This window comes from Eleutherodactylus coqui, chromosome 12, assembly GCF_035609145.1.
Source record: "Eleutherodactylus coqui strain aEleCoq1 chromosome 12, aEleCoq1.hap1, whole genome shotgun sequence".
NCBI lineage: Eukaryota > Metazoa > Chordata > Amphibia > Anura > Eleutherodactylidae > Eleutherodactylus > Eleutherodactylus coqui.
The window spans coordinates 107,418,879-107,528,199 of NC_089848.1; the positions used below are offsets into that span (position 1 = coordinate 107,418,879).

The 109,321-nt window shown below is 47.4% G+C and overlaps 1 protein-coding gene across 3 annotated transcripts; it reads right to left on the reverse strand.

The window, feature by feature from the left end:
• Positions 1-3,973: 3,973 nt before the first annotated feature.
• Positions 3,974-92,866, reverse strand: EPC1 (enhancer of polycomb homolog 1). Of its 3 annotated transcripts, none has more exons than XM_066585204.1 (15): positions 92,849-92,866; positions 91,805-91,997; positions 46,511-46,670; positions 45,707-45,852; positions 45,401-45,607; positions 41,464-41,612; positions 38,510-38,654; positions 38,120-38,290; positions 37,657-37,746; positions 36,662-36,810; positions 36,124-36,476; positions 17,405-17,520; positions 14,559-14,700; positions 14,101-14,476; positions 3,974-5,398 (listed from the first exon to the last, which is right to left on the reverse strand). In XM_066585204.1, exons 3-15 carry the CDS (start codon positions 46,608-46,610, stop codon positions 5,323-5,325), a joined length of 2,220 nt encoding a protein of 739 aa, XP_066441301.1. In that variant the 5' UTR covers positions 46,611-46,670; positions 91,805-91,997; positions 92,849-92,866; the 3' UTR covers positions 3,974-5,322. The 3 variants fall into 3 exon arrangements, with proteins under 3 accessions (XP_066441301.1, XP_066441300.1, XP_066441299.1); XM_066585203.1 differs by lacking the exon at positions 92,849-92,866 and adding an exon at positions 92,220-92,299; XM_066585202.1 differs by lacking the exons at positions 91,805-91,997; positions 92,849-92,866 and adding an exon at positions 75,132-75,513.
• Between the last annotated feature and the right edge of the window lie 16,455 nt (positions 92,867-109,321).

A 109,321-nucleotide genomic window follows, 5' to 3' on the forward strand; every position in this document is an offset into this window, starting at 1 on the left:
ATATGTTTACATGGGGTGGAAATGCTGCAGAATGTCCTCAGCGGAAATTTCCGAGGCAAATTCCACAGCATTTCCACATCCAAAAGAAGTCAAAATCTGCCCCCAAGTCACCCAGTCTATTTTGAAACAGCCTTGTTCTTTTTAAGAACGACAGGGGTTAAAAAAAAAATCAAAAAAAAATCATACATCGTGATAAGCCCCGCCCCCTGACATGTTGGCACTTTACAATAAGTGAGTTTTGGGTTGCAGTTTGGGCACTCGGTCTCTAAAAGGTTCACCATCACTGACCTAGAATGTACGAGGAGACTTATAAGGCCACCCAGGCTGCTCTGCAAAATATCTACACAGGGGGGGGGGGGGGGGGGGAGATTGTTCTCCCACTGCAATGCTGCGAAAGTAAATTATCAGCGCGTCTTATATTTTGGGCAACATCCCCTTTTTTTTTTTAAGGAATTGACAGCAGTTGCGATTTTCATGTGAATGCGATTTTTTGTATTGAAGTAAGGCTGAATTTCCACGGGTGAATTCTATAATCAGTTCAATAAACTCTGCCTAGTATCGTACTCTTAAAAGCCACAGTTATGCGCGCAATTGGTTTTTGCAAGAAAATTGCATCGCATGTGGTTAAACCCCTTGAGTGGCACGCCCGGAAATTTTCCGGGACGAGCTCTACTGCCGATAGTGATATAGCCCAGAAGATTTCCGGGCTATGTATCACTATGGGAGCTGCAGAGCACAATGCCACCAGCTGTGACAGTGTGCTCTGCCTGCACAGACCAATAGAGAACAAAGCAAGGGCTTTGAGAATTAGGAAGATATTGCCGATATGCCGGCAGTCTCCTGCTTTGTTTATAGGTTGCCATAGAGACCATCGGCAAGCCAACGGTCTCTGTGGCAGGGAGAGCTGGTGCTTGGCTGTCAGAGGACAGCCAGGCACTAGCTCTTACAGCAGAAATCAGAGAAAACCTCCGATCTCTGCTGTGTTAACCCTTTACATGCTGCAGTCTATGTGACTGTAGCATGTAAAGGGCTGTCACTGCAGCATGTAAAGGGCTGTCACCATCAGACCCCCGGAAAGTGATCAGGGGGTCCTGATGGGTCCCTGTGGAAGTCCCCTAAAAGGGACAAAAAAAAAAAAAGTTAAATTATAAATAAAAACACTTGTCTCCCTTTACTTTGTAAAAAATGTAAATTAAAATCACACATGTGGTATCCCTGCTTCGTAATGACCCAGAGAAGGAAGTTGGTACATTATTTAACCCCTTAATGACATGGCCCCTTTTTCTTTTTTCCCCATTTCTTTTTCCTCCCCGAAACATAAAAACTGTATAAACTTGGTATCACCGGAATCGTGCTGACTCAGAGAATATTGTTCTCACATTACTTATTCTGCATGCTGAACGCCGTAAAAATGAAATCCAAAAAACAAATGGCAGTATTTCTTTTTTTCCCCCAATCTCCCTACAAATGTTTTTACAAAAGTTATGCAATACATTATATATACCCAAAAATGATGCCATCAAAAAGTACAACTTGTCCCACAAAAACCAAGCCCTCACATGGCTGTGTCAATGGAAAAATGAAAAAGTTATGGCTCTTGGAACGCGACTGCAAAGTTAGTTGAAATTCAATGATTAGACCATTTAAAAAACCTGCCCTGCTGGGCACGACAGGGTGGTAGGAAACCCGCCACTCAAGGGGTTAATAGGGAAAACTTAAAATCACATTGCGCTCAGATGAAAAATGGCATGTACATACATGTGCAAAGCAATGTTTGGCCCCCCACAGAGGATAATAGGCAATTCTTGGTTGGAATCGCCCCAAAATGAATGCGGATTCTGTCTTTCCGTTTCACAGGGGAAAAAAAAACCTCTGGTGTAAATGAATCCATTGGAAACAATGGGTTAATAAATCGCACAAGTTCTGCGCACCACTTTGATTCTCGGCCAGTGGGAGAAACATGATAGACGTGCGTGTCGGCGGCGCTTTTACATTGGGGCGAAGAATTCAGCTGATGTACAAGAACCCGAAGCCTTTCTTAAAAAGGGCAGCTAAACGTTTTACAAGCTTCTGACATCTCAGTGACATACGTTTTGATCAGTGAGGGCCCGGGTGCTGGGACCCCCACGATCACTAAAACAAATGGGCAGGGGTGCTTATTCTGTGTATGAACTAGCCTGACTTTGTAAGAAGCCTTTATTGGACTACAAGCAGTAAACAGGCCAACTGCTCTGCATAAGCACTACTGCCCATTTGTTTTAGCGGTTCGCAGGGGTCCCAGCACCCGCATCCCCACTGTTCAAGACATATGGCATGTCACAAGGCTAATATATATATATATATATATATATATATATATATATACACACACACACACACACACACACACATACACACACACACACGCGTGCGTTAAGTTGCCCTTTAAGAAAGGCTTTAAACCTGTCTGCTTTGCACAGTAGCATATTGTATGGGGGTCTTGCTGATGCATATACCTAGAGGCTCACAGGGGCATTATATGCGGTGCTAAAAGCCCATCCATTTCTATTGAGCTACTCACGCGTGTAAAAAAAAACCCACCACCTATCTTGGTGTGTAATAAAGGCTATGGGAATTTAACATACGCAGCAAACCTGGATGTACAGGATATTACACATGAAAAGTGCATGCGTCATACATGGGACACGTCCCCCTGTGGTGCAGCACTTCATTATACAGCAGGCGAGGCCCCTACAGTAACTGATGTGCTGTGAACCCCAGAGCCTTGCTGGTCACGACCCTTCATATTGAAGAAGTGTCACAAGTCAAAAGACCCCCTTTAAAGACCTGTCAATTGTAAGATTATTAAAGTGTCCCCAGACTTTGAGGTGACTTCAGGACCAATCTGTATGTGGCCATTATATGACCGGTATCCTGCTCGCCAGTTCTTCCATCCACAGGCTCCATCACTAGTTGTCAGATTCAGCAGCACATCCATGGCGTTTCCTTCCTTCTCCTCCCCTCGCCATAAACTTCTATGGGCAGCATCTGTCATCCCCCTCCTGTTTTCGGTCTTATGGGTTATTAGAGCTATTGGCATGACGACTTGACAACAGGCGGTGGACAGCAACATAGAAGGAAGTGGGACCCCTGCGAGTCAACACTCCTGAGGTACTTTTCAGCACAAAAACATTATTTTAGGCAAATCAAGTCATTTGAACTTTTGCTAGTTCTTGCACAGTTAACACGAGTAATCTCAACATGCAGCAGAAATGTAGTTCCTTTCTGATGAATACACGTTGATTGCCTTGTTTCTTGATAGGCCATGAATGTGAGCTTGGTGGGAGTCTGACCCCTCAGCCAACAACTGTACAACAGGACAAAGGGGTCCGTGAACGGCTAAAAACCAGAAAAGAAAAAAAAAAAGCAAAGCACAAGGGAATAGTGGTACCTGCAGTGGTTGTGCACGGCACACAAGTGAGCATTCACAACAGCGGCGTGCGAACCTCTAAAGACAAACAAAGGAGCAGCGGCTAGACTATTGGCTACCCATTTGTGTGCCGCAGCGTCACCTTCATACGGCCGCTTGCACGCAGTCCGACCGCACAAAGGATTTTACCTGCCGTTCTTAAATCCCGCTTCTTGTCAGATTGTGTAAATGGCCGGATGAAGGCGACGTTCCAGCACACAATCACGTGGCCAATAGTCTGTATGACTGCACGCTCCTGCACCACTGGGGCTCATTGGAATGAATGAGGCTTAGCTATAAGCACAAGCGCCATGTACAGATGCGGTGCTGATCAGCGGAAGTCCAGGGGGTCGGACCGCCACTGACCACACATTGGCAGCCATTGAAATGCATTCCCCCCCCGACAGCCCAAAGTCACAGGTTTGAACGGAAACACGAGCGCTTTACGCGGCTGTGACCTCGGTACAATATTTGTAGAGAAGACAAGCACAACGAAGTCTGAAACCACCACGATGAGCCAGCCAACAGTTTTTACGTATTTTAATATTTCCTTAATTTAGTGGGAGCTTTTTCTTTCCTTCCATTTAAGAAACAAGTGCAGAACATTGAAATTGACAACAAACTCAGAGCAGAAATTAATACAGAAAAAAAAGGATTAAAAAAAAAAAAAAAAAAAAAAAGAAGAAACGTCGGCACACATCGTCTGTCAACACGTAATGCCCTGGTGTATCCTGCCAGAATCCATTCCAAGAGGGATAATGCAGATGCCGGTGGACTGGGCCAGTAGTCTGTAGAGTACCTGCTCTTCACAGAAGAGAGCTCCGATCCCCACGGAAGGCACCCGAGAGTTGTGGTTCCTGCAGCCTTCGGGAGAAAGAGGAAAAATAAAAGGAGGAAAAGAAAAAAGCTGGCTGTTGTAGAAACTGGAATGATGAGACGTACAGCAATCACTGCATCTTCTCCCTTATGTCCTTTTTGTGTTTTCTTAAGAACAAGTAAAGAATGAAGTCTTTAAACAATTACACCATAAAAAAATACAATTTTTTTAAAGTGTTTTTTTTTTCTATTTTTTCTTTAAAAAAAAAAAAAAGTAGGGCAGACAACATAAAAAAAAAACTCCAGTTGAATGGACTCAGTTTGCATACTTGATTTAACACTTTTTGGTGTAGGAGGAGACGGGGAGGAGGAGGAAGAGGAAGAGGAGGGTCGTTTGTAAAGCAGCAACAAAACCTTTTAGTGCCTGAAGTACCAGAAACCACCAACGTGACGTCCAGGTGAGCGGGGGAAGGGAAGATTGAAGAGACTTCATTATTATCTTGTCACCCCTCCTACCAGAGCCCGGGGAACCAAGTTATGTTATACCATTTACAAATACCAAGGAGTCCACGGCTACCTAACACATTTACTACAGCACAGGAACCAATGAAGGTACAGTGTACAAAAACCTGTAAACACGGCACAATAAATAGATAAAACAGCAGGTTCCGCACCATGCACATGATGTGATGACACTTCTCGTCTCGTCTATACAATCTCACACTCTTACTTTGTTGCAGTTTGTTTTCCCCAGTTTTTCGTTACCCCCCTCCCCCCCCCCAGTGCAAAGCATCACAAATGAACAGTTCTGTATTCAAGTAACATATATACAAGGGGATTACAAAGATGCGGTACTGTACAGATAATTGCTGTATTTCATAATTTACACGTTTTATTCTTTCCTATTAACAGTACGAAAAAAAGAAAAGAAATCAAAGCATGAGAGATGTGTCCGTCTGCGAGGAGAAGCGGTGTGCGGCTTCCCATCATCCCTTGCATTCATAATGCTACTGATGCATAGCACCTAGACAGAGTCCCTGCAGTCCGCCGCGCCCCGGCTACGTCACCTCCATGGCTACTGTGTTGTCTGCTATACTGCTCAGTGCTGCTGGCTTTTCTGTTTCGTGGTTTTCCCTGGAAGAAAGTAAAAGCAATTCAGTAAACAGGAAAAACAACAACAATGTGGATTATATTCTACGCAAACAGATTGACCGAGGGCCGATGTTGGGCTCCAGGAAGTTTACAAAGTCTCACAGTTATGAACCTAAAATGGAAGTTTTATCCATATAATATGAAGCATGTGACCAATAATGTGACTTCCCCCAATATGAGAGCGTTCTGTATCCCGGATCACATCCAAGGGAACCGCAGCCAAACAAGAAAAAACAATCCAGATGAGATTTGAAAGATTTTTCCCTCGGACGCCCCCTAAGGCCTCATGTCCACAGGGAAAATCAGGCCTGCTACGGATTCTCCAGGGAGAATTTGCAGCGGGTCCCTCCTGCCCCGCGGACAAGAGGGCTGAAAATAAGAATAAATCAGAATAAAACTTACCTCTCGCACGTTCCGGATACTTCCTTCGATGCGGCGTCATCTTCTCTGCGTCGCGGCCGGATCTTCTTTCTTCGGCCCGGTGGATGCGCGGGATGACGTCGGTGACGTGCCCCGCGCATGCGCCGTCCCGAAGCAAAATGATCCGGCCGCGACTGAGAGAAGATGGCGCGGCGGCGAAGAGAAGAAACGGAGCGGGTGAGTAAAATCTGATTTTTGTCTCCTGCGGATTCGGACGGCTTCCATAGAAGCCTGCGGGAGCCGTCCCCGCGGGAGACCCGCATGAAAATGGAGCATGGTCCAGATTTTTTTCATGCTCCATTTTTAAAAAAATCACTTTTATTGACGATCCGCGGGTATTTATCTACCCGCGGGTGGTCAATGCATCCCTATGGGATGCGGATCCGCGTGCAGGAGAAGAGTTAAAATCTGCTGCGGATTTTAATTCTTCTGTTGCTCGTGGACATGAGCCCTAAGGCCTCATGTCCACAGGGAAAAGAAGGATTAAAATCCGCAGTGTTTTTCACGCACGCGGATCCGCGCCCCATAGGGATGCATTGGACACCCGCAGGTAGTTAAATACCTGTGGATGTCATTTTGCCTGTCAGGCGCGGATCCGCGTGCGGGGAAAAAAATGGACATTCTCCATTTTCGTGCGAGTCTCCCGCATGCTTCTATTGAAGCCTATGGAAGCCGTCCGGATCCGCGGGAGACCCATACTAGAATTAAACTCACCTGCTCCAGACGATGCAGATCTTCCTTCCTTCGCGGCCGGATCTTCTTCTTTCTTCTGCCAAGCACATCCGCCGGGCCGAAGAAAGAAGATCCGGCCGCGGAGGAAGGAAGATCCGCATCGTCCGAAGCAGGTGAGTTTATTCTGATTTTCAGCCTCATGTCCGCGGGGCAGGAGGGACCCGCTACGGATTCTACATGAAGAATCCGCGGCGGGCCTGATTTTCCCCGTGGACATGAGGCCTAAGGCCCTCTGTCCACAGCTAGCGATATTCTGCCGCGGGGGACGTGGGGGGAGCGCTGTCAGATCTCCGCACTGAGCCTGACAGATGGGCTCACTGCAGAAAATCGCAGCATGCCACGATTTGGATTCTCCGCCCATGGACGTCAGGGCTGCGCTTTCCATAGCAATGATATGGAAAGCATTCACTGCGTTACCCGTGGCCGGATGATCGCCGCGGATAACGCAATGAACCATCACCCGTGGACAGGAGCCCTAAAGGATATAGAGACGGGTCACACAACCCAACAATTTAACCAGTTACTGCTACCTGTTCTTCCACCATCAGTATGAGTGAAGTTCATCAAGGGACCCCGTGTTGATGAGTCGGTACAAGTAGTACTAACACAATAACCACAAAATCTATATCATAATTCTCACTGCATACAGCTAGTCTATCCAAAATCAACAGCATGGTGCAGTATGACTGTATTAACCCTTTAGTGACCGCCAATACGCCTCTTGACTGCCTGTATCGGTGGTCAATGAAGAGATATCGCGCATCAATACCCAAAAGCACCAGCTGTGATCAACCACGCGGCTGATTGAAGCAGTTAGCCCTTTAAATGCTGTTGTCAATTCTGAAAGCGGCATTTAAATCGCAGGGAGCCGTGCGGGTGTCATCGCAGAATGCCTATCAAGCTGTCCCTGTGGGGTGGCTTGATCGACTGCCTGCTCGATAGCAGTATGATATAATACTATGGTATAGGATTAATAAAGTTTTACTAACTATTTAGAAAAAAAAAATCAAAGTTAACAAAAAAAAACAAAACACACAACCCTTTTGCTATATTTATAATAAAAGAATCTAAATAAAACAAAAATACCTATTTAGTATCGCCGTGTCCGTAAAAGTCTGATCTATCAAAGTAACGCATTATTTACCCCGGAAGGTGAACGTCGTCAGAAAAAAAAAAAATGCGCTTTTTTGGTCACCCTGTCTTTAAGAAAAATGCAATTAAAAGCAATCAAAAAGTTGTATGTATTCCAAAATGGTACCAATGCAAACTACAGGACGTCCCACAAAAAATGAGCTCTTACACAACTACATCGATGGAAAAATAAAAACGTTATTGCACACAGAACATTGCGGCAGAAAATAATTAAATATCATAGACTGGAAGAGTTGGAAGAGACCTCCAGGGTCATCGGGTCCGACCCCCTGCTCAGTGCAGGATCACTAAATCTTCCCAGACAGATATTTGTCCAGCCTCTGAAGACTTTTATTGAAGGAGAACTCCCCACCTCCTGTGGCAACCTGTTCCACTCATTGATCCCCTCACTGTCTAATATCTAATCTGTGTCTCCTCCCTTTCAGTTTCATCCCATTGCTTCTAGTCTTTCCTTGTACAGATGAGAATAGGGCTGATCCCTCTACACTATGACAGCCCATCAGATATTTGTAAGCCTTCTCTTCTGCAAGCTTAATATTCCCAGATCCTTTAACCCCTTGAGTGGCGGGTTTCCTACCACCCTGCCGTGCCCACCAGGGCAGGTTTTTTAAAATGGTCTAATCATTGAATTTCAACTAATTTTGCAGCTGCGTCTCAAGAGCCATAACTTTTTCATTTTTCCATTGACATGGCCATATGAGGGCTTGTTTTTTGCGGGACAAGTTGTGATTTTTAAACAGGGGGGAGGGAAAAAAGAAATGGGGAAAAAAGAAAAAAAAGGGGCCATGTCATTAAGGGGTTAAATAATGTATTAACTTCCTTCTCTGGGTCATTACGACGCATGGATACCACATGTGTGATTGTATTTTTGATTTTTTACAAAGTAAAGGGAGACAAGTGTTTTTATAATTTTTTATTTTTTTTAATTTTTTTCCTTTTTTTTTTTTTTTTTTGTACCTTTAGGGGACTTCCACAGGGACCCATTAGGACCCCCTGATCACATTCCGGGGGTCTGATGGTGACAGCCCTTTACATGCTGCAGTGACAGCCCTTTACATGCTGCAGTCACATAGACTGCAGCATGTAAAGGGTTAACACAGCAGAGATCGGAGGTTTTCTCTGATCTCTGCTGTAAGAGCTGGTACCTAACTGTCCTCTGATAGCTAACAACCAGCTCTCCCTGCCACAGAGACCATCGGCTTGCTTCTGACAAGCCGATGGTCTCTATGGCAACCTATAAACAAAGCAGGACATTGCCGACATGCCGGCAATATCTTCTGCTGGTTTTTCAAAGCCCTTGTACTGCTCTCTGTGGGTCTGTGCAGGCAGAGCACACTGTCACAGCTTGTGGCATTGTGCTCTGCAGCTCCCTTAGTTATACATAGCCCGGAAATCTTCCGGGGTATATCACTATAGGCAGTGGAGCTCGTCCCGGAAAATTTCCGGGCGTGCCACTCAAGGGGTTAAAGGGGTTGTCTCGAGGCAAGGGTGTAATTTTTTTATTGCCCAGTCCCCCTTCTTAAGCATACATTACTATGCACACGTGTAAATGGGTTTTAAAAGCAGGTTTTTACTCACAGTTCTTGTGTTTCAGCAACTTATATAACGTTTCCCAAAGATGGCCGCCGGTTCTTTTCTCAAGGTGCACCGTGGGTTTCTCCCATGGTGCACCGCGCTTGCTGTAGCCCGACGTGTGCGCTCCCGAGACGCTACCAGCTGTGTCTCCCTGACAACCAGACGCCCCGCAGCCGCCGACCGGACCCACCGTGGCCGCCGACCAGACCCCACAGCCACCGACCGGGCCTCGGGATTGAACGCGGCCGACCAAGGCACACGCTCTTGGGCCACAGTCACCCACCGCTAGGCAGCAGGTAACCGGCGCTAGGCCCTGGCTCCACCGTGCTAGGCCCCGGCTCCCCTGCGCTAGGCCCCTGGCCCCAGCGGCAGTCCCCTCGCGGCAGATGTAGGCCCCGGGCCACAGTGGTAGGCCCCAGGGCCCAGCGGCAGTCCCCGGGCCACAGCGGTAGGCGCCGGGGCCCAGCGGCAGTCCCCGGGCCACAGCGGTAGGCGCCGGGGCCCAGCGGCAGTCCCCTCGCGACAGCTGTAGGCCCCGGGCCATAGCGGTAGGCCCCGGGGCCCAGGCCAGTTAGTCACTCGTCACCCCCGACCCATCACTTACCTGGACGGCTTCTTGGCACTGCTGGGCGGCTCAAGTTTCTGCACCTTCCTCTAAGAGAGGATGGTAGCAGAATGGCCGCTCCAGTGCGCTCCCGAGAAGCTACAGCTCGTCTGCGCATGCGCAGAAGAGCTGTAGCGGCGAGCACGCGGAAGCGGCTCGTGCTCAGAGCAGAAGAACGGACTGCGCAAGCGCTTCTAAAAGAGCAAGCTGCCAGCGAAATTAGATGGAACCATGGAGACGTGGACGCTAGCAACGGAGCAGGTAAGTGAATAACTTCTGTATGGCTCATATTTAATGCACAATGTACATTACAAAGTGTATTAATATGGCCATACAGAAGTGTATAGACCCACTTGCTTTCGCGAGACAACCCCTTTAACTGTTCCTCATAGGACATGATTTGCAGACTGCTCACCATTTTGGTAACTCTTCTCTGAACTTGCTCCAGTTTGTCTATATTTTCTTTTATAGTAGAGTTCCAAGAACTGGATAGAGTATTCCAGATGAGGTCTGACTAAAGAAGAGTAGAGGGGGATAATGACCTCACGTGATCTAGACTCCATGCTTCTCTTAATACATCCCAGAATTGTGTTTGCCTTTTTGGCTGCTGCATCACATTGTTGACTCATGTTCAGTCTATGATCTATTAGTATACCCAAGTCTTTTTCACATGTGCTGCTGCTTTGCCCAATTCCTCCCATTCTGTATGTGCTTTTTTCATTTTTCTTGTTCAGATGTAGGACTTTTGTATTTCTCCTTGTTAAATACCATTCTGTTAGTCGCCGCCCACTGTGCAAGCTTTTCTAGATCTTTTTGAACACTCACTCTCTTTCCTAGTGTTTGCTATCCATCCTAGCTTTGTGTTATCAGCAAATTTGATCAGTTTCCTATCAATTCCCTCCTCCAGATCAGTTATAACAATGTTGACCAACACTGGGCCTAGGACAGAGCCTTGTGGTACCACACTTGATACATTCTTCCACTTGGACATGCAGCCATTTATGACCACTCTTTGAGTACGATCACTCAGCCAGTTGTGAATCCACCTAACAGTTGCCTTGTCAATCCCAGATTTGGTCATTTTTCAATAAATATAGTATGAGATACTTTGTCAAATACTTTACTGAAGTCAAGATCTACTATATCCACCGCATTTTCCTGATCAACCCAGTCGGTGATTCTGTCATAGAAGGAAATTAGATTAGTCTGACATGACTTGTTACAAACCCTTGCTGGCTCTGGTTAATTACTCCATCTCATCCAAGTACTTGCATACATGCTGGTTAATAATCTGCTCACAGATCTTTCCCGGTATAGAAGTCAGGCTCACAGGCCTGTAGTTTCCCGAATCCACCATCTTCCCGTTTTTGAAGACAGGGACAACATTTGCCCTTTTCCAAACTTCTGGGACTTCTCCAGTTCTCCAGGAATTTTCAAAGATTATGGCGAGTGGTTCAGCAATTACCTCTGCTGCTTCCTTTAGTATCCTAGGATGTAATTCATCTGGACCTTGAGACTTGAATTCATTTAAGTTAGCTAAGTGTTCCCTCACCATCTCTATGCTTATAGATAGCCTGCATTCTTTTATTCCCCCAATAGCACAGGGAAAATCAGTTGAGGTTACATCAACTTTCTGAGAGAAAACAGATACAAAATAGGAATTTAAAAAGTTCGGCCTTCTCTGTATCATTCTTAACCAATTCCCTATTTTCATCCTGTAAGCATCCAATAACATCTTTGACTTTTCTTTTGACCCCCAAAATCCATTTTTTATTGCTTTTGGCCTCTGTTGCAAGCCTCAATTCATGATTTGCTTTCCTGACACTTGCCCTACAGTTTCTGCAGACCACAGAGAAGGAGCTCATCAGTCCTGCCGTGATCTGTATCTGTCTGCATATTACATCTTACATCACAAGTGGATTCTACTACAAGTTTTTTCTGTCTCACCTTCACCAACTTTTACAGAAATTCTAAAAAAAAAGAAAAAAGAAATGCAGCCATGTGATGTTCAACACTCCTATTTCCCATGTAAGAATGACAGGCAAAGCAATAAGCTGCGGACAATAGCTGCAATAAGCTGCGTGGCTCATCGACACTATTAACTCTTTAAATGCTCCCAACGATATTTGGAGGTCCCGTACGGCCCCCCGCTATGAGATTGCAGGGAGCCGTGCAGGTGTCATGGAAGCCGGCGGCCTTTTGAAAGGCCCCAGGGCTGTCTTAGCAGACTGCCTATCAAGTCATCCTCGTGGAGTGGCTTGATGGACTGCCTGTCAGATTGCAGTATGATGTAATGCTATAGCATTACATCATACTGCAGGAGAGATCAAAGCATCGCTAGTTGTTGTCCCTTAGGAGGACTAATAAAGAAAGAAAGCAAAAATAAGATCAATAAAGTTTTACTAATTGTAAACAAACAAACAAAAAAAGTAATAGTAGTTTAGAATCACCCCCTTTTTGCCATATCTATAATAAAACAATCTAAATCATAAAACGAAAATACATATTTGGTATCGCCGCGTCCGTAAAAGTCCGTTCTATCAAAGTACCGCATTATTTACGCCACATGGAGAACGTCGTCCGATAAAAAGCACTAAAGAGCGCCAGAAATGCACTTTTATGGCCACGCTGTCTCCCAGGAAAAATGCAATAAAAAGCGATCAAAAAGTCATATGTATTCAAAAAAATGGTGTCAACGCAAAACTACAGGAGGTCCTGCAAAAAATGAGCCCTCATACAACTATGTCGACAGAAAAATAAAAACGTTATTGCACACAGAAGATAGCGGCAGAACATTTTAAAAAATTAAATGTCTTTGTAAAAAATAAAATAAAAGCAGTACAGCAAAATAAAAAAATAAAAAACAAAACACTATATAAGTTTGGCATCGTAGTAATCGTACTGACCCATAGAACTACATAATTATATAACTTTTGTTGCAGTTTGTGCGCCGTAGAAACAAGACGCACTGAAAGATGGCGGAATGTTGTTTTCTTCATTGTACTCCACTGAGAATTTTTTAAAATATTTTTCAGTACATTATACGGAACATTAAATTACACCATTGAAAAATACAACTTGTCCCGCAAAAAAACAAGCCGTCATGCAGCAACGTTGATGGATAAATAAAGGAGTTAGGAGTTTTTAAGAGGGGGGGGGGAAGACACGGACGAAAATAGAAAAAAGGGCTATTAAGGAGTTAAAGGGACCTGTCACCAGTTTGGAGTGGGTTAAATGACTTGTTGCTACAGAACATGGAAGTGGTGCTCATTTCACAGCTTCTTGTGTTTTAGTGTCTAGTGCCCGCATACTTTGTTAAGCTGCCTTTTAATATTTCCGGTGCTGTAGTTTAATAGCACCCCAAAAGTCGGGTGGGTGGGCCTGGACCATCTCTGCTGCCCTTCCTGGATGAGCGATGCAGGAGAGGTCATTCCAAAAGAGGGTCCCAATCTTGCTGATGCACAGATGAAGCAGTGGAATCTACAGTACAGACTTTTACACCAGGCTGTGATCACACGGCACATGCGCCAGGTTTGGACTGTCCTGTGGATAACATGCTGCTCATCCAGAGGGGCCGAGTTATGGAGCGCAGCAGAGAAGGCCTGGCCCGCCCAGGCACTATTAACAGACAGCGCAGTTTTAGAAGGTATGTGGTCATTAGACACTCTAACAAGAGACACTGTGGAACGAGCACCACCTTCGTGTTCTGCAGCTGCAAGTGGTTTAACCTGCTCTGAACTGGTGAGAGGTTCCTTTCAAAGACAATTATCCTCTAGTCACAGGATAGAAGATACAAGGATTGCTGAGACCCCCCAAGATCTGCACCCACTAAATGCTCAACGCCCGCTCCATTAGTTTCTATGGGATGGAGGGAGACAGCTGAGCGCATCAATCTCCGCTTGCCTCATGTAAGTTAAAGGAGCAGTGTTCACGCATGCACACCACTACCTCCATTCACAGGGGGCATTCGGGAGAGATGCAGATCTTGGAATCAGACATTTATTCCCTATTCCGTGGATACAATGTCCTTTAATAGTCCTGCAGACACTATGCCAAATCCAAAAGTATCCTTACCCAACGCAAGTCTGCTTTTATTATCATTAAGCACAAAAGGATTTGAGGTAAACTGAAAGGTTAAAGAAAAATGGCTGTGAAGGCCACAGAGCGAATGACGTTGTGCTGAGCGTTTAGAGCGTCTTACCTCGGTACTCCGTCCACAGAAGATGCTGCTGGAATCTTGGGTACCTGACAATTGGCCGCCGCTGCTGCAGCGAGCTTTAAGGCAGATGAGGGGACAGCACTTAAAGTCCGGGGTAAATGGCGTGCATTGAGGGTGTTTAGAGAGTTTACAGTGGCAACAGAGGAGGGGACAGTCAATCGGATGTTATTCCCAATCAGGACCTGAGTTGTTGCAGAGTTGGCAGCGGATACTTGGTGACTCAGCGAGCCGTGGGAACCAGCAGTCTGGGTTACATTGGAAGGCTGTAGCAAGGCTGAACCAGTTGATGTGGATGATGAGCTTGTATGTACAAGTGCTGCAGGCGTATTACTGCTGAGGTGTAAGCCCTTGTAGACTCCTGCAGAGAAAGGAAGACGGACGTCGTGAGCTACGAGAGGCTTAAGATACAACACATTCAGACTATTAGGAGCGGCTCATACCTGAGGCTTGAAGAATGCCATTCACTCCGATTCCAAGGACAACATCATCCTTCATTTTGATGGCCATCAGCTGCTCAGACGTTACCAAAGCTGTAACAGCAAACTGAGCACTAGCCGAGTCTAGCGTCTTCGAAACAAAACCCTATGAGAGAGAAAGAGAGATGAACAACAGCGGAGAGGACTGAACGACCGCCGGCGAGTCAAAGCAATCCGTGCAATAAGAATTACACGGGAAACTGTCAGTAAGCAGGGGAGATGCAGGCATCTTGAATTCTGCTTTTTACTCCATGCTTTAGATTCACCAAGACCTTACACGGCCGCGCCGTCCTGCAGCTCATTATATCGGGTCATCACTTTCACATCCAACAATCTGACTTCTTAAAGGGATTTTCTGGAGACTGGACATAAATTTAAACATTTCTCTACCGTTCCCACTTATTGCCATTAATTCAAATGTCCGTGTAAATCACCAGACTCTCGCTGACTGGCGCCACAGACGCTTTCCAGCCAGCATCAGGATTTCTACATATTTAAGATGGCCTCTAGGGGACTGCAAAAACGACATCTCCCACAATGCCCCGCTGCCAGTTATGGACGAGTGCGCATTCACAGCGGTACGGCATTAGATATTGAAGGCACTGAGATGCCTGACCAGTAGAATAGAGGAGCATATCGGTCGTGACTACTGGATACCGACGGAGAACTAAGCAGGAGGGGGGGGGGGGGGGTTGCAGGAGGAGCGGGATCTCTGCAGTTTTGTAAAACAAATAAGATTATATCGCAAAATTGCAGGTTATCGTCTGAGGAAGAATAAAACTGTCACTGAAGTGCAGGTATACCCCTTTAAATGTGTGTCTGCAAGGGATGCTATAGCAGGGTTAAACGCTATGAGGGGCTTATGGGCCGTCTGTTTTATCATCAATTCTCCTGTTCACTGCAGACTGATCGAAAAATAAAAACGCCAAACACTACAAATGGCGTTTAAAGCGACCGTCCAGTCCTGGACAAACAAAGATGGCCGCATGCCTACTGACTACCTGATGCACTACATGCTGCTCACATGGGCCGCTCTGGTCAAAGCAGCGTGTAGTGTCTGAGACTAATGTACATCAGGGAGTCAGAGAAGGCAACCCGCCATTTTTGTTTGTCCAGAGTCGCTTTAAAAGGGCAGACATTCACTTTAACCCCTTAAGGACCAGGCTGTTTTGTCCCTTAAGGAGCAGATACTTTTTAGGGATTTTACCCATGTGGTGGTTTTATTACCCTATTTTTTTTTTCCCTTTAGCTACCAAAATTATTTTTGCTGTGCTTTTTTCCGTGGCATATAGGGCGATTTTTAAAATATCTTTTTCACTGACTTTTTTTCCTGTTTTTTTTTACTTTTATTGGGGGTAAAATGCTAAAAAAAAAATGTTCTTTTTAACATTTATATTTAGTAGATTTATGCTAAAATAAAGTATGCGAAAGGGTTCCTCTATTTTGGACGTTTTGATATAGAATATATACGGTTTTGGTTTACAGGGCGCATACGGCGACGGTTTTTGTCGGCGTGGGCTTTGTGTTATTTTCTTTCTTTATGTATTGTTTTATTTTGTAATATTGTTCTACTGATGTAGGTCATTGTGTTTTTTTTACCATCTATGTCCCCCATGACGCCATATAAGACCTCTGGGGGACATTCATTTTTTTTTTTTTTTATTAGACACTTTCCCACTGTAGTTGGGGCATCCATAGGAGCCCCAGTTACAGGGGAAAACAGCCCCTGCAGTGACAGTAGTCACTGGCAGAGCTATCTAGGGTCTAGTGTGACCCTCCAGCTCTGCTGTAGCAAGGAACCCAAGCGGTCACATTACACACCCCCACCCCTCCCCCAAATGGAAACACAATGTGAATAAAGCCAAATGCCGCTTATCCTCCAACAGACTTGGTTTGGCTTCAATGTAAAAGACGAACAACAAAAATCCCAGAAGTACGGGATCTGGCAAATGCCGGACCCCATTCACTAATACAAGGTCTGTCTGGCTTGGAGCATGCTTCACTATTATGAAGGCAGCGTCCAGTGTAGAGGTGAATATGGCCCAACATGGTACCGCATGCTGCTTATAATGTACTTCACAGGAAACGGCACCAAGTACTTGTAATACTGGAGGGGTGTTGGATAAGCACCTATGAGGCAAGGGGCTATTAGAGTCATCAAGTCACAAGGGGGCGTCATGGACGAAAGACCTCGTGTCACTTCAAACGGCCACTCCTCTGAATGTTCATTCATTGATTCACTCTGCAGCTCTCCCCAGTATATATATATATATATAAGTCGGCCAATGCCACCCCCATTATTTATTCCCGTCTCGTCCTCCGCAGATGGTCATGTGATCTCAGTTCTGACCGGCTCAGATGTACTTGGGTTCTGTGTAAACTTTGCAGCTCATTTAGGTGAATATAGAAGGTAATGATTAACCCCCGCCAAGGAGTGACCCTTTATTTTATATATATATATATATATATATATATATATTTTTTTTTTTTAAATCAATGGAGGTCAATGAGGTAGTACCATAATAATTTGGTCTAATTTTTCTCTTTGAAAGGGTTAATGTGCCAAAAAGAACGCACAGTTAAAGCTCTGGTCACATCTACACTGGAGGAACTCGTCAAAATGGTGCAGCATTCAGCACTTTTTCTTCTGGGAAAATTATTGCCAGCATGCTGAAAGATGGACAGACCCCATTATAGCCAACGGGGATCGAGGTCCGGCACCTACCGCTTGAACCATGAAGGACTAAAAATACTAATGTGAACGCCGCTGAACCGATGAAACGCAACAATTCTTTTCTTTTTCCTATTACCTGTGAAGTGTTGGCGGAGGAGTTATTTGCCTGCTGTTGATGGATTTGAGCAAGTTGCTGTTTCTGCATTAGTGCCAGTTGTTGCTGATGTTGCTGGTATTGTTCGGCTGTAAATGCTGCAAGTAAGAGTTGTAGATATTAGAGCATGAACATGAGATAAATGCAGTCCTTTCCCGACACAGACGCTGATTATACTTGTCCTGGAACTTGGAACTTATGACTGCACCGTTAGTCCTAGGACAAATCTAGGATGTGGAAGAAATATTTGCCATCCCTTGAAAGTGCCATGCCAAGCCGCGCAGCAGCCGACCTCTCAATACTGTAAATTTAGCATCTCAATTTTAGATTTTATGACAGTAGTACAGAATAATCTCATCTTAACCCCTTAGTGACCAAGCCTGTTTGCACCTTAATGACCAGGCCAAATTTTGGAAATCTGACGTGTCAATTTTTTGCACAGGTTTTGCATATCCAAGTGATTCGGACATTGTTTTCACCCCACATTTTACTTCATTTAGGTGGTAAAAATAGTCCGATAGAATTTGTGTATATTTATTAAAAACGCCAAAATTGAAAAAGTTTTGGGAAAAAAATAATTTATTCATATTTTTAACTCCAATTTCAAATATGTGCAAACATACTGTACACATTTTTGCTAAGATATATATTTCCATCTGTTTACTTTATTCTGGATGCACATTTGAAAAACTATTTTTCTTCTTTAACCATTTAGCAGATGTACAAATTTAACATGGATATCAACATTTTGAGGAACACTTTGTTTTCCTGCACCAAGCCACTATTGCAGAGGCTCATACGTGTCAGAATGATAGAGACCCCCACACATGAACCCATTTTAAAAACTACATCCCTTCATATAGTCACTGAGGGGGTCAAGAGTAGGGGATTTGCACCCCAAAATAGATACCCGTTTGTCCCGTGTTCAGAAACATACCCATTGTCGCCCTAATCTTAAAAAAAAAAAAAAAGACTCCCTTTAAAATCTCCTTACTCCCTTTGGTAGCCAGGAGATTGTAATTTCCTCAGCCTTCCCTAGATCTTGCGTACGGAGGAGGATCACTGCAGGGTTAAATTGTGGAGGCATCCGGTAAGAAGTTTCATCTTCCCTCAACGATCGCATCCGCAATGGGAGGGGAAACAATTTTTTTTTTTTAACTTTTACATGATCACCGTTATCCATTAGATAACAGTGATCACGTGACCAGATACCGCGCCCCCTCCCTGAGAAATCTCCAGGCTCTCGGCTATGTTTGGTAGCCAGGAGCAAGGAGAGATTTTAAATTACCTCGGCAATCCGCAGCTTTTGCGCATGAGTCAACTATTTTGGCAACAGGCGCGTGTGCAGAAGTCGGGGTAAGGTCCACAGATAAATCCGGAGCCTTAAAAGTACATAATTTTATCTGAAACTAACTTTTTTTTTAACTTTACATACAGTGGCTCCTGGTGACTTTTCTCCCTGGTCTCGGCTACCCCCTGGACTTCTGCACATACACCCATTTTATGCCTGACATGCATGCACAGGACCAGAACGTTGCAGAACATCACGGAGGACGATGGTGATTAGTTTCAGCTGCCCTCGTGGCTTTGATCCGTGAGGGAACCTGAAAGTAACTTTTCTTGACTTATTTACTTTTACGAGATTGCCTTTACCCACTGGATAACGGCGATCGTGGGACCGTGACCGCTCCAGGTTGTCGGCTTTTGCCGGCAGCAGAGAGCTGTCAAGCCCACAGCCCCTGTGACTTTAATCCTTAGGGCCAGCATGTTTTACAGCCCTATGGATTAAAGCCCAGCCAGCCAGGACGTAAAAATATTATAGGCTGGTCACTAAGGGGTTAAGATAGCATATTAGTGAAACTGCTGCAGCATTCTACATTGATAAGATGGTATTTAAGAGACTGTCTGCTCCTATGAGTCCCATAAACTAAAGTTATGTTCTCGTAGGAGCTGCAGAGTCCAGGGTGTCACACGGATACTCATTGTTCTCGTCTCCCCTGCTGTTGGGTAGCAAAGCTTCAGCTTCTCGTATACAGCGGACTACCACTGTGCATGCTCATAATTAAGAGGACTAGTCCTGTCACTATGAACGCATGCATAAGTAGTGGCGGCTTTGCTGGTGGACAACGGAGGGAGAGCATGAAAGGGACATTCTCAGACTCCATATCGAGCTTCTACGAGCCCACAACTTGAGTTTGTGACTTACAGGAGCCATAGAGTCATTAAGGATCCTGCTCCTTTTTTTTGCCAAAAAAATCGGAAACACACAGAGAAATTCACGGAGACACTTCTGCAGCAAATAGTGATTTAGTAACTCAGTAAGTGAAATCACATCTACACTGCTCAGTACTGCTGTACAATGTACCCCATGCTGCTGCTGTTTCTCTGTATAGGTGAGTGTGATACGATGACATGATCCTCTCCTGTGCGTGTGCAGGGAGATGTGGCATAGAAAAAGATGGAGCCTGCAAAAGGGAAGACGGACATATACAACTCAAAATGGCCAGCTATTGTGTTATTCAGACCCTTATGATTAGTGTGTGATTTCCGACTCCTCGCTGCAGTCCACTGCGAGTTCTCTGCTTTCTCTCTACACTAAACCACTCTCCATCTACAGCCTGTGTGATCTGCCTTACCTGAAAAACTGGATGCTTTCCTCCTTTCCACACTCCAATCTGCTGTGTAAGGCTTATACCCTTCTACGGTCTCTAAATGCTGAGAACAGACTATTTACTAAGTAGCTTAATTTTGCATTTAGGAAACAAAGAGCAGCCAGAGAGCAGAAATTCAGCTGCGGGTGTGCCGTGGATACAGACGGCTTCCATAGGCGGGAGCTGTCTGCACGGGAGACCCGGCAGAAAACGGAGCATGCTACTGGTGTTTTCCTGCACGTGCGATCCGCGCGGCATGAAAAATTGACATTCGCAGGTATTTACTTACCTGCGGGTGTCCAATGCATCCCTATGGCCGCAGAAAACGCGTGCGGGACAACCACGCAGATTTCCTAATTCTATTTTTCCTGTGGAAATGAGGCCTAAGGTGCTGTAATAAATAATTTAAAGGGAATCTGTCACCACCTTCATGCTCTCCTCTCAGGGTAGAATAAGTTAGTGACAAGCACACAGATTGCAGTATAGACATGATGTAGTTTGTGAGAAACGTGCAGGTTATTAGCAGGTATACAGAGGACTACAGGAAGTAGTCCTCCATATTCATGAGCTGCAGGCTTGTCACACCCACCCGTCCTCTAGCAACTGATGGACTGTTGTCTGCCTTTTTTTCTGTGCAGAGAGAGATATCTGTCAATTAGTGGCTGACGGTGGGGTAAGCAGCCTCCAGCTCATGAAGATCGAGGACTACATCCTGTAAGCTGCTGCTAAAAAAATACAAGGTTCAGACAAACTAGCTCTTAGATATAAAAGACATATCGCTGCAATCCGTGTGCTCGTCACCACCTTGTGATGCCTTCAGAGAGGGAAGTAGAACACATGGTGACAGATTCCTAATAGAGATTATCTACACTTTAACCCCTTAGTGACCAAGCCTGTTTGCGCCTTAATGACCAGGCCAAATTTTGCAAATCTGACATGTGTCACTTTAACATGGAAAAACACCAGAAAGGTTTTGCATATCCAAGCGATTCTGACATTGTTTTTTCGCCACATGTTGTGCTTCATTTAGGCGGAAAAAATAGACCGATAGAAATTGTGTTTATTTATTAAAAGCGCCAAAATTGGGAAAATTTTGAAAAAATCGTCATTTTTTCACATTTCCAACTGCAATATCTTAAATATGTGCAAACATAATATAGAAATTTTTGCTAAGATTTATATTTCCACCCGTTTACTTTATTTTGGGCGCACATTGGAAAAACTTTCGTTTTTTTTTAACTATTTAGGAGACGTACAAATTTAACATTACTTTTTAGCATTTTGAGGAACACTTTGTTTTCCTATACCAAGCCGAGATTGGAAAGGCTCATGAGTGTCAGAATAATAGATACCCCCCCAAATGACCTCATTTTAAAAACTACACCCCTTAATGTATTCACTGAGGGGTGTCATGAGTATTTTGACCCAACAGTTTTTTTTCAGGAATTAATTCAATTTAGAGGAGAAAAAGTAAAATTTCATATTTTTGCAAATCTGTCATTTTAAAGACATATTTTTTTCCTATAGTTTACATGAAAATCAGGATTTACACCCCAAAATGGATACCCCTATTTCTCCCGTGTCCAGAAATATACCCATTGTGGCCCTATTGTTATATCTGAGTCCACAACGGGGCCCAAAATGAAAGGAGTAGTCAGTGTCTTTCAAAACAGAAATTTTGCTTGAAGTCCTTTTAGGCCCCATAGCACACATGTAGAGTTCTTGAGCGCCCAAAACCATAGAAAACCCCCACAAATGACCCCATTTTGAAAACTAGACCCCTTAAGGAATTTATCTAGGGGTGTACTGCATATTTTGACCCCACAGTTTTTGAATGAATTCAAACCAAGCAAAAGGAAAAAATTGTGATTTTCGTTTTTTCGGCAATTCTGTCATTTTAAAAACAGCTTTTTTTGTACAGCACACATATGAAGGAAGACTTGCACCCAAAAATGGATACCCCTGTTTGTCCCGTGTTCAGAGACATACCCATTGTGGCCCTAATCTTATGTCTGGATACACAACGGAGCCCAAAATGAAAGGAGCGACCGGTGGCTTTCGGAACACAAATTTTGCTTGAAGTCCTTTTAGGCCCCATTGCCCACTTGTAGAGTTCTTGAGCGCCCAAAACCATAGAGAACCCCCACAAATGACCCCATTTTGAAAACTAGACTCCTTAACGAATTTATCTAGGGGTGTACTGCGCATTTTGACCCCATAGTTTTTGAATAAATTCAAGCAAAGCAAAAGGAAAAAATTTGGATTTTTGTTTTTTTGGCAATTCTGTCATTTTAAAAACAGCTTTTTTTGTACAGCACACATATGAAGGAAGACTTACACCCCAAAATGGATACCCCTGTTTGTGCTGTTTTCAGAAATATACCCATTGTGGCCCTAATCTTATGTCCGCATGCACAACGGGGCCCAAAATAAAAGGAGTAATTGGTGGCTTTCAGAACATAGATTTTGCTTGAAGTCCTTTTAGGCCCCATTGCCCACTTGTAGAGTTCTTGAGCGCCCAAAACCATATAGAACCCCCACAAATGACCCCATTTTGAAAACTAGACCCCTTAACGAATTTATCTAGGGATGTACTGCATATTTTGACCCCACAGTTTTTGAATAAATTTAAGCAAAGCAAAAGGAAAAAAATAGGATTTTCATTTTTTGGGCTATTGTGTCAATTTAAAAACAGTTTTTTTTGTACAGCACACATATAAATGAAGGCTTTCACCCCAAAATGGATACCCCTGTTTGTCCCGTGTTCAGAAACATACCCATTGTGGCCCTAATAGACTTACAGGACCCATGGCTAGGCCTACAATGAAAGGAATACCCGTTGGATTTCAGGGTACCACTGAATAAATTTCAGGCCCCATTGCCCACTTATAGAGCCATTGAGCGGCCAAAACTATAAAGAACCCCCTCAAATGACCCCATTTTGAAAACTAGACCCCTTAACGAATTCATCTAGGGGTGTACTGCATATTTTGACCCCACAGTATTTGAATGAATCTAAGCAAAGCAGAAGGAAAAAGTTACGATTTTCAATTTTTTTGGCAATTTTTTCAATTTAAAAACAGTTTTTTTGTACAGTGCACATAAGAATGAAGACGTTCACCCCAAAATGGATACCCCCGTTTGTCCCGAGTTCAGAAACATACCCATTGTGGCCCTAATCTACTTACAGGACGCATGGCAAGGCCTATAAAGGACGGAACACCTGTTGGATTTTAGGGCACAACTGAATAAATTCCAGGCCCCATTGCTTATTTGTACAGAATAAAGATTGACTCCCTTAAAATTCCCCCCCTCCCCCTCCGCGCCCTTTTTGGCGTTCGCAAATCTTAGATAAAAGTAAAAATGTGAACTGTGTAGTATTTCCGAAGACAGGGGTAATTACGGAGGCTGGTTGGAATGGGCCCATGGGGCAATAAAACCGGGTATCCCCCCCCCCCTCCTCTCATGCTTTTTGGGGGTATTTCATGACCTCAGTGGCGGGTATGGGGTGTAAAAAGTGGCGTTCCGTGAGTCTCCGTAAGCTTGATGAGGTGCGGCGGTCTCACACAGAAGGCGCTCAACAAGGTGCTCCTGGAACTGCAGGAAAGCGAGCGTTCCCGGGGCTTCTTGTAAAATACGTATCACAGGTAGCGGTCTGAATAACGCCAGGCTCACGCGGGTGCAGGCGGAATCAGCTTGCGGAGGCCCACAGCGGATCCCATCTGTGAGCCCGGCTGTGACCCTGCGTACGGCTGCGTAATGTACTGCGCATAACTGCGTACTCACACAGGCGGTCATGCACAGTACACCTTTGTTTGTATTTCCCGCACCATCGCTTAGCGATGACATGGGTACCCGCAGCCCGTATACAATGTAGTTGCGTATGGACTGCGGGTATATCCGCGACCATGGAGCACAATGGGCTCTATGTTGCCGATATCCGCAGTAAAATAGAACCTGCTGCGTTCTCTTTTCTGCGAGTGGATTACGCAATTCTGACCCGCTAATGTGAGCGGAATTGTGTAATCCAATGCGATTGATCTGCGTATTACCACGGATCAGACGCATGCGGAATCCGTCATTCCTATCTGGTCATGTGAGACCAGCCAAAGGTAGATCGCTACCTTTTTATCATGTGACCGAGGACCGTTCAACGAGGCCACCCGTCACTGCTCCAGGCTCTCGGCGACCGTTGGTCGCTGGGAGCAAGGAGGTTTTAAATTTCCTGGGCTCCCTGACTCCTGCGCATGTGTCCGGCTTTTTGCCGGCGGTCGCATGTGCAGAATCCTGGAAGGTCCACGGAGGAAGATCGCGTCGGGATTCAAATACGGAGGCCTCCGGTAAAAAGTTTCATCTCCTCTCACCGATCGCATCAGTGAGGGGAGATGAAACTTCAAATTTTTTTTTTTACTGTTACGTGATCGCCATTATTGGATAATGGCGAACACGTGACCAGGAACCGCTCACCGCGGACCCCCATTAAATCTCCATGCTCTTGGCTACGTTTTGTAGCCAGGAGCAGGGAGAATTTAAATTATCCTGGCAATCCACAGCTTTTGCGCATGCGCCCGCCATTCTGGCGACGGGCGCGTGTGCAGAAGCTGTGGTAAGGTCCGCGGATAAATCTGGGGGCCTTAGGTACGTACTTTCATCCTCCCTCACGGATATGATCCATGAGGGGAGATGAAACGTACGCTTTTTAAACTTTTAAAAACTTTTTTTTACTTTTTTTTTTTTTACTTTTTTACACTTTTTTCTCACTTTACATGATCACTGTCATCCATTGGATGACAGTGATCATGTCCCCGGTATAATCTCTCTGCTCCTAGCTACACATGGCAGCCAGGAGCAAAGGGATTTTAAATTTCCCGGGGCTCGAGCCCGTCTGTTCACGCGCCCGATGTCAATCATCGGGCGCGCATGCGCAGACGGGGATTCGGGTCCCGGGACATCGGGACACCGCTGAGGACTGGGGGTGAGTATTTTCACCTCCCCTCATGGATCCGATCCATGAGGGGAGGTGAAACTGACTTTTTTAAAACTTTTTTTTAACTTTTTCGCGATCGCCGCTAACCATTGGATAACGGCGATCGCGGTACCGGGGACCGCTCACCGCAGTCCCCGCTGACATCTCCTGCCTCCCGGCTACCTACAGGAGCCGGGAGCCAAGAGATTTTAAATCTCCCGCGCCGCCGGGCCTTCTGCGCATGCGGCTGACGTAATGCCGCCTGGCGCGCATGCGCAGAAGACCGGCTTCGGGCCCCGGAGCGGCAGGAGAGCGGGGAGCAGCGTGCCAGACCTGGGTGAGTAATTTCAGCTGCTCCGATGGATCCGATCCATCAGAGCAGCTGAATCTTTAACTTTTATGTAGTTTTATTTACTTTTTTTGCGATCGGCGCTATCCATTGCATAGCGCCGATCGCAATGCCGGGGGGGGCTCCGAACAGCCCGGGATGACAGCTCCATGCTGTCAGCTACCTGCGGACACCGACAGCATGGAGCTGTCACGTCCACAGCCCGAGGGGCACTATTCTCTGCAGGAAGCATGTTTTTACGTCCTCAGAGAATAGAGCCCACTTCGGGAGGACGTAAAAACACTATGGGCTGGTCGTTAAGGGGTTAAGCTAATTTTTGACATGTCAAGAACATTCATCAATGAGGGGTCCCACTGTCAAGACCCCTGCAGATTGCTGGACTGAGGAGGCTGCAGCCCTCCAAGTGTTCTGCCTCCTCTGCAGCATTTCAGCTGCTTAAGTTGAAGTTGGCTGCATAAAAGGCGGTGTACACCTCTAGCGATCAGCGGGGGTCTCGGAAGCAGGAACACCCATTGACCAATGCTCTGATTATTTAAATACTTTGTCGTTTTGACATGTCAAACATTAGCTGAAAGGGCAGCCACTGGAAGGCTCCAGGCACTACTAGAGTCCAAATAGAGAAGTTTTGGAACAGGAGTGGCAAACCTGCCAAAGTAAGTGGTGACATCTTCACTCTCTTGGCTTCAGGGAAGATCTTACAGCAATGTAGGAGAATAGAATTCCTTCAATAAAAGCACTAATATAAATCCATCCACACTATCTCCTCACATTTGCTAAGGCCCATTTACACCAGCCAATGATCGCTTTAAAAAAACAAAACAAAAAAAACCCCGTTGTAGCAATAATCGGTGCGTCTAAATGTGCGCCTATCGTTCAGCCTTATCAGCAGTTCTCCACTGGGAGTGCTGATATCTGCTTTCAGTTCCTTTGTTTGAGAAACAATGCTAAGAGCCCTATGGCTATTAACTGCATTCAGCTAAGGCTTCATTTGCACACTAAATAGCCATTAAATAGCTTAGTAGCTACTTAATCGTTTATGCAAAATCATCGCTCAAAGCTGTCAGTCAAACTGTCGTTTGAGCGATCATCGGTCCGTGTAAGTGGGCTTTTAGAGTCCAGGCCCTTTTACACCCAACAATCAGTTCTGCAAAATAAAGGGCCCCTGTGGTGACATGGTTTCCCATCCATTAAATATCTAGCCCCTAATCTATACAAGACAGTTCGTGTTACCTTGGTTAGTTGTTCCTTCTCCTCAGCTGGGTCATGCGATTGTATTCTGACCACCTGAGAATAACTTGACTTTACTTTCTCTCAAAGAGTCGGTTTCTCAGTCTCCCTACCAAAACAGGCAGGGGGACAGATACTCCTCCTATCACATTACTGCCGATTATCAGAGGCTCCGGTCAGTTATAGTAGAGCTCATCCTCCTGACTGTATACTTATAGTCTGTAGCTTATTCAGGTGAATATATAAAATTAGTGCTAATCACACTGTCCTCCCTGTAGGCAGAGATGGTACTGGCTCTAGTTGGTCATGTGATGCTCTACTGCTGCACCATGGGAGTGATAGCACAGCACAGAAGAGAAAGCAAGGAGAAGTCTCAGCATTGGACAGGAGGCTGCACTGCAAGGAACTGACTGCAATATGCAGAGAAGACGTAAAGTGAGGGGTGCAGGGATAGAAAAAAATAAAATGTATTTTTGCTAGAGTAGTCCTTTAACCTGTCCAGTAGTAGGAGAATGGTCTTTAATGCAGCCTGCAAGACATGGTAGATTTAGCAACGAATGTACATAAACCAAGAAAGGAATATCTATACCTTACCAGGCGATGGACACCACATGCGAGCGTTTACCTTGAGCTAAGAAAAATATTTCAGACTGAATTCCTTTTCAGAGCCACTTTTGCAGCCGGCTCCTAGTTTTAGGTTATTTTCACATGGGTTTGTCCCGCTTGCTAAAAGGTGATATATATTTTTTAAAAAAAAGCAATTCTGACATTGAGCATATTGCCTACGGACGGTGATCTTTGCGCGAGATTAAAAATGTGGTATTTTAATACTTTTTGTGGGTGCAGGGATATCAAATGTTAGGAGACGGGAAAAAGGTTTTTCTAACTTGCTACCCTTCATTTTTTAAATACATATATTTTTTTAAGTTCCAGTTGTAATCGTTTGATCGCTCATACAGCATAATGTAATGCAATAGCATTAGACTGCAATCTGACAGTCCTGAGCTCCATACACAGATATCAGATGTGCAGTGTTGGAAAGGGGCACAAATAATAAAATTCTGGCTGCAGCTGTCCATGAAGGGGAACTTATATGTGGGCCATCCTAATGAAAGGCTCTAATCTAGGTCCTGGCTTCTAGGACTTCACTGCCCGAAGTCAGGACTTCCACTGCATTGGTGGGACCAGCTTCTGATCGGCACGCTAATGTGAGGGAGACTTCCTCTGGTCAGGTCAGCACTTCTAAATGAAAACCCGGCTGTCAGGCCGCTGCAGGGGGGGAGGCTTCAGGTTCGCATGGTGATGGGGCGGGACTTACTCTCCTGCTCTGCATCATTATAGACCGCCCACTGCCTCCAACTCCATCCCACTTTCAGCCTTAGGACTTCCCTTTCGCACAGCTGCCCTCCCTCTCGGGCAAGATACACAGAAGGATGTATATGTGGTCCAAAAATCACCGTATAGAGCCAGCAGCACCCCAGGTGAACGCAGAGCCGCTCTTCAGCAGCCATTCATGGGATTGCTCATTTCCTGTATCTCACCTTCCTTCCTCGTACATATAGACTTGTAGAGACCCCAGACCGGGAAGGATACCCCCTTGTGACCAGTCAGTAGTCTGTATGATTTTTCTGGAGCAAAATCTAACTCTTCCCAGAGTATATTGGAGCATTACCCCAGCTATAGAGGTAATACCTGGACATCAGTGTCCTTGACTAGGGGCAGCATGGATCTCTATGGTTCTAACATTACCATTCCTTCTTCCCTCAGCCCATCTTTTGCCTGGCAATCCAACGATTAACCCCTTCACTCGGTGCCCACTGGGCAGGCTCCTCTCAGACATATCAGATCACACAGGGTGGCCATACTCCTGCTTCGCACGTCTTCTCCTGGTCCCCGTCTACTTTGCAGAAGACAGCGACAGAGAGAGCGAGCGCGCACGAGCTAACAAAAGAAAAAATTGTTGTAGCGTGTGTAATTACACGGCTCATTTAAGCATTTTCTTGTCACTTGCCCAGAGGTGGAGTCGTTTCGGGACTGAAGATCACCCTTTATCCGATGCTGCGGGTAGTAATTGAAAACCTTTTATTCCCTCTATAGACTGCACACAAGGCTGGTCTCGCACGACTGGATTTGTATTGCGGATGCCATGATCAGCATCTGCGCTGATTTTCCACAACATAAGCAGGCATTGAAAGGCTTGTAGTTTCAATTTTTCCTTCACATTCGTGGATACAAATTGCAATTACCGTGAGTAGAAGAAAAATTGCAACACGCTCTTTTTGCTGCGGAATCCAAGTAGACGGCCTCCGTTGATGTCAATGGAGGCGTCTGACCAGCAGCCCTTACACAATTAACATTACACCCTTTTCTTCTGAGAAGGATTGACACTGCGGGCAGTTATGTGAATGTCAAGAAGCTACAGAACTTCATTCTCCCTGTGGCACGCTTCATGCATCTAATTACTCAGTAACCTGATCATCCTTGACACTTGTCTTTAGTTCACACTTGAAATAATATTACCCATAGAGTTTGGTGAACTGTGTCTTCCCCATATGGAGATCCATCCCCCAATTCCACCTACTGTCTCCTTCAGGAGACTGGGGAACATCCCAATGCAATGGCACAGACTTTTTTTTGGTTCTTCATTACTCTACACTGATTGCTCTCTGACTTCCCTCCTCGCGAGGCTTCAAATGCCACCGTTTTTAATACATGCAACTTCATGAAATTTTACGGCGGTGTAATTTTTCATTAAAAATGCTAAAAACACGGATATTAGTGACTAAAGGCGACCAAAGCAGAACGTTCGATTCGCAACTCCTCCTAAAATCAAAGTTCAAGCCAACGTCTACTTGCCCATCTCTTCAGAGAATCACTAGAACTGGAAAAGACAAACTTTTAAGCAGAAAAGTAAAAAAAAGTAAGACTATAAAATGCAGGAATTCCACATTCTGAAAAGTAAGCACACCCCTATAAGTTCCTGAAAGCAGACAACCTGCCGACTGCCACATCAATCTTCATGGAGCTTTATAACGAACAGGAAGCGCTCATACAAGCAAACGTACAAACAAGAAAACAGTCAACATGTGCAAATCTCACATGTACCTCTACATCAACAAGAGCGTGCGCCCTCAAAAAGGCTGAAACCAAGGTCATGCTGGCACCAAGGTCACGCAGTATGGAGCTTTTCAGTCACAAAACTGCAGGAATGAAATACCCAATTTTTGTATGCAAAGTAACCCCTTAAGGACCACGCTGTTTTGTACCCCAAGGACCAAACACTTTTTAGGGATTTTACTGCCCTATTTTGTTTCCTTTAGCTACCAATTTTTTAAACTGCTTTTTTTCCATGACAAAGGGCGATTTTTAAAATATCTTTTTCACTGACCTTTTTCCCCCCGTTTTTTTGGTTTATTGGGGGTAAAATGCTAAAAAAAAATGATTTCTTTGAACATTTATAGTTATTTTTTTTTTAATTTAGTACATTTATGCTAAAATAAAGTATGGGAACGGGTTCCTCTGTTTCAGATGTTTTGATATAGAATGGTGTGGTTTTGGTTTACAGGGTGCATACAGCGTCGGTTTTGGTTGGCGTCGGCTTTGTGTTTTCTTTCTTATGTATATATTGTTGTTTTATTCTGGAATATTGTTTTCTTTGCGTATGTAATCATACAAGACCTCTGGGGGACTTTTTATTTGACACTTTCCCACTGTAGTTGGGGCATCCATAGTAGCCCCAGTTACAGGGAAAACACTCCCTGTAGTGACATTAGTCACTGGCAGAGCTGGCCATGGTCTAGTTTGACCCTCCAGCTCTGCTGTAGCAGGGAAGCTCGGAGGTCACATGACCCCCTGGCTCCCGTAGTGAAAGCTACAGTTCTGCTTTCACTTTCTAGTGCACACTTCTGCCTTCTCCTCCAGGTTATCAGCTGTCACTAACTACTGATAACCTGACCTGTTTGATTGCAGAGCAGGAGGCTTAAAGCGCCCGCCATAACTTTACTATCGGCGGTGCTTTAAACCCAGGACCAAGCACCGTATATTTACCGCGCCTGGTCCTTAATGGGTTTAATTTGTGGTTATTATATATTCTAGCCCTACATAAACTGTAACCATGCCAATGCAATGCATAAACTACACTGACAGCCAGGTGCGAGCGAGTGTCCCCCTCACCAGGGTCATCAAAATCAGTTCTGAGCACCGGATCTCTGATGAACAGCGCCAAGCTTGCATCTATAGCATGGATGCAGAAATACACGTATTACGGCCCTCTGAAAGATGCCAAATATGGACTTATTTCATATTGTTTGTGGAACTATTTCAAAATGATTTCAATCTACCAGAAATATAAAACCCGTTCCTCTCTGGTGAGAAAAACCACCGATACGATAAATCTCCACAAGCTGTAACCACGGAACTCACAGAACTATCCTGAAATTTATCATTTCATTGGTGAAACATGGAGCAATAGGTTTCTATCTTCCTCAAAAGCCACTTGCAGAGTATTTGTAGTTCCCATCTGTGCCATGCATGGGACGGTAGCACATGCAGTCCGCATAGGACCGACCATAGAGCTATGCACATGCACTTAACCCTTTAGGAGCCTAGTCGGGCTCAGCTTATCTTCATGTGTCCAAGTTCGATTGGCGACAGCAACGGGGCCACTTCTGTACAGCGTGGCAAGCATTTACTGACAGTCTGAGATGCAGTCGCTTCTCTCATTGGTCTTTTTTTCTTTTAATATTCCCCATGAGGTTTACTGTATTTTTTTGGCTTTCTTATGTGGTCACAGGTTGATGACATCACAGAAGCTATAAAAAGCCGATCAGTCCCTGCACTGGATTAATTTAAAGACCCATTCCCCTGATGACACAAGCTTAGGGGACAGACTACTATCATGAATTTAAAAAAAATACTAATTAGAAAATGACCTATTGTATAAAAATCACATTTTTTGGGTTAAACATTTAATAATTTGGTGTTTTTAATTTTTTACAATAATTCACAATAGGTGATGCCACAGCTCACCTCCTCACCCTCCCTGCACACTGACCACTGAGCCCAATAGTCTGACACTCCCTGTTCTGTAGAGGAACCTTCTCAGATGTCAGCTCATTATCACAGGCAGGATTAGGCTGGGTTCACACAGGGCGGATTTGCTGCGGTTTTGCCGTTGAATATCCGCACTGCGGCAAAACCGCTGCGTTTGCAGTGCAATGCAGCACAAATGAGTTTTGTCAAAAAGCTGTTATCACAGGGTGGATTTTTCCCGCACTGCCGCAGTGCAGAAATGCAACTGTGGCGCCGTTTTCAAAGATGCAGCATGTCTATTCTTCTGTCTTTTCCGCAGCGCTTTTTTGTCCATAGACCTCTATGGACGCAGCAAAATCCGCACCAAATACGCTGCAAAAAGTAAAAAAGCGCTGCGGAAAAAAACACTTGCGGATTTTTCTGCAAGAAAATCCGCAAGCCAAAATTAACCTTTGAAGCGGTTTTGCCACAGAAGCAGTTCTTCTGCGGCAAAATCGCAACGGACAAACCGCGGCAAAGCCGCAGCAAATCCGCCCTGTGTGAACCCAGCCTTACACTGAGAGGAGACACCTATCTATAGATAACACAGGAGCCACCATTCACAATAGTCACAGCTCACCTCCTCCCCACCCTGTACAGGCAGGATTACACTGAGAGGTGACAACTATATAAAGATAACACAGGAGCCACCATTCACAATAGTCACAGCTCCCCTCCTCCCCTCCCTGTACAGGCAGGATTACACTGAGAGGTGACAACTATATAAAGATAACACAGGAGCCACCATTCACAATGGTCACAGCTCACCTCCTCCCTGCACAGACAGGATTACACTGAGAGGAGACACATTAGATAGATGGATAGATAGAGAACACAGGATCCACCATTCACAATAGTCACAGCTCACCTCCTCCCCTCCCTGTACAGACAGGATTACACTGAGAGGAGACACCTATATATAGATAATACAGGACCCACCATTCACAATAGTCACAGCTCCCCTCCTCCCCTCCCTGTACAGACAGGATTACACTGAGAGGAGACACCTATATATAGATAATACAGGATCCACCATTCACAATAGTCACAGCTCCCCTCCTCCCCTCCCTGTACAGACAGGATTACACTGAGAGGTGACAGATAGACAGACAGACAGACAGATAGATCACAGGACCCACCATTCAAAAATGCACAAGTTTCAAACAGCCCCCCTGTTACAGTCTCCAAAGCAGCTGTACCGAGGCCAGTGGTTGGCGGCTGCAGTCATGTGACTAATGCAGGAGCTTTTGGGAACATTTGTTTCCTGACACGTATTTGCCAAACTCCAAAAACCCCTTCAACAATTGTTTTAGATGCTGCAAAAATAAAAGACAAAACAAAATCCCTTTGGATCCATTCTGGTCATTGAACTTTGCGCTCCTGCAGAGCCATAATATGGCGTTTCAGGGTGGTTCTCACCCAGATAAAGCTCCAACATTAAAACTCAACTAGCCTTCGGTCGCACCCACCTTCGATCCCGGTTTAGGTAAACTGCGGTCAGCTGTGTAACTTGGTTTAAGGAAAACATGTTGCAACAACACCACCACCAAAAACCAAGTTCACTCGATCTGCGATCAAAGATTTAACCTAGAAGAAACGTACCGCGCACGGTGATTGGTGACTGTGGTCAGGTGATCCTCCCAGCACTCAGAAAGGCAGGAAAAACATGGTTGCTGTCAGCAGCAAATGTGAAAAGACCATCAGGCCGTCGGCCGAGTCCGCCATCTTGGAATTCAGCTGCTACACCAAGTTCAAATAATTTGATCCACCAAAATCAAGGGATCAAACTGAACCAAGACCACGAGATACAGTGTTAACAGCGTTTTCCTACTTGATTTCAGATCATCACTTTCGGGCAACCGGCCCGAAATAATCTACTGACATTCAGAATCAGTAGAGTAAATGCCAAACAGCAAAAACCGCAGAGCTTTGTGGGAAAAACCAAATGCCCGCTGTCACTGGAACAAAAACCCGTCACCCCAGTTGAGTCCAGCTTAAAATAAAAAAGGACAATATACTCCTCTTCTGGAGCCCCGGGATACAGCGGACATCCGCTGCCGGTATTAATGGCAACTTCCGGGTCGATCTCCAGGCAGAAGCATATGACCGTAATGGCCAATGAGAGGCCACAGTCTTACGTCCCCAAACGCCTGGCATAGTGGCGTCCAAAATATGAGCACTGATGCCAGAAGCGCAATGGGAATGTCCGGAAGTCACCGATGATACCGGCAGCGGCTGTCAGCTGCATCCCGGGCTCCAGGAGAGGGGAGTATACCTTAATCTTTTATTTTAGGCAGAGCCTAGGGTTTTGCTCTAGTTTAATACGACAATTAGATTATCTTGTATCCAAGATAGAGGCGGTACTACAGGGTACAAGCGCCTCCATGTCCGCTCGTATCACATCTTGTATCCAAGATAGAGGCGGTACTACAGGGTACAAGCGCCTCCATGTCCGCTCGTATCACATCTTGTATCCAAGCTGGAAGTGGTAAAACAGGGTACTAGAGCGTCCATGCCCACCCGTATCACATCTTGTATCCAAGCTAGGGGCGGTACAACAGGGTACTAGAGCCTCCATGCCCACCCGTATCACATCTTGTATCCAAGCTGGAGGTGGCAGCTGCATGTTTCCCACTCCCCTGTGGGAATTATACGAGAACCTAGACCCACAAACATGTGTCTTGATAAAAAATTCTTCTCGCAGAAATGCTAGTCATGTCTCCTCCTCGAACATAAAGCTAAAACTGATCTTTCCCAGCAGGCAAGAAGGGGTATAGCTGACAGGAGGGGCCAACTGTTGATCCTGCTTTATGCCAGCTCCTAGTGGCAGCTACTACCCACTGCATCCTGTATCCGATATACCCGATATTCCTGACAAGAAGTGCTCATTCCTCATGTACACACTGCATCTTATTCTGAAGTCACCTGAAGATGCGGGTGCACTGGAAGGGCTTGTAACAATAAATCGGTATATCCAGTAGCTATCAGCTTGAATGTCAGGCTGTTTAATTTAGCTTGCAAAGGATTGCCAAGGCTGGATAAATTGTAGCAAATTTCCAGCTGCGAGAAGTCTATACTGTTTTTAATCTCCACTTGAAAATAAGGAGTTGAAAAGGTAAAATGTAAAGCCCCCTGGTGCGAGCACCGATTGACTCCGCGGGTGACGTCACATCGTGACATTTGCTTAGCAGACTGCTTTTGTGGGGTAGTTTGCCATTGCCTTCCCAGTAATCTTTTAGCCCCCAGCAAGCTGGGTACTCATTGTATATCCTAGTATTTTTTTTTTTACACAAGTCCATTCATCATACGAATTCCATTTCAAAATTCCATTCATCATACGACAAAAAATACGGGCTCTGATCATGCCCCCCCCCCCCCCCCAAAAAAAATCAACAATATATGAATGCAAAAGACTCGACAATATTGACAAGCAGCCCAATTCCCCACGCTACGATTACTTGAAATATATAGGCCGTTAACCTTAATCAGAAGATATTCTGAACTCACGATAACATTAAAGTGTAACTGGTTTCCAAAAACCTTTGATGAGTCATAGGAACATGTCAAAAGTTTGGATCGCTGGGATCGGGGGGCAGAGACCCCCCCCACCGACCGCTGGAAAGCAGCAACTGAAGCACTGTCACTGCCACCTACCTGAGGATGGGTTCATAGGCTTTCTATTGAGCCTGTTTTCAGCTAGGAAGCAAATAGCCCCCAGAGAAGCGCTCAGCACACAGACCTCAGTGATTAAAGCTCTTGGCATGTCCTGATGACACATTATAAGTTTTTGGAAACCACAGTTACACTTTAAGAAGCTCTTTTTGATCAGCATCTAAAACACCAAGAAAAAAAATTTGGAACAGATGGAATACTTGATTAGCTACTTTATTAGGAGGCAATTACTTAACACTTAGGCTGGTGTCACATGGGTGTAACCGCATTTGCACATGTCATTTTTCCCTGGCGCGGATCGCACGTGCAGGAAAGCACCCGCAGCATGCTCCATTTCGTGCGGTTTTCTCACACGGATGGCTCCCATAGAAGCCTATGGAAGCCGCCCAGTCCTGCAGCACAACCGCAGCTGTATTTGTGCTGTGCCGCAGGACCTTTAAAAAAAAACAACAACAAAAAAAACCTGTGCACAGCGCAAGCTACCAGTGTGCCGAGCACATCCCCCGGGCTAAAGAAAGATGATATAGCCGCGACGGAGGGGAGATCCGCAGTGTCCGGAGAGGTAATTCTCATCGATTTTCTGGCCTCATGTCTGCGGGAAAGGAGGGATCCGCTGTGGGATTCTGCATGGAGAATCCGTGCGGGTCCGAATTTCTCTGTGGACATGAGGCCTTAAGCTTGTGTAATACAGTATAGTGCAGACTGACAACCATCTGTGTAGTGACATTTGAATGTAAATAAATAAGTAAATCAACAGACCACATACCAAAGTGTGCTGAACCACTGCTACTTTTACTTGATGTCGAGGTACTGCAAGTCTGGGTCCCAGGTTGTGCTGTGCCTGTTCGGATTATACCTTTGTGAAACGTTCTACAGGAAAAGTCAACAATGTCACTGTCATGTAGGGATGTTGTCCGAGGCCTAAAATGGCGCCACCTACATGATTTTATATTGACTAATATCTGACTGAGGTCTTTAGAGAAACATTTATCCGAGGTATTCGTTTCTGAGGTATTGGCAAGTAAGTTGATTGAAGTGTGTTCTGGAGAGGAAAGCATGTCAACATCGAATTGACGAAAAGTACTGTTGTAGTCAGAATGCGCTCTGTCAAGAAGTACCCTGCAAATAACCCCAAAAAAATAGTTAGAAATAAGAAAGCTTAACAGCATGAACATAGCAAAGCTATGACACCTACATTAGAATTACTGAAAAAAAAAAAAAAAAAACAGCCAAAAGGATACTAAAAATAACTAGTACGCAACCACAAGTTGCCAAGGCAGCAAGAGAACAGCACAGAAACTCACCTTCCACCACGCCCAACCCGTCTTCGTGCAAACCCAATGCACTTGCGCGGAACAGTGAGGGTAGTGAGGCAGTATCTATAGCGAATGTCTCCTAATCCTCCTTGCTCTGGACTACACCATGGCCAGTTGCCAGTTTGGTCCAAATGTGGCTGAAAATAGCAAGGAAAAAAAAAAATTGTTAAAACAACAGTAACATTAAGACTAAAAAGGTGCCCATACAACAAGAATTTTTTGGCGAGCAACCGTTTCCCCAATACATGCGAACGTTCAGATGTATTGATCGAGACTTAAAACAGAGAAAAAAAAAAGAATGTTGAATTGAAAAGGAACAGGGCAACGACCACCCGACCATCAAACAAATCGAAAGCATAAGCCATATTCAGCAGAATTCACACTGAATCTAATCGTAAACATACTGATTATGGTACAAATCCAAGTACCATAGAGGGTTCACCCTAGAAGCCGCGGCCCGGCCAAGATTGTATAGGTGATGAGGAAAATGGCAAATCAAAGGGGGAATAAAAAAAGAAAAGAAAAAAGGAGGGAAATTGGGGGAGAACAGGACCCCCTTCTCTCAAGGGAAACAGAGTGAAATGTTTCAGAAGTACAAACCATGGGCTTCCCCCTAAAGAGCGTTCATGTGTTTAGGGAGATAAACTGCATCCAGACAGCATTAGTAGCTCCTTTTTTCCAGGAAACAAAAAGTCATGGTCTCTGATCCTCTATTCCCTGATGCCATCCGTTGGGGAGAAAGTTCAGTGGCCCTCATACACATTAGAAAGTCATCTGGCCACGCCATCATCAGTTTGGAGAACTAAACACTGTAGGTGACTGAAGTTTCATCATGGATTCACAAACACTACATTATTTGTCATAAACAAACCCACGTTTTATATGTGGATTTACCATAGAATTGCTGCAGATTCCTTATATAGTTTGACGATTTTAGTATTAATAAAAAATAAAATAAAAATAAATATGCTCTCTGCACTTACAGCATAGTACTGACAGCCAGCTTTCCTACGGAAAGCAAAGGGACCATCTGGATCATTCTCTTCCTCAGCTTCTGATGAACCAGACATGACCTAATAAGACAAAAGGCACAAGTGTTAGAAGCGTATCTAGTATGACATCCCAAGCACAGTGCTCTTATGCTCTGTGTAAAAGGCTGACAGGGACGAAAATTATTGTATGTGAGACAGAAACCAAAGAGGTCGCCATCTCACATTTTCTCCCTTGTGATTCCGGTCCTCATGCAGTTTTCAGCAAGGAGGAAACCGGTCTTGGATCTGAAATACGCCATGTGAAGAAAGCCTTACAATAATTAAAAATCAAAATACACACTATATCTATGCATACATATACAACAGTACTAGCAATCTGAATGTTGTAGAGCCTATAACCAAGCAAGCTTTCGGATGTAGCATAGTATTCAATAGGTCATTATGGCACATATACCTGTGAGAGGGGCTCATCATCAGAGCTTGGAAAGTCATACTGATTCAGATCTTTAGCGTTGAACACTGGCAGTGCAGCAGGACTTGTCTGTTGAGCAGCAGGCGAAGAGGGCAAGACTTTGGGCTTCTTCTCATATTTACGTTTCGGTCGTACAACATCAGATTTCTCCGGCTAGAAGTCATTGAGGACAAAAACAAGAGGTCACAAATTTAGAAATCACAGTGTAAGACAGAAATAAGGTTTATTTTACAGTTTTCCAAACGTAGCAAGCAATGGATGATAGTTTTTCCAGTTTGCTATATCAGATGCATTTATAAATCTGTTTATTAATTAAATTTTGGTATGAAAAATAAGATTACGCACACGCTGTACACAAAGAATCACTCTTACCTTGTTAATCTTTATCTCTATTGTATCCTGATGTTTAAACGGACTAGAAATAGGGATGATGGGGATGGCATAGGTGGGCTTCAATGGCTGACGTTGTGCCATTACCTCTGACACGATCTCTCCACTATAGTCACCTAAGTTATACCTGCGAGTAATCAGTGAAAACAATAAATTGTAAGTAAAGAGTGAAGAAGTACAACATAATGGAAGAAAATATTTAACAGCACTTCAATGTATCAGACTATGCAGAGGAAAGGAGGAGCATTTTTCCAAACGTAGTCAAGTCACAAGGAATGGTTTAAAAAAACAAATATAAAAAAAGTCAAAATATAATCTTGCAAGAGTTTAACACCCCCCCCCCCCCCCCCAAAAAAAAGCCATAAGACAAAAAAAAAACACACACACAAAAAAAAAAATGTAAAAATCACATGGGGTTGTACCACAATTGCAAGTTATCCACAGGATAGGGAGTAAGTTGCTGATCAGGGACCATCTTACTGCCGAGACTCCCACCGATCCGCAGATGGGACTCCCGTTTCTGCCTGTCACTGCAGGGTCGCTTTTTACCCCATTCATTTCAAAGGGGTGGATAGAAATACCTGAGCAGGTGCAGCTCTGCCATCCCCGCAGTCCCACTGAAAGTGAATGGAGCATTAGTGCGCTTGCATGACCAACACTCCATTCAGTCTCCTTCACTTCGAGGTGGTGGCGGTGGTATTGGGGGGGGGGGTAAAGAAAACCTGCAATGAGGAGGTTTCCACAATTTCCAGGAGAGACCCTCACCAATAAGCAAGTTATGCTAAATCCTGTGGATTGCAAATAACTTGAAATATTGGTACAACTCCCTTAAAGGAGATGTCTCGAGGCAGGAGTGAATTTTTTTTGCCCAGTCCCCCTAATTAAGCATACATTACTAAGCCCCCCTGTAAATGACTTTTCTAGCTGGTTTGTACTTACCGTTCCAGCAACTTATAAAAATTTTCCCAAGATGGCCGCCGGCTCTTTTCCCTTCGCTTGCTGCAGCCCGACGTGCGCACTCCCGAGACGCTACCAGCTGTGTCTCCCTGACAACCAGACGCCCCGCAGCCGCCGACCGGACCCCTGGAGTGAACACGGCCGACCAGTCACCCACCGCCAGGCAGCAGGTAACCGGCGCAGCCCCCCTTCTCTCTCCCCCCCCCACACACACACAGCGACAGCGCCCCGCCCCCCCCCCCCCCCCCACCGCAGCGACAGTCCCCCCGGCACAGCGACAGCCCCCCCCCCCCCCCCGGGCACAGCGGCAGCCCCCCCCCCCCCCCGGGCACAGCGGCAGCCCCCCCCATCGCAGCGACAGCCCCCCCCCCCCCCTCCCCCGGCCCATCACTTACCAGGACGGCGGGACAGCTGGACGGCTTCTCCGGACAGCTCGGCAGCTCTGCACCTTCCTCTAACAGAGGATGGTACAGAATGGCCGCTCCAGCGCGTTCCCGAGCAGTGACAGCTCGTCTGCGCATGCGCAGAAGAGCTGTAGCGGGGAGCACACTGAAGCGGCTCATGCTGAAAGGAGAAGACCGGACTGCGCAAGCGCGTCTAAAAAAGCAAGCTGCCAGCGAATTTAGACGGAACCATGGAGACCAGGACGCTAGCAACGGAGCAGGTAAGTGAATAACTTCTGTATGGCTCATAATTAATGCACAATGTATATTACAAAGTGCATTAATATGGCCATACAGAAGTGTATACCCCCACTTGATTTCGCGAGACAACCCCTTTAAAAAGAAGAAAAGCCCAATACTGCCCCCTTGGTACCTCACTAGTAACAGCAGTCTCATTGAAAGGGAGTGGATCACTAGTATGCATGTGTGACCAACGCTCCATTCAGTCTTCACCTCACTGCCAAGGGTGCAGTAACCCCGCAGTGAGGGGAGATGAGGAACACGGGACCTTTGTTATCAGGATTGTAGATGGGGAATGACTTGCAATTGTGGTAAACTCCCCCTCTAAGTATTTTTGCATTAGGACCTTGTGGGATGTATTTTAGCTGGTTGCTGAAAATCTAGTCCTGCCCATTACTGTACAATTTTGTGAATAAAGTTGGACTTATCTTGTTTCGTCTTGACGAGGTGGATGTAAGTGAATTTACTATGCTACTGCTTCAATTTGGAAGCCAACATTCACCAAATTATTAGTAACTTTAAACAACGGCTCTAGTACCCTGTTGTATCACCTCTAGCTTGGATACAAGATGTGACACAGAGATAAACCCGGAAGGAAGCGGACAAGAAAAGTGAAAGAGCGTACTGGCTTATGACAAGGTTCCGACAGCAGAAACCCAGCGCTCTATGGACGTGAAACTGGTACTTCAATTAATGATGTGGACGACATGCCATTGGCAAGCGACGTTACTGAACACCACACTCTCCCCATATGTGCAATTAGTAGGCGAACGCAGTAACATAAGTAGGGGAGGCACGGCAATAGCCATTGATCACAAAATGTAAGGAGTTAAAAGGTTGAGGCCTGAGGTCTCTCTGCTTTGGGCTATTCGTGCAGCAGCCCAGCTGTCAGACAGCAGAGTCCCGGATCTTCTTGATGTGGGACTTCTGTGCCAGCCTTAGATCAGGCTGGCAAAAAAACATGGCGACCGATCCCAAGGACCCTTAGTGACAACTGTAAAAACCATGTATAGCTGATCATTAAGGGGTTAAATAGGTTACTGTACTTTTCCATTCAAGTATTTACACATTGAGTTGGGGGGGGGGGGGGTTAACAAGCCAGTTTAAATTATAATACAATATTTTATAGCCATCGATGGGAGACGTTGCTAAATATTACAAACGCCTGTATCTTTCCTGCCCACTGGCGTTACTCCGGCTCAGCACACATAGAACACAGCCACACTACCTCCCGATTTAGAAACATAAAAACAAAAAGGTTCAATAAAGAGTATAGAAAAATGTGAAGACATGAACCTCTTCTCCATTATTTCCAGTGTTAGATGCAGTAATTCCCGCTTGCTTTTTTCCCGTCGTTTAATCATCTCCAGTATGGTCACAGCTCGGCTGAGGTCACGGCGCAGCTTTAGCATTTTCTCATATGAAGCTTCGTCATTCTTTCGGTTCTGTGTACAATAAAGTTTAAAGTGTTACAGAAACTGCAATAACCGACAAAACGCAGAACAAAACATTTACAAATCCTTTATTTATGCAAGTGACGCCAATACTGAACTAAAAGTGCATATAACATTACCAAAGTGTTAATTATGTACAACCACCACTTTTGGTCAGTATGGTTTCATCGATTCTTTGATAATGCCACGATTGGGCATCCTGGAATAGTGAAGGTCATAAAACGCTGCGTTTGGGCACAAAATGCAATAAAAAGAATACAAGTTAGTTATGGTTTCCTGAAGCATGCAAGATTTGTAATGCACTAACTGAATGTAGACATTTTAGCTGCAAGGTCCTTTCAATTTGTTAGCTTGTCCCCTGCAAAAGGTTTACTCATATAGCCTATTGTACAAAGGACTTAAAGGGAACACATGAAGTCCTCAAATGCTGCCCTGGCTGCAGGCATCACAGTATAGTGATGGACACACCTAAGTTGTCTATCACTTATATTAATGGGTAGAAGAGTAAGTTTGCAGCCCAGCAAAGTGGATTCCAATGTGGCTCAATAATCGTCATATATTTACTGCTTTCCTGCTCCTGACTGACAGGTCCCTCCATAAGCACAGTAAGGGCTCATTCACATGGCCATATTTATGCACCGAGACTGCAGGTACTCCATGTATAATTTTCATATATTGTGGGGCTTTTTCATGCGTAAATATTCAGTGATCCCTGTAAACATGGAAAGAAAAAGAAAACTGCAAGCAAGGCACACTGATTTCATGTGCAAACATGCAGTGAATACCCATTTATCATGCGTAATCACTGCATATTTGCGCATTCACATTGCTTTCAATGGGCTATTTCCGTGCATAAAGACCCATTTACACAAAGATTATCACTCAAAATCTGTTCAAATGAACGAATCTGAATAATTGTTATGTGTAAATACAAATTCATCTTGCACTACTCTTTCACTTGTCATTTATTGACGAGTTTCAGCCAGCAAAAAAAAAAAAAATAGTAATTAGTTTGTTCACTTGTCCTTAGTTTAAATGGCATTTGTTTAGTCTTTCAAAGGACTTCAGGGTGGGAAGGGGGGGGGGGGGGGGGGGGTGATTGTTTGCCCAGCTAAACACAAGGACTCATGGCTTTTTCTTTGCACTAATTAAAGTCTTCCTGGCCAGAGATTTTTCGCATAAACACCTCCCACCGGAGCAAACAACATATACAAGGTTTACTTGGCCAACAAGGGAAATGGCAAGGATTTCAAATGATTATCTTTCCGTGTAAATGCTCAGCATTTGAAAGCAAAAAAGTTGTTAATTTGTTCAAACGACAATCGCTGCATGTGAAGGGGCCTTAATAAATATTTTTTTGTGCACATGACCGGATGTCAGGTAAAAAATACATTTGTCTGAATACCCCAATGTAAATCACTGGGGATTCAGCAACTCTTAATACTCAACGCAAATAAGCCCGTTTGAATTAGGCTCTACACAGAGGCCTGTCAATCAGCGTTGGGGAAGGGGGTGGATGTTTAAGTGAGGGTGCAGCCAATATAAGAAGTTTTGAGTTTAAAAATAAAAAAATATATATGCCCCAGGGTAGGGAGTGCTGTAAAAGAAATAACATGAGCTCTGGTCCCCACATTGGTAGCTCTGGTCTGGAGGCAAGGTCAGAGGGCGAGTAATGGGCATTTTATGCCTGACACCATTCATTGCCCTGGGCATTTTTTTCTTTTTTTAATGTTAGAAATCCCCTTTAATGAGCTAGACGAGCCTCATCTCTGCCCAAAGTATCACAAAACTCCTGCATGGGACAGTATAAGTGGCGTACACTGAAATCAGAGCGTTTGCCACCATACTTGGCTGACTGCAGGTTTAGCAACCTCGCAGATTCCTTTTAAAAAGCTAGACAGTTTTTTAAAATACCATAGGGTGTTTTTACACGGGGCAAGAAATCGTTCGCCTGAGAGAATGAGCAAACGATGACAGTTTGCTCAGTCGGTCGGCAAGGTAAAACAAACATATTACAGATGGTCTCCTACTTGCAAACAGGTTCCCTTCCAGGAACCTGTTCGCAAGTACATTTGTTCGTAGGTCCGAACAAATGTTTGTATGGAGCAGGATTGCGGGTGGATCCCGCTCCATACAATGTCAGGTGCCGGCTGTTCTTACAGCGGACATCCAGTGGCAGCAGTTCTGACGAGCCGTGCCGCTCGTCGGAACTGTTAACACTTTAAATACAACAGACACCCGACGCTCAGGGGGCCCGTAAAGTGTCCCGCGATAAGACTGCAGGACGCCGTGCGGTTGCTAGGCAGCCAGGGGCCTTCTGAAAGGCCCCAGGGCTGCCCATGCAGAGTGACTATCAAGCACACAGCTTGATAGGCGCTCTGCATAGGTAGCCCTAGGGCCTTTCAGAAAGCCCAGGCTGCCAGCAGCCGCACAGCGTCCCGCAATCTGACCGGACAGGCTTCTATCAGGCTGTCCGGTGCCTGCACAGTATGATGTAATGCCATAACATTACATCATATTGTGCAGGACAGATTGTTTGCATCTTGCGAAGTTAGTAAATCGAACGTTCGCAAGTCAGAGACTATCTGTACCTTAAAAAAAAAAAAAAAAAGGATCAAACAGGATTGTTCAAGCGGTTCACTTCACCGCACCCAGAATGAGAACTGAATAATCGGGGTTTAAACTGAATGCTGGCTCGTTCACTTGAGCATTCTTATGCTTTCAGAAAATAAATAAGCGAACAAATTATTGTTCAGTCATCGGCAGTGTTTACATGGAATGATTATCATCCAAATTAGAACGATCTAGTGATTTTTTCGGAATAGTCATTCCGTGTAAAAGCAACCCTTATCGAGGAGATGTAAGTCGTCCATTCAGGACCCTCTTTTAGGCAGCGCAGCTACAAACGTGTCCCTGGCTGTGGAGGACTAAACGTTCATGCATCCCACAGACGCAAGGATTTCGATGAAAAACTACAACTCCACATTTCTCTTGTGCTTGCGCCGAAGGGAAATCAAACACTTGTTGCTGGGTTCCCCCTCAGATAATAATCGCTAGAGCTCTTCTGGGACGTCCTCATTTTTGAGAGGCCCTTTTAACAGAAAGCATTTGTCTAGAAAGGACAACCCATTTAACCAATATAAACTTTTCTACTTGTATGTCACTAAAACAAAAACCAGTAAGGGTCTTACAGTTTTTTTTAAACTAGATTAATGGTCTTTGCTCAGGATAGGCCATCAGTATCTGATTTGCTGCTTGGGACCTTCACCAATCAAATGAAGTGGTCGTGGCAGTTGAGTGAGCGCTGGGTCCGTGTCATTCCATACCAGGCACAGTGCCATTCTTTTCATAGTAGCTATGCTTGGTATAGCAGCTCAATCCCATTCACAGAAGCTGTCAAGCTGTGTGATCAATAAACCTGATGTTATAGACCTGAGAAAAGGCCATGGAGCTCATGTGAGTGCCAAGAGCCTCTTCAACAGCTGATCAATGGGGACCTGAGTGGAAGACCCTCCCCGATCAGATATTATCAACCTATCCTGAAGATAAGTCATTAATATTTTTGAGTTCTGAAAACCCCTTTAAAAGCAGTGTATCATAAAATTTCATGTAGGAGCTACATACATGATGCATGCATGATCTGCCTTCTCTATTCAACTCCTATGTCTGGTGCCATTTTTAAGTTATTCGGCAAGACACTAGGTTGTCCAGTGAGCTCATTAAAGCTTCCTCTCCTCATCCCTACTTCTACCTCTAGCATGACAAATGGCTGTACTTACTTTCCGTGTCTGCATCTTCTCTGTACGTCTTCTGAAAGCTACGTAAGGATCACTGGTGCTGGAGCCGTCCCGCTTCTCCTGTTTCACTGCTGGTATAAGGGAGGAGCCACGAGAGTTTTTCCTTCTCTTGATCCAGTAGTCGTAAACCTCTGTGATCAAGTCATCATCTTCCTTCAGCAACAGTTTGGCCTCTTGGAGATTAACTGGCTGGAGTAAAAAGAAGAAAAAAAAAAAAAATCAACTTTGTACACATTGATAATGTATAACTATTTATTAAAGCAGAAGGAAACCCATCACTTCACGTACCTGCTGACCGCTGCCTTTCTCTAATCGGTCAATCATCTCTTCAAACTGAAGAGGAGAAATCTCAATTTTCTTTTTAAGCTTGTTTACAAAGACCTCATCTTCAGAATCCATGTCATAATCCGGCTGCTCTGCATCCAAACTAAAAGCTGAATACAAAGAATACTCCGGTGTAACATCAGCAATCGTCTGGAAGACTCACCTGTTAAGATGCTTTGTGCTTTTGAGGTCAAACACTACAAACTGAGATAGAAATCTGTACTAAATATAAATGGGGATAAACTAAACTAATGAGCCTTTTACACTTTAACACATTCCTGACTGCCATACCTATGTGCTTGTTATGCATATAGTACAAGCCATCAAGTTAATGCAAGTACAAGCCCCCTAGGGGGGGGGGGACTAAATAAAAATGCGAAACTACATTGTTAAAAATATATATTTTTTTTAAAAGAAACACTCTTTCCCATCTTTTTTATAAAAAAAAAAAAATATTCTCGCTCTTCCTTACATATATTATGTATGTGTGGCTATACTGTCCTCAGACGGAAGTATAGGGCCAGCGCAGCACTCCCACCGATTTCAATGGGAGCAAAGCCAGGGCTCCCCTTGCTTCCTCTGACAACATTGCCCAGTCTACTGCTGTGACAACGGGCCGGACAATCAGTGGATGCACGAGGATCCCCAGCGGCAGACCCCTGTCCAACTACCGATAGGTCAGCAGTTACAAAATAATATATAAAAGGCCCAGAATACCCAATTAAAAAAAAGTCACTTGACAAGGATATTTAAAAGCGAGCCACTTACGCTGTATGTGAATGAGCTGCTTTGGCATCTTATATTCCCCTGGGTACACAGATTCATAATAAGCGATGTTACTTTCTGCCTCCGGGACTGGAATAACCATGTTATCCCGCTTCTCTCCATATACCTGCAGTGCTGAAATGGCTCGCTGGAGATGATGTTCCTGGTAACACAATAGAGAATACGGACATTTAGTCTTTATCTCGCATCACTTACAAGGGTGCACAGCAGTAACACTATAGACATATACAAGCCACCCAGACACCGAAGACCGTGATAACCGACAGCTCCGCCGCCATTGCACTTTGGCCACAATACATTCAGATTCATAATCAAGCAGGCAAATCGCCTAAATATAGCATTAGAAAGGAGAATGTGTATCAACATGTGCCGCCACTATGTCCATTACTGACAGCGGACAGACACATATCACTGTAAACAAGCGCCAATCAATGAGATCAGCATTCGTTTAATGGACCTTTTACAAAGACAGATATGGGGACAATCAATTGTTGATAAGAACATTGGGCTTCCAGTCACCTGGGTGGTGGCCCCATGTCATTAGTAGTGGCAGTAAGTACGCACGGTACCCTGTAGGAGTGGGTTTTTGGCAACACACCGCTCGTTACACAGGAAGACATGATGCTGAGAACAACCAAGAAATAACCCAAACAGCCAACAAACAGGCCTTTGCTCATTTGTTGGCTGAACTGTGTGCGGCTTCGCTCGGGGCAACTGCGCAAGCAAGTGCTCCCACGATCGTTCATGCCTGATTGGCAGCCAGCACAAAAGGCGTCTTAAGTTGAATGCACAATTCCGTTGAGGACAAAAAAGTCCATTGGAGGTCATCTGAAAACACCCACAGCAAAATAGTGAAAGATGTGCTAAAAACAATGCACATGTAAGAGCTCGTTCACACTAGCATCGGAGGTTCCATTTGGAAGCTCTGTTCTGATTTCCGCTACAGACTAGGCCCAAGTAGAGCAGCAAGCTGCGCCATCACATCCTCTACATTTCAGACTGCTGTCTGACAATCACATGGATCCTATTATATTAAAGGAGATGTCCCGAGGCAGCAAGTGGGTCTATACACTTCTGTATGGCCATAATAATGCACTTTGTAATGTACATTGTGCATTAATTATGAGCCATACAGAAGTTATAAAAAGTTTTATACTTACCTGCTCCGTTGCTAGCGTCCTCGTCTCCATGGTGCCGACTAATTTTCGCCCTCCGATGGCCAAATTAGCCGCGCTTGCGCAGTCCGGGTCTTCTGCTTTCTTCTATGGAGCCGCTCGTGCCAGAGAGCGGCTCCGTGTAGCTCCGCCCCGTCACGTGCCGATTCCAGCCAATTAGGAGGCTGGAATCGGCAGTGGACCGCACAGAAGAGCTGCGGTCCACGAAGGTAGAAGATCCCGGCGGCCATCTTCAGCGGTAAGTATTGAAGTCACCGGACCGCCGGGATTCAGGTAAGCGCTGTGCGGGTGGTTTTTTTAACCCCTGCATCGGGGTTGTCTCGCGCCGAACGGGGGGGGGGGGGGGGGGGGGGGGGTTTAAAAAAAATGGGGGTCTGTTTGGCGCCATCATAAGACAGACGGTGCCGCTTGGCCAAGGGGTGCCGTTTTTCTGGACCTTGAACGGAGCAGGAAAAATGGAGCTTCCAAGCCCTAATGTGACAAAGATCCAAGTAAAATTCTTTATATCACTTATATGGGAAACCACGATGGGAAACAGCGGCCTTTGGCTATAATCCAAGTACTAAAAGGAGCTCAATTATGGGAAATGACTGATAAGAATCCTTAAAGGGGTGTTTCACTTCTACCTACTGCGGACCTACCCTCAGGATAGGTAATCAATAGCAGATCAGTGGGGGTCCACCACCTAGGAGTCCCTGGCAATCAGCTGTACCCCCCAGATCAGTGTTCTTGTGTACTGAGCCATGCAGGAAGCAGACAGCACCGTACACTGCATAGTGGCAGAACCCTGAAGATCTATTGTTAACCTACCCTGAGGACAGGTCATCAAGAGTTGGAAGTAGGAAAACCCTTTAAAAAAAAGGTTTTCCCAAGTGAACCCTCAAGTTACAATGGCCTAGAGATACCCTTCAACAAATAGTGGCCGTTCCTTAGTATGTTGAGTGTGACAGACGCGTTAGTAAGCACGGACACGTCCCTGACGCATATATCTGTATTACACTCAAGTTCGACACTAACAACCAATGAGGTTGAATCAGACAAGCCAAGTAACCAATCAGGTTGCTGGATTAGTGAATCAGAACCAATGAGGTTGCTGGAATTGCTCCATAGTGCTGAACTTGAGTGTAATATAGATATATGCGTCCCTGACAACACCCATGTATTACCGCAGAGCATGCTCTGATTGGCTGCCTAGTAGCATCTGTCTGCAGTACTACATATAGTCCTCCCAATTACATATGGATGCACGACCAGTCTATGCGGCAAGCAGCCACTGCAAGGGTGACCGTTCGTGAATTAGGGGGCAAGTATATAGAGGACACCTTTTGAACTTCGCTTTCATTATAGGACTCAGAGCGGACACATTCCCTTTAGACAACTTTGTAAATGCTGAGCTGCAGGTCTGATCACAGCCGGTTTAAACCACTTCTGGACCGCCATAAACGTACTGCGGTCTTGAAGTGTGTATGGAGCGGGCTCAGAATTAGCCAATGACATGTAACCTCCCGATAGAGGACAGTCTGCACCGTCATTTACAGGGATTCTGGTTCCCCATATAAAGTTCGACACTTCGAGGAGGATTTCCTGAACATTTTCTTGGTTGGTCGGTAAAGATCTTACAGAACATCAAAGGGATCTGATTGTTGGAAGGTATCAGTCAGGAGGAAGAAGCCAAAACATCTCCATGGCATCACATGTACCACGGGACACAGGGGGGACCATCAGCAAGAAGGGGGCCAAAACATCTCCATGGCATCACATGTACCATGGGACACAGGGGAGACCATCAGCAAGAAGGGGGCCAAAACATCTCCATGGCATCACATGTACCATGGGACACAGGGGAGACCGTCAGCAAGAAGGGGATTGCATTCAACACAATAGTGACATCACCAAGAACTGGACAGCCCTCAAAAATTAATGGAAGGACCGGAAGAAAAGTGGTGCATGAGGCGGCCAAGAGGCCGACAACATCAAAGGAGCTGCAGGAGTTTGTGGCAAGTCCTGTTGTGTAGTCATGTGACAACCATCTTTATGTTCTTCATATGTCTCAGCTGTGGGGGAGGAGGACAAGATGGAAGCCTCCCCCTCTAACAAGAACATCCAAGCCCGCCCGTGTTTTACCAAAACCTCCATCCCATCTGCAAGAAGTCCAGAAAGGATGTTTGGTGTAAAGCCAAACCTGCAGTCACCAGAAGACCCCCAGACCACAGCGACGATGGTGGGGGCAGCATTATGTGGAGGGCTGTTCTGCTGATTGAACCAGGGCTTTAGCCAAGGGGGATGGGATTACTAACAGTCCCAAATATCAGTCCATGTTGCCACAAAACCTTCCGGCTTCGGCTGAAAAGCTGAAGATGAATTACACCTTTCAGGACAACAACTCCAAGCAGACGGACAAATCACCAAGAGAGTCGAACCTCAGTGTAAGATCTGTGGGTGACCTGAAGAGGGCGCTGCACACCAGATGCCCTCAAATATCACAGATTTGGAACTTTTATAGGGACACGTATGCAAAAAGACTGGCTGTGGTCATAAAGTCAAAAAGTACATCAACAAAAGCATTAGGATTTAGGGCGCGCTGTTTATGCAACCACATGGAAATATTTTGGGGGAAAAACACGTTTGTTATTGAAGGTGAAAATAAATGTGAAATAATTCATCTTGATGGATTTTTCGATGTGACATTCTAACAGGGGGGTGTAGGCTTTAAGATGCACGGCACCCCGCAGCGGCACCTGAACAGTTAACAGCTGCCAGCTATCAGAGACAGCTGACGGCCGCGGAGTACCCTGGATATTGAGCGTCTACGCACCCCTGTTAAAATGTCATGTTTAAATAGCCAACAAAGATGAATAATTTCAGATGTATACCCACCATTATAATGCAATCCCACTATATTATAAATACAGATTGTCAAAAAGAGTCAAATCACCTGGAAGTGGTCGGCTGGATAAAACCTCCGTGATTGTAACATTGATAGCAGCGATTACAATATCAGAGCAAAAAGGAGCGTTTATTGTGGAGAACCGACCCCTTGTAGCTTGGATACAAGATGTGATACAGGCGGGCATGCAGGCGCTAGTACCCTGTTGTACCACCTCTAGCTTGGATACAAGATGTGATACAGGCGGGCATGCAGGCTCTAGTACCCTGTTGTACCACCTCTAGCTTGGATACAAGATGTGATACAAGCAGGCATGGAGGCTCTGGTAGCCTGTTGTACCCCCTCTAGCTTGGATACAAGAGGTGATACAGGCGGGCATAGAGGCTCTAGTACCCTGTTGTACCGCCTCTAGCTTGGATACAAGATGTGATACAGGCGGGCATGGAAGCTCTAGTACCCTGCTGTACCACCTCTAGCTTGGATACAAGATGTGATATGGGTGAGCATGGAGGCTCTAGCACCCTGCTGTACCACCTCCAGTTTGGATACAAGATGTGATACAGGCGGGCATGGAGGCTCTAGTACCCTGTTGTATCGCCTCTAGCTTGGATACAAGATGTGATACAGGCAGGCATGGAGGCTCTAGTACCCTGGTGTACGGCCTCCAGCTTGGATACAAGATGTGATACAGGCGGGCATGGAGGCTCTAGTACCCTGTTGTACTACCTCTAGCTTGGCTACAAGATGTGATATGAGCAGGCATGGAGGCTCTAGTACCCTGTTGTACTGCCTCTAGCTTGGATACAAGATGTGATATGGGTGGGCATGGAGGCTCTAGTACCCTGTTGTACTGCCTCTAGCTTGGATACAAGATGTGATATGGGTGGGCATGGAGGCTCTAGTACCCTGTTGTACTGCCTCTAGCTTGGATACAAGATGTGATATGGCAGGACATGGAGGCATACAGGTCCCATATGGTATACTGCCACAAATCAGTCCACATTTGCTGTAACAGGGTGGTTTCACACCTGCACCCAGAGTTCCACTTTCCTGCTTTGTTGCTCCCTGAACCAGGCAGAAAAGGGGAATCCCTGTGACTGAATGGCTCAGTCTCAGGACAGAACCTAACGAACCCCAGTGATTATAATGGGGTTCATTCGGTTTTCACTCAGCTGCCCGGCTTTTGGGCAGAAGAAAAAAATTCTGCACGCAGCGTTTTCGTCCGCTATTTTGAGCTGGATCTGTGGGGAAACCTCCGAATGAAAATAAAGTGCTGAATCTCTGAACCTAAAGTGGTTGCGCTTTTCTTAGGCTGCCTGTCCACGGGCGTTGCGGTATGCCATGGCCGATTGCCACTGCGGGATACCGCCGCCCAGAAGCAGGAACCGGCAGATGGATCCCCGCTGTCAGTATATCTGTGAGATAGGCTGACCGCGGAGAATCGTGGTAAATTGGCAGCATGCTGCGAATTGCTGCCCGCAAGCGGAGAATCTATGGAGAGCTCTCACTGCGTTCCCGCGGCCGGATTATTGCCACGGGGAACGCAATTCAAAAAAGCCTGTGGACAGGCAGCCTTAGGGTTCTTTGACACAGATTTGTTGCAGAAAGTTCTCAATTGGGCTTGCACATATCCATGCACCACTTTATTCAGATGGAAGGGGGTTTTCAGTTACAGAATTTTCTGCAACAAGTCTGCCCGCAGCCGCACCCCAGGGGCTCCATCAACTTAAATGGGCACGGAGCTTTTCAGACTTTATTAAAATCACCAGAACAAACAAATATAAGAAATCTTGTAACAACGTTGATTAGAGAAAACTGCCTTTCCTCCTCCCCTTATCCTCTCGTGATGAAATGTTCAGTCACTGAAAAACTGATCAAAACCATCTTGGTAAAAACAAGACTGATCATGAACTGCTTGCAGCCAAGATCAAATTCCGTAGTATTAAGAAAGTCGCTCAACTGCGAAAACCGAACACCTCCAAAATTCCTTAATCACACACTATGGAGGTAGCAAACCGATTCGAACTGCCTGACACATCGGAGACGCATCCAGAGAAACTACGGAGCGATATGCAGTCTACGGTTATGGAAACAATCAGTAAGCATCTCACCTGTAAGAAGCAGGAAAAACAACGCTACTGGTTGTCCGAGCAAACCCTCAGAACAGCCGATAACAGAAGAGCAGCAAAGGCCGACGGCAACAAAGACGAAGTTCGGCAACTAAATGCCGAGGTCTTTCCTTGCCACTTGCTGAGCAAGGGAATGGACTGGAATAAGCGCTGCGAACAACCCGAAGCAGAAGCCATGAAGGGCCGTATGTGAGGCCTATTCTCACAGGTCACGATGGCCGAAAAACCATTGGCACAATCAAAGGCAAAAATGGGAAGAACTGAATGACTAACATCAAGGATGGGTGGGGGGAATACTCTGAGGAACTAGATGCCTGCAGCCACATAGCTGGACCATTGCATGAGCTGGAGCCGGTGGACTTGGAGCCTCCATTATGGAGTCAGAAGTGGTTATGGCAATGAAACAAATAGCCAAAAATAAAGCAGCGGGCATAGATAACATACCGGCAGAGCTAGTGCTGCCAATAGCAGTATACAGTGCTGTGCCAGGCAGTATGGGTATCCACACAATGGCCACTGGACTGAGAAGGATCTGTCTTCACCCCTCTACCAAAGACCGGTGACTCCCAGGATATCTCCAACTACCGAACAATAGCCCTCATTCCGCATACAAGCAAGAGCCTTCTTAGGATTATACGGGGAAGACTGAGATCAGTAGTTGAAGTGGCGCCCCCTGATGTGCAGGCAGCACCGGCGAGGAAGCGGCACCCACCACCATATTGCAAAACCTGCGATGGACCATTGAAAAAGCATGAGAATACCAAAAGAATATCTGCCTGTGCTTCATCGACTACATCAAGACCTTTGACTGCGTCGACCATGACAAGCTATGGCGCCCCCTACAAGAGCCGGGCGTATTGGCACATCTAGTCAAGCTGATCAAATCACTTTACACCAATCAAAAGGCCGCTGTGAGAACACAGTATGGAGAGACAGATTGGTTTGGGATTGGCTAAGGCGTCCGGCAGGGCTGCATCCTCTTACCCTTCTTGTTTAACCTATATGTGGAAGTCATCATGTGTAAAATAGTCCAAAACGCATTGGAAATCGGGGTGAAAATAGGCGGAAGAAACATCAATCTCCGTTCTGCGGATGACACAACTCTGCCTGCAGAAACAGAAGCCGGTCTGAAGCCGCTGATATGGAAGATTAAAACTGAAACTGATAAAATGGGCTTCTACGAGGCCGTAGAATGCGTGCGAGACTTCATCTTCCTTGGTGCGAACATTGACCAGGCTGGAGAGTCTATGCCAGAGATAAAACGTAGGATAGCATTGGGACGAAGTGTGACCCAGACTCCCCGGAGGGCAGGATGATCAGACTCAGACTCACGGATTTCGGCCCAGTAATGCAAGCAAAGTCGCTAGAAAAAAAATCTATAATGCTTGGAGAGATCAGTGGCAAAAGACGACCCAGAGCCAAAGGACACGATGGCGGATACTGTCAGAGCAGATACTGGCGTGGATATCACACAACTGAAAAAAAGCAAAGCTGAAAAACATGGAGGGAGCTCGCCTGTAGGGTCGTCGAGGGCCGTGAACAACTAAACGGCTAACAACAACAAGAGAGACTACCAGATCACTGACAGATCAGATTACATGCTGCCCATAAAGGTCTATAGAGGGGGAGAGACACAAAGAAGGGGTGCTGCAGCAGCTGGCAGTGAGGGCTCATCCACAGTTTAGCTCCATCCTAGGAATTGAACAATGACAATTATGAAAGCTCCAGATGCAGCACACGCGGACTATAAAGGGTTACGCACTCAGCATATTCCATGATTACATGGCGTGCAGCACAATTTTGTCTGCTATTTTGGCGGAAAATCAGCAAGAGAGGCTCTGAGTCTCTGCAATGAAACCCAAGTGATTTACGGTCTTGGAGCTACTGAAATTGCATCTGCACGCCTTGGTTTCTGAATAGGACATGATCGTTAAAGGGGAGCTCCTCTAGTTTCTGTGTACAGTATCTACACCAACCAGGCTTCATCATTAGGGATGGAGGCGGCAAAGGGCAAAACTGGCACACAAAAAAATCCAGGATGCAAGTTGTAATGGCAAAATATAGTGTTACTGCTCATGTCCACCTTGTAAGGAAATGCTGAGTAAGAGATTAGAACACCAGCATGCTAAACGGCTCTGATTAAAGCGCAACACATCCATAAGATCTGGGTCTGAGAGCTGCGGAAACTAATGACCAAGCCGAGTCTGCACAGATGGCCGCCAGACGCTCCACTAACACACATGCTCATCCATCACATCAACGGCCAAAAATACTCCGATCACCAGAACCTCCCTGAATAAGAGGAAAGCCGTTCTACTAACACAATATACAGCCGTCCTCAAGCTGGGGGTCTCCTCTACACCAAAGATGTCCATTAGGGGGTCTAAACAGATATCAATTCATTCAACTAAAGGTGGCAGGGGCAACTACTACCAAAACCACAAAAGAAAAACCATCCCCCCCCCCCCCCCAAAGAAAAATAGACTACAAAAGAAAACAATACCACGGGAGCTACTGTTATCAGACAAGTATTGCGCAACCATTCGCCACGTGTGGGCATCAGGCGCTTATACTCACTTTTTCAGTGTTGGTCAAAACCAGATCACTGCATGGTTGATAGTATTGTAGTCCTTAGGGACTGTCTGACAGCCGCCTGTAAATTCAGTCTCTGAACCAAATCAGTTGGTCAGATTTAAAGCAGTTTCCCAAATTAAAGAAATTTGGCAGAGAGCATGAAATGGTTAAAGACAATAGATTCACAGACTGCAGCGCCTGGACACACAGATACACATACAAGCAAGCACAGTGCACCACCGGGGGCCCCGACTGGCTGCAGTACTCCTCTGTACACAGACACGACACTGCAGCAGTGAGTAAACAGAGGCCGGCACAGTCCACGCTAGCCTGCAGTTTTTAATTTCACATCTCCTGCTCCATACCTAATAACCTGGAAAACCCCTCTAATGCTCTTTCCTCTTAACTCGTTAGTGACCGGCCCATTTTGCCCCTCAATGAGGCCATTTCCTTTCATTTTTTTTTCATTGTTTTTTTTTTGAAAGTGCCGTAAGTTTTATATCTTTGTGTCTATCTAGCGGTATTCGCTTTATTTCGCAGGACAAGTTGTATTCTTTTAATGGCAGCACTTTGGGGAACATATAATTTGCTGCAAAACTTAAAATTTAATTTATGTGTTCTTGTTTTTGCAAACATAAAACACCTGGAAAATAAAACCTCTCAGTTGCCGCATTACAAGACCAGTGGCTTGTAATACGTGGCTGCAGCTTCCTCATGTTATTCCAATAAAGAAGAGGATGTTTAATGAATGCTGCCCGGTTCTTCTCCTTTTCTGCATTACAAGACCCAGAACAGTAGGAGGCCTTATGTTTAATGGGACAACCTGGAGTTTATTGGTACCATTTTGGGCCAAGATGAATTTTAGCTAATTTGTTTTATTCCGCTTTTCAGTAGATCGGTGCAGCACAACACAAATAACGCAGCAACTCAAGAGGACTTTAACGGTGTTCATTGTGGCGCATAAATAACTTTTCCCCTCATTCTGCGAGTCAATACGATTACAGCAATACCAAATTTATGTAGATTTTAAAATCTATTTTTACACTTTATAGAAAAAAAATGAAAACTTTGCAACATGGCAAATTACGTTCTTCCGCTGCGGCCAAAGCTCCCATTGAGGGGGGGGGGGGGGGGGGGGGGACAAACAAAAAAAAACACGAACATGCTGCGGTCAGCAAATCCGCACCGCAGCGGTGGCTTCTACCGGCTTAGCCGCAGCGGATTTGCTGTCCCGTGTGGACGAGATTTCTGAGAAATCTTGTCCACATGGCTGGCTAATCCCAGAATTAGCGGCTGCATGCGGATTTGCCGCGGCGAAATTCCGCCCCGTGTAAACCAAGCCTAAGGCTGCCTTTACGCGGGCGAGCACGATATGGCGCTGTGATTCACGCTCGCCATCCATGTCAAATACCTGAGCACGCAAGGAGTTATCACTTTGGGGATGCAAGGAACCTCAGCAGAGTCTGACCAAATTCAAAAGCATGGGGTTCATATTTGTGCACCTCAAAACACACAGATCTGTGATTTTGACGCCCGTGTGAAGGTGGCCTAAAGCCCATAACTTTACATTTTTTCCACCTTCGGAACAGTGTCAGGTCTCGTTTTGTGCTTTTCAGCGATACCATTTTGGGATATGTGCAACGATTTTTTTACTTCGTTCATTATTTGGGATAAATACATACTACACTGCACTTCTTCTGTAACGCAGTATACTATGCATATGCCCAGATGTCTGGCAGACATGGAGGTCTTTGTCAGGCCTCTTGCAGCCATAGTACCCCATCAGCACCTCCATCATATTGTGGGGTGTCAAGGGGGAGCCTCCTTCCCCGTTACCCACTTCCATGCCGCAATCGCTACTGGTCACAGTATGGATAAAGTTTAAACAGTCAGTTAAGCTCCGAGCACCCAACGTGCGCCTGCTATATTGCAGGAGCTTTAAACTCGCACCGTATATTTTCTAGTGACAGCCCCAAGTGCTGTATAGTTACGGAACTTGGTCACTAAAGGGTTAATATGCAGTGATCACCACAGCTTGAGATACGAGCTACAAAAGGTTGAGGGTCTCTGATTCAGACCAGGGCTACAGTGTGAACTCCCGCAGGATCTGAATGAGATGGATCATGCAGGCATAATGATCAAACGAAGATTGTCCGGTGCAAGTCGGTAACCATTCAGCTATGGATGACAGATGGATGTGAAAAACGGACACATGTAACGCATGCGGTGTCACACGGACAAGCAATGAAATTGGTCTGTTGGTCCCACTCTCCTTCCCTGGGAGTGAAGCGCCGGCACGTATTTTTCTGCCTTGAACAGGACAGCGCACCCGGCGTCTGAGTAAAAGCCGAGGAAATGTGTTTAATATGAAATATAGAATTACAGGACAAAAAAGTGTACCAAACATTCAGCAGGACTTTAGAAGTCCGTAAGCTACAGGTGGTTTTTAAAGACAAGTCCTAAGAAATGGCGCAATATTCTCCTGAAAGGTAAGCAGCGCCTGAGGAGGGTCACAATCACACAACCGTAACATGAAGCCGTGAGGAAGCGGCAAACATGGATTCTAACAAGATGGAAGCCTTTCCCTGAAGAGTCCTCTGTGAGGATCCCGTACTGTTAGCGCCAAATAGGTTGCTTCCACGAAGTGCCGCTGCCACACAGGCGGATCCGACAACGAATGCAACAGACGCTTTAGAGCTCATTTACACCGGCGTATTTCTTACATGTATAATAGACAGCATAAATCCTAGTGATTTGCATTGGGGTAGCCGGACAAGCACATTTTACGCACATTAAATTTGACCGAAATTGCCCATTAGAAGTCTATGGGACTGCACAAACACGCAGCAAATGTGCAATTGTATGCATATGGAAACGGAGGGGGGAAAAAAAAAACAGCATCCATTGGACCCTTCCAGTAGGTTTGTTTTATTTTTTGCACTCTTGAAAAACAAAAAACGCAGTCAATGTGCCTACAACACCTATAGAAAAAGCATAAGTGCCTAATATACATAAACAGACCACAAATCCACTGCTTATGTCATGGACCTGGGGGCCACCATCAGGGCCACAGACTATTGCAGTATTTATCTCTTTGCATCAGAGTATTTAGACGGGGAGATTCTGCCTCTATAGATCAGCCAGAAGATCCTTAGATCTCACATCTGATCCCAGCTCAGTATATTGCATCATCTGGGGGAGCGGATATCTCCAGTCCCAGGAGCAGCTATAGGCAACACTCTTACACTCCATCCGTCTCTTTTGAACTAGAGATTATTCTGAATGAAAGCATTCTTTCTAGCTAAATATTATTGGGAACTTGAAGCACGGCTACCTACCGCACACCTACCTACCGCGCACCTACCTACCGCGCACCTACCTACCGCGCACCTACCTACCGCTCACCTACCTACCGCGCCTCTGAACTCATGCAAAGCTTTAGCTTCCACTTTAATCAGCTAGCTCTCATCTCAGAAGCAGATATGTTGTTGGATAGACAGATATGGACCCAACACGAGGCCGGCCCTCGCCGTCACAAAAATATCTAGAATAAAACAAAAAAACGGATAGACTATAGAAGTCCTCTGGAGGGATGCGGTTCCACATTCAGACTAGCGGTTCAGATTTGTATTCAGCTAATTCTCGCCGTTTGAATCTTGTCCCATATTAAACACTATAGAACGTTGGTCCCTGATGAACGGTTTGTAATCTGACAGGGAAACGCGTCGAGCCGTTCTATAACATACAGCAACTTTCTCAAATACGTTAAGGCCTCAATAATATTTAAAACCCAGAGCAGATCACCCGCGTGTGATTCGCATCTAACATTTCCCATTGGAATGCATTGACCACCCGCGGGTAGATAAATAGCCGCCGATGGTATTTAAAGGTGATTTAAAAATTTCATGTGTGTGAAAAGAAACGCGACCTGCTCCATTTAAGTGCGGATCACGCGTGCGGGAACTCACAGATCAATTGATCTCCTGCATGAAAAAAAAAGGGAATTTAAACTCTTCCACATAGCATCCACAGCAGAAATCCGCGTTACATATCCGCAGCGGACCCGATTTTCCCGGTGGACATGAGGCCTAAGGGTGAATGCAGGTGGCTGGGTCAGATCCCGCTGCGAGAATTCTCACAGCGGGACGTGATCCGCAGCTCGCCTCCTCCGGCATCTTCTCTCTGCTCTGGCTGGCGCACAGCCACACATTCGCAGAGTCGGCGCATCAGTGGTGACGTTTCTGTGTTGGTCTCTGCGAGGCTCGTACAGAAATAGTACATGCCGCGATTTGTTTACTGCGTGAGTTTTCATGCGGTCAGATCGCAGCTGTCTGCAAAGGATTCCATAAATCAATGCAATCCTATGGCAGCAGGCACGGCCGGAAATTCTGTGTGAAATCTCGCCACGGAATTTCCGCCCGTGCGCATTCACCCTAAAGGACAGAATAAAGTCAGCTTGGATGTGTGGGCTTCTATAGCACACCTAATCCTGTTCCAATCACCAAAAAAAAAACGGACCATGCAAAACTTCAGCTCAAATCAGACAACTGCTGAGCGGCCCTCAGGGACCCACTAGACGCGATACACAATGATTTATTCCGTTCAAAAGCAATTGCCAAAAATTATTTCAATAGAATCTAAACTTAATGTCAACGAAGACTGAAGGCTATGGCTTAGTGGCAGGCGGGTATTTCTTCGGGTCTCCGTTACGATCTGTAAGATAAATGGTTTCTCGGTTCAATCTTCTGCGAGAAGCTTCTTGTAACCCTGAATGAGCGACGCCGCTTTCTGCAACGTCATTCACAACACCCGGCGGCTCACGGTTTTCATTCCCCTTTTGTACCCAGGATCCTCCTTCCATGCTGAAGACTTTGTCGAGGAAATCGGCGTGGATAGAAAATCTTGTGAAGAAAGAGGTTTGTAAAGAAAAAGTCAGTTTGGTGCAGAATGTACCTCAAGTTTATTTTCTTCTTCCTCTTCACCTCTGACGTTTCAGACGGGCGATCGCGATACCGTCACAACAAAATTGCAGCAAAATCTTTTTCTGCGATTTTTGAGCATGTCTTATCTTTGGGCATGCCCTCACATCGCCCATTATTTTCAATGGGGCGGCACAGCATCACACCGCCTGCTAGGTGCACTAAGCGTGATGCGAGCTTTACCCATTGAAAACAACGGAAGACATGTTGTGATCCGCCGCCGCTGTTGTCAGCTGCACCAGAGGATCGCTGCTTCCCCGTAGTGAGAGGAGACGTTTTGATTCAAAAACTGCTATCAGCTGTGCCGGAGGATGGTGGAGTTTCTTCCATTGTTTTCAATGGGAGGCCTCGCATCACATCGCGTGCACCTAGCACATGGTGTGATGCTGTGAGAGATGGGACGTGCCGCGATTTGTTTACATAGTATGGCATCACAACTATGAAAATCTGAAGCATTAGAAGCAATCTTAAACTATGTGACTAACGATCATGTGACATTACTGCTGTATTCGCCACATAAACTATTACTCGTTCCATACTATATATCGATATCAAAAATCGGTCTTCTAATTTCATCCCAATGGATCCTGCGATCGCAGTTTAAGAGCCAGAAGGTTTCTTGGCACATAAGCAGCTTTCACTTCTGTCCTCCCCTCGTAGGGTTAATGACCCTTTCAATGCCATAGTATCTGAAGGAGGTCAGATGAGGCCTGGTGCGGCTCCACATAGATTCTTCTCTCCCAAACTATTTATATCCACCATATGTTCTGAAATTCGGCATTTTTACTTCGCTGATCATCAGCCAGTTTCCAGGCAGCACATTGTCACCGGTCATGGGTGTCCGAATATCATAACACGAGCCATCATCACTTACCTGGAAGATGTAACCGAGTCATAAGACACCCCCAGAGCCCCCTATACGCTGTCTGATAGAATATCGCTACATATGTTTAACCCATCCCACGATATCCGTGCATCCGCTGCTGTACGGTGTGGAAGAACTCGCAGCGCCTTGATATTCTGACTGTTTTTCACTGTAACAACTTCCATGTTTCGAGGAGGACGGAGCCGCGAGCAGCCAATCACTGAGGGTAGTTCTTCGTGGGTCTTGTAGGTTTCATCATCCGCACGGTTGGCCTTGTGTTGTGGGGGATTACTAGGAGCATGAAGAGCAGCGTTACCTGCGATGTCCTCACTATCCCCAATCACGACAAAAACCTGATAAATTACCTAGATTACCAGTAAATTTCAGATTAATATCACTAAGAGATGCAACAAATTCTGGTCTGACTGCAGCACCTCCGCCCCATACAGTCACTATGTCGTCTATGAACCCACCGCACCGCTGTATGTGGCGGAGATACGAATTACTGAATGACAAGACAACATTCTCTTCCCACCAGGAAACATATTGTATATATAAGCCGACCCAATCACAGCCGGCGCGCGATCATTCACAGCCATTCAGTGAATGACATCACTGAATGGCTGCGATTGGCTCATCGAGCGCCGGCTGTGATTGGCTGGCGCTTGATCCAATCACAGCGCTTACTTGCCGACGGCGGGGAGAATTCAATATCGAGCTGAGAGACGACAGCAGGGAGAATTACATAGCAGTTTGCAGGACTGCCGGGGAGACCATCGCCCCGGGGACACAGGCGCCAGCTGGGAGGGGAGTATTGCGCCCCGGGGACACAGGCGCCAGCTGGGAGGGGAGTATTGCGGGGTTTTTTTTTAATCTAGTCTAGCTAGGCTTATACTCGAGGCACCTAGTTTTCACAGTTTTTTGTGGTAAAATTAGGTGCCTCCGCTCATACTTGGGTCACCCTGTTGGGTTTCCAGCAGAATTATGCACGGATTTCTGCTGCGGTTTTACAGGGGAAATCCACGCAAACACAGATTCCACCGCGAACACACCTGAAATGGCCTGGAAACCGTACCAACCAGAAGGGAGGCACCAGACATCCACAAGGTCCGGCCGTGGACATGAGACCGAAGGGTAATAAACTTCCTAAAAGTGGCTCTGAATACTCTGAGGGGTGCAGATCTTATAATTGGGTGATTTATAAACACAGGCTCCTCAAACCTACTTCAAAACTGAACAGGTCCCTGAAAAAAACTGAGCCTGGGAACGTTCATCTGAATTTGAAATATCGCTGCTATACTTATTAGCTTCGTAGCGACCAGGAAAAAAAAAAAAGTTAAACAACGATGCTGAGCTAATGTGAATATACGGTAAATATTAACTATTGAAAGGCAGGACCGTATTACAAGAAAATGGCAAAGTTTGAAAAATGCTAATTTTTCCAAATTTGTCCAACACTTAAAAACTTCTCTCTAAATAAACACAAAAGATACCAACCAGAATCTACCGAGTATTTTAACCCCTTCACGACCAATGACGTACATTTACGTCATGAAGCCGCGGGGTATGTATGAAGAGAGGTTGCCACGCAACAGCTTGACACCCGTAGGCAATAGCCGCGAGCAGCCGATCGTGGCTATTAACCATTTAAATGCCGCTGTCAGTTCCGCATTTAAATCCCCCGATGTTCGGGGGTCCCGCACAGCCCCCCCCCGCGGTGAGATCGGGGGAGCCGTGCAGGTGTCATGGCAGCCAGGAGCCTAATGAAAGACCCCAGGGCTGCCTTAACAGACTGCCTATGAAGCCATCCCCGTGGGGTGGCTTGATAGACTGCCTGTCAAAAAGCAGTATGACGTAACACTATAGCATTACGTCATACTGCAGGAGCGATCAAAGCATCGCATCTTAAAGTCCCCCAGGGGGGCTTCAAAGTAATGTAAAAAAAAAAAAAAAAAAGTTTTTTTTATTTGAAAAAAAAAAATAAAATTGTAAAAGTTTAAATCACCCCCCTTTTGCCATATCTATTAGTAAAAAATCTAAATAAATTAAAAATATGTTTTTGGTATCGCTGCGTCCGTAAAAGTCCGAACTATCAAAGTAACGCATTATTTTTCCCGCATGGTGAACGTTGTCCGAAAAAAAAATAAAGAACGCCAGAAATGCATTTTTTTTTAGTTGCCCCCGTCTCCCAGAAAAAACGCAATAAAAAGCGATCAAAAAGTCGTACACATTCCAAATTGATACTATAAGAAACTACAGGACATTAAGCAAAAAATGAGACCTTGCTCAACTATGTCAACGGAAAAATAAAAAAGTTATCGCGCGCAGAACATGACGGCAGAAAATTTAAAATAATTTTATGTCTTTGAAAAAAAAAAAAGGGGGGGGGGGTATAGTAAGAAAAAAACCTATACAAGTTTGGTATTGTAGTAATCGTACCGACCCATAGAATAAAGTTATCATGTCGCTTTTGTTGCCATCCGTGCGCTGTAGAAACAAGACGCACTAAAAAATGGTGAAATGTCATTTTTTTTTTCATTTTACTCCACTTAGAATTTTTTAAAAGTTTTTCAGTACATTATATGGTACTTTAAATAGCACCATTAAAAACTACAACTTGTCCCACAAAAACCAAGCCCACATACAGCGACGTCGATGCATAAATAAAGGAGTTATGATTTTTTTAAGGGGGGGGGGGGGGGGAAACGAAAATGGGAAAAAAAAGCGTCGCGTCATTAAAGGGTTAAGTAATTCCAAGAAACACTTGAATAAATAATAGCATTCCAAAGTTACCACAAACTGAAGAGGTCATGAGACATTGGGCCAAACTGTCTTGTGGGGCGAGTGGTTTAATAGGACAGGAGGCCTGAAGGCGCCCCGGCTAAGGTGCAGGCGCCCCAACTTGGCTACCAGGGGCTCGTCTGAAAGAAGGAGAACACAAACCTCTACAATGTACCTCAGCATTAAACATCTGACCCATCACACCACACAAGCAGCAACAGCCAGCATGCACTGGTCCCAAAGACCCCCTTAAGAGAGCGTTCACTAACAGCGGGCACGGTCCCAATCTCCTACAGTGGAAGGTCCGCTCCATGGGTGCAGATTCTGACGAGGAGCCGCAGCAGTTTTTCCCTGAAGGGGCGGAGTCTGCAGCTGGCAAAACCTACACCAATTTTGCGTATTTTGACACACTTTTTGCTGCATAATTTGGTGCGGATTCTCCACTTGGTGTGAAGGTACCCCAATAGATGGCAGCAGGAGGGGACCAACCTCAGCATACGGACTAAGCTGGATGAACCTATGCACTCACTAATATTAGGAGGACTAATTGTACATGCAGGAGGTTAATAGTGGAGAGTTTTTGGATTGCAGAGACGACCATTTCAGGGTGAACCCCCCTGCCCTTAGGTAGGGGTATTGCAGAGCTATGATAGGGGTCATCCAAGCGCCCAGTCTCCTATATTTATCAGAAACGTGCCATGGAGGAAGCTGGTTAGGGTGCTATGGTAGATGGGGGCTCTGTGAGGAGTCCCTAGCAGTCCATATCCCACCCACCTTAATATCTGACAGAGGCACCCCCCCCCCCTGCACACGGGCACAAATTCCGCAACGAAATTTCCCATAGAATTTCCGACCGTGCCCGCTTAGATAATGCGATCCTATGCAGACAGCCGCGATTTGACCATGTGAAAACAAGTGCGGAAAACAAATTGCGGCATGTCCTATTTCTGTGCACCAGAGGCCCGCACAGAAACGGCACTGGTGACGCGCCGGCCGGCACAAAGCAGAGCAGGGAGACCCGGGGAGCCGCAGTGATCACTGAATTCTCACAGCGGGATCCGACCATCTACAGGAGGCCAGAGGCTTATTGGGCGTCATACAGCATTATGGATTAGGAGACGCTGGTCTTGCCCCCGCCACCATTTTTTAAAGGGGGGTTTCTTTTGGGCCGGGTACACATTGGCTGCTAATATTCATGTGACTTGATGGATCAGATTCTTAACTGTACATTTCAAAAAAAGACAAGTTTCCCTTTATCATAGGTCTCCCTTCCCCCACTCGGAGGGTGTATGGTGGTATGAGTCAGTAAGAGTCTGCCACCATACAGGTACACGCGCCCCCTTCCATGCACGCGTGTTTCCTGAATGTAGAGGTGCTGGACTCTCCTGGCAGCGGCTCATCTCCCAAGGGCCCCCCATACTTCCTCGATAGCAGGGGCATATCCAGCCAATAGATATTTAACTGGTATGGCCACTTCTACGGCCAACTACCGGTCATCCATCTCTCACCAGCGGTTTAGTAGCCTGTACTTACAGGGAGGAAAGCAGCATTAATACCGCCATCAGAAGATAGATTACGTACAAAAAGGTTTAAACCGCAACTTCACAGGAGGATCACAAGAAGTAGTGCTGGCCACAGGACAATAGTCCTAATATATACCAACAGCAACCAGCAGTATGGCTCTATGCACAGAAAGGTCTACAAGTAACACCAAGTGTGGCCCAAAGAGCAAACCAACTGCTACATCAGCGCGACATACCCCATCTAGCATCGCCCCAGACTAGCTGCACTTTGTGTTTATCTTCCTCGGGGACATCCGCACAACCGACCGCTCTGAACAAGGATTGGTAGCCAACATCGCGGATCACATCTGCTGCATCATCTGCGCCAGAGGGGCCGGACGTTTACATGCAACTAGTAGAGGTGGTCCGGCCCCCATCTGACCGCTCTGAACAAGGATTGGTAGCCGACCTCACGGATCACATCTACTACATCACCTGCACCAGAGGGGACGGACGTTTACATGCAACTAGTAGAAGTGGTCCGGCCCTCCACCTGACCACTCTGGACAAGGATTGGTAGCCGACCTCGCGGATCATATCTAGTACATAATCTGCGCCACAGGGGCCGGACGTTTACATGCAACTAGTAGAAGTGGTCCGGCCCCCCCCCACTGAACTGCTCCGGAGAAGGATTGGTAGCCGACCTCACGGATCACATCTACTGCATCATCTGCGCCAGAGGGGCCGGACGTTTACATGCAACTAGTAGAAGTGGTCCGGCCCTCCACCTGACCACTCTGGACAAGGATTGGTAGCCGACCTCGCGGATCATATCTAGTACATAATCTGCGCCACAGGGGCCGGACGTTTACATGCAACTAGTAGAAGTGGTCCGGCCCCCCCACTGAACTGCTCCGGAGAAGGATTGGTAGCCGACCTCACGGATCACATTTACTGCATCATCTGCGCCAGAGGGGCCGGACGTTTACATGCAACTAGCAGAAGTGGTCCGGCCCCCCCACCGAACTGCTCCGGAGAAGGATTGGTAGCCGACCTCACGGATCATATCTAGTACATCATCTGCGCCACAGGGGCTGGACGTTTACATACAGCTAGTAGAAGTGGTCCGGCCCTCCACCTGACCACTCTGGACAAGGATTGGTAGCCGACCTCGCGGATCATATCTAGTACATAATCTGCGCCAGAGGGGCCGGACGTTTACATGCAACTAGTAGAAGTGGTCCGGCCCTCCACCTGACCACTCTGGACAAGGATTGGTAGCCGACCTCGCGGATCATATCTAGTACATAATCTGCGCCACAGGGGCCGGACGTTTACATGCAACTAGTAGAAGTGGTCCGGCCCCCCCACTGAACTGCTCCGGAGAAGGATTGGTAGCCGACCTCACGGATCACATTTACTGCATCATCTGCGCCAGAGGGGCCGGACGTTTACATGCAACTAGCAGAAGTGGTCCGGCCCCCCCACCGAACTGCTCCGGAGAAGGATTGGTAGCCGACCTCACGGATCATATCTAGTACATCATCTGCGCCACAGGGGCTGGACGTTTACATACAGCTAGTAGTGGCAGTCCGGCCCTCCAGCTGACCACTCTGGACAAGGATTGGTAGCCGACCATGCGGATTACTTCTAGTATATCATCTGCATCAGAGGGGCCGGACGCTTACATGCAGATAGTAGAGGCAGTCCGGCCCTCCACCTGACCGCTCTGGACAAGGATTGGTAGCCAACCTAGCGACGCGTGGATCACATCTACTGCATCATCAGCAACAGAGGGGCCGGACCTTTACATGCAGCTAGTAGAGGTGATCCGGCCACCCACCGGACTGCTCTGGGCAAGGACTGGTAGCCGACCTCACGGATCACATCTACTACATCATCTGCGTCAGAGGGGCCGGATGTTTACATGCAGCTAGTAGAGGTGGTCCGGCCCCCACCGGACCGCTCTGCACAATTTACATGCGGATCGGGAAGCTTTCATACTGCCAATACCAAGGCTTGTATCCATAGCGATAGCTAATAATTGCGGGAAAGACTCCGGATTGGAGCGCTGCTGTTGGTTTACATTGCCAACTGCTGACAGGAAACTTTAAAAGTTCACTTCTTCTACCTCCATTCATAAATAGAAATAAAGTCTGCTGAAACCCTTGTCAGAGGGGAGCCATAGACCGCACACAACGCACAACCTGCCATACAGAGATAGCAAAAGTCAGCAACCTTTCTGGTCTGAAAGGGTTTTTAAAGACAAAAATATCGGTCGTGAATATCAGATAGGTGGGGGTCCGCCATTCAGGTCACCTAGCACTTAGCTATTTGAAGTGGCTGTAAATCTTCGGTGAGCACAGTACATGGTATAGTGGCTGCACCCGGTATAGCAGCTCAATCTCATTCATTAGAATAGGACTGAACTGCTCTCGGGCAAGGTGACCAAAGAACACAACGTCACCGGCCTGACGAGAAGCTGCGGCGTTCACCCATCTGAAGGCAGCATGAACTAGTGAGCGGGACTGGTCCAAGCAGCGTATTATACTGGGAGCAGCCTGCAGATAGAAGCTGATGAGCGGACCACCAACCATCTGATATTGATGACCTATCCCCAGCAGAATGAAGTCCCTCCCTGCTGCCTTCTGCTCTCGGGTCGGCGTTAGAACTGGCGCTTCACCTACGGGTTCTGTTACCTGACATTATCCATATCTGTACCTGCCTGATGGTTAACAGGAATCTGGTCTTTACCTCCTCTGGTTTCTGACAACTCTGAAGACGGAGTCCTTAGTCTGGGTTCACACGGGGCGGTACGGCCGTGCGCACTTTCCACACGGAAATTGCGCCCGTGTCTAAACAGCAAACTGAACGTGATTTGCAAAACTCTAGTCCACGCGCTGCGAACAGTCGGCCAAGCTGCGATGAAACTGACATAACGTGCGGAATTCAAAGCCCCGACGTATCAATTTTATTGCCATTTCCGCTGCAGGTTCTTTCCTCTTTAAGGGGAGAGATGGCCGCAGCGGAATATAGGCTGGACGGCACGCTTTGAAGCCGCCTTTCTGCCGTGGGATTTGCGCCCCCTGTGACTGCAGCCTTAGAGTTCTGTAAGTCAGGGCAGACGTTTGACTTTACCTTTTCTAAAACAATTTGATAAGTTGGGGGGAAAGAATCAGAGGCGACGGCCGATCTTACTGGAAGTAGAAGATGTGTCGGGGGGACCTCCCAGACGGTCGGAAAACCAACAACCTAGGAGTTCAAGCGGCCGGGATAAGACTATTCTGGGAGGAATAGAAAAGAAATACTAGGAAGGCGGACTGGATGGACCGGAGGTGGTCAGGGGGATGACTTTCTGACCCGGGGTCCAACCTCCAGGAACCCCTCCGATCCTGAGAATGGGGTCTGGCTAGTTTCTTAGTGACTGGGGTGAAGGTCAGGCAGAGGCATCGCGGGGGATTACTGAAGTGCGTGAACTCTGACGCGCTCACCTGTGCGACCTCGGGGACTGACCGGAGGATCGGGGAGGGTACAGGCCGTCCGACCCCCACCAGGGTTAGGACAAATCCCGTGACACCACCCCTTAAAGGGGTTGTCCCGCGGCAGCAAGTGGGTCTATACACTTCTGCATGGCCATAATAATGCACTTTGTAATGTACATTGTGCATTAATTATGAGCCATACAGAAGTTATAAAAAGTTTTATACTTACCTGCTCCGTTGCTAGCGTCCTCGTTCCCATGGAGCCGACTAATTTTCGCCCTCCGATGGCCAAATTAGCCGCGCTTGCGCAGTCCGGGTCTTCTTTTCTGAATGGGGCTCCGTGTAGCTCCGCCCCGTCACGTGCCGATTCCAGCCAATCAGGAGGCTGGAATCGGCAATGGACCGCACAGAAGCCCTGCGGTCCATGGAGACAGAGGATCCCGGCGGCCATCTTCAGCAGGTGAGTATGAAGACGCCGGACCGCCGGGATTCAGGTAAGCGCTGTGCGGGTTGTTTTTTTTAACCCCTGCATCGGGGTTGTCTCTGCGCAGATAACAGGGGCAGCTCTACGGCCCATCACCGGCAGAGATAAGAGGCGGCGTGGCTCCAGGGCCGCCGCTTAATCCTTCCAAGATGAAAGTCACCAGTTTTGGACCAACACAAAGCAGAATATTCTCAGTTCCGAGTCTACAATGCTTCCTGTGAGGGATATTCCAATGGGATTAACAAACCGCATTTATTGGGGAAACCGAATGCAAAATTGCAAAAACTAAATCAGTAAGCAGACGCCGCTTTCCTCGGTATACCCAGCTGAGGGCGCACTCAGCGTTAGGGGATTCTGTTTTCCCGCTCTGTTTGGGGGGAGCAAGAAGACTCCCCCACCGGCCAAATGGCCCTGATGGGACCGAAAGGCCCCCACTTACTATAAACGGGTCTACACAGTGAAATAGCGCTGCTTGTAGCAGAATCCAAACGGAACCGCGGATGTAAATGAACCTTAAGCTAAACTACAAACAATATGCATGTAGTTCTCCCAGAGACCTGCTGACTGATGCCCCCATTACAGTATTGATGGCCTACCCTCAAGTAGGTAGTCAATAGTTGACAGGGGTCCGTCATCCAGGCCTCCCACCGATCAGCTGTTCTCTGACTGCTGCGCTCATGCATTGAGCCAATTTCTGCAGGAAGCAGACAGCTCTGTCCTCACTGCAGTGGCCAGGCTTGGTATTACATGTGAAATAATCTACATTGAACATATACTTATTAGATATTTCAGAACTTTCCTGTAAGTAACAAATTCAGCCGAGCGGATTGCTTAGTCGCGTCTTAGTAAAGTTTTGTGTTTCCTGGAATACAATTTCAGAACACATTTTATATTTTCTCACTGCCATTTTTTAGGCATCAGTGAGGCCCCCTATTACACGGGAGTGTCGGTACAGATGGCGGACAGGTCGCCCCAGCGATCATCGTTCCTGTGCCTTTACACAGATCACTAGTCGTTCAGGCCCGCCGGCCTCCTCCTCCTCCATAAACTATGTCCGATCTATCCGTAAAAGTCCAATTACGAATCATCCCGCACAGCGAAGCTCAGCAGGAAAACACAAAACCAACACCAGAAATGCACTTTTTTTGGTCTCCCAGAACTCTAAATTGGTAACAATAGAAACCACAGATCATCTTGCAAAAACGCCCCCCGAAGCGCTGCATAAAGTCACGGCGGTAAGAAAATAGTACAACAAAATCTATAAAGCGTGGAGTGTGATATCGCTGTAATCATATCGACTTCTGGAGGAAAGTTACCGTTTACCACAATGTCCTGAAAACAAGACCACAAAGACGGCAGAACTGCATTTTTTTCCCACTTCACGCCACGTAAAGAAATGTCTAAACTGAAGGCCAACAGAGGAGGGGGGAGCAGTGCCATTAAAGGGTTAACGTCTGTCAAACCAGCAGGTCACATGGGACAGAAGTGGCTGATGGGAAGACTACAGGCGGGACACCTTACGCTTGTGACGGTCCCACTGAAGTGAATGGAGCGGCTGTGTGCATGTGTGGACCTTGGGACCAGCAGGGGCTCCGCCAATCCGAGAGCCCGTACCCTGCAGAGGACTTGTGCTTACCTCTCAGCTGGGATCCGGCGGTCTGGGATGGTTGTGACAGCGGACATCACCGTACATCCGGTCGTTCTCCTGGCATTGGCCGTTACCCGGCGTCCGGTGGCGTTCGCTGTCACAACAAGCGCCAGAGCGGGGCAGCAGAGAGGTAAGTAGTCCTCAGTTTGTTAATTTACTAGGCAGCCCCTATCGAAAGCGGTCCAGTAAGCTGACAACCCCTTTAATCCTGGCACATCCCCTTTAAGGCTTAGGCTGGGATCACACGGGAGCGAAATCCTAGGAAAATCTTGTAGAATGATCGCATGGAAAAAACGTGAGCTTTCCGCAGGCCAAGCGCAACTTCAAACCCCGCTGCATCTAGCTGCAGATTGTGGAGCGCTTTCACTGCCTGCATTCCGCTGCGGAAACGGAGAAAGAATTGACTGCTGCGTCTTTGGTTTCCGCGCGGTTTGGCCGCAGTGTGCGCCAAAGTTTTGAAACTCTCGTCCACTTTGCTGGCTAATCCCGGGAGTAAAAACACGGGTGGAATTTCCGTGCAGAAAGTCCGCCTAGACATTCGGCCCCGTGTGACCCGGCCTCAGGGCAAAACCCAATAGCGGTTTTATAACGCTGCGATATGGTAATGCTGGTGGGTGGAAGCCGTAAGAGCGAGGCCGGTGTACCTTCATCAGCTCCTGCCCGTTCCCACCGTCTGACGGACGCTGTACAAGAGCCAATCAGAGGGCAGATCATTACGAGGCCGTCATATCCGCCGCCGTTACCACTCCACTTTCCGCTGACTGTGCAGATAATCGTCCTGCAGGGACCGTTATCACGTGTCATTAGTACCGTTGTAATGGCGAACGCTTGACAGAACTCCCGAATACAGCGACAATGATAACACGCTTGGCGTTCTTGGAGCGTGTAAACCGCCCTGCGTGAGGCCCGGACATTAGCAGGTCCATAAGTTACCATCGGAACAGGAAGCTCCGTCTGACCGCAGAGCCGCCCCCCCCCCCCCCCCCAATAATCCCGACAGCAATAATGTGGCAGGTCTGAACAGGAAGTGAGCGGCGGCCGCGGATCGCCAATCATACATTTTCCACCGAGGGACACGGCCGCTACGGTCTCGTTCACACAAACATATTCGCACAGAGAACAGAATCCGTTGTCATCAGCAGGTTCGCTCACGCGGCGAGGCGTCCAATCGCAGTGCGTATTATGCACCACAAAAGGCCATTGAAGAGAAAGAGGCGGCGCAAATACGTAGTGAATACACAGGAAGCCGTCGTAGTCGCCAAATCCACGGGCCCTCCAGTATTTCCTGCGTCTGCAGTGTATTTGCGCACACAAAAACCCACAAAAGTGCGCAAAACTCGGACATAAGCGATTTATGGTCATTTAACCAGGATGTAGAAGAGGTTACATATATCTTGCATCAGGCGTGCGCCGGATGTAGCCATACAGCGGGGGGCGGGCGCGAGGCGATGGCGCCGCACCGTGTACCGTCCATCTACAGGCCTTGAAGTGAAGCATGGTTCTCCGATTACTAAAACATGGAGACCCCTTACACGTCATCAGTCGGGGGTCCCAGAGGTGAACGCCGCCGGTCTGCTCAGCGCAATGTCTTCACGGAAGAGCAGAGTGCGGCCGGCGTGAGAACCCCTCGGCCCTTACTTCAGTGACTGGCGGACCCCCAACGCAGGTTCTGTGCAATACCATATTGCTTATAGGTCAGGTAAGCCCACAAGGAGGGTCCCGGTTGTCTGCAGCACCTGAGCGCCCCCAAACGGCCGGACTTCACTTATTTCCCTAAAACACGACTTTTTGCCTCAAAAACCTCTGCACTTAATGAGGCGCCCCCCCCCCTGTAGAGGCAGCACTGCCGCGACCCCCCTCCCCTGTAGACCGCCCACGACCCCCAAGGACCCCCCTGTAGACCGACCGCCCCCCCCCCCCCCCTGTAGAGGCAGCACTGCCGTGACCCCCCAGAAGCCCCCCTGTAGACCGCCACGACCCCCCCGGGATCCCCCTGTAGAGGCAGCAGCACCGCTGCGACCCCCCAGAAGCCCCACTGTAGACCGCCGCGACCCCCCCCCCCCCCCGGATCCCTCTGTAGAGGCGGCAGCAGCACCGGACTTTTTGCCTCAAAAACTTCTGCACTTAATGAGGCGCCCCCCCTCCCCTGTAGAGGCAGCACCGCCGTGACCCCCCAGAAGCCACCCTGTAGACCGCCACGACCCCCTGGGATCCCCCCTCCAGGAGCAGCACCGCCGCGACCCCCCCGAAGCCCCCCCCTGTAGAGGCAGCACCGCCGCGCCCCCCCCCCCAGAAGCCACCCTGTAGACCGCCGCGACCCCCCGAGGAGCCCCCCCCCCCCTGTAGAGGCAGCACCGCCGCGACCCCCCGAGGAGCCCCCCCGCCTGTAGAGGCAGCACCGCCGCGACCCCCCGAGGAGCCCCCCCCCCTGTAGAGGCAGCACCGCCGCGACCCCCCGAGGAGCCCCCCCCCCCTGTAGAGGCAGCACCGCCGCGACCCCCCGAGGAGCCCCCCCCCCTGTAGAGGCAGCACCGCCGCGACCCCCCCGAGGAGCCCCCCCCCCCCTGTAGAGGCAGCACCGCCGCGACCCCCCGAGGAGCCCCCCCCCCCTGTAGAGGCAGCACCGCCGCGACCCCCCGAGGAGCCCCCCCCCCCCTGTAGAGGCAGCACCGCCGCGACCCCCCGAGGAGCCCCCCCCCCTGTAGAGGCAGCACCGCCGCGACCCCCCGAGGAGCCCCCCCCCCCCCCCCCTGTAGAGGCAGCACCGCCGCGACCCCCCGAGGAGCCCCCCCCCCCCCCCTGTAGAGGCAGCACCGCCGCGACCCCCCGAGGAGCCCCCCCCCCCCCTGTAGAGGCAGCACCGCCGCGACCCCCCGAGGCCCCCCTGTAGAGGCAGCACCGCCGCGACCCCCCGAGGCCCCCCTGTAGAGGCAGCACCGCCGCGACCCCCCGAGGCCCCCCTGTAGAGGCAGCACCGCCGCGACCCCCCGAGGCCCCCCTGTAGAGGCAGCACCGCCGCGACCCCCCGAGGCCCCCCTGTAGAGGCAGCACCGCCGCGACCCCCCGAGGCCCCCCTGTAGAGGCAGCACCGCCGCAACCCCCCGAGGCCCCCCTGTAGAGGCAGCACCGCCGCAACCCCCCGAGGCCCCCCTGTAGAGGCAGCACCGCCGCAACCCCCCGAGGAGCCCCCCTGTAGAGGCAGCACCGCCACGACCCCCCGAGGAGCCCCCCTGTAGAGGCAGCACCGCCACGACCCCCGAGGAGCCCCCCTGTAGAGGCAGCACCGCCACGACCCCCGAGGAGCCCCCCCCCCTGTAGAGGCAGCACCGCCGCGACCCCCCGAAGCCCCCCTGTAGAGGCAGCACCGCCGCAACCCCCCGAGGAGCCCCCCCTGTAGAGGCAGCACCGCCACGACCCCCCGAGGAGCCCCTCTGCAGAGGCAGCACCGCCGCAGCCCCCCAGAAGCCCCCCTGCAGAGGCACCCCCGCCGCGACTCCCCAGAAGCCCCCCTGCAGAAGGCAGCACCACCGCGACTCCCCAGAAGCCCCCCTGCAGAGGCACCCCCGCCGCGACTCCCCAGAAGCCCCCCTGCAGAGGCACCCCCGCCGCGACTCCCCAGAAGCCCCCCTGCAGAGGCACCCCCGCCGCGACTCCCCAGAAGCCCCCCTGCAGAGGCAGCAACCGCCGCGACCCCCGGATCCCTCGCAGCAGCTTGCAGGCCTCAGCTGTCAGATGTACACAAACAATCCCACACGGGGAGCAGCGGCTGTTCTCGGGCTCCCCCCGGCGGCCGCTCTCCACCACTACAGCACTGAGCGCAGGCCCAGCCCAAAGACAGGAGCCCACACAACAAAATGGCGGACCGCGGCCCCATCACGTGACCCCTTTGTGCCTTTCGGGCCGTCTTTCCCCCGTTAGAGCCGGCAGCCCCCACAGGTGAGGCCCGGTGGGTGACCCGGGGGGGTCGGGGAGCCGTCCCCCGGCGGAGGAGCGCCCGCTGCTCCCCCCTCCCCCACCCCGCGCCCGTCAGGAGAACATGGCCGCCATTTTGTGTAAGCTTGCGCAGAGCCGCCGGCGGGGAGGACGGCGAGGCTTACCGACTCCTCTTCCTTCTCCATGCCGGTGGGCATCTGCGGCACGGCCCGGTTGATGGAGGCGTACTCGTGCAGGTCCGGGAGGTCCTCGCAGCGGAAGACGGGCAGCGGCTTGGACGCATCCAGCGCCCGCGCCCGGAACGACAACTTGCTCATCTTCTGTCTACCACAACAAAGCCATGCGACCGACGAGCAGGGAAATCCTCCCGGGCCGCGCGGCTCTCATGGGGGCTCTGCCGGTGCTCGGTGGGGTCTGCGCGCTCCGGTGTCTCCTTCTCCCTCCCTCTTCAAGACGCCATGGCCAACATGGCGGACATTACAACTCGGCTGTCTGCTCCCCGGCCAACCCGAGCTGCGCAGCCATTCCCAGAGTGCCGAGCGCGCCTGCGCGTCCGCCGGCCCGGGCCGCAGAGGGCGGGGGCGCGCCGAGGAGAGGAGGGGGGGGCTGCGGGGACGCGCGCCGGGCACAGGACGGGGGCGCGCGCGGGAAATAGGGACATGTCGCGATAGCGGGCTGCGACAGGGCTGCAGTGGCTCATTCTCCTCACAGAACGGGCGGCAAGCGGCACATTTCAGTCAGAAAACACGTTTATGTTACACATGGCAGCAGTCCTGCTTGCTGTCAGTGAATAGAACTCCTTCGCTGAGGTAGTCGCGCTGTCTGAGCCCCAGAAACTATATTCCAGGGTTCAGAGGTGGCGGCGCTTCACGCGAGTCGTCCCGTTCCTGCGCTGCGTCCCCCAACTCTGATGGCGGAGCAAATGTAACCGCTGAACCCCCAAACACCGAGACACCCCCCCCCCCCCCCCAGCGCAGCGCCTCTTCTCCTCAGGAGATGCTCATGTTTAAGGTGCTTTCACAGAGAATGCATTAAGTGCGTTGGACGCAGCGCAGTTACGGATAATCATCCGTCGCCTGTGGGCGCAGTGAATGGCGCAGCGGCACTGATCCTCAGGGGCCACAACGGACCAGCGAGTGACCCTCATCCTGTGGGAACACTTATGGGGGTCCCGTGTGCCACAACGCACAATACTCCATGCGCGGTCGTGCAGCTTGTGCGCGGCGGCTCCGTTTATAGCTAAACAGGTGGATACGGGACCTCCGTCCTGGCAATCGGGGGTTGAACTCCCACCGCTTAGATGGCGCCCCCTAGCCTGTGGTTACATGACGATGGAGCCCGAATATCCCTTTAAGGGTGCGTTCACACCGTAAATCCAACGCTCGCCGCCGGCACGCGCCAAAGTCACAGCGGGACCTCCAACGATAAATTCCTCCTTTAAAATCAGTGACAGAATCCACGTCTGACCGCCACGGATCTGGTCCATGCGCAGGGTGATCCGTGCGCAGGACGCTGGCAGCCATTACCGCATCACTGCGCCAAATCCCGCCATGTAAACGTACCCTAAATCTGCTGCGCCCCGCGGCCGGATGGGCGGAGTTTCAGGTGGATTTTTCTGCTGCACAAAAATCCACAATGTCTGAAAAGAATTGGTCACGCTGCTGTGACCGAAGGCGGTCCGTGGGGGCTCCTGCCGTACGCCGGCGCTCTGGCCGTGCTCCTTGGAAGAGGAGAAATCCACAGTGAAAACCCGCAGCGTCAACGAGCATACCGCAGGTCCACCGCCGCAGCTGCACCCTCCCCACCACTGCACCACAGTTGCACCCTCCCCACCGCCCCGCCATCGCCGCAGCTGCACCCTCCCCACCGCCCCGCCATTGCCGCAGCTGCACCCTCCCCACCACTGCACCACAGTTGCACCCTCCCCACCGCCCCGCCAACGCCGCAGCTGCACCCTCCCCACCACCCCCCATAATCGCCGCAGCTGCACCGTCCCCACCGCCCGGTCGTCGCTGCACAGTCGCCGCGCCACTTTTGTGTGAATGCAATTGGTTGCCGGCCGCTTTGCTGCTCCGATAAATGTTGTAAAAATTCGCGTCTGGATGCAATTGGACACTGATGATCGGCGCTCGGGCTGAGAATGGCGGCTATGGAGATAAGCCCTCACTGCTACAAGCGTTCATCCCGTGGGGCGATGTGCAACTCACCGCCCGCCATCCGTATGATCTCTGAAAATCACTGATCAGCCAGCAAGCGTTTGCTTCTACGCGCGCCGACCGCTTTTGCTGCGCCAACCCCCGGCCCTTTTAGACGGTCCACTTGTCAGGCAGACTAATGTGCAAGTCAGAATAGGACGGCCCCAACTCTGCACCGCTGGACGACGCTTCGGCGCGGCACTTACCTGCTTATTGTGTCAAGATAAGACCACAGCTTTAAAAAAAAAAAAAACACAAGACAACAGCGCCTCCTTGTGGCTAGAGGTGAACTGCAGGCTTACTGCCCCCCATATGATGGCAGTAAAGCGCTGCACTCCTCGCTAAAGTCAGTCCCTTCCCATGTGACAAGGGGTATTCTCATCGCACACATCGTCCGTACCGACCTTCCGCAAACGGCAGCGGATTACTGCGCCATTCCTGTAACACCAGCTACACTGCTGCGTCTTAAAGGGGTTGTGTCACAACAGGTTATTACCCAGCATGCAGCTGCAGCTCCGTCGTGAGGGGACGGTTGGCTGCAGGCGGGTATCCGCATGGCAGTAGGGGTGTAGCAGGAATGGGGCGACGGGGGCGAGCTGCCTGGGGGGGTAGAAATAATGGACAGTCGTTCTGTTGCCACTGCAGGTCTTCCAAGTAGAAAATTGCCGCATTTACGCTGCGCCCTGCGTGGGCGAGATGTTAAAGGCAGCCCAGCTGCAGACACCATAATGTAAGTTGGGGCGAGCGCCCCGGGGGTGGCGGGTATATTGTATGTCAGGCCAGAACGGGGACGCCTGGATTGTTCAGCTGATTCACATAGGTCTGTATGGAGGAGCGCGCACACAGCCTGCAGCTACGAGTCCGATGACCTGGTCTGTGCGCCAACAGTGCGAGCACCAAATACCTCCCCGGGCCCCTGGGAACCTATTACTTGATGGTTCTCCCAGCCGGGTTCCCTTTAAGAAAACATCCACGTGGTTCAAAACAACATTTTGAGAGCTTGCACTGCGCTGCAGATGTTACAGGTGCTGCACGGCCCCTACAGGTCCTTACACTTGGTTATTCGCAGGGCCACGTCTGCAGCGCCCCCCACAGGAGTCCCACCCGTTCCGCACAGTTTCCGCCAGCATGCATTTTAGCAGAATCGCAGCAGAAAATTCACAGCGGCTCGGGGGACAAGCGCCATATCAGCGGACGCCGCGCTGCTTCCAGAGATGCTCCCGCAGGTATCCCCCCAGAAGGGGGCGCTGCACAGGCCCCCGCTTCAGCATTCAAGCTGGAATCACTCAGGCAGATTTGTGATCCAAAGCCAGAAGTGGATTCGAAGAAGGGGATAGCAGTGGAGCCGCCCGTGTCCTGCCGGCAGCGATGCCTTCTAGGACGCCAAGTACATTTAGCTCCACATTAACCCCTGAAGAGCGCAGCACTCCCCCCCCCCCCATTTCCCTTATTCCTCCTCACTTATCATAAACCGACACTCTTATCATCCCCCGTCGTCGCGGTCAGGGTTGCTCACTCTTGCGGGGCGAGTTGTATCTTCCAGTCATACTATGTAACATCCCGTACAATGGACTGAAAAACTTTCAGAACTTTCTAATTGGAGTGCAATGGAAACAAAAACAACGATTCCGCCATCTTTGCGTGCGTCTTGTTTCTACGGCGTACACACCGCAACAAAAAAGGCCTGATGACTTTATTTTGTGGGTCGGTTTGTTTACAACAACAACGCCAAATTTATAGATTCTTTTTCTTGTTGTACCCCTAAAATATGTCTGGAAAAAAAAATGTAAAGAGTTACAGCTGTCAGAAGACGGCGGCGGAGCACTTTGTTCTTCCGTTGACCCAGTTGTGTGAGGCTCATTGTTGGCCGGACGTCCTGCAGTTTCTATCGGAACCATTTGAGTTAATATGACTTTTTGATCACTTTTTTTAGTACATTTTTCCTTGACAAGATGACCAAAAAAGTGCAATTCTGGTGTTTTTTCTTCTTTCTGACGACATTCACTGTGCGGGGTAAAGATTGCGTTACTCTCATAGATTGGCATCGCTGCGTCAGTAAAACTCCAAATAGGTTTTTGGGTTTTTTTTATTCTAAATTGTTTCCCTTTTTAATATTTTTAAAACTAATTCTTAAATTTTTTTTTTAGTCCTCATAGGGACAAGAACTTACGAGGGTTTGATCGCTCCTGCAGTGTGATATAACATCATAGTGTGATCTGACAGGCAGTCTATCAAGCCACCCCACGGGCAATCTGCAATGGCCCCCGACTGACATGGCAACCGCACAGCACCCCACAATCTTATCGCAGAGGATATACGGGACCCCCGAACTCTGATGCATTTAAAGGGTTAACAGCTGCAATCGGAACTGTTGCAGGAGGTTGTTGGCTGTAAGAAACAACCAGCATCCACATTGTATGGAGCGGGACCGGTCCCCCCATCACCCTCCATACATACCCTGGACCTCTGTGATGTTAATGTACACCCTAGAGTGTTAAACGAGTTCAAAGGGATGCTCTGGGCCTGGGGAAACAAAGATGGCAGCACCACTGCTCTGACTTCCCGTTGCACACTGTATTAGTACACCGCCAGTCTGAGACCCTACAAGCTGCTCTGATTGGCCAGCACTGCTCATGTGGGCTGCAGCAGCCAATCACAGCAGGCAGTGTGTCTCATACTAAGTGTGCAGCAGGTTGTCAGGAGCGGCGCCGCCGCCATCTTTGTTTCTCCAGTATCGGAGGGTCGTTTTAAAGGTTATTGAAAATCATTGGCAAGTATTGTGCATCCAACTAGAGGCCTGAGAGGAGACAGTTAAAGGGGTTCTGGGAGCTGAAAAAAAATGGGTGTTTTTTTGGAAGCAGCACCTTTATTGTCCTTGGTCCATTTGGTACTATAGTTCAGCCCCCTTGCACTACCAGTCATGGCCTGTGGCCAAGAGTGGCGCTGTTTCTAAAGGAGCAATGCGTCACCCACACATCTTTTGCTTTAATATGTTAGGTTGATCTGAAAACTCTGTTCCTCTCATCTGTCTCCAGGCTGCCACTGCCCCGTTACACAGGCGGATACAAGAAACTTCCTTCCTTCCTACTTTTCCCTTTTTCTGGATCCACGTCTATCTTTGGCTCAAAAATCTGCCCCCAGCCCCCATGTGCGACTCCAGCATTAGCCAATGTCCCAGAAGGATTGGGCTCACCTTGGCCGACCAGTAGTCTCCACTGCAGCACCAGAAACCATCCAGCATCTTCCAAGCGTCTCCAGTCCTCCCAGTATTAGTTATTAGGATATTCCCGTGCGGAAGCTCACAAGATCCTGGAATCTCTCGACACAAAGCCGAGCAGCGTTACAGGGCTTGTGCGGTTACGGGAACTGTCTGCCAGGACTTCCTCTCCCACACGTCCTCTGCTGAACCGGGCTGGATGTAGTAACTAGCCGTGTCCCCAGGTCCCTGTTACTAGAGAAGTCCTGGCAGTGCTGGAGGGGAGACCCCGGGGGTCCGGGCTTCAAAGAGAATTTTCACGGGTAATATAATGCCAGTGTATTCGAGGACTGGCGCTACACAAGTTGGTGGATGAGCGGCACTTGTGGGACAGTCACTGTCCGTTTGAGGGGCTTTCGGGTGGCTCAACGATCGGACAAGAACATTCCTGGGAACGCACATTGGCTGGATTGTCCGACCAGGTGAAGATGGCGACGATCACCCCGTCAACCAGCAAGCGCTCATTCGTCGGGCGATCGGATCTTCGGCAGCCTGTCTCTCCATGTAAGCAGGACGTGCGGTCGACAATGATGAAACTGGATGGGGGTCAACAATTTCCCGAATGTCCCCCATTGAACATCAATCTACCTGTGTGCGGGTCAGGTAGACGGTCGGGGCTCATCCTGCCGCCACATCTATACATGGAGAAGGCCTCATTCACACAGTGGCATTCTGCTGCAGACGTGGCCGCATCATTTCAACACTCTTGAACGCCACGATTATTCTGCAGGCGGATTCTAAGCTCTGCGTTGTGTTGCCATGCCAGTTCTTGGTGTGTGTGGGGCGGTCCGGTGTCGTTTGTCCCCGTTGGGGGGGGGGGGGGGGGATCCAGCGGAACGTTGAGAAGCTCCGCCTGCTGCGCATTCCACTGCCAGAACCACAGCGGAAAACAACCACCGGTCTTTACAGCCGCGGGCAGCGAACACGTCGTACCACTGATTGCAGGATGCTCTTGTATTTGTACTGGTTTAGTCCAGTAGTTAGCTGTAAAGCGTGCGGCGTGCTCAGCCAGGACAATACGTCCGGGCGCCCTAAATGCCACTTTTTTTGAGCGCTGTCTGTTCTATTTTGCAGCATTTCAGTGTATTTAACCGCGATGCGTCGCCCACTGCGATGAATGCGTCGAGCGCTGTGTTCAGCATTTTATCACATTTTTGAACACCGCGTTAGAAGCCCCCGGGAGGGTAAATATAAGTGGTGACATCATCGGTTCGCTTTGCCTGCGTTGTTACTGCGCTAACAGCTCACACGGAACGCTGCACAAAGCGGCTCTGCCTGAGTAACAACGCTGCGTTTATTTTATCGCCCGCGTGAGAGCAGCCATAGCGGATGTCACCCCTTCAGCTAAAGGCGAAACGTACTGCGGATCTGCATCAAAATCCACAGCAGAACCTGTGAAAGCGCCGCTCCGGTATGTCCGCCTGCAGCAGGAGCGCCGCGACGGAAGAAAAGCTGCAGCCCAAAATGAACTGCAGCACTGGTTGTTAACTCCTTAGTGACCAAACTTTTTCGTTTTTCCATTTTTTTTTCCTCCCCCATTTTCAAAAATCGTAACTCCTTTATTTATCCATCGACGGCGCTGTATGAGGGCTTGTTTTATGCAGGACGAGTTGTATTTTTTCAATGGCGCTATTTAATGTGTCATGCAATCTACTGAAAAACTTTTTTAAAAAGTGGAGAGAAATGGGGAAAAAAATGAAATTCCAACGTTTTTCGGTGCCTCTTGTTTCTACGGCGCACAAACTGCAATAAACATGTCATCCCTTCATCCTATTGGTCAGTACGATTACCGCAATACCAAACTTTTGCTGTACTACCGTAGTTATTTATGGGCTCTGTTTTTGCGGGACGTCCTGTAGTTTGCGTTGGCACCATTTTGGAATACATACGACTTTTTGATCGCTTTTCATTGCATTCTTTCTTGGAGACATACCCCAACGCCGCAAGCCGTCAAAAGGCGTATTGGCAGTCATTAAGGGGTTAATTAGTAACGTGCCACTTTATGCTGTGGATTTTATTCCTTCAAATGCACAAGTGAAACATTCTTTGAATCCACATCAAGAGCGACACGTATCGCGCAGATCCGCACCCAAACCTGCTGCAGAAGTTGCACCCTATGTGGACGTACGCCATTCTATGTGTGTCTTAATAAGCCCCTTGCGCCATAACATGCCAGGACGCATGCAGCCTTAAAGGGCTTCTAGCGGTTTTGCTGCAGGAAGCAAACAGCACCATATATTGTTCAGTGACCCTGATTGGTACTGCAGGTGAGTTCTATTGAAGTGAAAGGGACTTAGCCTGCAGTACCAATGTAGGCCACTGAATAATATATGGCACTGTTCGCTTCCTGCGGCACAAACCCCTAAAGGACCTATTTTTTTCGTCAATTTTTGGTTTCTCCTCTCCACTTCCAAAAAAACCATAACTCTTATTTTTAAATCAATGTAGGTCTCTGAGGGCTCGTTTGGTGGGCTACACTAAATATTTGTTTTATACAGGAAAAGCGGGGGTTAAACATTTTCTTGCAAACATCTGATGAGCATCATACCGGGGGCTGCACTGCACGGAAATGACTAGGACACACAGGGCAGACCTCCAGAGTGTGACAGGTAGAGATGAGCGAGTATACTCGCTAAGGCACATTACTCGAGCGAGTAGTGCCTTAGCCGAGTATCTCCCCGCTCGTCTCTAAAGATTCGGGGGCCGGGGAGAGCGGGGAGGAATGGAGGGGAGATCTTGCTCTCCCCACCGCAACTCACCTGACAGTGCAGGGGCGTCTGAGTAGCTGCTGGATAGGAAGATGAGCCTGGCTGCAGCATTCAGTATGGATTGGAATGGAGCGAGTCTGGTGCGGGGAAGGACAATTATCAGCGAGTTGCAGTAGTCATGTCGGGAGTGAATGAGGGCGACATCGATTGTCTTTACTGTGTCCATGGTGAGGAACGGCCAGATGTTAGCAATATTCCTGAGGTGCAGACAGCATGTTCTGGCCAGAGATTGGATGTCGGGGGTAAACAGAGCTCAGAGTCCAGTGTTACCCCGAGGCAGCAGGCGTGCCGTCTGGGGGTTATGGTGGTGCCAGACACTGTCATGGAGGATGTTGGAAGGGGGTGGGAGGTCGGCTGGTAGGGGGACCATCTGCCTGTGCAACAAGCACATCAGTCCTCGCACGTTCATTATGCTTACACAAGCAGACGACTCGGACCGGTAATACAAACATTCACCACCCACTCCATACTATCAGTCAGCGGCACATTGTGGGGTTTACACGGGGAGGTGTGCCGCCGACCAGTCAACAGGTTTTCACTCACACAAAATGAGCCAAACAGATAACAAACCAACATTTGCTTATTTGTGGTTTTGTATTTTGTCTTTCTGTATCCCCTGTCTATGTAAGCGCTGCGGAATATGTTGGCGCTATACAAATAAAGATTATTATTATTATTATTATTTGTCTGTTTGAAGGAATAGACTAGGGTGAAGGCGGAAATACTCTCCCCCCATCGCCCGCAGGTACTTGGGCCCACAGCAGGTACTCCCCCGTCGCCCGCAGGTACTTGGGCCCACCGCAGTCGTCTAGGAAAGCTCTCATAAATGGTCATCGTGCTCAAACAGACAACAGTGTCAACAAACAAGGCCGGTAAAAGTTTTCAGACTCCCAAATAATGGGATTCTCAAAGAATATGTTCTTATAGGCAATAACTCTTTCCCCGTCATCCTGACCCTGAGTAAGGACAGCACCCAAACCATGGAAACTAGCGCCAGTATAGATTGAAGGGTTTAGGGGAGTCAGGGTAGGCCAGAAGTGGGGCGTAATTAATCTTTCTTTCAACTCTAAGGGCGCCCACCCACTGGCGTTTTTTTTTCCCTGCGAAATTCGCAGCATTTTTTTTCTGCAGGGGTCTATGGGACTTGTAATGTTAAAATCGCGATCGCGCAAAATCGCAATTTACCGCGATTCGCACCAGTCCCCCCCCCCCCCCCCCCCCAGCACTACTGATGAAGGGGTTTACCCCAAACTCATTTACTAGCTGGATTTTAATTTTAATATTCTAAATAAAACAAGAAGTGGGATAGTCATCCAATTGTTCTGGTACTTTTATTGGAAACTCTGGAGAGTTGCGCCTACACAGCAGAGTTTTCTTTTAGCATATCCCACCCCGAGTGCGGCAGGGCGCACGTTCTGTGGCTGGATCCCCATAGAAGAAGGAAGGTTTTTTTGTTCCCTCCAATAGGATCCATTTGAGTTTTCAGTTATGGATCCAACCAGTAGCAACATTTCATTCTAGTAACGGCCCACGTCTGAAAGGCGCCCCATAAGTCAATATCAGAAGACGTAAGAAGCAGATGAAGCGTGTGAAAGTTTGTTGCTCAGTTTCAGCCTGCATTAAACTCATGGCGTTTCGCTCGCTTCTCGTTACGTTTAAGCACTCCCTGCTCAGCGATTCATATAGGAATGTGAAGTACTGAGCGATTCTCAACGATGGTCTGCAACCAGCGGCGACGTCACCCGCTCGTGCGCGCCTTCAGATGAGAATCACTTGTGTTAAAGGGGCATAAGACCCTACATACTGCTCCGACCGGTCGGCACTGCTGTTGTGGGTGGCTGTCGGCTTAAGAAACAGCCGGAACATGCATTATACGGGACGGGACTGACCCCCAATTCCCCTTACAAACCCATAAGCAAATGTACATCCTGGACTGTTAAGGAGGTTAAAGGGACACTCGGGGCCTGGAGAAACAAAGTATACATCAGTAGTCTAAGTCCTACACCAGTGCTTCCGACCTCCAGTCCTCATGGGCCCCCAACAGGTCATGTTTTCTGGATTTCCTCAGTATTGCACAGGTGATGTAATTATTGTTGGTGCCACAGGGGTTCTTACTATAGGATATCCTGAAAACATGACCTGTTGGGGTTCCCCGACGACTGGAGCTGGGAAACACTATCCTACAGGCTGCTCTGACTGGCCGGCAACGCTCACATGGTCACCAGGCGTAGAGTCTTATACACACTGTAAATCAGGTAGTCAGACGCGGTGCCGCCATCTTTATTTCTCCAGGATCGAAAGGCTTTACATAGCTCGATAATCAAGTAAGAGCAGTCACCTGAACATTCTCCTGACGATCATCGGGTCGTGTAAGATGACAAATGGTTAGCTGGCGAATGAGCCAACACTCGTTCATTGGCTGATAAGCTCGTTTCCGTGAGCGTACGAGCGCTCCCTATTCAGCTATACATCTCCTCGAGCAAATGTGCAGCCAACCAATAGATGTGTATAGATGAGCTGCTGCACGGGCCAAACGCATGGGCGTACAAAAACGCGTCCGCGCTGTGTCTACAAAAAAAGCGGGCATTTTTTTCATCTAAGTGCCCTTCTGTGTGCCATCCTTATGCAGTCCACACCTCCCTCCCCAAACCTCCATGTTCGCTGGTGTGCTGTCATTTTTCTCACGTTCCCAATGACTCTAGTACACACACAATATTCAGTAGGAGCTGAAGATTAGGACATAGATGGTCAACTGAATCCACACAGGTGCAGCACTGCGCCCCAGCGAAGTCGGTAGGGCCCCCCGGCTTTGGGCTGGTTGACTCAAGGAATCTAATCTCACTATAGTTTCTTTTACATTTTGCTCCAGTAGATCGCACATGCGCTATTTGCTAAGTACACAGACGGCCGTGCGCACCGCACATACCGCGCCTACCCCTCTAGCTTTACTACATTTATGTCCGGCCTTCATTGGAGAACCGGATAAAGGGATGAGATCTATGAAGACAATTCTGCGGATCCAACGACGTTCTAAAGGGATCTCATATAATGAATGATGCATTCGCTATCGTAAACCATCTATACGAGATGAATGTGATATCAGCCGATGGGACCCCACCGACCCCAAGAACAAAGAAGCTGCTGCGCTTTCTGAAGAGCTTTACCCAGAACCACGAGCGCCTGCGCACGGTCCGCTATCCCAGGCACAGCTTTCACGTGTCAGACAAGGGGGAAAAAAAGCGATAGACATACAGCTTAGGCCGCCTGCAGACGGCCGGGTCAGATCCGGCTGAAAGAATTCTCGCAGCAGGACCCGACCCGAGCGCCTGCAGAGAGCAGCGCGGACTTACCCGCTCCCGCAGCTCCGGCTCTTTCATGTGCCGGCTGACGGGCAATTAAAGCGTGCCGCGGTTTGTTTGCTGCGCGTGATTTCGGCAGACAAACAGCGGCCGTCTGCATAGGATTGCGTGCTCTAAGGCAATCCTATGCAGGCGTCCAGGGGGCGGAAATTCTGCAAGGAATTTTGCAGTAGAATTTCCGCCCGTCTGCAGGCGGCCTTACAGACCCGTTTTATTCAACGAGGCAGCACACACTACAGACCAACTGCATGAAAAAAAAATCATCACATATCCTATTCTTGTGCATATCACAGATGAGAAGTAGGACATGCGTGGCAATGTGACAGCAGTCTGTGTGGTGTCCGATGCGGGGTGTGGCCAAAACTCTTGGGTGCAACTTGGGCACACAGCAAGTGTGTGGAAGGCCTTAAAGCGGTCATTCCATGAAAGTAAAGGCCCATTTACACAAAGCTATGATCGCTCAAAGAAAATGCTAAAGATCATCGATTATCGTTGTGTCTAAACGCGCGGCCATCTCGCACTTTTCATGCACTGCTAGCTTAACGTTAACTTCAGTCCAACCTAAAAATCGTCCTTCGGCCTTATCAGGAGTTCTCCATGGGTTGTGCTGTTAGAGAACAAAGGAACTGAAAGCAGATAAGACCCTCGGGCTATTAACCGCATTCAGCTAAAGGCTTCGTTTGCACACCAAAAGGTCCTTTTACACGGGAGGGACGAGTGTCCGGCGTCGTTTGGCAGACACTCATCCCATGTAAATGGGTCTTAAGTAGCTACTTAATAGTTTATGCAAAATGATCGCTCAAAGCGGTCACTCAAAGTGTCGTGTGAGTGATCATCGCTCCGTGTAAATGGGCCTTAACATGGGATGGGGGATAACATTCCACTGCGTTCATTCCTGGACACACCAGACCCCTATTCTTAGGATTGGTGGGGGTCCCAGTGGTTAGACCCTCACTGGATTAGCAAGCTAAGGGTACTTTACATGGAGCGATTATCGCCCAAATTCTCACTGGAAACTAGGAGTTTGGGCAACTAGGGCACCAAGTCAGAAATTGCTTACTTGTCAGAAGCACTTAGTTTTTAGCAAAACTTTTTAAGAAGTTTTTAGTTGGCCCGTGTGAACAGGAGACGCTCAATGTTTAAGCGACTCCTGTTAACTGAGAATGTAGGAGGGTGGACGGAAGGACCCCGGCCCATTTCACATTTACAACTGTTGCTCCTGTGTAAGCACTGCGGTAACAGTCGACAGGCAGCCCATGGGATGGCTGTCAGATGCCTATGTCCCTAACAGTCGGGGGGGGGGGGGCAGCCGATGGGATGGCTGTCAGGTGCCTATGTCCCTAACAGTGGGAGAGGCAGCCGATGGGATGGCTGTCAGGTGCCTATGTCCCTAACAGTGGGAGGGGAAGCCGATGGGATGGCTGTCAGGTGCCTATGTCCCTAACAGTGGGAGGGGAAGCCGATGGGATGGCTGTCAGGTGCCTATGTCCCTAACCGTGGGAGGGGAAGCCGATGGGATGGCTGTCAGGTGCCTATGTCCCTAACCGTGGGAGGGGAAGCCGATGAGATGGCTGTCAGGTGTCTATGTCCCCAACAGTGGGAGGGGAAGCCGATGAGATGGCTGTCAGGTGCCTATGTCCCCAACAGTGGGAGGGGAAGCCGATGAGATGGCTGTCAGGTGCCCATGTCCCTAATAGTCGGGAGGCAGCCGATGGGATGGCTGTCAGGTGTCCATGTCCCCAACAGTCAGGGGACTGCCCATTAGATGACTGTTAGGTGCCTATGTCCCTAACAGTCGGGGGAGGGAGCCCATGGGATGGCTGTCAGGTGCCTATGTCCCTAACAGTCAGGGGGGCAGCCCATGGGATAGCTGTCAGGTGCCTATGTCCCTAACAGTCAGGGGGCAGCCCATGGGATGGCTCTCAGGTGCCTATGTCCCTAACGGTCGAGTGGCAGCCCATGGGATGGCTCTCAGGTGCCTATGTCCCCAACAGTCGGCAGGCAGTCCATGGGATGGCTCTCAGGTGCCCATGGCCACAACAGTTGGCGGGCAGCCCATGGGTTGGCTGTCAGGTGACCATGTCCCCAACAGTCGGGGGGCAGCCCAAGGGATGGCTGCCAGGTGCCCATGTCCCTAACAGTCGGGCAGCAGCCCAAGGGATGGCTGCCAGGTGCCCATGTCCCTAAGAGCCGCATGTGTAATGGTACTTTTATCTACTATCCTGATAAAAGGATTGGCCAACAAAAGCAGGTTATTAGGATAGGAGATAACTTGTGGATTGTTAGGGGTCTGACCACTGGGACCCCCACTGATCTAGGAAAGGTGGGTTTGATGCATCAAGGACTGAATGGAGCTGCAGTTTCACATTGACTGTGAGAGAGCTTGAACTCTGCAATCTTCAGCAGTCCCTCCTGTGTGGTGCAGTGGACCCCCATTCTCAGGGTTGGTGTGGTCCCAGCTGTTGAACCCCACTGATCAACACGTTGTCGCCCATACTGATAACCATTGCCCAAACTCTTATTTTGCACCATGAAGATGTTCGCTTGAGTCTTACCTTTATTATTTTAATGAGAAGGGCTCCATAAACTGCTTGGAGACGCCTCTGGCAGCGGCTTGAGGTACCTTTACAGAGGAGCGATAGTCTGTCAGATAATGGTGGAGCGCGCTAGAGATCTCTTCCAATTGCCTGCTTGCATTCACAGTAAGCGCTCATTCACACGGGGGTATGCATACAACGCTGCGAGTATCTCACCACATTGTACGCATCGGAACCCATTCGCTCTGCCGGCAGAGATTGCATACAGGCTGCGATTGGCACTGAGCATGCCCGAAATTCTGACATCACAGACATGCGCAGAGTGACTTTTTTTCTTCCAATTCCCTGCTCTATGCAGAAAGGGGATGCATATTGAAACGCTGGCCTGTCGCAATGCCCGTGTACGACACATGGACAAATAGAGCATGCTGCGATTTATTTCCCCTGCGTATCATACACAGTGTCCAATCGCAGGTGTGAATGGAAGACTGAAAGTCCATTGACTTTCATTGCCTCCATTCACCGTGTATTACGCAAGGGAAACACGCCCGTGTGAATGAGCCCTAGCTGCTCACTGGCCATCCAGCTGAAACTAAACAACTAGCGACTACTGAACTTCTCGCTCAGTGTCTGCCAGGTGCCGTGTGTACACAGACCGCCGGTTTAAGGGGTTATAAGCTTGTGTAAAGGTACATTCATATTACTCAAGAAGAAAAGATCGGGCATATTGAAATCCACCATGCTCGATCACTTGTCCTCTGCCGTCTGGAGGAGTCGGGAGACCCCCGTCCACATGATGGATGAGCCAGCCAAAGTCCATGGGTTCCGCCAACATTTACCGAAGGCTTGTCGCCGTCAGGTTTGTAACTGCAGATATTCTGAATATAGGACAATTCTAAAATCAAATGCGTGTTTTTGCAGTGCGACTGTACGGTTTATAGATATTTGTACATGTGATGGCCCTTTTTTTGGAGAGAATCACCAATGATTTCAATTAGCAACTGATTAGCAAAAAAAAAAAAAAAAAAGTGATCCAAATTTACCAAAAGTTACAAAACAGCAACGTTCTCCAATCCTCCGCATGTCTTAAATTAATCTGAGGATTACACCGGGTAAAGGACTCTTACATAGAGGATTCCAATTAAATGAACAGCCATTTTGTCAGCAGCGGGGGAGGGGAGGGGGGAGACATCAAAAAGTGTTGTATTCTTTTGTGCAGTTTTCTATATCATCACACTTTCAGTATTTCCCAATAAGAGGAATCTGTAAGACATTTTATATACAGTATATCACATCCAACTAAATGTTACCTATAAATGGGGAACTGGGCATTTTGTGTCGTGCTAAAGATAGGTGGAACTTTTGTTAATAAAAGACTCCCAAAGCTGATGGCTCGCCTGTTGAGTGGGGGAGGGGTCATCAGACACATAACCCGTGTATCTTTTCAAGTACGGCAAACAAAAAAAACTTTTTTTCTCCCCTCTTTTGCTGGAATTTTCCATCGACAGCTACTTCTACACACATACACAAAAAGTGACAACTTTTTGAAAGGGTCACAAGTTCTAAAAGAGCTCAGTATATTGTTACACACTCAGTCGTATAAAAACATTGTACAACAACTAGAAACATTTCTATATTATATAACCTGACTTGGCCCACAATGACGAGCCGCCTACAGAACGGATCAGACTCTTCTTGTTGTTCTAGCATTGTCTGGGCAGAAATGCTGATTCAATCAGGTTTTGGATTGAAAACTGCAAATTCAGTGATAACAAATATACAATTTTTTGACATAAGCCACATAGTCATCATCATCCAGACACAATGCTAGATCTTTAGCACATAATGTCCACAGATCAGATCCAACCTTGCCCCACCTCTCTACCCTTTCTCTTAGTGTAACTGACATATAAAATTGGTTAAGAGCACCACAGCGCCACCAACACAGATCAATGTATTAAAGAAAAAACTCCCACCGTGTGCAAAAAAAAAAAAAAATTACAAAAAAAAAGGACATTAAAATCGTACAACATATTCCTAATTGTTTCTGGCTCAATAACAATCAGGCCTGGAGGGGAGTATATATCAATAGATCATTCCCCCTCCAGTGTCATTCTTCACCCAGCCATCGCCATACAGTGAATTGATCTTCACAAATAAGAACAGCCACCATTTAGTACCAGCCATAACTTAGAATATAATAAACCTCTTGTGTCATCGTCTCCTCCTTCCTTCCACTTTGCATTAAACAAACGATTCGGATCATTTAGCACTATGTACATACACCAAATGCTAAAATTTATTAATCTGTTGATACGGTCATTTCAAGAGGAAACTATATATTTAAAGGTAATTTTGGACTGTATTACGCCGTAGGCTGCAAGATACAGAGCAGAATAGTCTAATATTAGCAGGTTGTGAATATTTATAAACATTCAGGAAGAAATATTCCAGAAGGGAGGTTTAATGAAACAAAAAGATACAATAATAAATAATAATGATACATTGTAGCATAACGTCCCCCCCCCCCCCCCCCCCCTCCACACTCAGTAATGTAATCTAGAACATCCTGCAGTGTACAAACACAAAATAACAATCTGCATTGTGGGAGTTACAAAAAAAGTATACTGTAAAAAATACATAATATTATTTTTGTACAAGGTCCGCCCACTTTTACTAACAGTTTGAAGACAAGTTGAATTAATATTCACCATGAACTCACCTCTTGGCCGGGCGGCGATGAGCCTTAGAGAGGAATTATTAAAACAATATAAGAAGATGATGACCCGGCTTCTAGCAAACAATTTCCAAGCAGCGGCAGCAGATGGCTTCGCAACCCCCTCTAAATGGCAAGAAGTCCCACTTAGTTCCATGATGCCTGATCACACAGAAGGTTTTCTTCCTCAATCTTCAAGCTTTGAAAGAAGAAGAAAAAAAAAAGCCCAAAGAAGATTATAGAAGCAGAGGCATAACCACAAGACTCTGGGGTTAACAACTTTGCAATGGCAAATAGGCGGCTTGTGATTGGATGGGAGGGCAGTGTCCCTCCAGTCTGCACTATCCCCCTCCCCCTCCCCTTCTGCAGCCTGGAAAAAAGGCAGTGTGCCATCTTAAACTGGTATCATACAAACACCAACCTGCTCTCATGTGTAAGCCAAACTGTGGCCCCTAATGCACACACAACCTCTGTCCATCTGACCCTGCACACTGATCTGCATACATGGAGTCTGAATCAATCAAACCTCTACAATGTAATCAGATTGCAGTGATGTCATGGAGGTGGGGGTGGGGGGACAAGTTGTTACAATGTAACAATATCTGATACATTGCATTGTTTATTACCTGATACATTAGACAGTGGGAAGGGAAGTGGGACTCACCTCACCCTGTTGTGTGCACTGACCTGCTCCTGGGGGTACAACAATAAGCACCTTGTGCACAAAGCTTAATTTCACTTACTGGCAAGATTCTACCATGCTGCCCACAAACAAAATGGCCATGGTGGTGAGGTATAAAACCCCTCCCCCTGCCCCTCCCTTCTCTCCCAGGGAAATGCTAAAGATCAGCAATGTAGATCAGCCCCTCCAGCTAGACAAAAAGTAAAATAGAACATAAGCTTCTGCCTGCATTCTGGAGACAAGAGCTGAAACTTTCCAGAGACAGGATTGTTCTAGGAATGTGATCAGATGCCAATCAGGGAGGATTTACATGAATGTGCCATCTAAAAAACTTTCTACTTTGCATATTTATGAGGTCTTTCACCTACCTTGGCAGGCTTTCAGGTCCAGTAGGCTGCTGTAATGTGATGCCTGGGTGTCTTTTCATTGCAGAGCTGACTCAGAGGCTTGTGTGCTGCTGCAGATGGGAGTGTGCCGAGCAGTGCACCAGGGTTGAGGTGTAAATATGGGGAGCAGTGCGTAGGGGCGGCGGTGTAAGTGTGGGGAGCAGTGCGTAGGGGCGGCGGTGTAAGTGTGGGGAGCAGTGCGTAGGGGCGGCGGTGTAAGTGTGGGGAGGAGTGCGTAGGGGCGGCGGTGTAAGTGTGGGGAGGAGTGCGTAGGGGCGGCGGTGTAAGTGTGGGGAGCAGTGCGTAGGGGCGGCGGTGTAAGTGTGGGGAGCAGTGCGTAGAGGCGGCGGTGTAAGTGTGGGGAGCAGTGCGTAGGGGCGGCGGCGTAAGTGTGGGGAGCAGTGCGTAGGCGCGGCGGTGTAAGTGTGGGGAGCAGTGCGTAGGGGCGGCGGTGTAAGTGTGGGGAGCAGTGCGTAGGGGCTGAGCTATAAGTGGGGGGAGCAATGTATGGGGCTGAGCTATAAGTGGGGGGAAGCAGTGAGTAGGGGCTGAGCTATAAGTGGGGGGAAGCAGTGAGTAGGGACTGAGCTATAAGTGGGGGGAAGCAGTGAGTAGGGACTGAGCTATAAGTGGGGGGGAAGCAGTGAGTAGGGACTGAGCTATAAGTGGGGGAGCAGTGCGTAGGGGCTCAGCTGTAAGTTGGAGGAGCAGTGAGTAGGGACTGAGCTAAAAATGTTGGTAGCATTGCGTAGGTGTTGAGCTGTAAGTGGGAGAGCAGTACGTAGGGGCTCAGCTATAAGTGAAGGGAGCAGTGCATAGGGGCTTAACTATAAGTTTGGGGAGCAGTGCGTAGGGACTGAGCTGAAAATGTTGGAAGCAGTGCGTTGGGGCTGAACTGTAAGTGGGGGGAGCAGTGCGTAGGGACTAAGCTATAAATGGGGCGAGCAGTGTGTAGGGACTAAGCTATAAGTGGGGCGAGCAGTGTGTAGGGGCTGAGCTATAAGTGGGGGGAGCAGTGAGTAGGGGAGGAGCTATAAGTGGGGGGGAGCAGTGTGTGGTGCTGAGCTATAAGTAGGGGAAGCAGTGAGTAGGGACTAAGCTATAAATGGGGTAGCAGTGCATAGGGGCTGAGCTGCAAGTGTGGGGAGCAGTGCGTAGGGACTGAGCTATAAATCGGGTAGCAGTGCGTAGGGGCTAAGCTATAAATGGGGGGAGCAGTGCATAGGGACAGAGCTATAAGTAGGAGGAGCAGTGTGTATGCGTTGAGCTATAAGTGGGCGGAGCAGTGAGTAGGGGCTGAGCTATTAGTGGGGGGAACAGTGCATAGGGGCTGAGGTGTAAGTGGGGGGAGCAGTACATAGGGACTGAGCTATAAATGGGGGTAGCAGTGCGTTGGGGCTAAGCTATAAGTGGGGGGAGCAGTGCATAATGACTGAGCTATAAGTGGGGGGAGCAGTTTGTATTGGCTGAGCTATAAGTGGGGGAGCAGTGCGTAGGAACTGAGCTGTAAATGTGAGGAGCAGTGCGTAAGAGGAAAGCTATAAGAAAGGGGAGCAGTGAGTAGAGACTGAGGTGGAAGAGGAATTGAACTAAAAGTAGGGGAGCAGTAAAGAGGAGCTGAGCTATAAGTGGGGGGAGCACTGCATAGTGACTGAGCTATAAATGTTGATAGTAGTGCGTAGGGGCTGAGCTATAAGTGGGGGGAACAAAGGTCGGTACAGAGATCTCTCCCATCATCTATAATACCCAGGACTATAACAAAGAGGTGCTCTAATAACTATGTATAATATATCAAGGGTCAGTACAGAGATCTCTCCCATCATCTATAATACCCAGGACTATAACAAGGGGGCGTTCTAATAACTATGTATAATATATCAAGGGTCAGTACAGAGATCTCTCCCATCATCTAATATACCCAGGACTATAACAAGGGGGCACTCTAATAACTATGTATAAATATATCAGGGGTCAGTACAGAGATCTCTCCCATCATCTATTATACCCAGGACTGTAACAAGGGGGCACTCTAATAACTATATATATTTTGAAGGGTGTTTCTTGCCCTTAGGAGATAGGAATTTAGAAATTGTTTTCCAAGTATCTCCCTCTGGGAGTGGTGGAGCGATTAGGTCATACTGTGTAGGCAGCCAGGAGGGAATCTCAATAGGTTCGATATCCAGATGCTTCCACACCAAGTCAAGATCTTCAGGAGTTCTAACTGAGATCCTTCTTCCCAACATGTTTATTGCTAGGCCAAAAGGGAAAAGCCAGGAGTATTGAATATTCTTTGTTCTAAGAACATCCAAAAGCGGTCTCAGGAGCCTCCTTTTTGCCAGAGTGGAAGGTGCTATGTCTTGGAAGAGTTGGATTTGAGAGTCGCTGTATTTTAACGGTTGGTGTGATCTTGAGGCGGTCAGAATTGCATTAGTGTCAATATAAGAGAGTAGACCGCAGATTACATCTCTAGGCGGGTCTTCTGGTTTAGGTCTGATTGCTCTATGGATTCGTTCTATTTGAATACGTGAGGCTCTCTCCTCACCCAACAGATCTGTGAACAATTCACTTGCGACTTTCCGTAGAGAATCCGCTGCCCAGGATTCGGGAAGGTCTTTGATCCGTATATTGCATCGCCTGCTTCTTTTCTCTTGATCTTCTATTAGAGTAAGAGCGCGGTCTAAGTATGAGCTGTGAACTTTAATCACCTGGGAGGTGGTTTTTGCATGTTTGATGATAGCAGAGCACGATCCTTCAAGGTCTTCTACTCTGTGACCAATGTGTTGCAGTTCAGATTTTATGTCTGCTAATTCTGTCATTATTGGTTGGGTGACCTTGAGAAGAGCTTTCTGAAGGAATGATTTAGAAATTTGGGCTCCCAGGTTGCTCTCCTCCTCCTCCATGTCGCTCTCTAGTTCTGGATCCTGGGTCTCATGTTCTGTTATGTTTTGTGATGATTGTGATCTTGACATGGAGCCAGGTGATTGCGTACTCTTTTTCTTTAAAAATGTTTGCATGTCTGCTTGGTTTTTTTGTCTTCTCGGTGTGTCTGGTGGATCGTTGTTACGCTCTCTGATGCCTTTGACCATTTTAATCTGCAGATAAATGCGGGCAAGGTGGAAAGATTTTTTCGCTGAGTATATATGCAGGAACCAGAGGTCTTTATCCTGATTTGTGTTGTGGGGTGCTCTCTTCCACACGGACTTTTCTCAGATGACCATCATGAACTTCAGCTCGCCATCATCAGCTAGGCTTTAGCGCCTAGTAAAAAATTGGTGAGGTCAGACCCTTGACATAAGGGTCCTAAAAAATTGTTATACACTTAGAACTGAATAATTAGAGCTGGGTAATTCAGTTCTGAAAAAATTAGAGCAGCGCTCTTTAAGTTTTCTCTACAAGCTGTAAGGCCTATTGAGAGTACTAGAATAGTCAGATCCCCTGATCAGAGGTACGTATCTTCTGCGCTCTCAACGTCACCTCCACTTAATGTTAGGCTGCTTTACTTATGCTTTAAGTCAGATCAGACTCCCGGCAAGAGAGTCCTAGAAAAAATTGTTTTAGAAAAATTTTTTTAAACCATTTCAGCGAGATGATCTGGTTCTGAAGAAATTAGAGCGGTACTCTTTTAGTGCCTTCAGCGCTATTATGCGGCTGACTGGAAAAATTAATCTGAGCAGGTATTCTGGGCTTCTATAGTACTAGCTGCGCTCTTAGATACTCTGCTTCTTCAGCAATAAGCTAGAACTGGTGGTACATGGAGGATGGTATGAGAGATATTGGGGAGTTAGGTGACATAATAGGCGAAGTCTGTACAAGATGTTCAAAGCTCGTTTTCAGTGTCCTCTGCCCTGCTACATAGAGGGCCAGTTGTGATATACTTAGTAGTCTTTCTGCTCAAAACTCTTGCTCCTGTCTGTCTGAGCAGTTAGATCAGGAGGGGGGGGGGGGGGGGGTGAATACAAAGTGAAGACCAGAATGGCGGGAAGCCTTGCTTTAGGTGCATAAGATGGAGGTAGGAGGGGGGGGGGGGGGGGGGGTGCAGTGCGGTATGCTCACAGGACTTCTATCCGGTACCCACTTCAGAGAGACCTGATGTTTTCAGCGCCTCCGCTGCACACCGACAGTGCCGTTGTTCCTGCCGACCCTCTGCACGGGAGCCGCCGCTCCCTCCCGGGGGCACCGCCGCTTCTGCTGCTGAACTGTCAAGCGCTCGCGGGTCTGCAACTGGTCTCTCCTCGTCGGCGTCGATGTCCGGACACCACCGGAGGTAAGATCGCTGCCTCTGTAGTTTGTTTTTAAAGTTCCTCCGTGCGGCTCCCTTCTCATCTAGCTGGAAATTTAGGCCGCGGCTTGTAGGTTCTGCTAGGCCCCGATCCGCAGGAACCGGTGAGACTGCTGCTGAACCTCTCTACTTGTTCCTTACCCTGCAGGGGTGATGTATTTAATATAGTGCGGGACGACTGAGGGAATTATGTTGCCAAAAAATGAGGTAAAAACCACTTGGCTTAGGAGCCCTGTACCAGTGCGTACGAACTCTCTGCAGGCTAGGCCATGCCCCCCTAATAACTATATATAGATATATCAGGGGTCACTAAAGAGATCTCTCTCATCATCTATGATACCCAGGACTGTAACAAGGGGGCGCTCTAATAACTATGTATAGATATATCTCTATATTGTCCTCTGATATCTCTATTCATCTATTATACCTAGGACTGTAACAAAGGGGCGCTCTAATAACTATGTATAGATATATCAGGGGTCAGTACAGAGATCTCTACCATCATCTATTATACCCAGGACTATAACAAGGGGGCGCTGTAATAACTATGTATAATATATCAGGGGTTAATACAGAGATCTCTTCCATCATCTATTATACCCAGGACTGTAACAAGGGGCTCTCTAATAACTATAATCTCTCCCTTTATCTATTATACCCAGGATTGTAACGAGTAGCTCTAATAACTATGTATGGATATATCAGGGGTCAGTGCGAAGATCTCTCCCATCATCTATTATACACAGAACTGTAACAAGGGGGTGCTCTAGTTACTATATATATATATATATATATATATATATATATATATATATATATATATATACACACACACACACACTACCGTTCAAAAGTTTGGGGTCACATTGAAATGTCCTTATTTTTGAAGGAAAAGCACTGTACTTTTCAATGAAGATAACTTTAAACTAGTCCTAACTTTAAACAAATGCACTCTATACATGGCTAATGTGGTAAATGACTATTCTAGCTGCAAATGCCTGTTTTTTGTGCAAAATCTACAAAAGTGAATAGAGGCCCATTTCCAGCAACTATCACTCCAGTGTTCTAATGGTACAATGTGTTTGCTCATTGGCTCAGAAGGCTAATTGATGATTAGAAAACCCTTGTGCAATCATGTTCACACATCTGAAAACAGTCTAGCTCGTTACAGAAGCTACAAAACTGACCTTCCTGTGAGCAGATTGAGTTTCTGGAGCATCACATTTGTGGGGTCAATTAAACGCTCAAAATGGCCAGAAAAAGAGAACTGTCATCTGAAACTCGACAGTCTATTCTTGTTCTTAGAAATGAAGGCTATTCCATGCGAGAAATTGCTAAGAAATTGAAGATTTCCTACAACGGTGTGTACTACTCCCTTCAGAGGACAGCACAAACGGGCTCTAACCAGAGTAGAAAAAGAAGTGGGAGGCCGCGTTGCACAACTAAGCAAGAAGATAAGCACATTAGAGTCTCTAGTTTGAGAAACAGACGCCTCACAGGTACCCAACTGGCATCTTCATTAAATAGTACCCGCAAAACACCAGTGTCAACATCTACAGTGAAGAGGCGGCTGCGGGATTTGGGGGGGTCAGGGCAGAGTGGCAAAGAAAAAGCCATATCTGAGACTGGCCAATAAAAGAAAAAGATTAAGATGGGCAAAAGAACACAGACATTGGACAGAGGAAGACTGGAAAAAAGTGTTGTGGACGGATGAATCCAAGTTTGAGGTGTTTGGATCACAAAGAAGAACGTTTGTGAGACGCAGAGCAAATGAAAAGATGCTGGAAGAATGCCTGACGCCATCTGTTAAGCATGGTGGAGGTAATGTGATGGTCTGGGGTGGCTTTGGTGCTGGTAAGGTGGGAGATTTGTACAGGGTAAAAGGGATTCTGAATAAGGAAGGCTATCACTCCATTTTGCAACGCCATGCCATACCCAGTGGACAGCGCTTGATTGGAACCAATTTCATCCTACAACCGGACAATGACCCTAAACACACCTCCAAATTGTGCAAGAACTATTTACAGCAGAAGCAGGCAGCTGGTATTCTATCGGTAATGGAGTGGCCAGCGCAGTCACCAGATCTGAACCCCATTGAGCTGTTGTGGGAGTAGCTTGACCGTATGGTACGCCAGAAGTGCCCATCCAACCAATCCAACTTGTGGGAGATGCTTCAAGAAGCGTGGGGTGCAATTTCTCAAGCTTACCTCAACAAATTAACAGCTAGAATGTCAAAGGTGTGCAATGCTGTAATTGCTGCAAAAGGAGGATTCTTTGACGAAAGCAAAGTTTGATGTAAAAACAATGTTATTTCAAATACAAATCATTATTTCTAACCTTGTCAATGTCTTGACTCTATTTTCTATTCATTTCACAAAGCATGGTGGTGAATAAGTAGTGTGTATGTGTGTGTATGTATTTATATATATATATATATATATATATATATATAGTATCAGGGGTCAGTGCAAAGATCTATTCCACCATTTATTATACCCAGGACTATAACAAGGGGGCGCTCTAATAATTATGAATAGATTTATCAGGGGTCAGTACAGCGATCTCTCCTATTATCTATTATACGCAGGACTGTAACCAGGGGGCGCTCTAATAACTGTGTATAGATATATCAGAGAACAGTACAGAGATCTCTCTTATCATCTATTATACCCAGGACTGTAACAAAGGGGCGCTCTGATGAATATGTATAGGTATATCAGGGTCAGCACAGAGATCTCTTCCATCATCTATTATACCCAAAACTGTAATAAACGGGTGCTCTAATAACTATTTATAATATATCAGGGGTCAGTACAGAGATCTCTCCCTTCATCTATTATACCCAGGACTGTAACAAGGGGGCGCTCTAATAACTATTTATAATATATCAGGGGTCAGTACAGAGATCTCTCCCTTCATCTATTATACCCAGGACTGTAACAAGGGGGCGCTCTAATAACTATTTATAATATATCAGGGGTCAGTACAGAGATCTCTCCCTTCATCTATTATACCCAGGACTGTAACAAGGGGGCGCTCTAATAACTATTTATAATATATCAGGGGTCAGTACAGAGATCTCTCCCTTCATCTATTATACCCAGGACTGTAACAAGGGGGCGCTCTAATAACTATTTATAATATATCAGGGGTCAGTACAGAGATCTCTCCCTTCATCTATTATACCCAGGACTGTAACAAGGGGGCGCTCTAATAACTATTTATAATATATCAGGGGTCAGTACAGAGATCTCTCCCTTCATCTATTATACCCAAGACTGTAACAAGGGGGCACTCTAATAACTATGTATACATATGTCAGGGGTCAGTACAGAGATCTCTTCCATGATCTATTATACCAAGAACTAACAATGGGCGCTCTAATAGCTATGTATAGATATATCAGGGGTCAGTACAGAGATCTCTCTCATCATTTATTATACCCAGGACTGTAACAAGGGGGCGCTCTAATAGCTATGTATAGATATATTAGGGGTCAGTATAGAGATCTCTCCCATCATCTATTATACCCAGAACTGTAACAAGAGGGCAAGCTAATTATCTATAGAATTATTAGGAATTTTTTTTTTTAAGATTACGAAAATTGGTTTCTACCTCATTGGGGTTTTCCCTCAATTATTGCTACCAAGCCTCTTGAACTGTTGGCAATAGCCCACCTTAAAGTAGAAACTGGCTCATCTGGATACAGTTATGTCCTTAAAGGGGTTGTCCCGCGGCAGCAAGTGGGGTTATACACTTCTGTATGGCCATAATAATGTACTTTGTAATGTACATTGTGCATTAATTATGAGCCATACAGAAGTTATAAAAAGTTTTATACTTACCTGCTCCGTTGCTGGCGTCCTCGTTCCCATGGAGCCGACTAATTTTCGCCCTCCGATGGCCAAATTAGCCGCGCTTGCGCAGTCCGGGTCTTCTGCAGTCTTCTATGGGGCCGCTCGTGTAGAATGCCGGCTCTGTGTAGCTCCGCCCCATCACGTGCCGATTCCAGCCAATCAGGAGGCTGGAATCGGCAATGGACCGCACAGAAGCCCTGCGGTCCACGGAGACAGAGGATCCCGGCGGCCATCTTCAGCAGGTAAGTATGAAGACGCCGGACCGCCGGGATTCAGGTAAGCGCTGTGCGGGTTGTTTTTTTAACCCCTGCATCGGGGTTGTCTCGCGCCGAACGGGGGGGGGGGGGGTTAAAAAAAAAAAAACCTGTTTCGGCGCGGGACAACCCCTTTAATTGATCACTACACTAAATTCCCCATAGCTGTATCAGTGCAAAAACCACAGTAGCTGTTGAGGGGAAACACTTTATCTTGAACTATGGAAGCCCTGATCAAATATTACCAGACGGAAGTTCGGCATTCAAGTCCCAACTATTCTGAGAACTTTGTGATGTTTATCAATGTAAAAAATTATGCCACCACATCTCATTCCCAAGAAAACGGATTATGTGAGAAGGCTAACCAAACAATCTTGGAACTGTTAAGGCGCATTTAGACAGGACGAATGTCAGGCAAATTGTCAGGGAAATTTTCTGCGTACAGCACCAATCAGGCCCACCCCAATGCCCAGTTGCCGGCGGTAAAGAAAAAACACCACACACGGAGGTCTGATATAGTTCTTCAAACGGGGAGTAATTGCGCGCTTTATTGCAGGTTACATGCTGCTTTATAACCCTTGCTGTGTCACTAGGAATGCATGACTGTCTTATTGTCCTATTGGCTCAAATCCACCGCATATCCATGTATGTAATGTGTGCAGTTCCGCCTGAGGCAAGGTTAATCATATAGGCAGTTAAGTTAATCATTATCCAGGTGAGACACTTCCAGTTTCCAGTTACGAAGGAGTTACGTAGTCAGGCATTCTGTTCTTCTATTAGCTTCAGATTACATCGCTCTGTTCTTGCAAAACTCTGGTGTAATATCTACTCAATTATCATTAAGGTCCATATTAAGTTTTTTTCATTACAGTATTGCATAGTATTAGCACACGTATAAAAAAGGAAGGACATATATCAATATATATATCCATATCTTCTACCTTCATACACATATATTTCCCTCTCAAAATGATGCCCAACACTCGTCCTGCACATACTAGCTGTCGTGCTGCTGTTACCGGTAGTATTGCTGGCTCACAGCGGGGCGGCTGCAGGAGATTTCTCTGCTCGCTCCCCTGCCCCTCTCCATTGAGATAACATAGCGGCCCTTCAGTACTGACCGGCTGCTATTTGCATTGAGCGATGAGCTGATCGTCCATCGTTTATGCTGCATATAACACTGGACGATGAGCTGATTGCTCAGTGAAAATAGCAGCCGATCAGTACTGAACAACCGCTTTGTTATGTCAATGGAGAGGGGGGGGGGGAGCAAGGAGAGAAATCTCCTGCAGCCGCCCCTCTGTGAGCCAGCGATACTAGCTCCCGTGCAGCAGCACCGCAGTGAGTATGTCCGGGGATGAGCGTCGGCCATCGTTTGCCCAACACTCATCCTGTCTAAATGGAGCTTTAAGGACCTTTCCACAAAGTTAACGAGCACATTGCTACCAGAACTGATTTACACATACATCAATACTCCTAATTCTTCAACTGGCTTCACAGCATACTATCTCATGTTTGGACGGCAAGGAAGACTATCAGCTGACTTAAAACTAGGAGTCCAAGTTACTGTTGACATCAATTCTATGCCAAAGACTGAATGGGTTCAAGACCATCAGCATCGCCTTAAAAGAAGCCCAAGAAATTGTAGATCACTATTTAGAAGGATTGTGAGACACACAATCTAGAAACTTCAACAAACATGCGCATGCAACAGATCGTCATGTAGGAGACCGTGTATGGCTGAAAAAAGAACATCACACAGGAAAACTGGATCAACATTGGGGGGTAATAAGCTGAATTGGATGGATATGGGGCTTTTTAGAGCCTTGAATACTATGCTACACTGCCCCCTCACCTGATTGCCCATCACACTCTGGAGTTCTCCTCTATATACTGCAGTCACTTCCATGCAGCGCAGCCACTATGTGATGCTTAACAGACATCATCTTGATGCTGACATTTCACATCTATCCGAGGATGCATCAGCACAGCACTAGCATTATGGTATACCATCCATAACAGGTAGTGGAACCAGCGTGGCATTGTTATGTCAGCCTAGTCTAACTGGCTATATTTTGAGCTCTGCTGTGACATTATCTGTTGGAAATACCTTTCTGAAGCTTTCCTCTCCACTCTGCTGTAACATCTCCTATGGTGTATGTGCAGTGTCCCATAGGGTGACCCCAGACACATGGCATACGCTGAGGAACTGGGAGAGCAAGATGCTGGCTTGTCACGGTAGCACTTACCACACTCCCTCCCAAAAGGACGCATACAGCCAAGGCCAGGGCAGCGCTGGTCCTTTTCCAGACACACCTAGGATAGAGATGCCTAATAGATGGTAGCACGGGAAAAAAGTTTGTCATCTTCGTGATGCAACCTTTCCGGTACACACCAGAATGAACTCCGGCAGAGAATAAAATGAACCACAGACAAATATGAAGTACCTCAGGTCCCTGGGAACGGCCAGGGCCTGGAATAAACTTTACTTGGCAAACTTCAATAATACAAGGCACAATTTAGAGCAATGACAATGCAGGAAATTAGTAGACTTGAACAGTAGTACCTCCACATGGTGTTCCAGACTTCAGAACACCCGTGCATGAATGATAGACTTAAGAGAACCTCCACCCGGTGATTCACACTTCAAGACAGCCGGGTGTACAAAACAAAATGGGTGTACCTCTACGCAGTGATCCACTAGATCCGGACGGCTGCGTAGGAAATTATTACGTAGACAGTACCTCTGCACTGAGCCTTGACAAGCACTCACTCACGGTTACTCTCACTCTGCTTAGGTGGGGCTCACTCCTTTCTCCTCACATGCACATCCAAGCTGGGAAAACCTCTCCTCCTCTTCCATGCTTCACTACATTAGGGCTAAACATACCCCTGTGTAGCTGGACCTCTTGACTACATCTCCAGAAGACATGGACCCTTTTCCACTCTCAAACACTCACTTTTCTAACCTCTCTCATACCAGGGGACATGACATAAATTGATACATTTGCAGACAGTCTCCAGGGTTTGCAAACACTTAACCTCTCACTTGCTGCAGCTGTGCAATACACATAACAGAATGACAAGACAGTTTTGCACAGTGCATCTACATGAGACTGTGGGGGGGTCAAACTAAGACCGTTGAGCTGATGCTGTCTGCTTCCAAATTGGTCTTTAGATATGAGTACCCATAGACGACGCCAAATAGACAGTCACATGCATCATGGATTGTCATATAGCGAAGTGAAAGTTTATTCAAAGTTACAGATGATATAGGAAAGGTTTGCTGACGTATTGATTTGATTACTGCGCATGCCCAAGGCTACATAACTTCTGCAGATTTTAATTGACAATACATATCTTTCAAAGACGTCTCCTACATGAGCAATACATCAATGTCCGGTGACAACTGTATCAAAACAAAATGTTCCTGGACGCTTCTTACTAGAAGGGAGTGAGCTTTCTCAAGGGAAAGGAGACATGAGAGAAAGAAAGCTGATAAGACATATGTGAACATATTCAAGGTCATTATAATTGGGATCTAACATCTTTCTAGGTAAAAGGTGAAATTTAATACAGATACATGTATTAAAGCAAAACAAGCAAAGAGATACAAAATGGAGTCACTGTAGTCTATTATTAAAGCGTCGGCCCTTACACGTATAAGCTTAAACCTTTAGCAGAAGAAGCCGCAAATTATAAACACATAAGTATTCTGTGAAATACACTTATCAATTTAAAGGCATGAACCTGAATTAACCCCTCACAAGACATACATGTATGACATTATGGAGAGGGCCAGGAAAGCATGTACTGGGCCGCTACAGTTCCCTGCTACTTAAAAATAAGCCAACTCCGGCGTCTTTAAAGCAGAGTGTTAGAATCTGGAGTCGCGCTGTCTTCAGTGTGTTACTTCCATTTCACCTGAGAGGCCTCCGCTCAGTCACGAAGTGTGCAAGGCGAAACCTATAAACACATCTCCTTCCCCTGGTTACCTATGTGAAGGATTAACTCACTCCCAATTTACTGAGACTAAAGATGGTGTAATTTTTAAGTATGGCCATTTGTTTATGACAGCATGTAGGAAATATGTCTTGCAAGTACATTTAGAAATTCTACTAGGCTGAACAGATTCCAGGGACACTAGTATTGCTACAGAGCACATTCATTAATCTTCTCTCCAAAGACTAAAGAACTGAGATAAGTGGAATGACCATTACTTTCTCTATTGAGGATGAAACACTCTGTGACCACCACAAAAATTAGAAGGGGTGACTGTCAGGAAAAAACAAGAGATGAGTTGAATTACCATCACTCTCTCTGAAGAAAAAAAAAGTAGAACAAGGTGAAAGGAAGGCCCCCGCTGCTGGGACAGACCAGATGGACAGCTAGCACTGAGACACGACATTGGGGTCACAGGAAACCTCCAGCCATACATATAAGTCATGCATACCATACATGCGGCTTCATTCACACAGTGGCATATCTAACCAAATATTATTACATTACTATATCACATTTATACAAGGAATAAATTACTGTAATTAATTAAAGGGATTGTCCCGCACCAAAACGTTTTTTTTTTTTTCAAATAGGCCCCCCGTTCGGCGCGAGACAAACACAAGGGATGGGTTAAAAAAAAACAAAACAGTTTAGTACTTACCCGAATCCCCGCTCTGCGGCGACTTTTTTCTTACCTTAGCAAGATAGCCGCCGGGATCTTCACCCACGATGCACCGCGGGTCTTCTGCCATGGTGCAACGTGGGCTCTGTGCGGTCCATTGCCGATTCCAGCCTCCTGATTGGCTGGAATCGGCACACGTGATGGGGCGGAGCTACGAGGACCAGCTCTCCGGCACGAGCAGCCCCATTCACCAGGGAGAAGACCGTACTGTGCAAGCGCGTCTAATCGGGCGATTAGACGCTGAAATTAGATGGCACCATGGCGACGGGGACGCTAGCAACGGAACAGGTAAGTGAATAACTTCTGTATGGCTCATAATTAATGCACGATGTACATTACAAAGTGCATTAATATGGCCATACAGAAGTGCTGAACCCCACTTTCTTTCGCGGGACAACCCCTTTAAGGCATGAGTAAGCGAAACAACCAATAATTGCTGTATTAAACATCCTCCTGCACATTACTTGAACGTTTCAAATATTTTAAACTTTTCAATGTGAAAAAGCAACAATTGTCATGTAACTATGAAGAGGGGAATACATTTTAAAGTCCTTTTTAGGTAGAAAGGGGGGAAAAAACAGCAACTTTTACATAAAGACTCTTTTTAAGGAAAATGAAAGTTGTTGTGCAACACTCCAGAGGGGTGACCCTGAACACCTGGCTAACAGGAAAAGCTGGGAGGGATACGTGCTGTCTTGTCACAGTGGCACTTACCAGGCTCTGATCCCAGAAGGATCATATGTAGCCAAGGCCAGAGCAGGATCGCAAGCCAGCTTTGACACTCCATTGGCAGGGAGTGCTAATAAAGGGGGCGAGGGGGTTTGTAGTAGATATCACTTGTGATGCCACAGTTCCTACACACCGTTATTCTATGTAGCAGAGTAATAAACACAGAGACTTGTGTGTAGTACCTCGGGACCCTAGGAATGGTTAGGACCTGGTATAACCTTTACTTGCAATAAACTTGAACAACAGGCAATACAGGTACAATTCACTTTCAGCAGAAAACAGGCTAAAGCTCAGAGGTAGGTAGGATACACAGGATCTATACGTCCTTATAGTCCACGTTTTCTATATGTCACCTATCCTGGATTGGGAGCACTCCAGAGGAGGAAGGGGGTAGGGGTCACTCCACAGACACTCTGGCAAAACACATATTACTCAGGAAGGCTTAGCCAATGTACACCCCACACAGCAGATGTGTGGGTGTCTCACTAGAGTACCTCTGTGTGGTGATCCTAATCATGAACAGACACACAGAAAAAGGCTGTGGTGTGATCAGGTACCTGTTTTCAGAAACTGGGGGTTGCTCTCTCTCTCTCTGTGGTTGGGACTCACTCCTCACATCCACACTCCAAGCGCTACAGGATGTCGCTCCTCCTCTTCCATCTTCACCTACATGGAAGCTAAAGGTGCTTCCATTTGGCTCTGTGTTAGCACTCTCTTAGGTCCCTGAACAAGATCACACTCACAGGTGGAAAATAGAACTCCTTTCCCACTCTCAAGACACTCACTTTTATACCTTCACTTGTACCACATGACACAAGAGAATTGATACATTCAGCAGACAGAGCTGACAGGCAATGATTTTATTAAGGTTAACCCTTCAGACGCTGCAGCTGTGCAGCACACATACAAGACAGCTTTGCACAGTGCATCCACATAAGGCAATACATTTATGACATTTATGGAGAGGACCAGGATGGTGTTCTGGGCCACTACAGTTGTCAGGTAGCAACAGTCTGCCGATTGGGAACCTCTGAGTCCCTTCACTGTCTGAGTCTGACACTGAGATTATGGACGGGGACTGGTCACTCACCACCACCACAGAACCTTTGGAAAAACTGCAGCGTAGACTGGAACCAGTCTCCTCATCACCCTAAGAAATCACAGAGTCAGTATTAGAGGGGGAGACTTGTGCAGAGCTGCCTTCCAATGATGAAGAATCCCAGACGGTGATTGGAGATTTGGTGGGTCTCCTCAGAGGTAGTGGCACCGCTGGGTTGGGCACGACCTGACGTTCTCCCACAAACAGGAATGTGAAATTGGAGTCTTCAGATTCCAAGATAAAAGACCTTAATGGGCCTCCATGTGGATCCTTCCAGCATGGAGGCTCAACAATCTAAGGTGGATTTATCTGTCTACACACTGTGGATTGTAATCTATCGGCACAACACAAAGGACCGAGCGGTCGTACCTCCAGGGTTGCATCCCCATACCAGGGATTTTGAGGACCCTGAGGTGCAATGCTACATCCAAGGGCAGAGGACACCGATGTCCTACCCGAAGCTGTGTCGGCCCCTTTATTGGACCTCCACCCATCACCTCATCATGGGACTCTGGATTTGGAGAGGACAAAGAGATGAGAGCCTCATGTTTCCAAGCCTGTCCCTCTGCTCTTCTGTGGGTAACAGTTTGTGGAGTAGTTGTGCCACTGTCACTGGCTTTACATCAGAGTCAAAAGCTGAAGAGTCCGCCATTGCAAGGTGTTAATAGATTCTTATTCAGAGTCTGTTGTTTGTTTCCTGAACTTTGTTCTTTTTCCAGGACTTTTGTAAAAAGAGACTTTCGTTTTCTTTATTTACCACACTTTCATTATCCCCAAAAGGACTTGAAAAAAAATGTTCCCTTTTCATAGGAAAGAAAATTTTCGCCAATATGTTTTATATTGCACTGATTTAATATTATGCAACGTTTAAGTCATTGTGCAGGAGGGGTAAAGAAAGTGTGCGAAGTAAAGTTTGTTTGCCACTCTCATGTATATTTGTTGGAGTTTTTGTATGCAAATTGAGTGGGAGGTTCCCTTGTCTGCAAGTCTTCCTAGTTGTGTAAGTGTGCTGGCATGTTTCTTTACCTGTTTCAGGGGAAGCATCCACAATATACATCTTTCTTTTCACTCAGTTGGGAGTATATACCTAAGGTTACTACCCTTCATGAGATAGTCTTCTTATCTTGTGTTAATACTACCAGTCAACCCTTTCTCAGTTTTGTGACTAGTAGCGGTGTGATGCCATTTCTCTTTTCTACTAGTCCTTGGGGAGAAGACTTATGTAAGTGTTATGGCAATGTTAGTGCATCCTGGATTCTGTCCAGCCTAGCAGATTTTTGTGGTGATGGCCATACCACTTTCCTCACAAGCTGTCATAAAAATTAACGCTTGACACAATGCCATAAGTAGTCTCAGTACACTTGGACCAGTAAGCTCTAAGTAGCACCGGAGGGTGAGTTGTCTTTATAGGTTTCGCCTTGCACACTCAATGACTGTGTAGGTGTGACTTTAGATGTTATTGTGTAGGACACTGAAAACTGGTTCACTCCAGACAAATGCACTCTGTTTAAGAGGGGCTGGGGTCGGCTTGTTTTTACGTAGGGGGGAATTGT

Bases quoted from the DNA above. Each gene is read 5' to 3' on its own strand.
- EPC1 (XM_066585202.1), bottom strand. From the start codon at position 75,284: ATGAGCAAGTTGTCGTTCCGGGCGCGGGCGCTGGATGCGTCCAAGCCG. The intron at 14,477-14,558 runs GTATGAGCCGCT...CTTTCTCTGCAG, and splicing joins TGGCATTCTTCAAGCCTCAG to GAGTCTACAAGGGCTTACAC. The intron at 5,399-14,100 runs GTAAGACGCTCT...ACTTTCTTCCAG, and splicing joins TCTGTGGACGGAGTACCGAG to GGAAAACCACGAAACAGAAA.